This window comes from Amblyomma americanum, chromosome 1 (genome assembly GCF_052857255.1).
Source record: "Amblyomma americanum isolate KBUSLIRL-KWMA chromosome 1, ASM5285725v1, whole genome shotgun sequence".
Taxonomy (NCBI): Eukaryota; Metazoa; Arthropoda; class Arachnida; order Ixodida; family Ixodidae; genus Amblyomma; species Amblyomma americanum.
Window position 1 is genome coordinate 123,343,754 of NC_135497.1, and position 121,896 is coordinate 123,465,649.

At 42.9% G+C, this 121,896-nt stretch overlaps 3 protein-coding genes across 6 annotated transcripts in view; 1 reads left to right on the top strand and 2 right to left on the bottom strand.

Moving 5' to 3' along the window:
- The window catches only part of LOC144113585 (uncharacterized), a 23,945-nt gene extending 18,808 nt beyond the window's left edge, over positions 1-5,137 (bottom strand). The window contains exon 1 of the mRNA XM_077646745.1: positions 4,959-5,137. The gene's annotated coding sequence lies outside the window, so the exon portion shown is untranslated. The remainder of the gene's footprint in view (positions 1-4,958) is intronic.
- Positions 5,138-33,749: 28,612 nt separating this feature from the next.
- LOC144113586 (uncharacterized) lies at positions 33,750-46,506 on the bottom strand. Its single transcript, XM_077646748.1, has 2 exons — positions 46,248-46,506; positions 33,750-37,023 (listed from the first exon to the last, which is right to left on the bottom strand). The coding sequence occupies exon 2, from the start codon at positions 37,013-37,015 to the stop codon at positions 36,683-36,685; it is 333 nt and encodes a 110-aa protein (XP_077502874.1). The 5' UTR covers positions 37,016-37,023; positions 46,248-46,506; the 3' UTR covers positions 33,750-36,682.
- An 11,954-nt stretch (positions 46,507-58,460) lies between these two features.
- On the top strand, positions 58,461-119,965 carry Als2 (Amyotrophic lateral sclerosis 2). Of its 4 annotated transcripts, none has more exons than XM_077646749.1 (29): positions 58,461-58,706; positions 59,336-60,943; positions 66,210-66,390; positions 74,304-74,413; positions 74,716-74,782; positions 77,508-77,679; positions 80,338-80,593; positions 80,930-80,959; positions 84,932-85,094; positions 86,868-86,996; positions 88,403-88,531; positions 90,513-90,574; positions 93,701-93,767; positions 94,801-95,012; positions 96,073-96,231; positions 97,677-97,840; positions 97,924-98,033; positions 99,853-99,930; positions 100,022-100,170; positions 100,523-100,699; positions 102,506-102,685; positions 103,093-103,188; positions 103,306-103,401; positions 103,626-103,802; positions 105,176-105,227; positions 106,444-106,505; positions 108,667-108,734; positions 112,846-113,021; positions 116,532-119,965. In XM_077646749.1, exons 1-29 carry the CDS (start codon positions 58,690-58,692, stop codon positions 116,574-116,576), a joined length of 4,992 nt encoding a protein of 1,663 aa, XP_077502875.1. In that variant the 5' UTR covers positions 58,461-58,689; the 3' UTR covers positions 116,577-119,965. The 4 variants fall into 4 exon arrangements, with proteins under 4 accessions (XP_077502875.1, XP_077502876.1, XP_077502878.1 ...); XM_077646750.1 differs by having other exon boundaries at positions 108,667-108,730; positions 112,842-113,021; XM_077646752.1 differs by lacking the exon at positions 80,930-80,959 and having other exon boundaries at positions 108,667-108,730; positions 112,842-113,021.
- Positions 119,966-121,896: the final 1,931 nt, after the last annotated feature.

Genomic DNA, 121,896 nt, shown 5'->3' on the forward strand with positions numbered 1-121,896 from the left:
ACGGCCCGCTGCAGTGGCCGGCCATTGTCACGCCGAGCCTGCCGGTTCGTTCCTGCGCCGCGCAGACGCACTGCGGCACCTTTCATCAGCTTGGGGCGACACACCGGTAGCAGTCTTGAGTGCCTGACAGTTTTCTCCTCCCCGCATGGCTAACGAGCTCTTCGCAAACTCGCTGTCTGCTGCATCGCAGCTCTGGAAGCCGCGTGTGAAAATTTCGATGTCGAATATTTCGAATATTCGATTTCGATGTTTCGAGCTTCCTTCGGCGAAATGCGAGGAAAGACCACACATTGGTGCGTATCTTGTAGAAAACTACGCTTTCTTATAAGTATTAAAGTCGAGCCTGTCTGTCGCGAGTGGTCTCTGCCATGCATCAAAATCGACAAATACCCCCGAGCCGTCTTATAAACTGAGAGGGAGAGCCGAGCTCCCAGTCTTTGGTTACCGTCACCACTTTAATAGCGACTGTGGAGCCACTGTAGCGAAGGGACGTCAGCTAATATATGTGAAAGGCACAGGCCAGCGCAAGCGGCCGAAATGTGAATTTCTGTGTGGCGTGCATTTCTTTCGCACAACACGATACGGTGGTCAAACAGAAGCTGTTCCTCTTTTTCGCCACTTCGGTATTCATTCGAAGGATGTAGACACAAAGAGTCCTCACATTTAAGGCTCGTAAATAATCCTATACGGAGTCGGTGAAGCATCCAGCAGAACTCTTACCACTCTTGCATCAGAGTTCGGATTCCTTTTTTGGTTCCACCCTCATGCGAATACTCTAGCATGCGAGCATTCGCGCACGCAAGCACGAAATGGTTTCTTGATTTTTTTTTTGTTCTTTACATTTTGAGTAACAAAATATCCCTAAAGTTCACTTTCAGTGCAGTCGGTTTGGCCCCGCCGCGGTGGCTCAGTGGTTAGGGCGCTCGACTACTGATCCGGAGTTCCCGGGTTCGAACCCGACCGCGGCGGCTGCGTTTTTATGGAGGAAAAACGCTAAGGCGCCCGTGTGTTGTGCGATGTCAGTGCACGTTAAAGATCCCCAGGTGGTCGAAATTATTCCGGAGCCCTCCACTACGGACCTATTTGTTCCTCTCTTCTTTCACTCCCTCCTTTATCCCTACCCTTACGGCGCGGTTCAGGTGTCCAAAGATATATGAGACAGATACTGCGCCCTTTTCATTTCCCCAAAAACCAATTATTATTATTAGTGCAGTCGGTGATGCATATTTATTTCTTGTTTCGAAGTTTCCGCAGAAAAGGCACAGCTGCAGCCCGCTTCCGTCACGCAGTCTTTTTCCTCGCGAAAGGGCTGAAATTACCGAGCGAACGGTAATTCGCGCCTTTCGCCGCCAGCACGAATGCCGCACTCCCGCGTAATTGTATTCTCCTGGATGCCACGCAGTGCAAAAAAAAAACTTCCGCTTAGACGACCTTGGGGAGAACCTACGGCTTCCCTGAATGGGCCAACGAACGGCACAGTAGTGCACATATTTGTACACGGGCTCACTCGGGTACGAGGCCCTGTGATGAAAACACACCGCCATAGGTGACCCACAGAGACAGAGAGATTACCAACAACAGCGTGCCTTTCATAGAAGGCGGCGCACGGAAGAGAGCAGAGCCGCCGCCGTGCCGGCATGCGTGCGCCGGGCGCCCGCCCACGCCGAAGCACGCGCCTCACCGCCACAGCTCCGCAAACAGGGGCGTGAGGGACGCACTCGCGGAAAGTGGCCCTCACATTTGCCCGATGGACTTGGCGTGAGCGGCGCGAAACGCGTGTAGACGGGCGCTTGCGCACACGCGCTTCTATGCGGGACACTGCGCCCGAGGGCAACCGGCTCAGTGAAAACGCGCTGTGCCTCGTTTGCAGAGGTCAAAGGGGTGAGTGGCGAAGATATCGCGATGAATCAATCCGCTTTCCGCGCTCTTCGAGTTTCGCAAGAACGACGCAAAGAAGAGCCTTCGGAGATGGGCTCGTACGCGCGTAGTCCGCCATCACGAAGTTGGCGCTTAAACGTGTTCGTTATTTGTTTTTTACGTGAAAAGTAATCTAGCGCTACACTTCAAGACGAGAACACGAAAAGAACTTGACAGGACGGTCGCTGTGCTGTTTTTGTTAAGTGTTCAAGCTTTCAGAGTGCGTGTATGGCGTGCTGTCGTATTTAATGGGCGACGATCAGGAGGCGGCTATATGGGGCCACAGGGAAGGTGACGAGAGCGTACATACGCAGTTGATGCATTTAATCGTCCTGAAGACAGTGGTATTGTTAGTTTTCTTTTTTTTTTTGTCTTTGGAAAGCAACTTTCTCCGAGGCTGAGTTAGACGTAGGTCGCAAGTCGGGAGCGTTGCATGCTATAGGTGAATTGATAAGCATCCGTGGGAACGCAGATCCTTCTCTTAACGGCGTGCCTTTGCCGCTGGATTGCCGTGCACCATTGTCACCTTCTCAACCGTGAATCTTAAAGCGTCAGCATTGCTTTGATACGAACGTTAAGCATGTAATTCACGTACAGGGTTGTCCACTCTTAAGACGAGCGTGTGTGGCCGCGCTGTTCGGAGTGCCCGTGCGTTCGACACGGCCGCGCATCGAAGCAAAGTAGTACAGGCACAGAAGGACCTGCAGGTGAGGCTTCGCGTAGCTGGCCACTTCGCTTTAATTAATGCGCGTCCGGTACGGACGCACTGGCGCTCCGAACAGCGTGGCCACGCACTCGCGTGTTCACCTTAAACGTGGATGATCCTGTGCATAGAGCAATGCCCAAAACACCAAGAACAGCAAAAGTATGCAATGTGCAGCTTCTCGCCTCTTTGACACTTCCTTTTCCTCAATGCTAACACACAAAAAGAAATGATGGCGTCGAGAACAAATGGCATAAACCAACGTACGTGCGGGTGTGCGTACGCATGTAAGTACCACAATCACGCTGACTTCAGAGCCGGGTTGATGCGTCTTAAAGCGGGCGTTAGGACCCATCGTTTCTCACAATACGCCACAGGTGGCTGGCAAAGCGAGAATAAACCGGCAAACTCCCGAATGCTGCCAGGTGGCAACGTAGCTGCTTAACTGTCGGGGAAAGCTCACAGCATGTTTGTTGCGGAAGACGCTTCCATGTCCCTTGCGACGTTTCGATTTTGTGGGACGGCAGGAACGGCCTCGGGCTTAACCTTTTTTTATTATTATTATTGCTTTGATTCTTGTTTACAAAGTTTTATTAAGCGCCGCAGGTACGTATTCCTTAATGATTTCATCCGCAGGTACACGCAGCAGCGTGTTTCCTCCTCCCCTCTCGTAAAGGGTCAAACAGCCGTAGGTAACAGACGCCAACAGTGCGGCGTCCTCCCCCCCCCCCCCCCCCCTCATTTTTTTTTTCGCCACTAAGCGAGCAGCGTTCAGACACGTCATCTGCGCAGTTAACTGAAGCCGACTGACTGTCCTTGAGGTAACTGCGCATATGCTCAAGGTATGGTCATTTTTTTCCCTTCCGCTGAACTTTTTTGCATTGTAACCAGAGTTTCGACATACAAAAGTCGATGAACGCTGCATCATCACAGGAAAGCAGTTTCTCGCATGCAAGGCGGTCATAATAACGCCCGCAAGTGGCGCAGTTCAGGTAAAGAAGCGCGTGCACAAAAAGAGGGGAAATAGTGGACGGGCCGAGCTCAAAGGACCCACACCCGTCTATTTCCCGCGCGCTTACAAGTGCGTGCGGCAACTTTATTCTCTCTATCTTACGGCGGGCAAAGCCCGAACGGAAACGGGCTCGTAAACAAGAGAAGGTCATTTGTTGCGCAGTAGCAGAATAATAATAGAAAAGAAAGCGCTATGGCTCGTCAGCGCCCGCGAAGTCAACAGAGCGCTCGATTTCACGAATACACGCATCAAGGGGAGAGCAAACAACCTGTACGGAACTCGGCCACGCGTGACGCGTGACTGCTTGTATAACGCACCCCCCTTTCCACATGTATACGCCCGCCGAGCTCCCGTTTCTGTATAACATTTTTCTCCTTCGGTCTCAGTTGACGCAGTCGGATTCCAAACGACCATGTACATGTTTGTGCATACCCTTGACATGTGTCGCTCTGGAACAGATTATATTTTGACGCATCTTTTAGGTCAGAGGGAGGGTAAACGTCTCATGGCACCACAATAGCACTCGTGTACACTAGAGTGACTCTAGTGCACACTATATATTTATTGCAAGCTCCAAAGCGTTCGTCAGGCTTTACGAGTAAGTGGGTGGTAGTATTTGCAGGTACTTTCGGTAATTCGCTCTCTGCTCACTAGCCTATACGATATGCAAATTTATGATTTTATGTTGCTTACATACGGAGTATTGCGTGTATACAGCTGGTGTGGCCAAAATATAACGGAGCATGCCTCGGCGTTTGAAAATTTTCTCACGCGTTCCGTAGAGGAGATATGAGTGCGTCTTCTGTTCATACGTGAACGCACCAGTGACGTGTGTTACGAAGTGTAAGAAGTATACCTCCTAATTTGCGTTAGGTAAGGTGTGGCAAGAGTTCGATCACCGAAGCATGCTCCATAATATCATGGCCGGGACTGTACTGTCCTGTTTGCTCGGCCTATTATTACTCTCTGCCTCAAACAACAGTGCTTTGCAAGTGACACCTCCTGAAGATTGCCATCAACACTGTACAAAATTCTGTCACTGAATGATCCGGAATCTAACTTTTTTTTTCACTTCACGCGGTTCATCAGATTGCCCCTCAAAAAAAAAAGGAAAGGGGGGGGGGGGGGGGGTGCTATAGTGCTAGACTTCGCCCAGCTCTGTACAGAAAATTCAGGTGAATTCTAAATGGAAGCGGCGGGAGCACTGGTATGAGGGTCTTGTCAAAAGTGACAACGGGTAACGCGTGCCACTGCCGTCAGTCTATACGACGTTCCTCTGGCCTGACAGAGACTCTTTTCTCCCGAACGCGCCGTTGTAGAGCTCACCTTTCGACGTACTGCTGCAGAGCTTGTTGCGCACCTGGTTACAGCTGAGGGCGACGGTTCTCAACCATTTGATGTCAGCGCGTCAACACCGGTGCGCCGCGTAGTCTCCGGCATGTGCGCCGCTGCCGGTTGCGTAAGCTGTTGCCGCCGGTCCAGCGGCCACCATTGGAACAGCCCGGCCCTGACGTGACGTTCGCGTCACGAGTGCGAGAAGGAGGAGAGGGGGGGGGGGGGGGGGGGGGAGGGGGGGGACGTCGTCCGACGAGGGTGTCCCGTCGCTGCTACAAAGTGGCCGCCGGCACGCCGCTTCTTCCGCTGGGAGGGAAACGAGGGTGCGTTCGCGCGGACAAAATCTTTCAGGCATTTCAAAAACAGGGGTACCTGTAATACTCTGGTTCGGGCTATATTTGACTGGTACAATTTAAGAGAATGCGGCGCAACGGGAGACGAGGACAAAGAGAGGCACACAAAACCTCAGGATCGGCGCGTCACTCACAAGCAATCTTTTCCTCTTCGCACATTCCTGGGGGTGCCTGGGTACGCTCGGCACTGTCTTGGACTGCAGCCAAAGTTGTAGACGATCGCGAAAAAAGTCTCCGCCGGTTCTTCCGTGAGGCGCGCGTCGGTATTTGGCTGCTGACGCGGAGAGTATACAGACACGAAGAAAAGGGTATTCGAAAGCAGTGCAGGCAGCGGCGAACAGCATCACCGCTGTTTACGTAATATGACTTGAATGCGCTGCATGCTGGAAGGCTGACAAAAAAAAAAAATAGAGGAACAGAGAAAAAGCCATATTTTTGCTGCTTCGTGATATTGAGTCCAGGGCTAAGGGAATATTCATTAAAAATTCAGTATTTTCGCGCGCTGGAGCTATTCTTGTGCAGGGATTAAGCCAAACGGTAGCGAAGGGGCTCCGCATTATTATCGAGCACGCTATTAAACTTTACTGTCAGTTAATTTCATTTCGCCTCGCGTAACGGAGTGGATTCCAAGGGAAGGCTAGAGGCGTCAGAGAATCAGGAGGACGGATGAGATTGGGAACTCTGTGCGTATGTAGGGTGTGCGCAGCTTGCGCAGGGCAAGGTTAATGGAGGGATATATGGGAAGAAGCATTTGCCCTGCACTCTGCATCATCATTACTTGGGCTAATGATGATGACAACGCGGACGACAGCAATGGTGATGAATTTCATTTACGGCTGTACGTTGCATAATAAGGCGTACAGGGCGATATTTGAGCCTCTCGCTTGTTTGCAAAATTCAGAAATAAAAAAAACCCTGGCGAGTCCATCGAAATCGCAAAACGTAGCAATATGTTGCACATACCACTGTGTTCACGCTGATTTGACTACAGTCTGACTTAACCGGCGGCGCACGTCGTTTTAACCTCATAGCCATGCCGAGCCAAGCAGACCGCCTTCATCACAATCAATACCATTCGAATGCGCCCATCAGGGTTTCTATAGTGATCGAAAATTTGTCGGCTTCCTGTCGAGCGAGGAGCGAACATTGAGGAGATAATAAAAGCACATTCGCCAAGATATTTGCAAATAGAATACGTCTCCTGGGCCCGCACGTCCTGGATAGCTTTCAGCAGCAGAGTTGCAGCTGGAATGGCCATACTGCAACCGTTTCCTTGCGAATGGAATTCGTTTAGACACGCGTGAAACGCAGTGAATTGGGCGTATAGACTTTCAACTCTACTTTCTGCGACCAAATGGGAACTGCATATAATAGTCGTCAGTTTAATATTTATTAAGGACAAATCTCAGTACTTCGGCATTTCGATGGAGGCGAAATTAACCTACATCAGGCACTTGTGGCTTTATCTGCTGGCAAAATAATTGATGATTTTAAGTTGTATAAATTTTGTACTTGTGGCTTTGTGTACTTGTGGCTGTGTGTACGTATTCAATTGTATGCATCCACCCTGTAACGGCCTTACGGCTGACAGTATCAATAAATAAATAAAAATAAATGCCTGCGCCGATGCTGTGCGATGTCAGTGCACGTTAACAAACCTGATGTGGTCTTAATTATTCCGGAGTCCTCCACTACGGCGTCTCTCATAGCACATGCGCAGCTTGGGGTCGTTAAACCCCACCACTGATACCAATCAGTAGTACTTGCATTTTTCTTCCACCTCCGTCGAATTGCATATGGGCACGACCATGGCGCACCCATGGATCAAAGTCGTGCTCTGCAGCTGATCGCCACAGCGCAGGGAGGGGTAACTAATCGCTCGCCATCGCAGGCGGCATGTGTTTTCAAGCCGTGTACTCATCAGCGAGACGTCTTTCACACAGGCCAGCGTTGAAGCAGTATGTGCATATGGCGTTTTATATCTATCTGTAGAAGAGCCGAGTTTGTGACAATGCTATAGTACTGGTATGGCCAGTACTGGTATGGCCATGCCTCTTTAATGTGGACACTATGGTTCCTGACCAAAACTGTTCATAAAACAAGTCGTCCACTGTAAAGAATCACAGAGAAAATAAACAACCAGGAAAATACTTTCTGGTGAAAGAAGTCTGCTTCAACGTACAGCTGTGTGAAATGGAGTCGAAATTAGACAAATCCTTGGCAATTTAAAGCGCATTATTCTGGTGGTCACTGGGTTAAAACAAAACTGCAGTTTAACTTGAAGCACCCCCCGTTCCATGAGACATGTGAAGAAGGCGTGTCTGCAACAACGGACGTTCTCTTCTCACGGACCAGTAGTAAGTATCTCTACCCAGTAGTAAGTATCTCTACCCAGGCGGCCGACAGGAGCTGCAAGCGTTAAACTATCAGAAGCTGCTGAGAAATGTTCCGCCACCGGCACTGATGCAACGTGTTGCGACAAATGCAAATGCGCTTCGATTGTGCACTTTCGACTGTACAACATTAAATGACATGCAAAAAAAAGGGGTCCATCACTGAGACATTCGAGGTCTTGCAGTGCCTTTGGCACAAAATACAGAAAAGAAAACTTCCGGAAGCATGGTTAGGGAAGTTAAGGTCATTTTCACATCGCTGTCCATATTGAAACCAAAAAATTACATCGATCTCGATGTTTTCTGTGTATTTTCACCCTGTCCATTGTCCAACTTCGAGTTTCCGTATTAAATGGGCGCAAATGAAATGAAAACGTTTGGCGCTTAGAAAAAACTGTCTGTAATTGGAGCCGTTCATATTAACAGGCACGGCTGCATAATTATATGACTTAATTATAGTAAAACTGTGTACGCTGTCCCATTGCGCGTTTTTTTTTTTCGGGTAAAATCTTCAGACGCAACAAGCAAACGTTTTGTTCATACTCTTCGCGGGGCGAGGAGGATGAGTATCTTAGCTATTGTGGGGATATGTAAACCGTTACCTGAGAAGAAACTAACACGTTGCCCAACAGACTGCCCGCGGAGATCACCCGAGCAATATGCTTCATAACTCTCTCTCTCTCTTCCAGTCGCTTGCTATGCACTTCCGTTTCTTTGCAGCTACAGCTGCGTGATCTTATTATTCTTTTTCACCTTGCTCTTCAAACATATACACTCAACCTACACTGCGTACGTATGGGATAGTGAAACTAACCGTATAGACGCAAAAAAAAAAATGTGGGATAGGAAAACCTGCTCGCATTAGTGACATGAAAGCTACGAACTTATCTAGATATACTACTTCTCTATTATTTCGTTGTGGTGCTAAGCCGCTAACCTGAAAGGTTCGGATTCGCATTTCTATGGATGCGAAATGCTAGAATCCCATGCACTGCGCTATGTCAGTGCACGTTAAAGAACCCCAGGTGGTCGGAATTATCTACGGAGTCGCGCGCTACGGCGTCCCTCATAGACTAAGTCGCTTTGTGACGTTAAACACCGTGAAACTTAAACCTAAAACTAGAGAATATCCTGTTTTAACTTCGTGCTTATTATTCGAAAACTATTCATTTATTTGTCGTCGTATTTGACTTGTTCCGAATAATTTTCAGCGTACACTATTTTATTCGTTCAACGAATCGAATAAGAGGATATTCGATTCGCTACACGAACATTTCGAATATTCGCACACCCCTGTTAAAGGCAAAAAAAAAAAGAAACAGCTACATTTGAAGCACTGACCGCACTCCAACGTCGGAAAAACGCACTCTGACTACACCAGAAGGTTACTGACGATGCATTGGAAACAAACGCAGCGCCCACTAGCCGCGAAAGAGTCCGCGCATGTATCCGCAGTGGCAGCATCGCATTCAACGAAGACGGAAATGCGAGAACCCCCTGCATTCAAATTTCGGTCTGTTAGTAATAATAAAGAATGCGTGTGCTATAAATCGCACTAAACGCTTGTCTTCTCTCTGCATCTTTTCAGTGTGGTGCACCAGCACTTTTTGTTGTTTGGCGTCACGAATAAATTTGAGGCAACAGGCACCCGAGCCTCCTTTGAGGCGTTTCGCACCCAAGAGCCTCTGCCCTTGCTACTATGCCAGCTAACGCAACACGCTGGCACTCCGAGAACACGTCGAGGCTAGTACTTCAGGAAAGCTAGTGCCGTTATATATGCCTACATTGAGGAAAAGATGGCCAAATTGTGCCGTTAGCACGAAGAGTTCCTCCACGGCAGACTTACCCGTCCTAACTGGTGCGAACTAAGGCAGCTCGGCTCGACATAGCGGAGGCATTGTGGCGTCGCCGGCAAAACCGAGAAAGCATCTCGGCGGGTATGGAAGAATGGGCGCTCCACCCTCCTCCCCGCGCAAAGCTTCCCTCTTTTTCCGTTTACGTGCGCACGTGTGCCTGTCACATGGCACAGGATGACTGCAGCAGGCTTGAATTGAGACCTGCCCCCTCAACCAGGGAGGAAAGCCGTCTGCGCTGCAAGAGGATGACACGACAATGGCTGCCTCTGGCAGGTAGGTGGACAGGTATGCCACGCTGCTGTATGCTGCTGCGTTGAGGGGGAGGGGGGGGGGGGTGGCTGTGCTAACGCTACGGCGTTGGCGGAGAACGAACCACCCGCCGGCGACGGATTTCATGGCAGACACGTCAGCTGAGTACGGCTGGTGGCCCAAGAACTACGCTTCTCAGGGAGTTTCGATTTCACTAGCGGGTAACTGAGTCCGAATGGAAAATGCATTGTTGCAGCAAAGTGTTTGTCACTCATGGCCATCATTTGTGCCGAAACCTCAGTGGAACTCAACTCCCAGTCGCGCGTTGAGCGCAGCGCGCTACTGAACGCGAGTTGTCAATAATCCATGACAGGATTAAGGTGGCGAACTCCTGCTATGAACACTGAAAGGAGGAAAAAATTGATCGCATATGCGGAGGACAGATAATAAAGGCTGCGGCATCTACGCGAAATAGATGCCTGCGCCTATACGCTTAACCTGGAGGAAAATAAGCGATAATTAGAGCTAATGAGATACTTCGGAGTGGTGGAAAGCTAGAAAGGAAAGCTATACAACTTTCTCAAAGACTTCGCAGTAAAAGAAAAATTCGTCCTTGTCCGGGGAGAAATTGTAGCAGTATGGCTGTGCTTGGATGGATGCTACTCAGTACGACACCCTGAGGGATTCCTCTAAACATCTAAAACCATATAGTGCAGCGTAGACCAGTACATAGTTTTTCATCTCGACCAGGTATAAACCTCCTTTTCCCGTCCATTCATTTTTATTTATGGAATAAATCATAAAATGACTCCCCGATCAGGATGCTGCCGCGCGAATTTGAGGGTCCGTTCGCCCTCCACACTTTGAGCAAGCACGACACCGAAGGCTCCCGGGTGGCTTGCGGAGTCGAGGAGCGATGTTCGGAAGCTTATTACTTGCAACACTATTAAAACAGCTACACTAGTCGTATTGTGCACAATATCTAAGCACATCATGCACGATGAACACAAACGCTGAAGACATTGGGCATGCGTTATGTGCACAGGGCGTGATATGTTAGGCCAGCAGGTGAATTATTAGTATGTAAGAACGGTGCAAACCAGAACAAAGCAAGGTCCAGCAACGAGACACAAACACGCCTTAGTTTCAACTGCTCTTACGGCAGCAAAGGCCGGCGCTTCATCAGTGGGACGACTATGCAGTACTGAAGATTTCCAGAGCCATAGGACTTATGTCGTGCTTCAGAACGTGTCTTCCGCAGAGTGTTAGAAAACTGTTGTACCAAGCATTATATCGCTCACATCTGACTTATACTTCACACTAGTATGGGGCACCGCAACACGAATCAACCTTAAAAAAACTGGCTTTTCTTGGAAATCTGGGTTGTTTATAACCTCCAGTATGGACACACAACTAAAAACTTATTTTCAAAACACAAAATAAACAATGTATTTAATCTTTAATCTTATCAGACCAAAGGACACGTTCAGACACTATATCTGACTCAGCCTCGATCCAATTATATAAACTTGTTTATAAACTTCTTTATTTCGGTTCATCAAATACAAAAACCGAGGACGTACCGGTCAAAGGTGTCGCAAACACCTGACAAGGGCCTCATATCCACGTGGCTAAAAACCACACTGGGTACAAACGGCAGTCAGATCAAACTATGAATGCCATGCAAATAGTAACATATCAACTTCCATCACTCCTTAATGAAATAATTGATGAGATGTTGAAGCAGATAGCATTAGCCACGTGAACCTCCTCAACTACTTCCTCCATGAAACCTTCCTTTCCTAGTACTTCGTTATTATGCGCCAATAAACCGCGCATTACCTACCGCCTCTGCGATGCCCGAGACCGTCACCCAAACTGCATCACCGCGCTTCCGTCGGCTGTCTTCTGTTCGGGCGCCGCGCGGCAGCGTGACCCGGCCGTCTTCAGCTGCACAGATGACACGAATGTGGAGGATTGGTTGGCCTCTATGAACGCATAAGTGCATGCAATAAGTGAGACGAGAGCGGAGGAATGGACACCCGGACACCAATGGACACCAGTTTATGACTGCTTCGTTCCACAGTGCGAATGAACGCAATGTGTTTTTTTTTTTCGCTTAATATTCAACATTATCTTTCGCCGATCCCATTCCGTTCTTGCTGGATCATCCCGGTCATAGCGGAGGCGTGGCTCAGTGACCAGAGCCGCAAATAATCAGAATAAAACAGAATTCGATGAAAGTCGTTATGCAATCGACTCTGGACAGCTCTAACTCTAAGGGGGTGGAAAATTTCTTCGATTTATGTGGAGTTCTAATTAATGGGAGCGTCTTTAATGTAGCCGATGTTGACGGGACCAAAGCATCAGTTCGAATTAAGCGAGTTAGAAATAACGAAGTTTCTGCTGTATTATCCACGCAGGTCATGTGGAAATTTTTCCAGATCATCGTTTGCAGAGTGCTATGCTGACTGCGCATCAGTATTTGGGAGGTTAATAAAGTGCTCGATTTCAAGAAGACACGCATGAAAGAGAGGGACAATAGGATGCATATCATCGCTCGTTTGAAACCTCCATGACGTATAGACTTTCTGGAGTACTATGCTGGATGTATAATTATAAAGATTATGCAAGCTGCTCATAATCTGCGCCTGCGCCTGTTTCGCTTGTTCAATAGTAAAATTCGTGTGCTGCAATTACCATCAAAATACAGCTGTGTTATAATGCATTTCTTAACCCTTTCGTACTGACATAAGCGACGTGGTTACAAATTACCGGGCAGTTATAGCGGAACAGATGGTTTCACTTCTTGCCCTTAGCTTACCTTCCCTGTGGAGAAATATCCAAAAGGAAAGGATTTAACCGAACTTGATGACGGAAGAGATGGTAGATAAACACGGGTAAAAGTATATAAATACGAAAGTATAGAACCAATGTGTTCACCTGTGGGGTCGAAACGGAGAGGAAAACAAAAAAAGCTGGAATTAAAACAGACGGCTCTGCGAGCTACGAAAAGAAAACTGATAGGTGTAACGCCAATAAAGATCAGCGCAGATTAGAAAACCAACTCGTGTTGGTGATGTTCTGGTCGAAATTAAGACTAGATCTCTCAGAACGGCAGAGCGGATACCAAGAATATGGAGACGTAGTAAAAGGCGTCAGATCGTCACGTGGAGTGATGAGGTAGGGTTGCCGCGGCTGAAGGCCTGAGTGATGCTAATGACGATAATGGTGACGTAATTATTTAGCGCGATCACACATGGCGCAGCTTCTTCTTTATTCAGGTTATGACTTCCATAAAAGTTAATGCAAATACATGCTGCTAAAATTGAGCCGCTCGGAGATAGCGCCTTCTAGACCAGCCCGCTGACAGCGTACGTAGAAAGCATTCTTTTCTGCCCGACACGATAGGTGTGCGGAGAAGCTGCAGTAAGGAGTGATCGTGGTGAGAGAGGGGGGAGGGGGGATTCCAAAACGACCATCAAAGACGCTGCTATAATTTTCAGCACTGGTTGGGCCCTTAACACCGGCTCACTACGATGGTCACTGATGATTGTGGCTGTTAAGCTTACATCTACTTCTGAATGCGCAGCATTTTCGAGAGTCCAGCTGTCTGTATAGGCCTAACACGCAAAGTCGAGCGGGTTGACGTTGAATTGACGCTCAAACACTCGACTGCCATCATCGTAGCAGCAGTGTTGTTAATTAGTGATTAGTATTGAACTTAACCGCTAGGGACATGCAAAAAGTGCAAATTTTCACGTCGTAGAGCGCCAAAAAGAACTAGAAGCAGGCGGCGCGGTTTTTCCACGTTCTGAAGGAAGCGCGCGAAACTCCAGAAGGAAACAAGATTTTGGCGCGCACAGAGACTGTGGCTGCGCCAACTTTGGTGCGCCACGTAGGTGGCCAACACGGAAAATACATTGCGAAAATACGGACCTTGTGGTTTGTTTTGACACTTTAGAATTTCCACGTTCTAATCAAAATTTTCTTGATATCTCTAATGTTTTAATCCTTGAGCAAATAACTGCAACCAAATGTTTAAATTCGCTTAGGTTAATAATTGATACTTCAGATAGTACTGAGCACATAAAATCGTACGGTTTCCTTTGCATTACAGCAACATGTAGCGGTTTTTGTTTGTGGTTCGCGTTATGTGTTATTGTATTGTATGTCGTGTAGCGAGACGTAGCGCGCTGGTTAAATACGTAACAAGGTGATAGACGTGACTCGTCCGTTAGACGTTGATGCGAAAGGATGGAATGTTATCGCTCAAGCTATGTACACAAGATCCAGATAAAATACTGACACTTTAGGGGAATTGCACACTGCCTCGCACAAATCTGCTTCCTTGTGACAGACCTGCGCCGCCCACATCGGTACGAGGAACGTCATCTCCTTTAGTGGCTAGGGTGAAACCTGCAAGCATCAAATTTTAAGTCAGCGCACAAACTTTACCCTCAACTTGTGGCTCAGCTCGAGCCAGTGGGCGGGCCTCCTGTGCACCATGGAGGAAGGAAGAACTCAGGAGAGGCCGTTCCCATACAACAACATGGGAGAAAAATGTGGAGAAAGTCACGGGGTTTTTCTCGCTCGAGAGGCCATCTTGTCCGGGCAGCTTGTTTACAAACCGGGAGGCAGCAGGTGGCCGCGGCGTACCATTTGAGGTGAGGCGTAGACGTAACTGCTCGAGATTCTGTTTTTGGCGGTGCTCAAAGGCTGACTCAGCGCTGGATTAAAAGGGGGGTGGGGGGGGGGGGGCTAAGGGGGCTGCAGCCCAGGGCCTCACCTCGGACAGTAGGAGAAGGGGGCCCATTTATTATAACCTGCTTAGTATATGGAACTATGGGCAATGGAACTTCGAGCAACATGTATGAAGCGAGAAAACCAGAACGAGTAGATGGGGCCCCCCGCCTCATGTAACAGCATGCGTTTAGCCTGATCATTTGGGGAGAGCTTGTCGAGCTGCAAAAACAGGAACCCCCGCCACCCCGGCGGGGCCCTCTTTCTTACGAAGCGAGGTGCGTTTGCTTGGAAGAGTTTTCGTGGTTTCCTGTCAGTCCGTCTGTCCAGTGCTGTCTGGAGAGGAGGGGCAAGGGGGAAACACCTAAAACATGTACATATCTATTGCATATTTATAGAGTAACGTGTATTACGATTACTGCAGTCGGATGCTTGAATTGTAATAATAATAATAATAATAATAATAATAATAATTGGTTTTTTTGGGGGAAAGGAAATGGCGCAGCATCTGTCTCATATATCGTTGGACACCTGAACCGCGCCGTAAGGGAAGGGATAAAGGAGGGAGTGAAAGAAGAAAGGAAGAATGAGGTTCCGTAGTGGAGGGCTCCGGAATAATTCCGACCACCTGGTCGTGGTCGGAATTATTCTTTAACGTGCACTGACATCGCACAGCACACGGGCGCCTTAGCGTTTTTCCTCCATAAAAACGCAGCCGCCGCGGTCGGGTTCGAACCCGGGAACTCCGGATCAGTAGTCGAGCGCCCTAACCACTGAGCCACCGCGGCGGGGCCTTGAATTGTAATAAAGAATGTTTTGGATACAACTATATGCGTCTCCTCACAGGATTAAACTTAGTGATGCAAACAAAGCTTAGCCTCAGAAGGATCGACATCTGAGCTGTGTTGTCTTTTCTACGTTCTTGTTCGTCTTGAGTGCTCTAAACTTTTTTAAAGCCTAGCTTTTGCTGAAAACAGAATGCAGATTAATCACAAAGTGAACATATGTGTTGGTGTTTACAACAGCACGCGTTTCAAGCAAGTTTTGTCGTTTTCCTTGTAATAATAATAATAATAATAATAATAATAATAATAATAATAATAATAATAATAATAATAATAATAATAATAGCAATAATAATAATTCCGTTGATCGCGCTTCGTTCTTTTTAATTTGGTGGAATTAAAATGAAACGTGGCATATTTCCAGTAGCGTAGCAGGCGACGGGTGGGTGGGGAGTCAGCATAGGGGGAGGGGGCTGCATGTGCATTAGCCCAGGGCCCCCATTTTTCTTAATCCGGCCCTGAAGCTGACTTTGGCGGCGTTCGTCCATATCTCAAGGTGGAATTCTGAGCAAAAATCTTTTTGCGTGCCCGGATTTGAACGCGCTCGGCGACAACGATAGCACGGGCATTTCGTCTGCTGCGACACTGCTCGGAGCCGTCGGGAGACCGCCGCTGTTCACTGAGGAGCATTCGCGCTGTTCGTACACCATTGGTTAAATACGGCGTGCGCTGCCGAGTGTTCGTCGGCGTGCTGTGCGAGTGTTTCGTGTCTTGAGCGTGCAGTGTGCGTGTGCCATTCGTGCTCCCGTTTCCGTCGGCAGTGAAACCTCGTTGCTACTCATACGTGTTCTTGCAACGCTCCAGCGATTGCAACTGGTGTTGATTATAATTCAACTGCCAATTTTGTTTTCCAGAAATTGCGCTTGTGTTAGCGGCGGGGGCAGTAACATGGGCGGCGAGTGCTATTGTAAAGTGTATTCGTTCATATCGAGGTCAAGTCTGTATTTTTGATCGCGTACTATTTTTAGACCAGTTTCCTGTAGCAGGTATTGCAACTGCTTTCCTGGCCGAGGTCATGGTCAAGAAGTGCCAAAACGGCGCAGCTCTCACTGAATTTGGAGGCCTTTTGTCACACGTGTTTACTGTGCCCATGTTCCGTGATAGTGTTAATTATTTGTCGTAATAAGCAATTAGTGAAATGAAGGCCCACTTGTGCATTGAATTTCAATGATTCCTGTGGTTATATGTTGAAGAAAAATATTTCCATCAATTCATTACATACAATAAATTCACTTTCATTACCTGTATTGTTGATCACAAGTAAATTGTGCTACTATGCAGTAACATTACAAGCTAGTATTTCATCAAGTAGAGAAAATTGGTGTGTACAGCTGCAGCTCTGCAGGTTAAACATGAAACACAGCATTGAAATAATTCACAGCACTGTGAAACATACTGCAGCCACTGGGTACTTCTAAACTTTAAGAAGCAGTCTAGAAAGCTGCGGTCATGTATATATTATGCACCAAAACTAGATCTGCAGATGTGAAACAAGCTGCGTTGCAGTGCTACAAAGGGTGGATTTATGGATCATTTCTTAAAGAGGGTCAGTCCTATTTGAAACTTGTATTTCTTGGACTGTTTGCATTGAGATAAAAGGGTTCAGCATTGTTTTCCTAGGTAAAATTTCTGTCTTTGGGAGTGGGGCGACACGCCCACCACCATATATTCTCCCCTGTCGTGCTACTATAGGCACTTTGGCCCTCTCTGTTTCTCTCACCTCTTTGAGTTGCTCTTGGAGTTGTGAATCAAAAGTCATTGTTGGCACGGCCCCCTTTATGAACATATCCTGATACTACATTTTGCATTCAGGGTCAAGAACTCAAACTTTTTAGTATATTTTCCCATCCTCACTGCTGTATGACAAAGTATTCCTGGCATGGGCAACAGCACGAAAACATGTTATGAAGATAAATACAGTACTCAAGATCGAAAACAAAATACTGCAGGATTTTTCTTGTCCGCTCTGCTGTGCATGAATACGCTAGTTTGCAGACGCTGGTTTTCAAAGGACATGGTGTTGTAGAGGACGAGGAGAGGACGCGCCGGCGCCGCTGTGGGTCGGACATACGAGATGCCTCGCGCATCCGCGCCGCTTGTCTATACCTTGTGATATGCCTCACACCTGCGCGGCAGCATCAAAACTTCTCTCTCTCGTTGGCTCCGCGCTCTCCTTTCGAATTCGTTTTTGTTTTGTGAAGAACAAAGTACTCAGTCTGCTAGGAATGTCCATGCTGTCAGCACGTCTCTTTTTACCCTGCAGCGAGGACGAAGCCCTCGCTATATAGTATACAGTGTAACATCAGTGTGAAACAAGTTTTACCTAACGTAATCATTTTACTACAGTGAACATGAGTGAGCAGCGTACGTCTTCCTCCTCTGCCTGCATATGCCTGTCGGCAACTTCACTGAATCTCCACACGTCGATGAAAGCCTCAAACAAACGTTCTTTCCTGTACTGCTGTGAAACAGCTCCTTTAGTGGCGTCGTTTCCGCAGATCGTCGTCGCTTTCTGTCCATCTATAGCCGATCAATTCGAAGGCCAATGGGCTAATAAACCGTACGCGCGTCAGGGCTCCGACTCCACCCTTTGCGGCTTAGCCCCCACTGTTCGTTTTCATCACGAAAAGCGATATGATATCTCTTCAACGGCCGGCCTTTTGACAGGCAAAGTCAGCCCGCTAATTCTCTGCTGCCTCGTATTTTTTGTGCGTGCGTGCGTGTGTGTGTGTGTGTGGGGGGGGGGGGGGGGGGGACGAGGCGACCTTTGAAACAAACCGAACCTCGCCCCCCAAAGCTGCCGGCAGCGTTCATGAGGCCTGCGAGTATGCCGGCCTGCGAGGATGGTTATTTCTTAAGCAGTATATGGCAGTACGTGGCGTCGCCCCCCCTCCCGCCTCAGCCCCTCCCCACACCCACATTCTTTCGTTTTCAAGAAGTAGACGTTATCTGGTTCTGTTACTTGCATTTTCCTCCTTTCGTCCCCCCCCCCCCCACACACACACACATACATACGCCGCTCCTCGTCATCAGTGTTATCTCACTTCTACCGCCCTGATACGGCCGTCGATTAGACCTCGTCTACGTAAGTATGAACTGGCAATATCTGTTTGTAGACCTTGCATGTACGCGCAAACATACAGTGACAACAAACTTGCATGTGCAGGATATATCTTACAGTCGAGCCCACTGATAACGGTACATAACGAACGCTCTTTTAATACGAATAAAGACGTTGCGATTGATATTATATGGTTATTGCGCCGAGTCTCAGAGGGTACAATATCCGTGGACACAAAATTCAGTTCCAGCAAACATGCACAGCACCAGGCGCTCGCGTATCGATTCGGAGGAGCTGCGCGGTCTTGCGCGGGCATCGCTGTCGCTTTTTTTGCGCGAAGGCCAATAAAGGGCGTGGTTTACTGAAAGCAAATGCAAAAAAAAAGTTCGGGCGTTTTCGTCAGTCGCATTAATTATAGCCTGCCGCGCACGCACTCATCAGCGATTCCTTATTAAGACATACTGAGCAGCTGAAAAAAATTAAAGGTGCATTGAAGTCTTCTCCTTCCCTTGCTTCCTCTGTTACTTAGTAATATCATTGATGGTAAAAACCAATTAACTGCAATTTAACAGTAATTAATAGTTAAATAACATTTAATTGTTAATTTTATGAATCCATGGCTAATTATTATTTTATTAATTATAAATCAAATGATTTCATTATTATTTTTATTGTTCATTCAATTCTAAAGAAAATATTAGTACTTCACCAATCTCATCACATAATCAGAGTAATTGGTGAAATTAAATTGCCTTATGTATTCAATTATTTTATTTAGTCATTTCAGCTTTCCATTCAATCATTACAAGATACGCTGTGTCTACACTTCCTGCCCACAGCCCATGGTGACACATCCTGCCCACGCCACTTATGAGGCGAGAAATGCTTTCGCATTAAAAACCTCGAGCTCCCAGCCGGTGTCGCTCCCGGCCAAGAGCAGAGTTAACAGTAGCCATTCACAGGCAATAAGCGCTATGTAGAAGTTTCCCAAAACGACTTCGGTGCCTGCCAAAACGCGTTGGCTCTTAATTAAATTGATCGACTATAGGAGGGTACTAAACCTTAAATATTGAGGTGTTTTCCGTGCACGAAAACCGGCTGCCCTCGCCACTGCACTCGCATGCAACGATGGCGCGATCTTCCGCAAAAGGATGACACCGGTTACCGCTGAGAAAAGACTGCATTGTGAAAAAAATTGAAATGCCACAGACGCAGAATGGCCACATTTGTAGGTACAGATCTCGTGTCCGGCTGACAGCATACTTTCCCATTGTGGATACCTTAGGCCTGAACGCACAACACCGATCGCCCTGCGGTTGCGATACGCGTGATGCTCGCAATGTACTCTAACCAAAGCAGAAGCGGGAGCATTGCAAATGAATAAAATCCAGCCTGCTGGTGTTTCTATCAAGCATGTTCAGTTCACTTGCTGCGAATTTCCGGGTACAATTCACAAGCGACGCGTGGCGGTCATGTTCTATACAACTGGGCTCAAATGTACAGTTGAGGTCAGAAGTCTCTGGACCACGTGTTACTCGGCTGAGGTCACACTTGTGGAGATGAAGAACAAAATTTTCCCTTTCACCTCCACTAGTGTGGTCTTCAGCCACCGATTAATAGCGGGGCTATCGACTTAGTTTCATTAACACGTGGCCCAGAGACTTTTGACCCTGACTGTACATCGTACTTGTAATTTCTAGCATTTTTTGCCAATAAATGAGATTTGGAAACTAACCTAGACATGCCAGAATGCTTCCATGTCAACATTCGATTGCCCCGAAGTGCTCCAGATTAGAAACTTTAGCGCTCAAAACTCGGCGTTCCTCAGCTCTAAAATGCTCCAAATAGAAAATTTTCAGTTCTAAAAATTGCTCCAAATTCTGATTTAAGAACCTGCTGCACTGTGTAATATGTCACTTCTGAAGCATGCATCAAAGCATGTTTCATTATGCCATAACAGCAAACGTGTTGTCTTATTAAGTGCTTATTTTCTTCTGTGCAGACACACACAGGAGAAGCTTCGACAGCAGCTGCAGCAACGGCAAGTGAACAAGAAGTTCTGCATGAAGAGGATGTTATAGGCACCCTGCACCCGCCAGGCACCGCCACCGTCGACGCTGCGTTCAGCGCCCCTCGCGGCCAGTTCCTCGTCCCTGTCAGGAGGCTCGCCTCGCGACTTCGAAGGGATGGCGTCTGCCAGCGGCGTGCCGCTTATTGTAGAGGCGGGATTTCGCGCTATTCACGATGCGGAAAAATTCTTTAGAGAAGCAAACATCAAGAAAGGCACGAAGCTTTTTGAAGCAGGACACGTACACAACGTGAAAGAGGTGGTGTCGTGCGACGGGAGCGAAGTAGCAGCCCGGTGCATTGCGCAGACGAGCATCACTGCGCCACCGAAAACCATCAAATTAACGGTAAGAATATTTCTATCTAATGTCTGTTAGCGCTGCGATCTTACTTTATTTTTTTTATGTAGCTATCTTCCAGTAGACAGCTTGTTGCCGCGAGCTGCAGTTGCAAGGCAGGCGTCGCAGGCAAATGCAAACACGCTGCTGCCGTTGCCGTGTATTTGGAGCAGTGTGAAACGCTCTCTAAAACGAGCCAACCGCAAGCCTGGGGTGTTCCTACATTTAAGAAGGTTTACCCTAAACTTTCGAAGACGGCCAAGCGGCATAACATTGAAGGTAACTAGAAAACTCCAGTTTTTGAGCGAACGGCGCAAACCTGACTTGATAACATTCTCGTTGCAGCACCTTCGGTTTTCGATATGAAATTCCCTGTTGAAACTATCCCTTGAAATGATTTACCCGCTGTGTAATCTGCCGCTCATACTTTTTTTCATTTTTTCAGCAACTGCTAGGTCGTTATCGCTGCAACACGTGCGTCCATATTTTGGGGATATCAAATGTCCAATAAACGAGCTTTTACAAGCAGAAGAGGATGAAAGCTGTGGTGAAGCGCCTGTGCGCACTGAAACTCCTGCCGCAACGTAAAACTTTTTGACTGGGATTGTTCAGAAAAGGAGTACCCCAGCTACTTCATGCAGGATTCTGCGGAAAGCTTGTGCTAAAAAAGCGGAATTTCACTGCAAGGTTTGTTTAATTTATACACAGTTAGGACAAGTGCCCTGATTCTTCGACATTAGGATATGTGATTACTGTACTAAATTATCACCCAGTCTTTCAGATGTGGAGGCAAATATTTATGAGGAACATGTTGCTGTTGCCCCTGAAAACGTGCCTTCACTGTCCAAAAAGACGCTGGACGACAAGGCGCAGTGGAAGCTAGCTAGGATTCCGCGCATAACTGGAACAAAAGTAAGCGATTCTTTGCTGCGCAAAATTTGGGCTTCCTCAGGTGTGAGCTCGGACGAGTTGCGAAGTCAATGACCGGAAATCGCAGGTGCAAGAAGAGGGAAGGGTTCCCAGAGATCCATTAGCATTCCTCGGCGTCTGTTGAATGTGCCATGAGTTAAAAACCTGTCTAGGAGGTAATGCAAGAGTCAAGCAAACGCCTTCCGCATGGGTTTGACCATTGTTAGACCAGAAACCGCGCGCGCGTGTTGGCCGTCGCGAAGGATGGGCCCCGCAGTGGCACAGTCCTTGGAATGGCAGCTGCGGAGCCGAACGAGCTCCGCCGAGGGCCTTAAATTCCAAGTAAAACCCGCCGGCCACCAATGGTGGAAAAAAAAACCACCAAAAAAAGGGGGATTCGGAGGACTCACTACGAAATAAAAGAACTTTCGCATACCAGAGTAAAAGGTTGGAAATAGCAGTTCGCTGTGAGCAAACAAAATTGTGATAATGTGAGTAAACTTGCCCTTGGCGCAGAAGTATCGTTTTGGCTGCAAAATATTTATTCTAAGCTCTAATTTTCTTTTGCTGTTTCAAGCCAGACAGCTTGAAACAGCAAAAGAACAATTAGAGCTTAGAACTAAATATTCTTAGCCAGCCAAAACGTATTACTTCTGCGCCACAGGGCAATGTTTCCTCAGTTTATGACAATTTTGTTGCTCGGAAAGGAGGCGCACAACTGCTTCGCGACGGCGCGCGCAACACAGCGCGAGCTGTGAGACTGCCCCCGCCTTCCTGACAGGGACGCGCGCGCCGCCGCCAGTGGCGCGCGCGTCGCGCGGGAGTTAGATGCGCAGGGTGCCTATACAAGCAAGCCTGCAGCCTTCAAATGAACCAGTATGTAAACCTGTGCAAATTCATTTAGGGAGTGTGAGAACAAGATTGGTTTCTCTGAAGGCATTGCAAAGGTCTAATCAATGCAGCAAATTTCTTTGAGGACTATAACAATTAATGCAATTTCATTAGCGCAACACACATGCACAAGGAAGCATATTTCGGACCTTTCTAGAATTACACTTTCTGTAGCACTCACCATGCTCTTGCATTGCTTGTCACCGCACTTATTTTCCACTTCCAGTTACTTTAAAGCTAGTAAGTTGCACTGCATGCTATCTCGTGCTGAAACAAGTAGCTTAGAAACATTGCACAGTCAAAAAATAGGTAAAAATACCAGTGTAGAAATGCTTAAGACAGCACTTTTATGTGGCGAAGCCATCCAAACTTACAGTTGCTAGGCCAGTTTTTTGTGATTTTGCAAATGCGTTTTATACGGCATATATAGAGACCAACATGAATGTCTGCACTCGCAGTTCAATTCTAAATTCTTTGATATCAGCTGATTCTGTTGCTTTTATGGCTGCAGGTGCAATATCTGGGCGATGCCAGCAGTGCTGCTGAAATTGCTGGTCCCTCACAAAGCGACTCGGAAGGCACAACTACTGCTATTTGCAAAGATCCGCCGCTTGCAGAGCAACACAGTGTTTCCCCAGAGGAGATGGCAGCAGAACAACTGAAGGAACAAGAGGTCCTGATGGAGTGAGAAACTGGTTCTTCAGGAACCATATCTGCCGAAGAGGAAATACCAATTCCTGTGCCCCTACGATGCAAAAGAAGCCTTGCCACAGGCAGCTGTCCTTCGACCACAACCAAAGTGATCACGAAGCTGCAATGAGTTTAAAAAAAAGTTAGCTGCTTCATTTACACTTCTGCATTATGCAAAAATATGCTACTCTATTTGCCTATGCCAGTAGGCCAATGAGCACAACCCACTTTTGCAACCTTTCTATTTCCTAAGTAATGGATTAAATTTTGATTATTTTTCTTGTTCTCTTTTAAGGCTGTGGTCTGCAGCTTCATGCGCTTGTTATTTTTTGGTAGCATTCTGAGCAGAAAGGTCAAGTTGACTTGCTTTTGTGTGTCCTCACAATATCTGTGTGTTCGTGTCCAGGTGGCCGATCTACGAGAAGGCACTGGAAATGCACAAGCCATGGCGGGACCGTCTCTGCAAGCCAGGAGGGTTGCACTCACAGCACCAGCATCGAAAGCAGGCATGGTGAGACGGCTACTAGACATTACTTGCTTTCACTCAAAGCAACAGGTGGAAGAAAGTGGGACCTCTGTAATCCCTGTTTAGTACACAAAATGGATCATTAACTACTTCAGGAACATTATAGTTTGAAAATTTTCAGTTGGATGTTACATGTTGAATGTTGCAATCAAATGGATTCTGGATTTTGAAGTTTTCTGTATTAACGAAAAGTGAAGGAGGTTCTGTGAGGTTGCACTTGACAATTCATAGATAGCTCTGTCAGGAAAATTATATATCGTTTTCAGACCTAAGCAAAAGTGAGGCTTTACATTATAAATCAAGAGTTATTCTTGAAGCCTGGGTGTTCAAATAAATGCAGAGAAAAAATCTGGCAGTTCTTCTTCCCTATACTTTTTGTTCCATGCCTCTGGCTTTCGGAAACATGCCACAATCGCTTGTGATGCACATTTCGTTAAATACAAATATGATGGAATGTGCATTTGTTCCAAACCTGAAATTATCTCAAAATAAACCAATGGAGCTATGTGGCCACTGAACACAAAAATCAGATTTAGACTAATGAACTAACTTAAAAGGCTGTGAGTGCCCCTACTATTACAAGTTCTTGAAAGGTGACACTGAGGTGACAGGGAGTACTTTATAATTTCTGATGGCATGCCAGCTGCAAAAACTATATGAAGTATAAATAACTGAAAGCTCATTCCTCCAGACCTATTCTGCCTACCGTACAGCTTTGCCTGTGTGTTTAGCTTGATTATGAAAAGCATTTATTAGATGTAAAGTTATGAAAAAATGAAGTTCTGAGAAACGTTACTTTACAAGTCATTATTGCTCTAGTATTTTAATATGTCCATCACCTTTCCTAGCAGGCTTTCTGTGAGAAGCACTTTAGTCACAAATGTTTGCTTTCATAAGCCAAGTGGTGCTCATGGCACAACCACCATTGAATTCTCACCATATTTTTGCATGAGCTCAGGTTTCTGTGGTAAAAAAAATTGCTCACTGTTACTTTTTTGCCTGTGTATACTCAAACTTGGGGTGATACATGCAATCATGTCTTCAACATATCAATAAAGTGCAATGAGAAAATTCTTGATATTTGTATGTGCTATTGCCAGCCTCCAGCAATGAAGGATACCCCTGAAAAGGCGTTCCTGTGTCATCAGGTGAAGCGCTATGCTGCCATCCATGTCTCCACCGAAAAGAAAATAAAAAGACTGCAGCAAGCGCAGTGCCGTCTTCAACGCAAGGTTGCTCACCTTTCAAGTGTGATTGATGATCTATCAAAAAACAAAATTCTGATTGAGGAAAACATTGCTGCACTCCAAAGCCTTGCAGGCGCCAAAGAAAACCTACTGATGCATCACATTGTTCAAAAATCAGGCAAACCACATTCGATGACCTACTCTCCTGAGTCAAGAGCGTTTGCATTAACTTTGCATTTTTATTCCCCCAGGGCATATAACTATGCCAGGGCAGTTTTTGACACATGTTTGCCTCACCAAAATGGCTTGAGCATATTGATGGCTTTCCTGGTTTTTCTAAAGAAGCATTGGCTGCACTTGAAATGAAAGTGGAAGAAAATTCAAATCTAGGCCATTCTACACTCTGCAACTTGGTTGTAGACGAAATGGCGATTATGCAACATGTCGAATGGGACGGTAAAAGGTTTCATGGGCATGTGGACATGGGAACTGAAGTGAACGATGACAGCTTCCCCATTGCTAAATACTCCTTTTTTGCCTTGCTGGTGGCAATCAATGGGAGATGGAAACTACCATTAGGGTACTTCCTTGTTGATGGCCTAGGAGGTGAGCAACGGAGCAATATTGTCCTCCAGGCTACTTCTCTTGCACACGAAAAGGGTGCACATGTAGTAAGTTTAACTTGTGATGGTGCAGCTGCGAATTTTTCTATGTTGTGCAACCTTGGCTGCAAGCTTGGCTTGGAAGAGCTGAATGCTGCTTTTCCTCACTCTGTGACAAATCGACCAATATTTGTTTTATTGGATGCCTGCCACATGCTTAAACTCCTTAGAAACACACTATGCGACAAAAAAGTTTTGGAAAATGCCAATGGAGGCCTAATAATGTGGAGGCACATCGAACAGCTGCATGAGTTGCAATACTCAGAGGGACTGAATTTGGCAAACAAACTGAGACAATCCCACATCAACGGGGAATCTCAGCCAATGAAAGTATCCCTTGCAGCACAAGTATTCAGCACATCTGTAGCAGATGCTATTGCAGAATGCAGGGCACTTAACGCAACAAGCTTGCGAGATTCTGTAGCCACAGAGAAGTTTGTAAGATATGTGAACAATGTGTTCGACATTCTCACCTCGCGACACATGAAACAAAGAACTTTCTGGCGGGCTAGTTGGTACATTTCTATTAAATAGCGTGCGCTAACAGGACGAACACAGGAAACTTGGAGACAGAGGAAAGAAGCGCTTCTTTCCTCTGTCTCCAAGTTTCCTGTGTTCGTCCTGTTAGTGCACGCTATTTAATGAAACAAAGAGGCTGGAAAAAGCCCCTGTGCCCTGAAAATGTGGCTGCTGTTACCACGTACTTGCAAAAAGCAAAGGAATGCTTTTCCTCAATTCGAGACCCAGCACAAAAAAAAACTGATCACAGAAACTAACAGAAAGACAGTATTTATTGGCTTTTTAATTTGCATGCAGAGTGTAATTTCCTTGTACACCCATTTAGTTCAGGTTTATGCAGTATTAGCATATCTGCCTGCTTCAAAATTGAGCCAGGACCATCTTGAACTGTTTTTTGCAGCGATGCGTTCATTCGGGCACTGCAATGATAATCCAACTGCACGGCAGTTTGCTGCAGCATTCAAGTGCCTTATAGTGTAAAATGAGGTGAAAGATGTTGCCAGTGAAAACTGTCTTCCACTTGAGCACATCAGTATTCTCTATGTGAGCTCATCTATGAAGCCATCTTCAACAGAAGTAATAAACATGACCATCACTCGCAAACGCCTAACAGAAAATGCACCTTCTGTTGAAACAGTGCCGAGCATTGTTGAAGAGCATGCTTACTGCTCTGATCCAGGCAAAATTTCAGAAACTGCAGAGGTTGTTGTTTCATACATTGCTGGATATGTAGTAAGAAATCTACAAGCCAGTCTGAAGTGTCATGAGTGTGTATCTGCACTAACCGCATCACGTCATGATAACAAAACCTACTCCCTGATTCGAAGGAAATCGCATGGTGGCTTAATCTACCCTTCAAAGGATGTCCTCACAATCTGTCAGCAATGTGAGAAAGAACTGCGTCGAGCCATAGCTTGTTCTCCTTTGATGTCATGAGGGCTTGCAGATAAGGTTGCAGTAGCTGCAATGACAGCATTTATACGTAAAGCCATTTTTAGAGTTCTTAATGAACACATGATTGATAACCTTCCCCTTGAAAACCACTCATCCCACCTTGTGAGGGCAATTGTACAAAAATATCTAGACATCAGGGTGGATTATCTTGCCAAGACGGCCACAGAGCGACTTCACTTAGAAAAGGTGCGACACAAGCACACAAAGCTTACACAATTTAAAGGTCAATAGTTAAAAAAATTATTGCAAATTCAATACTGCGCTATGGGACACAGATATTGCTGCAGTAGCATCTTTAAATCAGTGGCTATCAGCCCTGTCAAGCTGCTAAGGCAGTTTTCTTGCGGCTGCTTCCTGTCCTGAGGTCAGTGAAAAATAAATATTGTTAATATTAATTACCAAGCACTGACCTAATGACTGTTAGGGAAATTGTGTTACATGATTATCACAATTTGTTTCAACAAAGTGTGTGTGTTGCCTTTGAACAAAGTGTCTTCTTTGTGTTTCATATGATGCTTGCAGTACACACTAACATGCAAAGCTTTGAATGCATGTCGAGGCTGTTGCATGTTCTTTAACTCTAAATGTTGTATATTGTTCAAGAGTTCATACAAAGTGCAGGCAAGCAATGTTATTGTTTTTACTACCCTCGTCAAACTACACATGCATCATAATGCATGTTATTATTGGTTTTTCTTTAAGCACACAGCACTTCTACAGCCCAAGTGCTACTGGAAGTCCAATTGTACGTACCTGGTGTTACATTGTGTGTAATAATGATAATCACTTCAGAACTGATATATATATATATATATATATATATATATATATATATATATATATATATATATATATATATATATATATATATATAGGGAAGCTCAACCTTAACCTATCCAACGATGAGCACCCATAATATACATTTTATTCTTACGCGTAACAATGTTTTATGTTTGTACAGCTTATATTTAGTTCTCGAAATTGTGTATAATAGTCCTGAAATAAAATGTCTTGCTTACTGCTTGACGCATTGCCGTTTCGGTTCGTATTGCATCACAACGTGCATCTGAGCATAAGGTTTAATTTGATCACACGCAACTTTTGCATATAATGTGTTTCGCAATTATACGCGCGCCGTATAATGCTTCTCTGAGCTAAACTGGTGAATCGTTCCAGCTCAAATTTCGCACACAAATAGAATTTGGTCGCCAGTATTAATGTTTTAAACCACATTTTTTTTTTTTTGGGGGGGGGGGGTACTCGCCTGATTCTATCAAAGTCACATATTTGCACCGCCTACGGCGACGGCGAAGCAAAACTAGCCACGGCGCGCGTATAATTCCGCAATGCCCTTCACTGAGAGCAGCACAGATAATCCCAGCAATCGCCTGATTCATTGGGTTTATTTAACGTCTCAAAACGATTTAGACTATGAGTGCCACCGTAGTGGAAGGATCAAGATAAACTGACCGCCTGAGGATCGTTAACGTGCACCGATGCACGGGCCTCTGCATTTATACCACTGAAATGCGGCAGCCGGCCGCGACTGGGATCGTAATTATCCACAGTAATGTGCGAGCGATTGCCTAGTTTCTTCATCTCTGCAGCAGGTGTGTCTTAAAAATCCGTGCAAACAATTTACGGCAGATCCTTTCCCGCGTATTATGCTGGAAGACGGGGAAATTTAAGGTATCTATGCTAAGGCAACACTGCCGCGCGTCATCACAGGCGGACGCATTCAGTTACGTGTTTCTCCATGTAGTACAGTGAAAATTTAAGCGAAAGTACGGAGAGAGAGCCATCCAAAAGAGTTGCTTCACCTTTCTATTGAATAAGTATTTAATCCGCGCAAGCCATCGTCGTGAGACGTACCAGATGTGCACGCTTCTGCCTGGCGCTGTTAGTTTGGTGAATGGCATGCGTGTTGCACCAAAAATACGTTATCTCTCATAAATTTCATACGGACCACCGAACGATCGCACATACCGAACCAGAAAAAAGCGGCTTGGAGCTCGCCAAAGCAGGCGGCCGCGCGGCCGAGCAGTCGCGCGCACTAAAACATACCGACACCAAAACATTTCTGCTACAAGCTCACCGCGGACACCTGCAGCCGAGGATGACCAAGAGGCAGAATAGCTTCCGATGCTGCCACCAGGTGCCGCTACTATCTTCTGCGAAGATTATGCTCCCTTCGGCCGGCGACATTGCGTCAATTTAAAAGCGATCCTCGTGCCTCGGGCCGTTGTGAATAGTGACTGGAGCACTAAAAAAAAATAACAGATACCTTGAGGACGGGCTGTTTTTTCCGACAAAATGTACGACATGACGTTGATGCAAGTTGGTGATTTCATGCTTTGGTTTTGACCTTGCCCCGCCGCGGTGGCTCAGTGGTTAGGGCGCTCGACTACTGATCCGGAGTTCCCGGGTTCGAACCCGACCGCGGCGGCTGCGTTTTTATGGAGGAAAAACGCTAAGGCGCCCGTGTGCTGTGCGATGTCAGTGCACGTTAAAGATCCCCAGGTGGTCGAAATTATTCCGGAGCCCTCCACTACGGCACCTATTATTCCTTTCTTCTTTCACTCCCTCCTTTATCCCTTCCCTTACGGCGCGGTTCAGGTGTCCAAAGATATATGAGACAGATACTGCGCCATTTCCTTTCCCCAAAAAACCAATTATTATTATTATTATTATTTTGACCTTGCGCGTACCTGGCTCTACCTTGCGGGTCAGCTGGGAAGTCGTCTGGTTCAAAGGCAACCTGGGGTGTCGCACATTGGTTTGTTCCATTATACTTTATGGATTATATGTGCGGTACTTTCGGTAAAGATTGCGCTGTATGTTCAGCCGCTCTTGGTGGGCCGTATCAGATATTAAGCTGATAAGGGCCGGTTCAACAGAAGGTTGACTGCTGCCCGCAGAAGTCGTTTTTCTATCCAAAATCAGATGTAGCTGAGTACCTTTGCCGATCTGACAGTCTGCAATTTCGAAAGCAATCCCATTGAACTACGAGGCCCGAAGACGTATTTATGCAGCGCGGCCGTAAGCTAGATCTGTGGTGATCGCGAAAGTTGGCGACACCCGGGAGAAGTACAGAAAACCTCTGATTATGTCATTAGGAACGGTAAAAAAAAGCTGCCGGTTTATGATTGTGCGAATGTACGTGTTTTGCAGGTCGACACCATCAATATATATATATATATATATTGATATATCAATCAAGGCGTGATTGAGGTTTCCACTGACCCAGCGAGCGAGCCTATGAGCCTTTCGTTTCCTCCAAAATTAACGGAGTCTACAACCACGGCCGCCCAAGATCGAGCAGCCTAGAGTCAGAGGCTTCACATCCGGAAACCTTTTGATTTGGTGGGGTAGGATGTTAATGGTGTTTTCGAGCTAAAAAAATTGCTCCCAAGGTGCGGGGAATTCAACAAAGGACCTCGTGATTGCGAGCCGAGCACGCAAACCCATAGGTCACAAAACCGCGCTGCTTCCTGGTGATAAAGGTGAACCCTATATTGTATGCGTTGTCTTATGACTATAAGCTAATAAATAGGTGTGTCAGTAGAAAGGAAGGAAAAATATAAATAAAAAATGTCTGCCTCTTGTCTCTGCCAAATGCAGCGCACAATATGAACCGAAATGTCGAAATATGTTAGCTGGGAACAGAAGAAGCGTGCCGAATATGGAACAAAGGGGAGTGGATAAGATTTTCTTCCTGGCAGGTTCTGCGGCTTTGTCTAATGAGAGTGTCAGTACGGTGGGCTAACAGTTGATTAGCCATGACAATTTTGCCTATATATCAGGCCAGCCTGCTGACTGCTGCAGTTATCGCCGAGGCCTGGAGATGGTGGATAGCAGCAAAACAGCCCATGCCCATCTTGTTTATAAGTTACTAGAAGGACATTCGGACAGTGGACACAGATGATAGGGTCCACGACTAGCATGAGGTGTAAAGCAGGTTTGACAAAAGAATTTACTTTGAAGCAAGGGGCAACGGGCGAAACATTGAAACAACTCTGAGCTTAAAGCAAATAGCGCAAGTTACAAAAGGCAAGTCATATAACTTGTAAGCAACTAGTGAATTAGCGTAGCAAGGGTACATACGAAAGCCATAGATAGGAGGGATATTAAACACAAGGACTATAGTACGCAACCGATCGACGAAAATTGTACGAGGGCACAATTATATATTACGTGTAGCTCTATACCACTAGCTAATAGATTAGTACAGAGGCGACGTTCTGACACTGCCGAATGCAGTACGTGTTTCGTAGTGTACTTATTATAAGCTCTAACATGTCTTCAACCAAAACTTTTTTTTTAATTTGAAACCCAATGTTGCGAAGACAGCTCGGCTGCAGGGGACCGGTGCCTGGGGACTGTGCTATCCACAGCACCCAGTCACTTTGGGTTTTGACGTTGGGTTTCAGAAAGCTTGTTTCGCCAAGATTGGCTTAAACTTGGTGGGGGTAAACTTGCTTGAGTGGTTGTAATGCGATAACTGAATCGTGGCTGTCGCATTCCTTCTCTTCATGACCACTGTCGTGTTGAATGAGTTGTGGTTTCCTGCAACTTGAGCTGAGAGGTTCACTATAGTTACAGTTCTACGTGTGTTTGTGGAAATACTGTGTCTCTTTCTGGTTGTCTTATACTGCATGGTTGGATCTTCCTGTTGACGTACGCGGAATAATTGTGGGTAAACAATGACTTGTTCTAGCTTCTTGCTTGTTACATGGTGGCCCGTGGCTATTATTGGAAATGTATTTGCTTTTTTTGTGGTGTTATATGTTATGATGTAATTGTTTTGAGCCCCTAGAAGTCTTCACGCCCCTCGCCACAGAGGTTACTTCGGGAGTCAAAACTTGGTATTTGTGAAGTATTTTGGTGTTGACGTTATGTGATTTTTAGATTTCTTTGTCCTTCTCTGTAGTAGGAAATTTTTGTCGTTTCGTAGCGTGCGCCACGATGCCAATGTGATTTTACATTAACCGTTGAAGTACTCAAGGACTCCGAAACAGAGGGGGGGGGGGGGGGGGGGGGGCAAGGGTGACGCCCCCCCCCCTCCAATCTCCAATTGCTTGCACTTGGACCAGATTTCTGCTAATTGAAACATTTCAGTTCTAGGACTCTTTTAATGCAAAGTACAGTGAGGATGAGCTACTTGGCTACGTAGCCAGTTCTAAAGCATTTCGTATATGAGTAACCTAAACCAGTCATATCCCATCAGAAGCAGACTGTCTGGCCCTTGTACATGATCATGATTAGCAGAATTTAAACAAACCATGCACAAAGTTTTTAAATGCAATTGATCACTCCTCGTGCATAAAGCTTCCCGTTTCAATTCGTTTTATATTGCCGCGAATCTTTGCGCCGTTTATTCGTTTGCACTCAAAACCGCCGGCACGTGGTTTATTATTTTGTTTTGTAATGCGAGATGCGACCAGACTTATCTCTGTTGATCGTGGCCACGTGCAAATGCTTCTACATTTTTCCATATTGTTGTAGTTGCTTCTGATTCTTTATCTCGAAAGTTCCTCGCCAGCTTTAAATTGAGCGCGGCCAAGAACTGCAGGAATTCACTTCGATGACCGCTAAACACACTTGTGGCTAACGCTGACACCGGGCCATTCAGTTCTTAGTGGGCGCAAGTCAGCCCTTTAAACAGTTTCTTTTGGAAGCCTTTTCGTTGTCTTCCTCACTGCTAGAGTGTCGCCACCCCAACGTGATAGTTTAGATCAACCTTTGAACACTGAATAATAAAAAAATAATAAAAATGAAATTTAGTGTGTAAATTAGCATTAAATAAATAAGCTCGGAGTCTTACCCCCACCCAAAAAAAAAAAGTTCCGGAGTCCCTGTCTCAGCCTTCATCCTTCGTCCTCAGCAAGGAGCAACAAACTGAAGCAGCACGCACGCTTGCTTTCTGAAGTAGTCAAAATTCATATTTTCATTGATAGCCACATTTCTCAGCGGGTGTTCGGTCTTAATGACGGGATGATGAAAAGGCCATGGGAAACTCGTTTGCTCAGAAGAGCGTCATGCAGCCGCAATGTTCTAGAAAGGTAAACTATTTTAAAATTAATTTTCTTATGATTGTGGGAAGCCCCAATATCCTTTTTTGACTGGGGCTCAAGTCTGTGTTCATTGTTGGTAAATTAAGATAGTACCAACAAAAAAGCAGTTGGAAACAAACTGAGAAGGCGCAGAGCTCAAGCCATCGCGAAATGGCTCATGGCTTACATGCCGTGCAGATTTTGATGCGTCTAGAAATGTTTCTTTCCCCAGGCGGCTAAAATCGTGAAAACATGATTGCACTAATAATAAATACGAGTGCAATCAGCGTTTTCTGGTTTTCGTTTTTTTTTTTTTTTGCGAACCCTTAGCAGGCACGAAAGAACGGTATGATGTGTTGTGGCAGGATTACCGAAATTAGATTTTAAACGTTTTATCCGCAGATGTTCACGTGGCATGCAGCTAGAGAAAAGCCGGAGCTCTGTACGAGGCTTCTACGCTTTGAGACAAAACCACAACTCAACAGGCACATTTAGCAAACAAACGTTTATTTTTACACCATGCGACAAAGGGTGTACTTAGCAAAGCGTGAACGCTCTCAATAGGATGTTAGCACAGCTGGCAGAGACTTTAGGACGCAGAAGCGTTGTAACATCGTTTTTTTTCACACTTACGGGCGAAGTCCGCTTTCACAACCTTCAATTAGCACACCGTAAATGAGCAACCAACACTCGAACAAAGCACTGAGCCAATAACGTCTCACGAACGGTCATGCCACTGAAAGTGTTCTCTCAGCAGCTGACAGCAATGACTAAAACAACACAAACGCGGCACGCACCGGCAGCTCCCGCTGCAGATAACGCGAAATCTTAAAAAAATAAAAAAAATAAAGATTGAACAATTTCTCCCCGTCAGATTCAAGCCATAAAACACCCGTTTTTCTACATCCATCCGACCGCACACACAAACACACAGGCCGATGAAAGACACGCATACAGGCTTATCAGTACTCAGGGGATCGTTATTGGAACTCGGATGACTATGGCACAGAGACCTTCCTGTTCGTTCATACGTGAGGCCTTTTGGGCACCGGAATGGGGAATGCACTTTCTCTATATGATACAGCATTCTACCGGTATTATACAAGGATGTGCGCTTGTAGCTGTTCATTGTGACAATAACGTAACGAAGATCACACTGGTGGAAGCTCGGAGAGCATATTTTAAATGCCTTCAAGTGTATGAGGACGCCGAACTACTACAGGACAAGTATAGTTTTTATTGCTACGTTCACATAATGTGTGTAAGAGCAAACACAAGACACAGGCAGTGTTCCATCTAATCTCTCGCAATAAATGCACAGCATATGAAATTAGAAGAGCAAGCTGTCATTTACTGCTTTTTTTTTTAGCTGGCTGTCTCTGTTCGGTTGGACTCTCGATGGGTTCATGCATTATAAGCATTTGTCGCGAGGACTTCCTCACGTACGCATAACCGATTCACAGGATCTCACAGATCTGACTTTCTGTGCGTGAAGCTGTGAAACTTTCTTTGTTTCAGACAGTGGCTCTAATTATGAATTGTTCAATTTATAAAACCTTCTACAACGTCTCGCACTATAAGCGCGATAAGTTTCACTGTTGCCCTTATTGTGCATCGAAATTCGCTTTTGTACCTGCCCTGTTATTATTTGGGTTACTGTATAGAGACAACGGTGCCTATCGCGCACTGGCAGTGAAGCTGAGCTCTGGGCCCGTATTTCCAAGCGATTCAGTTCCCGATTAATCCCTTCGTGCCTCTTTGCCCCGCCTCTGATACTGGAGCCGGCAAATGCCATTGGCTGCTATAGCTATCGAACTGGATGTCACAGATGACACGTATCAATGACAAAGAAGCACAAGTTGCAGTGTACAGTTGACAGCGTTGAACGAAACTGTGGCAGGCATGCCTCAAACGAGACACATCACCGAAGCAGTGCGTCTTGGGCACTTTAAGCTTATGTGACTGCTTCTGATACAACGTTCCACCACCCTCGGACTGCACACGCCGTACAATGTTTCCCCCGCGAGCGCGGTGCTGACCCCTGCTGGCGCGGCTTGGACTATCCGTTGCTGCGCCAGCGTTAGTGTACACCTTACAGCACTGTCAATGGATCACTCGCGTTGTGATTTTCAAATCGCTCGCGTATCGGTTTCTTCGCTCATTCCATCTACTTTCCAATGATATCACACATGGTTCGGGCACCCCGGCTACGAGTAAAAACTGTGGACACAATTTTGGCAGCAGGACGAACATATCACAAACGCAGCCGTTTAGTGCACGCCTGCCTCAAAATATTAAATCATGAAAAAAAAGAAATCTGTACGAAGAACGGCCCCCGGCTGCGCTTGCCTGTGTTTCCCGACGACTGTAAGCCAGCGTTGCGTGGCTTGACATTCAACTCTCGCTGCAGAATCCTACAGGCTGCACCTCGTGTGCAAGAAACGAAACCTTCTTCCCCGCTTCCCTGCCAGCGACAAAAACACGGAGCGAACGCGAGTGATGCTTGAGCCTTCCTCTTTTTCACTTGCACGGGGCACAGCCAAGGCGTGAAAGTTCTAAATAAGAGGACCTGCGTGCAGAGCTCATAGTGTTCATTCTCTAACACCTCGCATTCCTTTCTCGCAAGCGAATCGAAAACTATGCGGATTGCTCGTAGACACTGCCGTTAGGTTTAGATACGCACAAAAACGACTTTTATTTATTGCAGCCGGCCTTGTATTTTTTGACTGCAAATGAACAGAAATGCCAACTAGTGTTCAGCCATTTAATTTCAGGACTTGCAAGGGATTTCCCCTTTTTTATTCTCACAAGAAACTGCTAACAAGGAAGATGATGAGTGACTGAGCTTGTTTTTTTCGTGTAAGTTCTTACTACCTTCTTGTAGTAAACACTATATGGTACCTAGGCCTACTTTTGTCGCTAGTGCACGCAGGTGCTGGCGTACACACATAACTGGTCAGATAACCAGTGTTAGCCTTCCTGATGGCTACCAGAAAAGCATGCCCCGCAAAACCAGCATCAAAGGAGCTAGAGCAAGAGCACTACAAGGGGAACGTAGGAAAGAGTGGATCAACACCGGCGTAGTCCGCTTGTTCTTACGTGTCTTTGCCCTTCGCCGTAAATCCAGCGGCTCAACTCCAATCTTTAAATCTTTAAGGGGGTTTCGGAGCCCCACGCACCTACCTCGTCATCACTCCTTCCCGAGAGTTTTCTGACCGTAAAAGCCGACGCGTTTCACTTCGGATCTCTCCACTCTCCTGACGTTCAGGAGCTTGAGGCTGCAGCCTTCCGAGTGTGCCTCTTCAGCCTCAGCTTAGGACACGCATGGCTTCACAAAAGCCGCATCGCGTGGGCAACTACGAGCCGCATATAACAACCGCTCCGACCAGAGCAAGCTGCAAAGCGTACGCACAGCCCCGCTATTCGACGAGCACCATGTCGCTGGAGCGCAGACTTGAGGTGTAGTTTCGCGTTCGCGCGCGGGCGGCTTCCCGCTTGCGACGGTCCTCGCGCGCCAGGTAGAGGCCGACGGAGCCGATGCCCAGGAAGAAGAGCAGTCCCCCGGCGAGCAGCAGCACGATGCCGGCGATCCACAGTGCCTCGGGCTCCTGCGGCGACGAGCCGAGCACCACCAAGATGATGCCCGCGCTGAACAACAGGCCGCCCAGGCAGCACGAGAGCACGCCCAGGTTGAAGTAGCGCTTGGGAGTCCGCGGCTCCTCCTGGTAGTAGGCGTACGTCGAACTGGACATGGCGCCTCCTGCAACGAGCGTGCTCGTGAGACGCGCACTTGCTGCCGAGGAGACGCGAGCAGTGGCAGGAGTATACCACCGCGGTTCCAGGTCACCATAATGCGCCGTCTGTGCGTATAGTTTCGGTTTCGTTATTCGTTTACCGAAACAGCTCTTTTAAGTGTCAGTGCTGGTATTGGACATGCTCTCCACTGACGACATCAGGGCCCAGGGATATCCGAATCATAGCCAGATATCCTAATACCGTTAGTACTTGCGAGGGATGTCCGTGGCAAGTCCTCGTTTTACATGTCCTGACACGTTACCCGGTGGGTATCCCGTACGGGTGATATTACGGACACTAAATTGATATGCATTCTTTCTGTAGAGATGTCCTGACACGGTATCCGGTGGATATCCCGTTCGGGTGATATTACGGACATTTATTTGAATCACGTACGTCTCATTACGTATGCATAATCTCCGCGACAAAGATGACAGAGTGGACGCTTATGTTTTTTTTTTATAATAGGAGATATCTGCAACGTAGTCAACTAAATTTAGTTTCTTGTTCGTGTCATCACTGATTCATAATCGAATAAAATAATAATGCTTAAATTGCTAAACACGCTGGCTGCAAAAGGAGGGTTTTGGATTTGGACTGTATAAGCTCGTTGAAATTCCTCATTCTGTGGATATATGCTCAATATGTCAGTGCTGCATGACTTCTGGTTAAGAGTGCTTATGTGGCCTGATCTGTGCTTTGAATATGCTTGTTGTTAGACACGTTTGCCGTGACAGCGTGTGATGCTATGCAGATTTTACCCGTAAAAATGTCAGCACGGGGCCAAGCAGCTACACCATTGTAACCAGCTGTAGTTATTTCTTCCTTCACGACTAAATCGCAGAAAATATAAATTAGCATTTGAGAATACTTAATCCTCAGGAAAATTAACCGTTATTCGATCAATAACTAATATGCCCTTGCTAAGGCCTATGGAAATCCTCAGCGACTTCCTGCGTACTTCCCCTGGATGCAGAAAGTGCGGCCGAAAGGATGTGTGAGAGACCACCGCGCTGGTTTCTCCTCACCTCCTGGCGATGTCCGCGTGTCGTTTCAAGATGTCACCACTGTCACTGGGTCGCGATTGCTTCCGTGAAACGCACCAATAAAGCGCCAATTTAATATGTGCAGGGAGTGTATTGTCCACTCTGTCCTTTGTCCACTGTTCAGCTTCATCCAAATCAACTAGCTCGCCAGCCATCCTTTCAGATTACGCGTATTGTATCTCTCTCGTTTACTGTAACAGTGCGCCGTGTGTTGTTTCCTCCGTTGAGCCATTCTTTCCTATATTTTACACCCATCTGTATAAAGTGTAAAAATAATAAGTCAGTAGTAATAATGTTAGCGTAAAAACAATAACGTTGGAACAACCAAGGAGTGGCGGACATAATGCACTAAACCTCGGCTGAACCTGGAATTAATAATGCACGATGTCTGGACAAAGTGAGCCAAGAAGTTGCGAGCCGGTTGAAACTTGGTCACGGTGCCGCAGGGGGTGCATCTCGTAAAATCCAAGCAAGATTTGTATTCGATGCACGCATAGGTGAGACGCCGAGGCAGATGACATCAATAGAGCCGCGACCTGAATGGTTAAGCATATTAAGGGGGCTTGTGTTTTCCTTTATCACGTTTTCGAAACCTTCAATTCGCCGTTGTGAAGCAAGTCATCGCGTATTATGTATCCGTGCTAGTTTGTGCGCTAGTAAAGTAGGGATGTACCGAAAACAAGAAGAAAACAGCAGAACTATAAGATCTTTACACCAAAGATGAAAATTTTTGTCTGTTTTCGTTTCATCCGTGCGATTCAAAGCAAGCTTTTAAAAAACACAAAAGTGCGTGACACACGAGCGCAAAACAACCACGAAACAAAGGGGACGACACACGAGGGCAAGGCCCATTGCATAGGAAATGTTGCTCAGAAGAACGCGACGTCGAGTTATTGTCTTTTCCTTGAAAATACAAAAAAAAGGAAAAGAAATCATGCGTGAGAGTGCGTGATTGCGTACGGTACGCGCAGAGCGGGCCACTTGTGCGTTCGTGAGCGTACGGGTAAGATATATAATATATATATATATATATATATATATATATATATATATATATATATATATATATATATATATATTTATGAAGGGAGCCAACAGTCACCGAAACCAAGGTGCATAGGGGAACGTTAATTTTTTTTTTAAATGTGTTATGCTTATCAGTGGGATAATAATACTTAGATTAATAAATCGCTTAAAGAAAATTACTTATAAAGCAGCAGAAAAAACAACCATGCCGCCGGTGGGATCCGAACCCACGACCTCCGAATATCGCGTCCGGTGCTCTTACCAACTCTTACCAAGGTGTATATATATATATATATATATATATATATATATATATATATATATATATATATATATATATATATATATATATATATATATATATATATATATATATATATATATATACACACACACACCTTGGTTTCGGTGACTGTTGGCTTCCTTAATATGTTTGTCAAACGAGCCCCTCACTTCATTTGCCTTGTCTGCTAATAGCTTAACGGGGGTCTCGGTTCTGGCAGTCTTGATGTCATAGGTGGCATAAGAGGGCTCTCGCACAGTTTCCGCCCTCGCCGTTAGATGACGTTCTACGTCACACTTGCGGTATTACAGGACGTGCTACGTCCACCGCTGTGGACGAGAGTGGCGCTGGTGAACACTCTCAAGGTTCGCTTATACAGAAAACATAAATACCCACGAAAGCGGCAGATTGGACAGCCGTCGCCGTAGCTCAGTTGGTAAGAGCCCCGGACGCGATATTCGGAGGTCGTGGGTTCGGATCCCTCCGGCGGCATGGTTGTTTTTTCTGCTGCTTTATAAGTAATTTTCTTTAAAAAACTAATTGATTGGCACTAGATATTTAAAAAAAAATAGAAACATTCCCCTATGCACCTTGGTTTCGGTGACTGTTGGCTTCCTTAATATATATATATATATATATATATATATATATATATATATATATATATATATATATATATATATATATATATATATATATATATATATATATATATATATATATATATATATATATGCAAGCACTGCCCTGCTGAGACAACGCGGTCGTCAGCTCCACAGCATTCGTACACCTTGCAAAAGCTAGGAAATCAATGTGAGCGTCATATCAGCCGATTTCTAGGTGCAATTCGCGACCGCCGAGCAAGGATGTTTCAAAGTCAATCGGGCTGATCCAGTCCGGCGTAGTACGTCAAAAAACTGAAGACACCTGCGTCTGTGGCACTATTTCATAATGCAGTGCAACACCACTTGAACGACCGTCACTTCAGCGAAGCTCCAAAATGTTAACCCAACTTTTACGAAATCTCCCGCCGAAGCCACATTGTGTTCAGTGCAAAGGTAACCTGGGCCACTTGGTCGAGGATTTCATCAAAAACAGCGCAATGAGCAAGAAAGAAGGCTACGACGGGACGACGCCATCTTCTTCTTCTTCTTCTTCTTCTCCTCAAGTAATATGGCACATACCCTTCTTCTTCTTCTTCTTCTTCTTCTTCTTCTTCTTCTTCTTCTTCTTCTTCTTCTTCTTCTTCTTCTTCTTCTTCTTCTTCTTCTTCACCCCAGGTATATGGCACGCCATCATGTGTTTCGTCTTCGTCTTCTTTCTTGTGGGTTTCACTGTTTCCAGATGAATGTAACAATTCGGCAAACATATGCAACAATTTTCTATCAAGATACTTTGCATACTTTAGTTCTAAAGCTGGTGCATCTTGCGAAACTTCGAATCGCTTGCCAAAGTTCCGCATTTCATATCTGATTTGTTTACGCAACTTACTTCCAGCTTAAGCATCAGCCGGACGTATAATGGCTACCACGCTTGCGTCACTCCAAGTTTTCCTTTTTAGAAGAGAATTCACCTACGAATTCAACGAGAGGTGCTATAGAATGAGCAAATAGAAGTGAAAAGTCTTTGCCACCCATTGGGCATTTCTACCTAAAGAGGTACACAAAAGAATTGACGACCCCGCCGAGCTTATGAAGATGGCAGTGCAAGCTGAAAAAGTTCAGCCGAAAATTACTACAATTTTTCAAAAGTTTTTGATGCCTTTAGGAACCATTCGAACGTTATATACTTCGATTCATCAAAAAGAATGCTTGCATGCTCATTTCGTTTCAGCGAACATTTCTTGATTATGTCTCCTGAAGTTCGTTCAAGTGCATTTAAGTTATTCTGAAAAGCGGCCTTTTCTTCTCCTACGACGCAGTATTAAGAGTCTATATCTTCCTGTTCACTAGCCGCACCCTATATTCTGTCTCTGTGTGCTCAGTGTCCGAATAAATCCATCCGTTCAGCCAGGTGTCGTATTCCCGAAGGGTATACAAACACACCAGCCATTCGCGACGTAAGCTGCTCGGACTGTATACTGAACTGGACTCGTGCTTCATGCGCGTGCTCCTGCGCGCAGAGCCCATCCGTAGCTGAAGCTAACTGGAGACACGTGACTACGTCAGAGCCGGAGGAGCAAGTCCGCTCCCTACGTATGCGGGCAGCTAATGGTGAGAAACAAACGCCCACGGCTTCGCCTTGTTTGTGCTGGCGGGCGAACGCGGCACCAGGCCGTGGGCGGAGGCGCCGATTCCGCTCGTGGAGGAGGCGACCGTGTCATCGTCGTGTGGACGCGCCCGTCGATGAAAATGCAAAGGGCAAAGAGCGGCCCCCTCAAAGCGGTGGTGCAATCGAACCGAGAGCGCCTGGAAAAACGGGGCGAACCGTACGTGCCACGGCTTCGAACGCCGCACACGCAGGTCCTCCGGCGTCTTCCTGGGTGCACTGCGGGAGCCCACGTATGCACCCTTCGCGCCGATTTCGAAATTTGGCTTTTATGACGTTTTGGCCAACGGGAACTAGAAAGCAAGAGCACGACCTGGTTTGATAACAGGTAACGGGTATACCAACGAACTCTCCGCTTTCCTTTGCGCAATGGCTTTCAACACACCAACTTCGGGTACTTTTCCTGAAGTAGTAGGAAATCACGTGTCATGCTCTGTTGCGCTCTTTGAAAACCGAGCAGCTCGCGAAGAGTGGGAGTTGGAAGAAAATGAAAAAAAAACTCGGCACAACAAGGCGGCAGCACCTGTATCTACCGCAACGTACCCCACCGCCTAACAGGCCGTCCGAAGGCGGTGGCCACTCGAATGTTGCTTGACACTGTCTAGGCGTAGCTCAGCTTGCTTAACGCTGTCATTAAGACCGAACTGCTGATATACCTCTGGAATATGCAAAACGTCAAGCCGAGAGTTGTTTCGAACGATTCTTGACCAAAACACAGTGACGCTGTGCAAAGGCTACGCCGTACGTAAAGACATTAAGGCATTTTCTTTAACGTATGTCGTTCAGATTGTTTCAGTCTATATAGTGCTGCGTCATATGCGTCTTCCTTTAGTGGGGCTGAATGCGCAACCGACAGAGTCCGCAAGGCTAATCCCACCTGTAGCTTGCAACAACCTCAACTCAGCTCCCGAATAGAAAGACACCTCACGCACCTCATGGTTCGTACAACATGCCTGCTCTTTCGCGATATATTCGTCGAGAGAAAAATAAAAAATATATCTTTAAAAGCAACATTTGCGTTACTTGGGTAACAGTAGTGGTCCCAGCTGTACAGCGAGAACATTAGGGGCACCCACCAGCAGCAGCCAGCGAATGCGGTGGGTGTTGGTGCAGCGGGCGTACCGATTGACGAACAAGCTCTAAAGTGGAGCTCTCTATGCATATACTGTGCGAAATTGTAATTTTCTGATTTTAGAAATGCTTCTGATGTATCTCACATGCTAGTGGACAGATGCAGGTATGCAGACAGCGCTTGCCGTTTCTGTTCGAAGGACTATCTGACAGTACCTTGCAGACAGGCATAAGTAGAATTGGAAAGCAATCCAGGAAAGGTAACCACATCGACGTGATGGTATATCATTTACAAACTGTTTAATTTGAGCTGCAGTGATCCAAACTAATTTAAGAGGAGAATCGCTTGCTCTGCTTTCTTCATCAAAAGAAACAGACCTCGGTCTCATCAGCTGCATGTTTCACCTATCTCGTATATTTTGAGGTTCTTCGCAGCTCATCCGTAGCCCGTATGGGTGCGTACATAGCTAACAGCCAGCGTTGTCCTGTGACGTGAGTTTCATCCATTTCAAGCTGTCGTGGAACCCGAGCGAGACCTCAACCTTCGAAGCCGTGCCCTGCGAGAAGGAAGAGTAAACGCGCGCGTCGTCCACCAGCTGACTCACGGCGGGAAAGTGGCGAGTCGCGTGGGAGTAGACGGCGACGTCGCGCGGGTAGGGGCGTCTCGGCGAACTCTCGCGTGTCCGCACCTTTCAAGGCGTTCTCCGAACCGCGCGCGTCGACGCAGCAGAAACGCACAATCCGATTTCTTAGGTATACTCGCAAGCACGAGAGTCCTGGCATAACGAAGAAAGAAAGCTGGAACTCAAGGACCAATACATAGCATAAACAAGGGTAGAGATGACTGCGGTGGCCTGGACTAAGTCCTGCCCTGACAAAGACCAATCGCTGTACACGTTTAGCGCCTTTGTGGGCGGTTTTAAATATTCCACAAGGGGACCTTCCCCGACAAAGACTAGTCCTCGAAATGTATACGTTTCGGGGATTAGTCTTCCTTAGGGCAAGTCGCCATCTGTCCTTTAGCGCTTGTATGGTTTTGGGCTGAACAGGCTGGAACACGCAAGGAGGCACCTGAAACAATGCAGCCCTTCCATATTCCGCCTTCAAACCACTGCAACGCACGCGTCCACAGTTCAAGGGTCGCTTCACGGATGAACGTCCACACGTCACCCGACTAAGAGCGCGCAGTGTATACGGATAAAGTTACGGGAGTAGGAAGTAAAAACTGCAATTTCACCGTGTCCGAGTCAAAGATGAAAAGCAAACAGAGAAAACAGTTGAAGCCCGAGTAGGAAAGGCCAGACAGGGATGTCTATTGTTCCTGTGCAGCCGTGCACATCTCCAGTGAAGGAGACTCGAAGTACATGGCTGATAACTGCGACGACTCGCTTCGTTAAAAGCACGTTGCCTTGTTGTACGCACAGTGACACAAGGCAAGGAAGAGAGCCTGGACACTCTGAAATGTCTGCCGTTAAACTGTACCTCACCATTAACGGAAGGGCAACATAGGGGAGGAGTGCAGCACGGCTACTTTTTCAAAAGCACCCGCCTTGCTTTAACGTCCGCAGACGCAGCTCTTTTTCGATATTTTCTGCTAGTTTTTACATCGCCTATTGTATACGGTCATATCAAAGAAATCTGTATTAAGTGCGTTCCCGTCTTCGATATTAAATTTATTCTGCATGGGAACGTGAAAACGCAAACCGCACGAAAGTCGCTTTCTTGCACTCAGCCTGATGTTGCTTAATTATTTTGATATCACCGGTGAACTGGACATGAATAGCTCTGAAACCTGAAATTATTACGAGTATGCAGGCGACTTTACGAGAGTCGTTCGGAGATTGCGCGACAAGCTTAAACACAGTAGTCGGCAAAATGGAAAGCAAGCAAGCTATGGGACGAAAGAGGGTTCCCAAACTAAGCGCTGTGACAGTCTATATCGAGAAAGAAAGGCAACACCCTACTGACGGCTTCTTACCATGTTCCGCACACCCCACCTCCGAATATAGATTTTACACCCTGCTATGTACACACGTTTATTCGAGCTCATAACTTTCTTGTCGAAGCACGAGATGGTAATTATTTTCTCACATTCCTTGAATTATCAACATCGGAAAGTAGACTTGTAAATAGCGCCGTCAAGCCAGCTTCGGACCCATTTCCTCCGGGCTTGACCAGTGTGTACAGTAATGAGCATAACCAATCAAACAAATAAGTAAGGCAGCTTACTGCATGCTATAGCCAAGACAACGACGGTGAAATAACTTTTTTTTTTAAATATGAAAAAGCTAACATGAGTACTGAAGCCATCGGCATTGTTCGGCTGGAAAGGAAATGCTAATTCTCCGTACTGCCGCGAAGTGCGTTCGTGCTGTCATTCAGTCACTTGACAACAATTTTTCCTCTGCTAAGCTGAGTCCTTTAAGCGCTGGCTGGGGCAGGTGATTATGACAGTTTCAATTATATGCGTTGTAAACTGGAGATCGTGCTTGTGCACAACTGCTTTTTCAACCATTGCCTAGAATTGCAATATTCTGCTACCCACAACAGTGCGATGAAAACCCTGAAGGCGAAGCTGAATGTGTACTATGTTAATTATGAATAAAATAAATGATAGTTAATTAAAAAATTAGGCGTAACTATATTTTTCGGTCGCTATTTTAAATATGCTATTGAGGGAAATAAAAAGGGGGGGGGGGGGCGAAAACGGAGAAAGCTGGTCTTAATTCAACTGAAAGCACACAATTTTCTTTGATATCACCATTTTCATTAACAAAATATGTCACTAGGTGCTTCTCGCGCGGCAATTCAACGCGTCCAAAATTTGACATTTTTGTTTCAGCATGAAGATGAAAAGAAGAGCTTAGAAAGCGGCAATAGAAGTGAAGTTTTGCAAAATAATATCATGTCAGCAAACGCATGGAGCACTTTGTCGTGACCCCCCTGTTATGCAAAATTTAGGACGTATCAAAAGGCGTCCCTGTTACGTACGGCAGCGACGTTGTTTTATTTTAGTGAAAACGTTCTCCTTGGATTAATGTTTTTGATCATTCACACTGAGTCTTATTCTTACAATTACACACATAACGTTTGACACAGAACACCCCATTTCACGCGCTCAAACGAAAATATGCATGCGTGTAGTTCTGCTGGTGTGATCCTCAGATTAATCCAGTGAGGACAACACTCTGACATGTCTGAAGTTTAATCGTCACCATCATGCGAATTTTCTCCGCTTTATAGCCCCCCCCCCCCCCCCAACGGCGTTCTTCAATGATAATGAGCATTCTTAAATTTTCCACTTGATTTTAATGGGGATATTCAGTCATCAAGAATCAATAACAATTAATAATCAAATTCCACATGTATACTAATGTCTCATGAGCTGAGCACTCAAAGCCGCAGCGCCGTGGCAGCTAATCAGCGTTCCAGCGACAGTCGTCGTCGGGGCACATCCACGACAGTGGCAGTTGGAACAGCTCTGCTGATACTTACGCGGCGGTTGCGTGATTCGAGGCTACTCCCAAGCTGGCAGGGTCCGGGTGCAGCGTGTGGCCACTCTTTGACAAGTGGACTGCGGCTATGTCAAGTCATGCTGTGAACCGGCAGCGCCTGGCGCGTGCGCCTTTTTCGGTCGCGTCGCAACTCCGAGCTCACAGGGGTGCTGCCTCCGTGGGCCGCTGCGGACCGCTGCTGGCCGAGTCTGTAGAAAGCGCCGCGCGCGCTGCCACTCCTAAGAACTGGGACAGCCACTGCTGGCAACCGTGACGAAGAACCGGTTTTCAAGGAAGCCTCCGGCGCCGGGTGCAGCGGGTCCCGCGGTAGTGGTAGCACAGGGCTATGCGGCAGCTAGGGGCCACTGGATCGCCACCTTGCAACCAAGCGGTGCCGATTCCTGCACCGTTGCGAAAGCGCGATGGCACCCGGTCACTAAGCATCAGTGCGTCGATAATGTCTCCCACTCTTCCCGTGCCATGAGGAAAAGCGAAAGCCGGTCGGTTCGTAGAGATTTATAACGGTTAACATCATGGATGAGGGCTAGACAAGATGCTTGTGCACGAATGAGTTTGTACGCGCAGCTCTCTTCTGGTTACGGCCGGGCAGCCAGGGCCGGCGATTGTAGCGGAAGAATGTGACAGCGTGCCATTGGAAACTTCTGGTGCGTTATTATGCAGGCTTTTCTGTAAAGAACAAACTCCGGTTTATGTCAACATTCAGAACTCTACTTCTTGCTCGAGTTTAATTCGCTTTTTCAACGTCTCGAACTGTTTCCATCAGGCTTTTATTACGGCGTTTGCAGGATTTATCGGTTTCGAAGACAATAACTGTCGGACTGAATATCTCAGGGCGATCGAGTGGGGATCCTATTTTTACAGGTATGTGCAGTGCTGATGGGAGAAATAAGCTGCTGGGTTCGAAGCGTGGTTTTCGCGTCCGAGTGTTCATGTGGCTGCACTTGCGCCCAATAATTGTCTCTGGAGCACAGTTGCTAAGGTAACATGTGACCGTTTCAACTCAGAAAAGCGCAGCTCACACCCAGCTAGGTAACACAACACAATCTGTCGCTCAAGAAATGCGCAATGAAAGCAGAATCGAAAATGAAACACAAGAAAAATAAAAGGTAGAAACTAGTTTGCTTTCAAATAATGTTACAATAATTTTTAAAGCAGCACTTTTTTATTCACTTCTAACAGAAAGCGTTATCAAAAACTCCACCTTGCTCTCTACGTGTACCCATGTCCGCCTCTCCACTGTACGACTGTACTATACCGCCGCTTCGGCTGCGAGTGTAAACAGACTGACGTAATGGTGACGCATGTGACAGCGCTACAAAGGCGCGAAATCGCTCGCTGCACAAGCTGCCCGTTTACTTCTCATCCTTCTTATCATCCAAGGAAGGAGAGCGAAGCGGGAGGGAGGCTACGTCAGCCAATTTACAGGGGCCAACGCCGTCAGCGCCGGGGACCGCAGCTCCGCCGTCGCGGCTGCTCGCTTACTTTTGGCAGACGGTACAATACATTAAGTCCATGAGTACAGCGTACTCAACGTCAGCGTACTTTGTTATAACTATCATGAGTCAGTAAGTCAGCAGCACTTCCACCGTCGTCAGCATGCGTCAGTTAGGCATCAGGCTAGGCTAGGCTTGCGGCTGCTGTATTCAAACGATGACCCTGTGATGACCCGCACGCTACTCGCACTACCCGCGCACCGCACGCTGATTTGTTTACGTTTGTGCTCTAAAGTTAATGCAGCGCGGCGCTGGTTTATGCAAGGTCAATGGTTCATGTGCAGTGTTGAATGTGTGAACTGTGGTTTTCATGAAACATGCCCTCATCTTTCTTTTTTAATTCATTCGCGTGTTCAGATCTGCCTGTCTAGTTCCAAAATTTTTATTTTTCGTTTGCACCTTAACTTGATCAATCAACACTTAGCGTTGTTTGACGGAAATGAACTTCAGAAGAGTTAACTGATGGGCTAGTTGGTTTTCAGCCATTCATCTAGTATATAGCGCAAAACACACACCAGACAAGAAAGGAACACACAGGACGAGACACGGGCGCTACAGACAACTGATTTATGAAAGGAAAGATCAAAGCATATATATGTTCGCTTACCTGTGCATACGCCAACTTACAAGGGATCTTGAAAATGAGCACACAGAAAGTTAACAGATGAGGTGTGAAAGAAAATTTATCTCTATCGTAGAGAGCAAGGGAACTATCACTGACACAATCTTGTCCGACTTTTGTGATGAAATAAGCCTCCAATGTTTCTGGAGCAGTTTCTTGCCCTCTTCTGCCCAGGATTCTTGCCCAACGGAAACGCGGTGTACAATTGATGCAAGCAATGAAGTGGTCCACAATGTGTTGGTCAAATGTTTAGTGGGATCCCCCAAGGCAGAGTAAATTTGTAAAAAGGGAGCAAATTACTCATTGGAATCCATCAAAGCGCAGCCATATGGCTACAAAGGAAAGCTATACAGCTTCCACAGAAACTCCGTAGCTAAAGAAAAATTCGTCCTGGTCCAGGGTTTGAGGCCAGGACCACTCCTTCACCGGAGCAGTCGCTCTACCAGCTGAGCTAAACAAGACAGCTATCATGTAGTTGGGCGAGAGTGAATTGATCAGTAACTTGAAGTGAGAACAGTGTTGGTCAAAAGTTTAGGGCCTCTCCAATTGCTTGCATTTCATGGACATACAAACTCTGAAGCGCAGATTCCAAGCAGAGTGTTGCTATGCCTCTCTTTACTATTTTTTAATAGGGTGAGTCGTAAGGCAAGAGCACTTTGGAGATCATGTGTCCATGAAATGCAAGCAAGTTTTGATCATCAATTGGAGAGGCTGTTTTCAGCTGGCCTCCCTGGGTCGGTCATGGTGGCTGTGGCTGAAACACTTCTGAGGAAAATGAAGGCCAGCATTCGCATGAATGCTGCAAATGTCACGGATGAAAAAAAGAGGCTGGAAGTGGTTCCATACGTGCATATGGTGTCTCACAACTTGAAGAAGTTGGCTAATCAGTCTAACGTTCCGATTGGCTTTATAGCGCCCAAAAAGCTTGCTCAGCTGAGCGTTCACATCATTTGTGAAAATAGAAACCAATGCTGTAAGAAGCAGCATGAAAAGCGTTTTGTCAACTGTGCCACCGACGTTGTGTACGAGGTACCCTTGTCCTGCAGTAAATCGTAGATCGGCCAGATGGGACGGTTTGTGAATGACCGACTCAGGCAGCATGCAAAAGATCTTGCTAATAATGAACGCATGCACCTTGTAGAGCACTGCACTGCTTGCACCAATTGTACACCACGTTTCCGTTGCATAAGAATCCTGGGCAGAAGTGGGTAAAAAACCGCTCGTGAAACATTGAAGGCTTATTTCATCAGAAAAGCGGGACAAGATTATGTCAGTGATGCTCCTCTTGCTCTCTACGATAGAAAAATCAATTTTCTTTCGCACCTCATCTGTTAATTTCTTTTGTGCTCATTTCCAAGATCCCTTGTAAGGTGGCTTCTGCACAGGTCAGAGAACATATATATGCTTTGATCTTTCCTTGACTAAACCAGTTGTTAGTAGTGCCCGTGTTTCATTCTATGTGTTCCTTTCTCTGGTCTGGCGCATGTGTTGCGCCAAATTAGATACATATAATTGACGGAAATGATGGGAGTTTACTGTAGATTTCTTACGTTTGTGATTTTTAGGGAAAAAATGTGCAATATTTCTAGCTTTTTCTGGTAACATTGATGTAGCTTGTCATCTGCAATAGTGATGAGTGGGCAACATGGTCACATCGAAGGTCTTAGTCAGATTAAGCTTACCTGGCTGTAACACAGTGATGTTGCTTGTTGTAACCAAAAATTTCCTCCATTGGGCCAAACTTCAGCAGTTTCAAGGCTTATTAATGTTTGAGATGCTCCTGAAAAACATGCCTAATTAGCCATGTAATGCTAGCCAAGCATTATATACAAAAATTCACCTACTATTTTTTCTGTTGTAGGACCATCTGCTCATAAGACGGGCACTGCAGTTTTTGATACCTAATGCCTTTGATAAATGTAGCACTTATACAAAACAAGTGTTTGATTGATTCATGTATTCATTATATTTTTTCTTTCATTTTTTTCTTCTGTTTTGCATGCATGCTCCTGCCTTGTACTGTGCTTTGGTAGCCATGGAAATTGTGTTCTTTTGTCTCATATTTATGCACTAATTTAGAATATGTGCTTCTGTGCACTGCCATATGTGCCTTTTTTTTTTCTAGCGTCTTCATTTCTACCTGGTTACTAGCACCCTTCAAGCTATATGTGTTTGTAACTGTTCATCTCTGGTCCATCCCCTATTATGAGTTCATTCATTTGTAATGTGACATGGTTTTGCAGTTTTTTATTAGCTTATATTTGAAACCCATTTCATTAAATTTCAGAGAAAATTGGCCATAACTGACTAATTCAGGCTCAGAAAGTGGCTGAATTACAGGTTTTCTCTTTTTTTTGCAGCTTCGTCTCTTTCAGCAGAGAGAACTTACTGCTTTAGAACCACAATTTTTCACTTATTAGCATGTTCATCAAGACAACCACCCCCATATGGATCTATAAGAGCACTTACATGAGCCAGGCCAACCTTGATCACATCGCAGTGCAGGCTACATTATCATGAGCATGCTGCAGTAACCCAGTTCATTCTGCTTGGATAATGTTCTCATTGCCTAGCTAGGCCACACTATAATTGTTGGCGACCCCACCAATGGTCAAGTCGTATAATAATATTTTAATTAAGGGAGTAACTGCTCATTAGAATCCTCGAGTGTAGCCATTTGGCTAGAAAGGAATACTATGCATCTTTCTCAGAAAATTTGTAGCTGAAGAAAAATTCGCCCTGTTCTGAGGCTTGAGCCTGGGATCACCACCTGTTTGGGGCAGTCGCTTTTCGCAAAATTGCATAGCCTTTCTTTGTAGCCACATGGCTGCACTCAATCAGGTGTATACTGATGAGCAGTTACCGCTTTGACTGAAATCTATTCTACCGTGTGGGATTCCCCTAAACACAATGGAATGTATTAGTTTTTGGCAACTTTAACAATCACTTACAGGGCTGAGTGAAAGTGTCACTAGTGACTGTTGCATGCATAAAATTTTGGCTAACAGTAATAGCCCCTGAGCCTTTTGGAGGGGCCAATGCTTTCATTGATTTTTTAGAAGCTTGTTCCAAGTGCAAGGCTCAAGTTTTTAAAAAATTTTTGGTTATGCTTGCCAAAATATTTAATTTGCATGGAATAAAGAGAAACACTGATGTAAGTGACAATGAAAACTATTCAGTGGGGAGAACGCTGTTGTCATTTCTTGGAAAAATCATCAAAGTTCATTCATTCATTCATTGATGAATCATGAATATTTTTTTTTTCAGAAAAACTGCTATGTTTATGAAGAAGCCAAGGTTCATCCTTTTAGGTGGTCACATTTTTTTGTCTAATGTAAAAACTTTGTCAAAAACACAAAACTTATGGGACCACCATGACTGTTTTTGCCCAGATACAATCAACAAGTTGAGGTCACTAGCAAGTTTGAAGATCTTGGGAAAATTGAGCATTTAATGCTTTGCATCAGTAAAACAAGTTTTTGGGCGAGTTGGTTACATACTTGAGATATAACTGCAGCGCAAGAACCACATTCACATTAGGAAGACACACACACACGGACGAACTCTGCAAAATGCCTGTTCATTCTCACAGTGACGGGATTTGTAGGCGTGGCCTCCTTTCCCAAGTTATCCATTCTGGAAAGCAGAGTAGGAGGCCAGGTGACAAGCTTGTACCCATTTGAAGAAACTGATGGGTGCCCTGCCTGCAGCAGGAGTCAAACCCATCACCTCCCGAAACTGAGGCGGGTGCAGTGTTTGTCTGTGCATATATGTAGGTATGTGTCTTCCTAACGTGCATGTGGTTCTTGTGCTGCTGTTATGCTTCAAAAATGCTTTGCATTCAGAAGCATTTCTGTTATTTTTCAAACCTACATCTCTGTTGACACTACAAATTAAGATCTATTAGAAAAAACAGAGAGATAAATCTAAGCATTTTTTTTTATTTTGACCACCTCCTCCCCAGTAATTCAAGTGGCTGCAGTTTAGAAAAAAGAGAACTTTTAAAATTGTCAGTATTCTAATGGACACCAAAAATCTCTCATTGCTTGCACTGCATACTCAGGGGACACCAGGGAGGGAATCTGGTGATAACTTTGGACAGACATTTTTATTTTTATTCCACTATTTTGCCTATATGCACTACAGAATTCATGTAATGTTAAGAATAACAACTTTCTTTTATTGCAATTGTGTTTTAAAACTTATGGTGCACCTGTAATTGAGGTCTTGGTAATAAATGCCATTTTGTTTCTTCTGGTTTTTCATGCTGCTGGAACTGAAGATTTTTCTTCTTTCATTTTTACTAACCATGTATGAATTTGCACATAGAATGGAGGCTTTTTGGCGTTCACTTCAGGATTAACTCTGGAAACACGACGTGGTAATTTCAATGAAATATGTTATTCCAGTGCTTGCTTTTGTCTAAAATGCATCATTGTGTTTGCCTACGACTGTTCACAAAATGATATATTTGTGCTTATCAACCCCCATTCCTTGTAATTCTAATGTACTTATATGTCCTAGTGCTAATGCTTTTTTTTCTCTCCTTTCATACAAAGTTTTTTTGCATAATATCAGGTCACTTCTGTAATTGTGACCCCCTTACTCATACTTCGCCACAACCAGCTTGTATTATATTTTGGGTGAATAAATCAAGTGGAATAAATACCTGATTGTATCCCTTCAAAAGCTTAGAGCATACAACCTGCATTTTTCTAGTTGCACAAAGCATAATACAGCTGTTGGTTTTCCTTGACTCAATAAGTTTCTGGAACTGGACACACAGAAGGGAAGGTAGCAACATATGTGTCCTTATGTTCTCATTGGTACTCTTAGCATTGAAAGTTCTGTACCGCTAGCCAAACTCGGAATCTTGGTCAAACTTAGTTTTTGTTTTCTAATGTTAGTGGAACTTGAGGCCGCTCCTAAAGGGGAAAAATCCACTGTCTTCAGTTAGGAATTATTTTTGACATGTTTCACAGGTGACTGAATTTTATTGCACTGTTAGAGATGCAGGTATGGCGGCAACCCAGCCCCCTCCTCAGCCTAGCTGTAACCAACAATTAAATACATACACATAAATGGGAGAAGATGCAACCTCCAGAATGCTACCTGTACAGCTCACTGTTTCACTATTTCTTCTGCTAAATCCTGCAAGTACAGCCTATGTCAAAAGGAATTAAGAAGCCCACGGGGTTTTCTTCTGGCCTCATTGCGCATCACTAGTGTTCCAAATCTCTGCATGCAAGGTGAGAGGAACTCTTGTTCTTGCCCCTCCAGAGGTTAGGACTTCCATGGTTACTACAAAAGGCCACAAGTCTTAGGCAGAAAGAAGCAAGCTCTTTGGGCTCTTTACTTTTAAAAAAGGCTGCACCTTGGTGTCCTCATGCAACAATTTAGCCTGATCTTGTCGCATCATCTCTGTTACTAAATCTACTAAGTAACCTTGCTCTAGTTTCCCATTTCATGTAATTATACTTGTCTACTTATGTGTTCTAAGTATCATGCAATTATACTTGTCTACTTAACATTTATGTGTTCTAAGTATTAGTTTGCTTGTGTTAGCACCAAGTTAACCTCAACGACTTGCTCAAATTGGTCCAGAACTATGTCAGGTAGAAGTTTCACAAGTGGGACCATTTGAAGTGGTTTATAGGACAGGTACCACAAGGGAAGTGGGACCATTTGGAATTTCCCGGTTTTAAAAACCATTGGAAATTTACATTTGAATCAATTGGATATTTCAGTTGGTTCCAATTGGGTTTTGGAATTGGTTCCTATTGTACCTTCAATCAGCATATGTATTATTAAGGTGCAAAAGGAAAACTGGTTTGTGAGGACTGTGGGCCTGGTGACACTCAGCCTGGTGCCAACCTTTTTACAGGACATTTGAAACTGTGAGAATTGCATATGTTGTTATGGAAATCACTTGAGTCACGAACACATAGTCAGACACTTATAACATTAGCTCAGTTTATACATCCACAGAACACACTTTTGCTGTCTTTCTGTCTGTCTGTTGCTGCCAGGAAATAGAAAGGAAAGTGCTCAGGCCTGCTCACTGGCTCAAGCCGAGCCACAATCGCTACCACGTGCAGATAGAAGGAGAGTTGAAAGATGGGATAGAAAGACAGGATAGTAAAGATGCGCTAAAGACAAGGCCGATCCCAGAGGTAGTGCAATACCGGGCCAACCGGTGGCGGGACTCTCTGCCACATTTCCAAAAATAAGTCCAACGTGGACCCGTAACAGATACTCTACGGGTCCCCACACTTTTGCTCTCATAGATATATATATCCTTGTTACGAGACTCTCAGACTGGATCGATGGCGCTTGCCCATTGAGCACAGTTATTTCACATAATTTAGACCGCCGTGATTGAGCAAATGATGATTATAATTTAGTATGCTAAACTGCTGACTGCTGTTGTTACAAGAATCATATTAGTTCTGCCTTGTTTGTCGAATATGCAAATGTTCACATGGATTGTGGTCCCACTTGATGCCCAGCTGCAGTCACTTGTTGTATAGTGATCCCACTTTGCAAACCACCTGCTTTCAGATGGTGCCACTTGAAAGCAAATGGGACCATTTGTAAAACCATTTGCTTTGAAGTGGCACCCCTTGAAAACAAGTGGGACCATTTGAAATTGCGCTTCATATTTTCGCCTGGAGCTGTTACTCATTTGCTGTGAGCAAACCATGCAAGCATTGCGACACTCAATTGCAAGTCTCACCATCTTATTCCTACACTGACTTGCTGCTGCGGATCCAATTTTTTTTTAATAGCATATAGATCTGGACTAGTGGGACTTGAGAGATTCTTGCATGGTAGCACTATTGGAGAAACACAAATAGATAACTGTAAGAGATGATACAGGAAAATGATATGCGCTAACAACTCAAAATAATATTGAAATTTTGAACCATCGGTTTGCCTTAACAAGCCATGGAGAAAACCAAAGAACCAGGTACAGTCGTGCGTATGCAGACTCATTTTGTGGCCAGTCCAGATCAAGTATATTGGTTTTCGGGGAAAGGAAATGGCACAGTAATTGTCTTGCATCTCGGTAGACACCTGAACTGCTGAATTGTGCAGTAAGGGAAGGGAGGAAGATGGGAGTGAAAGAAGAAAAAGAGAGAAGAGGTGCCTTAGTGAAGGGTTTTCTTGTACTTTTTTAATTACACCAAGGAGTGAGTGAGGGTGTGTGCACGTGCAAAATGGTAATGTTTTACCTAATTTCCACTGTATGGCTGCGGGAGGTGGTTCGTTCAAAACCCACCGTCGGACACCCACCGATAAAAATGGGTAAAAGTGTTCCTGGCGCCTGGCTTTCTTTGGGGGTGTACACTTGAGGGAAGGTCCTTAAACCCCGCTGCGTCCCTCGCGGGCCAAGCCCAGTTTCGAACGACCTCGCAGCCTGCTAAAGGTGGTACCCTTCGGTGCCTTCGGCCAACGCGGTTCGAGCGCGAGCGAAACGTCGATGCGCTGTCACCACGGTGCAAGAATGGCTGTCACTGGGCGCGCGCACGCCCTAGCGCAACGGCCTCTCCTCCTCCGTGAGGACAAGCAGCCCTTCCGCACCTGCAGAGAAGGTGGCGAAGTGTCAGCGGCAACTCCCCTCAGCGCCGTGTCTCCGCGATGACGCCTCCCCTCACGCGATACGTACCACGCACCGTCGTCTGCAGTTCTTTCAACAGAACGCACGACTCTCGCCGAACCTTGATCCATTGGCACCCAGCAGCATCAGCAGCCATGAAAAAAAAAGGGGGGGGGGGGGGGGGGGCACGAATGGGCTTCACCGCACGAGGTGGACTTAAGTTGTTTTACGGCGGAATATATGGTTGACCCGCCAACACAATCGACCTAGAAAAGCGAAGCTATATTCTAGGCACTATAGCGAAGCACAGAAAACCGATGGGAACCGGCGGCACAGCTAGGGGATCGAACCCAGCATCGTCCCGAATGTGAGGCGGATACTATCCACATGGCCACCGCTCCGGCAGCTTCGGCATATATATAAAAGAAATCTGATTCCCGAACCATTGCAATGTTTGAATCTTTGGGGGTTTATGGGGGTTCCAAAACGTCCCAAAGCGACTCGGGTGCTTCTGTCCTGTCGTCTAGCTAGCTCTACAGCTTTTCAAAAAAGATCAGTGTCATATATACAGCCATACCAACTACCCCGTCAGAAAATCTTACTCCGGCTGTCTACCCACGAAACACAAGAAGGGCTACGCAACGTGTAACACACGTCTACAAAAGTATACGGTAATGTCTAGAAGAAATCTATTTTCAGATGTTCTGTAGACAATGAGGCAAAAAGAGGTGTTATATGCCTGCTAATGCTCCGCCAAAAAAGGTATTGAAAACAACTTCGTAAGCACTCGTTAAGAACATATATTTTAATAATAATAATAATTGGTTTTTGGGGAAAGGAAATGGCGCAGTATCTGTCTCATATATCTTTGGACACCTGAACCGCGCCGTAAGGGAAGGGATATAGGAAGGAGTGAAAGAAGAAAGGAAGAATAGGTGCCGTAGTGGAGGGCTCCGGAATAATTTCGACCACCTGGGGATCTTTAACGTGCACTGACATCGCACAGCACACGGGCGCCTTAGCGTTTTTCCTCCACAAAAACGCAGCCGCTGCGGTCGGGTTCGAATCCGGGAACTCCGGATCAGTAGTCGAGCGCCCTAACCACTGAGCCACCGCGGCGGGGATATATTTTAGACATTTTTATTTTTTGGAATATGAAGCCTATAGACTCGAGATTAGTATGCTATGTATTTAGAACCCCCTAAAATCAACCAATGGGATTTCATTAGGTTTGCTCATGATTTTTTTAGAGCATGCATATTTTGTTTGCTCAGACAACTACAAAGGGCAGGCAGCTTCCATTTGAAGCATATATATTTACACACGCAAATGACGCAAGAAAACTCGCTTCATTAGTCTCTGCCATAGTTTCATCAGTTCATCAATTTCTGCCAGCGGTGTGCGTGGAGATTGAAACCAGCATAGTCGTAGAAATTGTCTCGCGCTCTACGGAGTACGGTACGACCGACGCGCTCTCTATACAATTGCTTTTATTACTCTTATTGTATATTGACTTCAAAGAAGGATGCTATTTGCAACGTTCGTTGCGTGGACATTCCTGCCGCCCTAACGGCCGTGCGCAATTATCCTGTTAATTCCATGGCGCTGAGTCATGTACGTGACTAGCTCAGTCGTCACTGATCACCAAAATAAACGATGCATAAAATTGATATGATTGGACTTAGGATCCCTGCATGCGGCGTTAGTTCACATCTATACCGACTGTTTGTGTCAAGTACTACTAATTGTGTCAAGTACTTATTGGACATACATGCAAATTTACGGAACAAATATTGCTGTTAAAAAACCTCGCTAAAACCTTCCTGAGTAAACTTCTCGTCAGAAAAATTTTTAAAACGTTTGTGAATAAACCTCTTTTGTCAGTATGTGTTTAAAACGTTTGTGAATAAACCTCTTTTTTCAGTATGTTTTAAAACGTTTGTGGATAAACCTCCATTGCTGAGATGTTTTTTAAACGTTTCAATCCAGAGTTAGGCGTTGCTAGATGTTTGGAGTTGTTCGAAGACGTTTTATAGAAGTTATGTTTCGTGGGTATGAGGGATGCCGTAGTACATGAAAAAGGCTCCGTAAATTTCGACTTCCTTGGGTTTTCTAACGTGCCATCGCGCAGTACACGGGCATGTAGAATTTCGCCTCCAATGAAAGTGTGATCGTTGCGCCCGGGATCGAATCTGCGTCCTTCGGGCCGATTGAACTTCATTTACTTAATCATTCGTTTCCTCGCTTGCTGCATTTATCCAAAAAACTCCATTCAGCCATTCAGTCGATGGAATGCAACAAAAGGCTAAACAGCCAAGCAGTCCTGAAGGAAACTTTCCTTCCTCCGTGCAAGCAGCCGAGAATCTGTGATGTTCTAGCTCTAGTACTTCTACCGCTCTGCTGCTGCCCACCACTACCACCCCACTACGTCGCAGCAGTTATCTTGTTGCTTCTGTCCAACTGTTCACAAGCAACACTGGGTGCAAGTTTCGTTTTATCATATGTGCAGCAGCGTCAGTTCGGTTAAGGAAAGGTTGCTCTTGCGTGATGTTTGCCAGCGTTGAAGTGATCGAAGACTGCCGATTTTACGAATGCATTGACAGTTGTATGGGTTTTTTCTGTCTGTGATGCAGCCGTGTGGGGGAGTAGCTTGTGGTTTGCGCTGTCTTCAATGGATAACAAAAGAACAGATTAGACACGCCAAATCATGGGTGTGATCGAAGAGTGAGTATGTTCTCGAGCATTGAACGGTGTTTTTTTGAAGAAAATATGGATTCTGTTGTTGCTTGATCACTAATTGACGGTTTATTCGCCCTGTCATGTTTTCGTCGATAGTGGAGTGGTGGCGTGTTATATTTGCCAACTTCTAGTGCTCGGTGGGAAATGTTTGCTTATGTCTCGCTCAAAGTGCCGTTTATATTCGCGCAACAGTTTCTCCGTGAACCTGGTGTACATTTCCTAGATGAAGTCATTTTGATTCGCCAACCGTTGCAAAAAAATATAAAAAAGCCTACATCCTCAAAATTTCATACCGCCAGAAATGAGTTGTATCGTTTGTGTGCTAGGTTCGCGAACAAAGTATCAATGAAGTAGGTTATTGACCCAGAGATAGCGGCGTTCTTGTTCTTTTTTTCTTTTGTGAACTATGTCTGGTGGTGAGTAAAGTATTGTCGCCGGGGAGCTACTGAGTACTTTTTCGTGTGTTCTGGGTGATTGAAAATACTGAAAGCACGCTTCGGGCTGACATATGTATGCGTGGTTTTGTTCTCAATGTAATAATAGGTTCATTCAAATGTGCTTTGCTTTAAGGTTTTTCGCAGAAGTAGTAACATTCAGTGGTTTTTGGTTTACAGAACGTCAGATGAAGACAAATCACCCGAGGTACAAGGCATACTGTGGACATGCAACAGTCCGCTGTCATCCATTTCCATTGGCAAATATACTGTGACGTCCCTTAGTTTTGGTTCACACCACTGTCTTTTTTTGACAGATAATGGCGAAGTATTTGCTTTCGGGAAAAATAACTATGGGCAACTTGGCAGCGGAAACACTGTTGAATATTCAACAGTACCATTCCATGTTACTGGGGTGAATTGTGCTGCAAAGGATATTGCATGTGGACCAAATCACAGTGCAGCTCTGACTATAGATGGCCTGGTCTACATGTGGGGACAAAATAACCAAGGACAGTGCGGTTTTCCTGAAGAAAAACTTCTCAGCCCAAGAAAAGTTGAGATCTTGAAAGAACTTGGGAAATGCCAAGAATGCGGTTGCACAGTCACTGGTGGTGTTTTTGTAATTAGCATTTCATGTGGCCCTGTTCACACACTGGCCCTGACAGGTAACCACGAGGTGTTTGCCTGGGGCACTGGCCCTCAGCTTGGGCTTAATGCGGCTACAAAGAGTCTACCAAAGAGAATTGACTTCCTGAAGGAGAAGAAAGTGCTTTCAGTGGCATGTGGTGCAACTCACAGTTTAGCTGTGACAGAAAACATCCCACCAGCGATCACTGAAGATGATGCTGTCATATGCAGTAGTTGTGTTGTGAAGTCTTCCACCTGCCCTCTCGGTTTGCCTTGCATGGTCTCAAAGCTGACCTCTGCTCAGGATGATGCCATTGCTGGCAATTCGGAAGGCAGCATGGGAAACGAAGATGTGATAGAAAGCTCAGCTACTCTAAAGGCTTCACCAGATGGGTCTGAAGAGCAGTCACCAAGTGCAGACTTGCAAGCCCAAGATTTACATTCTGAAGCGGGAAGTCTGCATCCCAGTGACCAAATTCAAGCATCACTGGTTTCCGCCCTGCCTGTGAACACTGATGTTACCACAAGCGTTCAAGATGAAGCTTTTCCAGTATCGGGCGCCTCAGCTACCAAAGAAAATCGGCACGAAATGCCTGCTAGTGAAGTCCAAGAAGCAGATTGTGATGAATTTGAAGGTGTAGAACTACGAAGAGGGCCCATGCAACGCTTGAGGTCTACATCCATGCCTTCAAAACGGACATCATCGATTCTTAATCCTGAACATGCGATGGAGTTTCTTGACAGACAGCTTGGCCACAAGCCTCAATCCAAAACACGAAAGTCTGTACCAGAGGACTCTATCAGTGAGCCTAACAAGGAAATATCTTCTTCAACTTCGTCAGTTGCCATGAAGAACATGTTTTCTCGTGTCACTTCACTTTTTGTTGACCGCCTTAACTTTGTCTCTTTTGCACCTCAGGTAACTGCAACAGGATCTCGCAGTGGCTCCGCCGAGTCCTTTGAGTTGGTTGAGTCTGATCAGATTCCAAATATTTGCAATTCTGAAAAGACAGAAAATCACTTTGAGCGACGGCAGAACTCGTCACGATCTTCTGATATCAGAGAATTCCAGCTGCCAAAGCACAGCATGATCACTCAAGTTTGGAGCTGGGGCAAGGGATCTTATGGTCAGCTTGGACATGGTGATGACCTCGACAGGTAACAGCCTTTCTCTTTTATGTTGACCTCGCTCAGCCTAGAATATAACTGCATATCAACGAAATTATAGTTGTTAAGGAAATCATAATTGCTGCAATTATTGGTTTAAGCCAAATTTTTACATAGAACCTTCGCTGCGGTACAGTCCTGTTAGTAAAAGCAAAAATTATTATCTTGTGCGTTGTTGTCTTTCTTAATTAAAAATGTGTTCTGATGTGGCAACAGCTAAAAAAAAAGGCATCTTTTGGGAAGCTACTCCAGAGCACTATAGTAATGCTTACGAGTTGGATACCAAAGCGCGTTTGTTGAGTGTCCTTGAAATTGTTCATTAACTGTAGATTGTTAAAGCCAGCTTGCTGTGAAGTTTATCAAAGCGGATATATATGCATGTTAATGGCCACTTTCCTCGGAGGATTGTTCTGTTTGAAATTCCTGGTTAGTGAGTTCAGTACTACCACGATACGTATTTTCTATTCCAAGCTTGAGCACCCTATTTGTGTTTTCTAGTGATAAACTTTTTAACTGTATCAGCTGATGTATCAATCCTTCAGATTTAAAAAACTAAAGCAAAGCTTCATAGTAGTGTGGAATCCCAACCTATTTGCAGAATGTTGTGAAAGTGGAGGTTGACATCTTGGAGAATGCAGTTTATAAAGGGTGCCCTGTGACGTAAATCATGCATGACGTCTTTATTCTTTGTATGCAAAGCATGATACATTATGATGTCTGAACGCACGAAGGGATGCCAAAATCGTAATATTTAATATTTTAATCATCTCCAGAAATGCTCATTTAGAGCCGATGGTATCGAAATGCAGTGGCGATTTTCAGCAGCAAAAATGAGGTGACAACCATATTGGGCACTGCCTTTCTGATTGCTTGGGTGTCCAGTTTGAACCTAGTTGCATTATACTGGGGAAATGGATATGAAGTATGATGTCTCTGGGTGCTGTAAGCTTTCTGGGCGAGTGAAATGTGTTTTTGTCTGATCTTTTGATTTTGAATTTTCTAAGTGAAATAACTTTCGTATGCGTGCTCAGATTTCAATAATTCTTATTGCACTGATCTCTGGAACACGTGGTTAATCCATTGAACCAGATTAAGCGGCACTGAGGAAAATATTGCGTGCCCCTTTAAAGGCAAGCACATGAGTGCTTAAATACAACTAAAACTGAAGCTTGGCATGTTGTGTGAAGGCACATGGGCCACCGGCTTTGCGGCACTTGTAGTCTGGGGTATTCCATTGCAGTGACATTATTAGAACTTAATGCATTAACACTATTTCCTCAAGGAAGTCAAAGTAAGGTTTCCAGTTACATTAAGCTCACTGCTTCCACTTGTGATGTCCACCTAGACATAGCGACCGCTGTACAGGGTCGTCCTCTTCTAGCTTGAACACACAAGCGACATGGCTGTGATCTTCAGAGCGCCAGTGTGTCCATTGCATGTGTGCTTCAAAGCAAAGTGGCTGATGACAAGAAGCACCAGCTCTAAATTCTTCTATGCCTGTGCCACTTTTCTTCGATTCGCGGCCGTGTTGGACATAATGGCCATCTGATGAACGCAGCCACAACTCTTGCGTGTTCAAGCCAGGAGTGGACGACCAACCTGCCAAACGTGGTGTGGTGTGGTGAAGGGTCAGTTTGCAAAGAAATGTGTGTGTGTGCATGCATATGAGAGAGAGAAAGAGAACAGATTGTACAGGTATAATAAACGTAAAAGGGAAGAACTTATTTTCAAGAAATCGACAGTTACTTCCTCGGTTTGAGTGACAAGTATACTTCTTGCCTTCTTCTGTGAAGTTTCCCTGTCGGTGAATTCAACGCATTGCGATTTTGTGATGTTTGATGCAAAAGGTAAGATAGATTTCGTGCTTGAGTCTGAAACTGGTGTTCCCATTCACATTTCTCATACCTGACCTGCACCTCGCTGGAATTGGAAAGCAGGAACCTTCTTTCAGTGTTCCTGCTTTTTCATGAAACATATTGTAGTGCAGTTTATGGCTATGAAGGAAAACAAAACACGTGGTCTGTGTTTTATATTTTAGGTTGTGCTGAGGTCAAGCATACCTTATAGTGCACTGTGTCAGACTTGACCATATACACACCCCTTAGAGCTTAATTCTTAATATGCTGCATGCAGTAGAACATGCAGGAACACAGCGACTAGTAGTATATAAGCCAGCAATGATCTGTGACTAAAGCAAAATGCGGTAGCACTACTGTTGCTGGCTGGTTACGGTTAGAGGTGACAGTTAGGGTTACGCCCATAGGAATACATGCAGACAAGTTTTCAAAGCAGTTTTCTGATTTCACATTGCACCTATGATGTCGTCCCTTTGTGAAGAAAAGCTGAGTACATCCTAGAATAGAATGTGAAAGTATGAAACATAATTTCAAAGGAGAGATATTTTTATAGCACACGTGAACAAAACTTTGCGTTTTGTTGTTTCACAGAGTACCCATAGAGGCAGCCATTCGTTAACAGTTGGCGAGCACTTCGAAGAAGACTGTGTCAAAGTGTGCAGCAACATTTTGAACCTGATATATTTTTAAAATGTCATGATAAATGTGTGTTATAACGCAGGACACACCAAACAGATGCTGTGTTAGCTTGGTGTTTCTTCAAATCGCACAAAGGGCGCCATGGTGGCTCAGTGGTTGTGGCGCTCGGCTGCTGACCCGAAAGACGCGGGTTTGATCCCGGCCGCGGCGGTCGAATTTCGATGAAGGCGACATTCTAGAAGCCTGTGTACTGTGCGATGTCGGTGCACGTTAAAGAACCTCAGGTGGTCGAAATTTCCGGGGCCCTTCATTACGGTGCCCCTCATAGCCTGAGTCGCTTTGGGACGTTAAACCCAATAAACAAAACCAAATCATCAAATTGCACAAACTTCTTGATGAGTCAGACATGCTGCCCATGCAGCCGCCACTGTAGCTCGGTGGTTATGGTGCTTGGCTGCTGACCCGAAAGGCGTGGGTTCAATCCTAACCGTGGCAGTTTTATTTCGATGGAGGCGAAATGCTAGAGGCCCGTGTACTGTACGATGTCTGGTACATTAACGAACCTCAGGCAGTTGAAATTATCAGGAGCCCTCCATTACTACTCATAGCCCGAGTTGCTTTGGTACATTAAAACGCATAAAACCAAACATGCTGCTCCATGCACTACATTTGCTCATTTGTTCAGACCTGACAGCTTAAACAGCTATAAAAAAGCAGTTCTCAAACGCCATTGTAAGCGAACGAAAGCAAACTGCCTGTCTTAGCAGACGATGGTGCAGACGATACCCTCGGCCTCATCTGGCATCCCCGAGTGCTGCCTATCTTTGTAAACACAGTGTTGATCTATACAGAGATCATGTTTCAGGAATCTTCGGTCTAATCTTGCTTATTGCGGCATTTTTTTACTGTGTGAGCATTGCTTGCTTGTAATTATGAATGTTTCCACTGTACTTGCCAGAGTATAAGCCAGCCTTTTGCCCGATGAAGGGCATCCAAATTTTAAGCTGGTCAGCCTCTAATCGTGACCAAACCTGGTCGACTTATAACTGACCAAGGAAGGTTTGTCTGCAGCTAACAGATGTGACCTGGCAGGCCAATTTTACCATTTTTAGGCATTTTAGTCACATTACTTCACCTAATTCTCTCTCATCTGGTAATGGTAGACATGTTGTCTGTCAGAAGTGATGCATTACTGGCATTAAGTGCATGCCTTGAGAGTGAAAAACTAGGTATCTCATTCATTTTTGGCAGAAACCATGGATATGCATGAAAACTGTAGTGTAGGGTGCCAGGAGTCTTCGTTTTACTCTTTGCTATGGAGGAAGTCCAATTTAACGCAGTTAAAATGAGTTTGGAGTAGTGTGTTTCACTTACACTGAGTGGCTTGCAGGACAGTGTTATTAGGGCAGACGAAGCTGAAGGTGCCACGTGAAAAATGTTTTATTATTGCATGCCAAAAAATGATTGTCACTTTCTCTGAAAGAAGCCTCCTAAGTTATGGGGTCGGCCTACATTTATGGTAAAACCTGTATTTGAAAGGAACACTGTTCCTTTCTGTCACGACAAACAAACTAGCCCACAGCAGCACCCCTGTATTGTTTTATTTTTTGTTTTCTGTTAGTATAAGTGTCTTTGTGTATATCCCCAGCTGCACTGTGGATGGTAAATAATTAAGATATATGCTGTCAGAGAAGGTATATGCTGTCAGAGATCCGGTACACAAACCCTTTGATGTATCTGCATTGCCAACCAAGCAGCATGAGTTTTAGCATGAAGGGTCATGCAATAATGCAGCTGGTTGCTCATTTGTGTTGTTGAGTCATAATGCGTAATGTGTGGGTGTGTTTTATCATGTCTGTTTGTGTTTCATTTTAGCCTGAAACTTCCGGGAAATAAGTGTCTAGAACCATTGGCTTTTTTTTTTTTAAATAGAAAAATTAGGTGTTCAATTTAGCTGTCACTTAGCCATTAGTAGCAAATGTCTGGTGTGGACAAAAGTGCCTAATTTTGCAACTAAGTTATCTGACGACCACAGGAGAGCCCTTTATGGGCTTCTAAAAAAATATTTAGTTCCAGATTTTTTTGGATTTCATTGTAAGAGATGGAAGCATATGCTGATTGCCATTTTTTTATTGCAGTAATATTGCAATACTGAATTTTAAAGGTTAGACCAGCTTAAGCATTTTTATTTTACTGAATGTCGCCTCTGTAGGTTTTCTTGCAACATTTTGTATCTATGGATCGCTGCAAGGTGTTTGGTTCACTAATTGCACGAAGAGCAGTTTACTTCGTAACACCCATGAATTTATATGTAGTGGGTATCGTCAAACATTCTTCAACAATTACATGCTTTTTCAAATCAAATCAAATCAAAATTTTATTTCATTCTAGCACAAAAAAATTGTTTTATAAAATTGTTTGAGAAGAATTTAGGTTTTTTGAAAGCACGAATGCAAAAAGACAGCTGGGATGCGAGATTCAGGTTACATTTTCTTGTTCTTGTTAGAGCTTTAAGTAATTTTTGTTTGCTTCGCAGTCTGTTTCAGTCAAGTAGTTTGAAACAAACCATGCAGTATTGTGTGGCTCACCACGAGCAAATCTCCCAGCTCAAATTATTGTTAACAGCATTGGTGATATATAACTGGAGTGCCTATATTGTGCAATGAGCAGTTTTGCTTGCCTACTCTTCAGAAGTGCCATGATTTGCGAGGTCCTGTGAGCATTCAGAGGCAGCCTGCTTGTGCTCCTTCCATGTTCCACAGAATGCAGCCCTGCCTGATGAAGCACCTGAATGACTCTGGCGTGTTGAAAGTGAGCGCTGGCCATGGTCACTCACTGGCTCTCACCTGCAGTTTCAGCGTGTTCAGTTGGGGCTTGAATGATGTCTCGCAGCTTGGTCACAACCCTGCAGCCAAATGCATTTCCACTCCTAAACTGGTTGCTGTAAGTCTTGAAGGACTGCTATAGGCTATTATTCCCTGCATGTAGATGTTTGTATGTGTTTGTGAGGTATTAGTGTGGTATTTTCTTGCTAGTAACTTTCAATAAAACTGCTATTCATGCATGGCAGTATGTGTAGTTGCGGAAAACCTGAAAAAGTGCAAAATGGAAACAAATTCTTCTGCGACATTTTTTTTTTCTCTGGTAATGAATACCACTTAAGATACTTCTTCATTATATGAGGAACTAGAAATTTAAATTTTGTATTTGTGTGTTCATACTTTCATTGCCATTTATAGATTTTCACTTTAAGACCTAGCTCGGTAGAGGTTAAGAACTGTTTACTTGAAAAGAAAAATGTACGATGAGAAATGTAGACCAAATGGCTGGCATAGCTTGATTGGAACTTTTGTCTTATTTGAATCCATAATTTTTGCACCTTTGTTGCCTCTTTGGTGCATTTTTTAGTTTGAAGAAATGCGTGGTAGTAGACTCCGTGCTAGTATCTTTCTCACAGCTGTAGCGTATGGTTCTGATCATGAGTGTTGGAGTTGAACATCAGTGGTTAGAAAATGCACCCTCTCAGCTCTAGCCAAAACTTTAATCTGCTGTTTGCTGCTGAAATTCATCATTGAAAGGAAGCCATAATTTTTATGAATTTGATGGCTAGTTTGACCATGTATTAAATGCTGAAGCATTTCAAATATAATTGCCACAACATTGCATTCTTTTCAAAGTTTTTTTCACCTGCATAATGTTCCTGCAATGAAATGAAAAAAATTCATAGGGGCACCTAATTACCTTATGTGTTGTTGGTAGTGCAGTTGCATTAGAAGCTGTTGATGCCTTTACCGGAAGTGATGTTACTTCCAGTGTGGTAACGTCATTGCCATCTGATAATGTCATTTCTCTCCAGCCAGTAGGAATGCTCTCACCTTGTGACGCCATTTCTCTCCAGTCAGTGTGCAAATTTTAGGATTGATGACGCATTTTAAGCGAGAAAACTTGTTCAGCTTGTCTGGGGTTCGTCTTAGCTGAAATGCCAAAAATATGAGGTTTTGCTAAAGCATATAGGCACCATTAGGAAACCAGGAGCTAGATGAGCATAAATTTACTAGGAAACATTTGTGAAACACTTTGAGGGAAGAATACTTAGAAGAATCCCACACAGCTCCTATTGTTGCATGAAATACCGTATTTACCTGCATCATCTACGCCGTTTTTTTCTTTAAATTAAGGCCTCAAAAAGTGGGGGCACAAATTATGTGGATATTTCACGAACATGCCCTAAAAAAAAATTCTGCAAAGGCCATAATGTGCAGTATGTGCCGTATGTTGCTGTATGTAGTTGACTCCAAATATACAATGCATACTCCCTCCTGCCCTGCCCCACGTTATGTAGTTCCCTGCAAGATGACATGACAGTGCTTGTGTAGCTCAAAGCAATAGACTAACAAAGCAATAAATCGAACAGCAAACGGTTCAGTAGTTTCGGATTCCGGCAGGCGCCAGAGGTTACCGGAAGTTTGCTGTCACAACTGTTCGTCCGGAAAAGTGACCACTTACACTTTCCGCAGCTGCACACGGCGCCACGGCGGCGCCTATCTTCCCAACCCTGCTTTGAGTGCACCCGCATGTATGCTGGTGGTCTGGCTCTGCAGGGGTGTAGAATGTGCGAGTAAAAGTTGTTTTTTTTTAACTCTGATAATAATTTAAGGGTTCGTAAATCATGCGAGGGCACAAATTATGCGAGTAAATATGGTATATAATTTGTGCATAATAATTAATGTGAACTATTGTGATGCCTCTGCAACTAGCATCCTCTTTGCACAAGTGGCTGATTGCTAAGTGCCATTCCATTGCTTACGTGAGGAAAGACAATGTTACAAAGTTAGCAACAATTGAAAAGCATCCAAGGTCATAATGAACGGGTTTGTGCACGCATGCATTCTTCATCTTTGTCTGGTGTATTATGTCCTAAGTTGCAGCTTATCCATTAAAGGGGCACCGCTATGTTTTCTTCAATGCCTATTAATCTGATTAAATGGATTCATTGTGAGTTCTCAAGACCAGTGCAGAAAGGATTATTGAAATTGGAGCAAGCAAACAAAAGTTATTCCACATAGAATAATCAAATTGAGGTTGGGTGCTATAAATCAGAGCTTCGCCTAGCACACATGCAGCGGAAGTTTGCATGCAGTTGTTGCTTTGCAAGGGCAGCCCACAGCTGTGCATTTTGGCAGTGTTGTCCATATGTGTATGCGCTGTTGACAGGTAGGGGTGACAAACTCAGCAAAGAAAGCTCCCTGTTGATTCTTTGTCGGTAGGATTGGAAAGCTAACGCTGGTCCCCCCCAACCTCGCCTCCTTTCTCTTGTCCAACTTTTCTCTTCATAATTTTGGGCAAAGTGTGTTTACTGACTTTTTTCGCTGCCTTCTTGGTGTGGTTTGAACAGGGCTCGCCTCCACAAAAGTGTGAAGTGAATTTGAAAGTGTCACCCCTAGTGTCATTCTTATTAGTTTTTGTTCGCTTTCACTGCTTCTTTTCAGTTTTTGTGGCATACAAAAAGCTTACAGAGCTCAGAGGCATAATATTTCAGGTCCATTTCGCGAGTATAAAGGAACTAGGTTCAAACTGGATGCCCTACCGATCAGAAAGGCAGTTCCAAATCTAGATGCCACCTGATTTCCACTGCTGAAAATCACTGCTGCATTGAGACTCCATCAGCTCAAAACAAATTTCTGGAAAAGATTAAAGTATTAAATATTACGATTTGGCGAACTCTTTGGGCGTTCAGGCATCATAGTGTCCTTTACTTTGCATACAAAGAATAAAGACCTCACGTTTGATTGCCGTCGCAGGGCCCGTTTAAGTTCCAACTACTACTACTATTGTGCATTCTTCTTGCCAAGCAAGAGCAATGGTAAATTATGAGTGGCTTTGCATGGGATATGTAAAGTATAGTACATTGTGCTCTATAAACACAGGAACAGTTCTTCCGAGTCATGAGGGCTATTAATAGGGCACCTAGTTACCATATTTCCTTGAAAAATCACAGAATTCAACATTTTTCACGGAATTATGTGTTAGCAGACACATTTTTTTTTCGGTATTATTGTTGTAGCAACAGAATGATGGGAATGCAGTTAATTTTATCGTTTAAATTGTTTTGATAATTAAAATATGTTAGCCTATAGGGCTGATCTTCGTGCAAATGAAATGAAGAGGTTTGATCTTCAGTTTAGGCCTTATCATGCAAGCTGGTAAAGCTTACATTTGTTTATTTGACTGCACCTCTACAAGGCATTCACATTCAGCATGCATGTAAATAAGATTGCACATACACAAAAAAATCTACTTTGCCATATTTGCTTACACATTCAGAACATGAATGGAAAGCTTCAGTGCTCTTCCAGTGTGCTGGATGCCACATATTTGGGGATCAGAATATCGGCTCTTGTGGGAATCAAGTGGCTGCTTAAATACTGCTTAAGGCTGCTATTCAAATAGCATCTAGCATAGATGCAAATAACTTGGGTCTCTGTGAATGTCTCCTCATAGAAGGTATATCAAGGTCAGCATTTGAGAGGGATTGATAAATAATCGACACGAAATCCAAAATGTTCACAGAAATTACTACAAAGCTGTGGCTGCTGCATGAATGCTAGTGTGATGTGTTCAGAAATTGGGTATGCTTTGCATTTTAAAATATGTATGTGAAGGTGCAAAAAGATGTCCCGATTCTAGGTACATGCTCTTTGTGCTTGCACAGCTGTTTTACAGAACTGCTTATCATGCAAACCATGCTTTCAATTTTTAAGACTATGTCCACTCTGGCATGTTTGAATGCTGGGGTAGTATTAACCACATTATGAGATTTTATTGCTTTGTTTCAAGAAAGCATCGACAGTATGTATTGTTTCAAAGCACTTCTCCATATTTGAGCACAAACATGCTCCACTGCAGGTTTATCATATCTTATGCTGTGCAGCAAAAGAAAAAAACAGCGTTTGTGCACTGTAAATGCCCCATGCTATTAGTACATAGACAGCCCAGTCCAGTGAGCACGACAATTACCAGCACACTTGGAAAAACCTCAGTAACAGAGCGAGTTGAGCGAATTGGTACATACTTGAACAAGAACAGTGCAGGAACAGGGACAAGAAAGAAGAAGACGGGACAAGCGCATGTCTCATCTTCTTTTTTCTTGTCCCTGTTCCTGCGCTGTTTTTATTCAAGTTGGAAAAAACTTTAGCATGCAACCATCCGTGCAAATGCATGCTTCTAGGAAGGCAGTAGGTAGTGTTTATTGCACATTCCAGCAGCACAAAGCCTGTAGGAGATGCTGACACAGCACATGCCATCACCTCTTTATGTGCTGGATGGTTGGTTTAAACTACCATTAAATTTAACTTCACATAGTCCATAAGGACAAACAGCACAACAAAAAGTTCAGGGTTTTGCTAATTCTTTGATAATAATACTGTAAGGGAGGTACAAATTTCATTAGAAGTGGTGAATAAGAACAGTTGCCCTTATTGCACAACAGAAATTATGCATTTCTTTGTATGAATTAAAAGCATCTGCAAGTAAGTGTGTGCATGTCCCAAAAGGTTTAAGCTGCTTGTCATGGTGTGCAATGTTAGTGCAGATTTAAGAACCTCTTGTGGTAAAAAGTAATCTGGAGCCCTCCACTTCGGTGTTCTTCATAGCCCATATGCAACATTCGGGCATGTGACCAGACGTACCATAATTCTGGGCACCAGTTCAAAACTTCCGCCTCTCACATACCATTTGCTGAAGTGCTAAATGTGCCTTCCTTGTCGCATGTGCAGGACGTGCTAAGAAAACTGCTTTGGTGCGCATGAATTGGTGATAAATAATCTTGTAAAGTGCATTCTCTGATGAGAAGGCATTCAGTCATTTCAAGAATCGGTGAAAAAAGGCAGCCAGGTGTAGCTATTCTTACGGCTTTACTCCTAGCTAGCATAGCCTCCATGGCATGTAATGCTGGTCAAGTACATCTGTAGCTCTAACGAAGCAACAGTTGTATTTGCAATAATAAAATATAATATTTGGAGGAGATTTTTTAATGTCATAAGGTGGAGTGTATGCTGTGGCACTAATTCACTTGATTGGGTGTTTGGTCATGTGAATTAAAGTTGTGTCTATTTACACATTATCAGATTAGCCAGAGTTGAAAAATGAAAAAAATGAAAACTGGTTTTTGGGGAAAGGAAATGGCGCAGTATCTGTCTGGCATATCGGCGGACACCTCAACTGGACTCTAAAAGGGAAGAGATAAAGGAGGGAGTGAAAGAAGAAAAGAAGAAAGAGGTGTCGTAGTGGAGGGCCCCGGAATAATTTTGACCACCTGGGGATCTTTAACGTGCACGCACAGCACATGGGTGCCTTAGTGTTTCGCCTCCATCGAAACGCAGCCGCCGCGGTTGGGTTTGAACCCAGGAACTCCGGATCAGTAGCCGAGCGCCCTAACCACTGAGCCACCGTGGTGGGTAGCCAGAGTGGAACTTCCATTTTTTGTTAATTGTACTGTGTAGAAGAACTTCAGAAAAATAGAGTGCAAATGGGAAAGAGTGGGCATGAGGGTATAAAGGGATGAGATGAGTGCCTTTTCTGTATTTATCTCTTCCGCTGGTGTGTCATTCTGTGCTGCACTTTGTTGAACACTTTAAGCACCTTGGGTGAGACTGCCTTATGTGGGGATCTTTTTTAAAGAAACTGGCAGTGATAAGACTGCCTTGGCTACAACATTTTTTTCCAAAAACTATCAAAGATCAGACTGTATCATCTGCTCATTTCAATGTTTGAAATAGATGCCAATAATGAGGGAAGTATGCAAAACATCAGCTAAGAAGCACTAATTCATCAATAAAAGATATATAAACGTATTAAAAAGTTGGTATTTTTAGTACAGTTCATGAGCTGCATCTTGTATTGAAATGTATCTTAAGCTGGCCCTAAGACTACTGCCCTGGGGAAGCAGTTATCTTCAAAGGATTCCTCAAAAAAGTTTATCTTTGGATCTTGGCAAGCGTAGTGAGGAGAGTCGTAACTCTGAAAAATGACAGAAATTGTGTCTTACACATCAGATGCAGCTTAAAAACTTCACCAAAGGATTAAAAAATGTGTCGTGCATAAAAAATTACTTCTACCTCGTCATTTTAAGCTGTTTCATGGGGCTAAGCTATCAGATTTCATTAAAAGTTGTGTTAATAGATGAAGGGTGCTGACTACTAAGTCTTTGAACAGCGAGGGAAGTAAACACATACGTGACCCACCGCTGTATTTTAATGGTGGTAAAATGCAAGAACACCTGCATGCCAATGTATTAGTGCACATTAAAGACTCCGAAAGGATCAAAATTTTTCTGGAGTCCTCCACAATGGCATGCCATTTGAAAATTCATAGATCATTTAAAAATAGTTAAATGCAGTGAGCTCTTCATGTCAGCACAATTTCTTATATGCTTTCAGTAAAATCACAGATGAAGTTTAGTGTATAGTTGTAATGTAGGGAAATCACTGAGAAAGAATTGGAAGTTAATTCTTGGCAGGCTTTGACTGCGATTATAGCACTGATAACATATTGTGTTGCACACAATCATCAGTCCTTGTTTTGGGTGAGGTTTTGGAACATTATATGAGGGCTGTACCGTATTGGTTTGCACTTTTGTATCTTCTGCACTGCATGGTCCACCGTGTCGTTTTTTTTGCACTTGTCATTAGTAGTGGGAAGTGCTTTCCACCACCAGAGGCCAGCATGAGTCGGAGGCATCCATTTTGTGGTTGCCAGCGCACTTTTTTTCTCTGCGTGCCATTAACCGATTGGACACCATTGAGAGCAGCTGTCTAGGGAAGTGCTGGACGACACGGTTCTTATGAAAGGAGGGTGGCACTGGTAACTTGTGGCAGTGTGTGGCGAGCAGGCATTGTCCTGAAGAACTGTCTTCTATTGGGTGGAAGGCTGGAAAGCAAGCTGCGCATCAACAGCAAAGGGGCCCCGCCAAATGTGATAATGCCCGCTAACATCGTGCGGGTGGAAGCCAGGGCTGCCAGCCTTCCACCCTGTAGAATACGGTTCTTTGGGTGCTGCTTGCTCACCATGAACTGCCACAAGTTGCTAGTGAATCTTTAGACACTGACACCCTCCTTCCACTAGAACCATGTTGTCCAGTGCTGCCCTTGCCGGTCACTATCCATGCTGCCCGCTCAGCTACCAGAATTCACAGGGAGCAAGTGCGCTGGAAACTGCACGATGGATGCCTCTGACTTGTGCTGCCACTAATGATAGATGCAGCAAATGTTATGGCAGACCATGCGGTGTGCGAGATACAAAAGTGCAAATTAACGTAGTATGGCCCTTGTATATGAAGATTTTGCAAGTTTGCGGACAAAGAGCAGGTTGTAGGCTACAAGCAGACAGTGTGAAATTGAACATTGACCTCTTAATTTATGTTTCCAGCATGAATTAAGGTGTCAGCATTTTTGTTTTCATATATTTCAGTTTCATGCAAAGCAGTAAACTATTAGATATGCCAATGAACATATGTCTAATGTCTAAGGCTTGAAAAATTTGTAGGTTTTGTGAATGAAAGCTATACCAGGACTAAAAAGAATGCCCTAATGGGGGATTCACATTGACTTCAAATGCTTGTGGTTCTTTAGCATGCGTTCAGGTTGAAACACGCAAGCACTCTTGCTTGTTTCCTCAGTCAAAATGCAACCATAGATACTGTTAATAATACCTGAGAAACTGCCTTTGAGCAGAGAATTGCACCCACTGAGGCTACACAGTAGTTGCTATTTGAAGCTTGTGAGCACATCATGCTGTGGTATATTATAACGAAGACTAATTCACTGTTGCCATTATTATTTTGTCTTGTTTTCTTCTAGATGCCCAGGAATGACCTGGTTTTCGACATTGCAGCTGGTCAAAGCCATTCCCTGTTTTTGGCTGACTGTGGTGGATCTTACCCAGTTATGTACTGCTGTGGACAACATCAGTAAGTTGCTGATATTTAAATGCATTCTTTTCAGATGCGTTCTGTGTAGTTCATTTTTGGCTTTGGTGTACTAAGATTACCTTGATGTTGTCTTTTTCCTGTTTCTGTCTAGTTTATACACAACCGTAAGGATTTTAATTCATATTTTCATGCTCTTAGTATATTATGCTGAGCATCGTAGACTGTCAGATGCATCTTAGTGGTGGATAATAACAGAAAAAAGCTTGCTGTACAGTGATCATAGTCTGAATGCAAACAGTGCACAAATGATTTGTCATCTGCTGTGAATATCAAATTTTTAGGTGTGAAAGCTCCCCATATGGATGTCAAAAGTCGAAGAAAGTCTTCCCTGTGGCAGCGTTGAAAAAGGTATGGCTTGGCAAATAACCCATAATTTATTACGTGCACTATTTGGCACTTCACAGTTTTTTCTGAATGGCTCCTTAAAGCCTGGTCTTGAATGGCCTGGTCTTGAAAAAAAAAAAAAAATATTAATGAAGTCACAGTTAAAAAAATCTTCAGGGAACATGTATTTTTGCGTGCCGATTCTAAATATGTCATTTAATTTCATGTAAAACAATTCCTTTAGCACTTATGTAATTTTTATGTATGTATTTTGTGAAGAGCTTTGAAAAAAATTTGCTGTGGGAAACTTGCTGAAATGTATGCCATTAGGTTTTCTTGACACCAAGGTATGCAATAAGGGTAAAATTGTCTTCCTGCCTATCATAGAAATTAAGTTATACAGTTTTGAAGTTGTCGCATCAGAAATGTGAAGAAAAGTGTGTATTCCTGTTTCTGAAGTGGCAGCTTCAATACCTTATAACTCAAGTTCTATGATAGCCAGGATGATAATTTTACCCTTATTGCATTCCTTGGTATCAAGAGAGCCCAATGGCATATATTTCAGCGAATTTCCCGTGGCAAATTTTCTTCAAAGCTCTTCACAAAATACTTGCATGAAAATTACATAAGTGCTCAAGAAATTGTTTTACACGAAACTAAATGACATATTTAGAATCAGCACGCAAAAATACATGTTCTCTGAAGATTTCATAATTATGACTACATTAATAAAATTTTGTTTTCAAGACCAGGCTCCCCCCCATAATTGTTGTTTCTTGTTGAGCTGTAACTATATAAACTAATAATGCCAGAAAGCATGCATGTTTGCTGAAAAAAGGTTGAAATATACACAAGATGCGTGCACCACTGTCGTAGTGTTTTAATTTAACTGCACACACTTTAGGTACACACAAATGCTTCAAAGAAACAAGACAAAATGTTCGTATATGTATTTATACGATTCCTTGTGATAGTGAAAGTGTTCTATTTGATGCAGTCCAGATTATGTGTATCTTTTGTTGTTTGGTCTGGCACAGTGTCTTCTTCCTCTATGCCATCCAGCTTACTTCTCCATTGTACTTGCAAGTTCTGTTGATCTACATTTACTTTACACACGCTAAGCAGCCTTGTTTTCCTGACATTTGTGTCATCTTTACTCGGAGCCTTTTCTTACCACAAGTTTGGTCCAAGTAATTCACACTAAAGTTGTAGGAGCAAAACTAATGTCTCTTTGCCTGCTTGTACTAAAATTAGAGAGAAAAAAAAAAAGTTCACAATAGCTTTAAATTTAATTGAGCAAAGAATGGAATTCGGCACCTCATATGTTAACATCACAAGCAGAATTTGTAGTGCTAAAGGTGGTCAGTAAACTCATTCCATTCTGTTTTGTTCATTGCACAAGGTGTGGTGCATATCTGATTGGTATTAGTACTCTTAGCATGTCAGCCTCATTTATCGTGCAGGACTGTAGAACTAGGTCCTAAGTTGCTAGATGCTGCAAGCTCAGTATGAGCTGCAGCACACGATATGTAGTTTGAGCTTTCTTAAGGAAGCAGCGCAAGCTTGGCGGTGCTGCAGAGTTGCATGCTTAGCCGCAGGTCAGTGTGCAGTTGTTACCACAGTGTCCCTGCATATTTGGTGTTGTGTATTGCGGTGCAAAATAGAAATCGTAGTGCCATCAACTGAAGCATATCAAAGGCCACGTTGAATGTGACTGTGCATGTCAGCGTGGCGCCACATGTGTTAAATGCATATGTAATGTTTGCTGCGCCTGCAGTTACTTTTGTGACGCTTTTTACAGGCTCTTGCACAGTTGTAAAAACAGAAATGTTTTACCAGCAGTGGCAGCTGAAAATTCTGATGTCTTGTTTCGCATGTCATTCGGGTTGATGACTGTGCTACATTTGCTTGCGGGCGTAATAAAATCTGCCGTTCAAAAGGGCTGTGTAGATCGGAAAAAGCCAACTTTCAAACCAGCTTGACAATGCCTGAAGTTTGATGTGCTGTGATAACTGTATATTTTTGTTTGTTGTAAGTAGTTTTCACCATGCAAATGCAAAAAAAAATCTTCAAGGTTTTCTTCAGTATCCCGGAGATGAAATGATTTTGGGATAATCTGATGCAGACGCTCCCTCCTTTGACAACGTGTTCTGCATTTCTTCTCGTTCAGTTTCTTTTAAACGTCTCACCCAGTTGTTTGCCTTTGTAGCCATTTCATCAATTTTATGCTCATAGCTGCCTTAGTGAGGATGGCATATGGCATGCTATTCAGTTATAGCAAATGCCATTCAGCAAAGGTGATAAAGGGCTATTTGCATGCTATCACCTGGAAAATTTGCAAAGTGCACATCATCTACATTTTATATGTAGTGGTTTGGTCACTCACCAAATGTGATTCACTGTTTTGCCTTTGCGAGAGAATTTGCATTTGTGGGGAATAATCAGTGTAGCAAAGTGAATGGTGTTGTGCAACCGTAGGTGTGAGTACTGTAAATTTAGGCTGCACATTTAGTAAGGTACACATTTATGGGCCGAAATTGCATGTAGGCAGGTTTCTTAACACACCATGATTGTTAGGTTTGGTTCAACTGCCTCCCTACTTGTCTTGTGTGAAAAGAATATTTGATAATTCAGATTAATGCGTACGGTAAAGTGGGCTTCCTGAGTTTATAACAGTTTAAATGAATTGGCGCAGCTACACAATAGCTGGGCTTTTGTAATGACACTGTTCATACTCCCTACACTTTAGGGCGGCCTTATTACTGGTGTATTTGCTGGTGGGCCATCGTCTGGTTGCCTCATTAATTTGAAGGAGACTGATGAAGTTCAAGCACTTTATGAGTTTGGAGCATCAGAACGGCGTTGCCTGAATAGCCTCTGCATGGTTCAGAACAAGGTTTTTTCCCACCTCGTGAAAGATGGTAAGCCTAAATTTTATTCAAAAATAATTTACCTTTTTCTGCTGGCTTGTCGATGTAGCTGATTGCTTGCATTCGTGTAATGCTGTTATTAGCCAGTGGTAAAAAGGACTCGTGCTGTAACGAGTGGCAGTGAAATGATATTTCGTTGGTAGGCATGATACCTGTTTGCCTAGATTGTTTTTCGTTCATCGTGGAGACTTTTATCCCTGACAGTACATTTCATTGGCATTCTAATTGGTACTTTAATTGTACAGTTGCATTCAGAATTAAAGGAAGCATGGCAGCCGTTTTAGAACTGTATTAACTTTAAAGTTTCCTTGCAAAACTACTTATGGGGGCTGGAACTGACGGGTGCAGCCTGTGCTTTTGGTACCATGATCTCTCGCAACCAATCATTTTTTATATATCCTAATGCCATGGGCAGCTTCGAGTGGTGCCAGACTGCATATAAAAGTTGATAAATGCTCTCTTCTTTTTTTATTCGAAAGTGAAATTTAGTACAATACAATATCCCATATCTAGGTGCTAGTTTTGGGTCCATCACAATAAAATACAACATAATTGCAGCACGCGAAGATGGACACTTGTATTCATAAAATGAAAATCAGAACTTTACAACATTTTCAGGGAAAATACATAAATAAAAACAAAACATCTTCATCTTCACACAAAAATTCACACCATAACCTCACATATTCATTAAGAACATTTTGAGGGATTGTATGCAGTTTGTGTTTTGACATCTTAGAAATGCCATTCCAGGTTAAAGCTCCATTGAACTCTAATAATCTTTACCCGTAAGTGTTGTGACACACAGGTAAATTGAAATGTTTAGCACTAGCAGCCCTAGTCTCCATTTTAGGACTTATAAAGATACTATGGGGAAGTGGGTCATTGAATTGTAGTTTTTTATGAATTATCTGGGCTACCTTTAAAGTATACGTGGAATGAAAAGGTAGAATGTCAGTGGACTTTAAAAGTGGTTTGGTAGAGTCTTATTTTGAATAAGTAATAATTCTTGCCGCTCTCTTCTACATTTGGACTACAGGTTCGAGATATGGGGAATACGTGTTACCCCATTCTCTATGCAGTAGATTAGCTGGCTTTATATAAAAGCAAAGTATAAAGAAAGTATGAAGCATAAAAGTATAAAGAAAGTATAAAAAATATAAAGAAATTACTGGTACTGATAAAGAACTGGTAGCAATGTTTTAAAGGAATTATGTAGAAGTGGGCCACCATATTGAAGGGTGGTTAAGTGTGATCAGCCTTGTGGGATGTTGCAGCTAGGCTAGTCTACTCTCATTTAAAACAAATCCCCATTGTTAGGAAAGGTATACTATATACGAGTGCAGAAAGCATGAAGGCATGTGTACAACAGAAGGCTAAATTGTGTGTGTTCCACATTCAGGGTAATTTTTTCTTATTTCACCAAACATCTCTCTAAAAAAATAAAGGTAACCCTCGCTAGGCTACCTTTGACTGCGTGGTTGCATTATCTGCTTGGCAGCCACTCGGAAAGAGATGAATGTAGCTGTTTAGTTAGTCAGCTAATAAAAATTATTTGATAACTTTTCACTTGTTCATTTTAGGGAGCATATTTTACTGGCAAAAGAGGAACCTGATATTTATGTAATCGATCCTAGTGAACAAATTAGAGTAGCGACATTGCACCACGTGCTGCATGCCAATTAATTTGCCAATTTTAATGCTTCAAACTGAAACAAAATGAACAGAAATGAATAGACAATGCTGTTTTCTACACTCCCCCTCAGTTTCTGCTTGAAACATTTCAGAATTTCCAAACTACTTGGCACGCTATGTCCTGTTTAATTTTTCTTTTAATTTACCAACTTCCCAGGGCTATATCAATTGTTGCTTCAATTTACCATTACATCAATGCTTGGCTCCGCTTCTGAAAGTGAGTTATAGTGCCTAAATTGGACAGTAGAAAACTAAAAAATCGTTTTCCTCAGATAATTAATTATATAGCCATTTTCACCTGTTTGCAAGTGGCTGCCAAAGCCGAGTAATGCAAGCACACAACCAAACGTAGGCTGGTTCAAAATCCCTTTTGAATTCTGTTTCTTAAAATTTGGTCTGACTAGAAAAGAAATCACACTGTGTAGTTTATAACCTATGGTATGCATGTGCTGTGCTGTTAAGTGGATAATTCGTCATTGAGGGAAAAATAAAAGAAAGTGTGGTACATGCAGCAAATTTGGAAAATACCTAAACACTTTGCATGAGCCCAATAAATTTGATTACTTTTTTTAAAGCGCATGGTTAAAATTTTTTTGAGGGACATCTTATAGATGACTGCTCATTTTCTTTTTTTTTTTTTCAAAATATTGGTTACCTCTTCTAGTCTTAACACAGTTTATGGATTCACGTGACTAGCTTAATCCCACATGGTGTGATTGTGCTTTTAAACTGTGGGAAGATGACTATTGCTATGGTTGTTTTGTAATGAGTGGATGTTTGTTAACCACTGTATTTGGAAGGTCATCAATTACTCACATAGAACACATGTGCAATAATTATGGAATGAATAGCTGATGTTTGTGGTGGCTGCATGCTGTCTTACATCTTCACTGATAATGAGTGAAATAATATGCATTTGCCTCTTTTAACTTTCTGCTTCTTATGCTTTTGCAGGCAGCCTAATTGTAGACATTCCGGATTATGCTTGCAAGCCATTGAAGAGTGTGATTAGCACAACGGACATGCTTGTGTCACTGCTGTCTGCGAATGCTTACGACTTGACTTTACTTTTGCAAAGCCGCCATATTTCTGATGCCCTCTCAATCTTGGAGAAAAAAGATGCGTGGATAGATGTCTTCTGGTCTTACACCAGGGCAGTCACAAATTTTTTGGCAGTTGGAGGCTTTGCATCACTGTCTAGGATGCTTGTGTAAGTAAACAGATTCACTGGCATGAGTTTGTTACAAACCATTCTTTCTTTTATGCTTTTATATGTCAAGCTAGCTGTCTAAGGAATAATCCTTTCTTTTAGCTGAACACTTATCAGTCCATTGGTGGCAGCTGGTGGCAGTAACGCTAAAGGCTTTCTTTGGAACTTAACTTTTGTATGGTTGGTAATCCTTTTTTTGAAGAGATATCTGAATCGGGTACCAGAAATGTGCATGTCTTGGTAAAAATGTCTTGGAAAAATTGCGTTGCTGTATCTTATATTGTGCATGCAAGCCTACGGGGTCTGCTTCTAACTTGCATTAACTGTTTTCTGCAGTGCTAAAATTGGAGAGCAGGAATCTCCTTTGTAAGTTTGTTACATTTGAAATATATTGTTGTTATCCCACTTGTTTTCGTCGTGAATGGGAAAGTGGTGTCCTGATGTGGTGTTGCACTTCTCTCATGGCAGTTTAAAAAGAAGCATCATTAAGCATGAACTCCTTATATACAGGGTGATTCTTTTCAACTCTTTCTTTAGCCGCGGCGGTGGCTCAGTGGTTATGGTGCTCGTGCGATGTCAGTGCATGTTAAATAACTTCAGGTGGTCGAAATTTTCGGAGCCCTTCACTGCGGCGTCCCTCATAGCCAAAGTCGCTTTGGGACATTAAACCCTCGTAAACCAAACCATCTTCTTTTTAACTTTTTCCTTACCGTGGGGGAAATTATCGTTTTTGTAGGTTTCAGCAGTTATTTTTCTTTTCAGTAAAAACTATTACATTCAAATTTAATGCAGTGCACGAAAACAGAGCTAAATAAATGTGCTTTTTTAGGCATGTTAGATTGAATAACAAATTGTGCATTGAAACAAAATTTTATTTGCCAAAAATAAGATATTAGGAAAAAAATTAAACAAATCATGTAAAGACACTCTTGTATCTAGAAGGAAAAAAATGTTAAGAATTTCAGAAATATGCAAAATGCTTGGTACTCTAGTGGTCATTATCTTAGAAAAAAATCAAGCTTCTATCTTGAATAGTATTCTTGCTACAAAATAATAACTGGAAACCCTTTAGTTAGGCACCGGAGTGCAGCCGCCTGTGTTCCAGGCTGATTTCTGTCATCACTGATGTCAGAACTGAACCCCAACGAAAAGGGGTATCTTCAGACTTGCGGCTGCTCGGATCATCGATAAAATCAATCTCAGACAAAGCAGAGTCCTGAGGTTTGCGCGACGTTATAGAGCGCGCGTCGCACATGCGAAGGCTAGGCTACCAAGTGACTTTGACACTACTGTGTCTTCAAAGCGCAGTCAAAAAATGCCGCCTTGTGGGAAAAATAAACTACATCGAAAACGAAATTTTACTAATTGTAGAAATTTTACTAATTGAAGTTGAGCAGCGAAGTCTTTGTTGGAGGGCAATGAGCTAACGTTAGCTAACAGTGCTCTGTAGGCGTGGCAAGGAAAGGGTTAACCTGTGCACATTTTTATTTTAAAAACTGTGAGAGGTAAGTCGGTGTGGTCTATTGAGCTGGATTGTTGAGCTGGATTGCACAGCAATGCGGAAATTATGTACGCCCTATTGATCAATAATTAAGCAATTAATTAACTGAAATGAACACTCTTTACATTTTTTATTTTAGAGGCAAGGCTATATTGCAGAATTAATGGCTGTCAACATCTATGATGAGCCCTGCTTTTAAATGATCTTAATCATCAATCTGGTTAAAAATATTGAACGTCAAAAATATTAATTTGAAAGCTTGTTGAGTTTGCTTTGCTGCATTACTTATTTATAAAATGGCATGGCTGCGTGTGTTATCGTTGTTGAAACCTAGTCAACTTCTTCTACATCGTCTAATGCACCAGCTGTGCCTGTAGTTGATGCATAAGAAGTACAAGACGCTCCATTTTATAAATATGCAATGTGGGAAAGCCAACTCGGCGAGCTTTCAAATGTGTATTTTTGACGTTCGGTATTTCGAAACATATTGCCAATTAAAAAAATTTAAAAACACAGCTCGCCTTCATTGTTGATGGCCATCAATTTTGCAATATAACTTTGCCCCCTAAGATCAAAAAATAAGTTTTATTCATAATTTTATTTAATAAATTGTTTAATTATTGATTTATATGAGGTACCATTGCGCTCACAGTGAACTCACCACACTAGCCCACACCCCACTGCTCGTGCGGTGCAGCTCATAATCTGCGCATTAGTACATAATGTCCTCCTAGCTGTGCAATCCAGCAGACCGCACCAACGTATCTCTCACAGTTTATAACAAATATCTGTAAAGGTTAAAAAAAATCACCCTGTATAATGTGGAATGTTGTGTTTATTGTAACTGTGTGCCGTGCATGCATTTTTTTTTAAACATCTAACAAGCATGCTATCAGCCTTTGCTTTCTTATGACAGATCTTGGGGTCATCCTTTGTTTTGTTTCTTTTTCTGCGAAGGCCATACGTGCATGCAGAGTCTCCTACAGCTTAGTTAGTGAGTCTATGGTTGAAGAGAAATTATTATAGTTGTGGGTATAGAGACTGCAGCAGTATTGTTGGTGGTCACCTAGAAAAAGCAGGAATAAATATAATTCCTTCTGACCTAATTATTTTGCCAGTATTATTCACCCACTTTTGGACTACTGGATATGTGCAAAAAGTTTCGTTTTAGAATTTAAAAAGCACTAATGGCATAATTTTTGTATTGGTAGCTGTATTGTAAGACTTTTACTGTACTCTAAATGAAATGCATGAAATCCAGCATGTCTGCTTTGAAAGTGCATGTGTTGAAGTGCTCCCCTATTCTTATTGTCATGGTGTGCTGATGTTTCTACACCCATGATCACTATTAGCCCACGATCTTCTTCCGTTCATCTGTTGTTATGTGGGCTTTGTTTAGAGTATGGAAAAAAAAAAGCATCATGAATACAGTCATTGTTATTCAAAACGCATGTTTGCGAGTTTTTGTGACGCTCATATCGTTGAAGTTAAATATGAATGTTACTGAATTTTAAAATGTAGATGGGCAGGTTTCTCATTGGGCAGTTTTTCAACTTTCCCAGTGAAACTTGTTATATATTTCAAACTGTTTTCAAGCTGATAAGTTGTTGATTTAAGTTTTGCTAATTAATTGAGTTGCACAACCTTACATGGATTGTAGCACCTACAGGTATATTACAAAAGTGATGTCCTCACTCTTTCTTGCAGCTGGTTTTATTGCTGTCATTTTGACATAATACAGCTGGAAAACGGGAGGAGGGGGGTGCATGATTGCTTGTTTTATAACTCGCACTGCTGCTTAAGGTGTGGCAAGTGTTTGGTCATCGTGGGCAGTGGTCAGCAGGGCAGTGCTCCTGGGGGCTGGGGCAGAAGGAATTTGAAGGAGATAATTTGAGTCGAGGGATATTGCACTTTTAATTCCTCTGCTCCAGCTGGGCATTTGAGAAAAGTTATTTTGGGGTGACATCGTGATTAAGGTGCTTTCCAGTCCTCAAGGTGTGAGGTGTGTTTCGAGGCCTTTCCATAGACATGTACAGAAACTGCAGAGCGACGAAATTAGCTACCTCTTTATGCTGCCCACAGAAGCTCGTGGTACAGAATTGTACCTTTGTACAATTGTACAGAATTGTACAGAATTGTAACCGACATTACTGACTAATATTGTGAGTTCTAACACTGTGTATCGAAGTTTTGTGTGCATCTGTGTTCAGTATGTTGGAGTATATCTGGACTGCATTATAAAGCCAAAATGTTTCGTTCTTACACATCCAACCCTGTAATTAATATGGCATATAACTTTCTAATGGAAAGGGCTCTTGGTAGACCTGAGAATTTCGGGTTTGAACTCTCACTTGGGGGGTAATTGCTTGAATGCTAACTGGATACGTTCTGTCATATTGAACTTTTCATACTTTGTGACACAATGCTGCAGTGTGCAAGGTGCCACAGATCTGATTGTAGCTGAAATATGGCTTTTCATTCCAAACAAACAAGAAAATAAGTACATGGAGCTCATCGTTTAACTGTTAAAGAGTAAAATATTCCAGAGTTGAGTTTATAGTGCCTTCAACTTCTTGAATGAATTTTAATGGTGCAAGGGAATGAACACTGGAAGAGAGAAAGATATAAAAGAGTGCCTGTGTTCGTTCCCTTATGCCATTCAAATTTATTATGAACCAACTAGCCCAACAGCAAGTACTTCTGCTTCCTGAATGATATTTGGGCGCTAAATTCATTGTTACATTTAGATACATTGTAATAAGATACCTTGTGTATTACATGACAAGCTTGGAGCCTGTGTTTTATACCCTTATAAACCTGAAGATTTTATTTTTTAGGTTTTCTCCAAATGCTCTCAGTCATTTTGCGAAGGACATCATTGGCGACACAAGTCAGCTCAGTTCGCACACAATTTTGCAGCAGCTGTTTAGTCTTCCGTTGAAGAGGATTGGTGAATACACAAGGCTGTTCAGTAGATTGCTTGCCAGTCTAGACCAGCATGTAAGTTGCCATTTTTAGTTTGTTGAAATGAGGATTGCTTTTGCTCAGGTTAAGTAGAGGTGAGGTAAAACTGAAAAGTAAAGTGAACAGAAGTGCTTTTGACATGACTTGTCGCCTGCTTATAGCATATGAAACCAGCAGGTACTGTATTTCAGATGACTAATACTTGGTGGGACTAAAAAAAATGATTTAAAAAAATGCCTTGGCCCATGCCACTAAGTGTAATAGGTAATATTTCAGTGGACAGCAGAAGCTTGTCCTATCAATTTGGAATGGGTGTGCAAAGGGTTTTTTTTTTTTGTCAAGGTAACTTAACAGATTCATGCCGTTATTTTAAATCCATGTAGTAGTATTTCATTGGAGTGAGCCTCATGTTTCTACATTACCTAAAAATCAGGCGTAGTGAATAACAGTGTAAAGCTATGTAGCAACCAGAGCACCAGCATGTGTACAAAACTGCTCTTTTTGTAATTTTATGAAATTATTTTATGAATATAAATTTAGTAGAAAAAATTTTTGGTCACTGACCATGTCGAAATGTTAGTTGATGTTTTTGAACCGCTTCGGGTTCCTTGTTCACGATAAAAACTTTTGACGAATGTTTTTACATGGTCGGTGACCTAAGAAGATTTTTTCTGCAATGCTATTCCCTGACCAGATGGCATTTTGTCAAATCCCAGACTCTGAATGACCTCAATTCATTTTCATTTTGGTTGGAAGAATGAACGTTTGTAAACCTCTTATTACAGTCGATCCCTGATATATCGAACTCAAAGGGGATCACGAAATATTCGATACATCGATAATTCGATGCATAAAAAATGGCAATAGATAAGCTTATCTGTAACCTAGAAGCAAGAATACTGTGTACCCACGCTAATGATGCACTTGCTGCGATGTGCCGCCTGCCGGCGTGCTGGCAGCGCACTGCTCGCTACGAGTCGCTAGGCCTAGCCTGCTTCGCATTGAAGCCTCTATGGACGGGGCTTTGGAACTAACCACTACCTATCATATGAGGTCCAATCCTGTTACCAGTACGCTATAAATATATATGTAGAATAGTCTCTCAGTTGGTTTCTGGATTTTCACAGCCCCTTCGGCAGTGAAGCATGCCGGACTAGAGCCGCCGCTAGGCTTTGGTCAGTTAGGTTTGCTTCACCTCACGATGAGCTGTGTGCCGAATGCTGTTTTGCCGGCATGACAGTGGTGTCGTGCAGATTATAAGTATGCGAGACCAAAGGCTACCCTTGTGCACATCCCAAGTACACCTCATCATGCGGTTTTATAGCGCTAGTGCCGCCGGTAGGTCTATAAGGCAGCGCGGCTGATCTGTCTTCTCGAGCAAAAAGTTTTGTGACTGCCTTTAGGAGAAGCGCCACTTGCAGGGTCGTGGCGCTCAGTTTGATATATCAAAAGTTCCAGTGAATGGGAATTCAATAAACGTTAACAATAATGCTACAGTACTTTTGCATGGCATTTTCAAGGGGTGTTCCGACTGTCCGATATAAACAATTCGATACATCCTGGTTCAATATATCCGGGATCAGCTGTATTGACTTTTGAATTTGTATTACACTTTGCAGTCTGAAATAGTATGCAAAGTGGTAAAGACTGCAAGTGTAATATATATATATTTTTTTGCATGTGTGTTGTGTGCTCGTCGCTATTCAGATTTCGACAATACTGGTTATAATTTTGAAGCACTACCTTTGCTTTTCATGACAAGTAGACTATTGTGCTTGTGTTGTACCAGAAATATTCTTCTACTCACAGACAAAGCTTTGGTGTAGTCTGCAGTCCTGCCTAAATGACTGGCTAGCCCTGTATGATATCTCAACCAAAGAACTGAAGCTGGCTGAGTCAACAAAATTGTTCTGGGACTCTGTGAGCCAGAAGCTGGCGGTAAGCAGTCATACAGTCCTATGATTTAGCATTCATTGTTTTGGTTTACGTGTTCTTGGTGCATGAACGTAGAATTATCGTGAAAATAGAAAATAAAAAATGTAAAGTACTGCTCTTCTCACTATCTGTGACATCTACAGCACCAGGTGTGCAGCAGGAGCCTTACCACACAGTTCAGCTCAGCTATAAGGCTGTCCTACGGACGAGTGCACATTTGCTTGCACAGACATGTGTAAACCTAACAAATCTAAAGCCTCTTTACTCTTTCATACACATGGGCTTAATATATGTTGATGTGCCTTCCATGTAACACGTATTCTTATTGCCAAGCTTCTGTTCTTAGCAGAACTCTCTGTTACAAGTTTGTGTACTGATAATTTAAAATACCGTATTTACTCGTGTAATGGACCCACTCGCATAAAGAACCCACTCCCACTTTGTTGTTGAGAATTTACTTTTTTAAAAACGTTAGCTTTTCTGAGCGCATCTCTCAGTTTCACTCCATCCGCAGTGCAAACCTTGGCAGTGCACTGATAACATCATGGGGTGTTTATCTTTTGAAAAGAGCTGCTATGGGGGTGGCATGCTTGGCAAACTTAGCGGAGTGCCAAGACACTGTGCACCCTTGACAGGAGTGCTGCTAGCAGTGGCTTGCTCGGCATGCTGCTGTGCCGTGTGCCTGGCTGCACCAGTGTATGCTTATAAAGCCAACGAGCGCTCGAACATCAAAAAAACGTAGCAGTTTAAACCAGAATGCTATAAAACATCCTCTACACTGAAATGCTATGGAGGAAGCAGGACCTTCAGACCCCTAAGTGATCTGGTGAGCTCAAGATTGGGAGTTAAAATGCCTGACCCCTCCTCTCACACCACAGCTAACGCTTAAACAGCATTACACTCATAACCATCCTGCAAGCTTTTTTAATCTCGCTTAAAAAACACGCACCCAACCTTCAGGTCCTATGTTTAGCATGTTCACTTTATCTCACCGCATTTGGTTGGCGCCGTCGACTATCACAAAATTGTCGGATCATTCCGTGCTACAAAAAACACCTTTCAAAGTGAACAATGCTTAACAGCGGCGATATGAACATGGCTGACTGTGTGCCTTTGTTGACGGACGGACACAAACATAACACAAACACAATAGACGTGAGATTTCATCTCTCGCAAAAACATCAGTCGAAGCTTTTTTCCCTCGCGTAATGAACCCTCTCCCCAAAATAATGTCAACTTTTCTGGCATAACCATTTGTAGAAGTGTAATTGCTGGTGTTTTAACTGAGGCGGACTGATAGAGGTTGTGTATTGTATGTTGCTGAATAAAACGTGTAACACACTTATTAGTAGTGCAGTTTCACTGAGTAAGTTGTCAAGACGTCTTGCAATGTAACAAATTTTTTTCAGGACATATATAGGGTGCCGGAATGTCGGATGCTGCGAGATAGCAAGTCATGCCCTCTGCAGCTCGTCTCTGCTGGCCGCTTCGCTACACATCATTTTGTGTTGTTTCACGACAAGTTCGTTCACACACATGTGAGTAGTCTCATGCTACCTTGCTTCAAGAAATGCAAGTTTAATTGAAACACTGTTTAGCTATTTGATCCGTTATCATAGAATGTATTTTTTTTCTTACATCATTCTTTCTCAATCTGCTGTGACTTGTGTACACATTACGGTTTCATGTAAATTCAAAGGTAGCAAAGTGGGTTTTAGGTGAACGAGGTGGAAAGGGTATGCAGGTAGTATTGTTTCGAATCATGTTGAATTGTAGCAAATAGTTGGGAAATGTTATACGACATATTGAATGTTCAGGTACCAAAATTTTTACTGAGCAGAATCAAGCAAGAAAACAACTTCAAAACAACTTAAAAATAGTAGGGAAATGTTATAGACATATTGAATGTTCAGGTACCAAAATTTTCACTGAGCAGAATCAAGCAAAAAAAAACAACTTAAAAACCACCCTGACTTGACTTGATTCAAGCAAGAGTTAGGCAGTGTTGCAATAAGTGATTCAAGGACAGCGCATGTGGCATGTCAAACAGTTGTTTATCTCGGGAACAGAATTTCAAGATGGCCACGTGTACAATGTGCTCATCCATTGCAGTAACACAGACATTTCGGTTTGTGCATATGTACGCGTGCTTGCCCTACATACTTATTTTGCGTGAACTGCATTGGCATGAAATCAAGAACTTCACCATGCCTAGTGGATGGTAAAATTCCGCACAAATAAAAGCGCTGCATAACTGAAGGAACACAATTAGCTGTTGCAGTGATACCTTCTGAAAGTTTAGCGTAATTGTGATTAGGCAGTACTACTTCCACTTACTTTCGAGGGCAGCAGCATGACTAGTACTGCGAATCATAGAAGCTGCTTTGGCACAAGTAATTTACTGGTACATTGAGTTTTGGTATTAGTAAATAAGCTCTAAATACATGAAAATCAGATTAAGTTGTTTGAACAGCTTATTAGATAACTGCTCAATTAACCCAATTAGCTTTTCAGTGTTTACAATATTTACCAGAGACTTCAATGTAAATCAAGGAGAATTCATGTCTCTTCTTATATTCTACATTATATGTTCTGGCTGTATGACTTGTTGGGGCTTCAGTTATTACCTGGCCTATTTATCTTATGGGGAAAAATATGCAATCTGTACTGATCAGAATACAGTTGAACCTTGTTAAAAAAATTGGCATTTTGCTGGTGTGGAAAAACCTGATTGCACTAAGTGCTTGTATGAAGAGCTGTCTATTTCTTTTATGTGGTGTTGATGGTGATGCAGTATTGATTTATACCTATGTGAAGCTATGCACCAATACCTAAAACACTCTGAAGATTATTTGCTAAGTGACTTCATTAATGCAGTGTTTTTATTTATTTACTTGCTGAAAACTTTGTTGTTTATTTCAGTGAAGTGTTGCAATTTGGACGTTGTTTATAGCTGCCACTAGTTCAGAGCCACCCTTTCAATATCCTTCACAATATTATATCGGTTTAAAAAATAAATTCTGTCTAACGTTGTTACGTGCACTCACTGTACTTTTATACAGAGCACCTACTGCGAATCTGGAGGTCTTTAACCATCATTTGGTACACTGATTCATTCTGTTCCTGGGAAGTTCTGCTGGAGGATTGAATTGGCTCAGTAACCTCGGGCCTCATGGCATCAGCAGATACTTGTCATAACTGTTGCTTGTGGGATGAAAAGTCAGCCAAATTGTTCATATCAAATATTTTACCATACTTAAGATGCGGCAGTGGTGTAGAGAGAGAACAGAGCTGGCCAGATGTTACCATGTGTAGTTATTGCTTGTTCTGTTTTTCTTTTCACATTTTGTATAGTGTCATACTTTTGTTTGAAGCTTATCTCTTGCTTTGGTTAAGATGGAATCTGTTTGTTATGTGAGAGCTGTTAAAATGTCATGAAAAGACAAATTTGCACTTTCAAAAAATATGTAAAGTTATTGATTTTTGTTTTCATTATTTTCTATTCTCATTCTGCTTCAGTTTGGTGGCTTTCAAAACTACAGCTTAGAGCTGGCCTGGGTGGAAGCAGACATGAAATCTGAGTAAGTGCTAGTGCTTTAAAATCTGGCAGATGAAGAGCAGTTACATGCTGTGAAGTGTTACTCTTGGCATTATCATTTCCCAGGCTGCCTGCCATGGCAGTCAGAAAGCTATCCTCTGTTATCTCCTTTGTTTTCTTTTTTATGGAAGTAATCTTCATATCACATTAAGGCAGCGGTGAGTTTGTGAGCCTTTAGCTAATTTTAGAACCTTCTCTATTTGGCCTGGGACAGTACTATGGGTAATTTTTTTTTCTTTTAACATTCTCTGTCATGTAGTGATGTCACACTTGTAGGAGCCATGGTTACCCATTAGTGTGTCTCCACATTCAAGTTATCTGCTCCCACACAGTTTGTGCATGACTAAAGGGGTAGTTCCCAGATGTGCTGAGTTTTAGTGAAATGAAAATACTTGGATTTGTGGTTACTTCTTGTTCCCTTTGATTTGCATAGGGGTGTTCAAACTCTCACTTTTTCATATCATATCACGTGTGTATCAAATTCTATATCCTAGCTCTCTTAACAATAATTTATTCTTTGTGAATGAGGCCTCTTCTATGCGGTTCTTGCTTTGTTGAATACTTTTAACAATTGCAGTGCTATAACTTTAAAAAACTTGTACAGAATGCTAGAGTAGCCAACTGGACATTGCTTGGTTTTGCTTGGTTAGCCTCCTTGCATTTCAGTTCCTCTCTCTCTAAGGAGGATGCTTTCAGTGAAATTTTGCAGAGTTGCCTGCATTTGCTGTAGCAAATCATTCTTCAGTGAAGCATGTGCAGTATTAATCCGGTAGTATTAGAGGCCCCGTTACCCAGAAAAACCGGCATTGGCGTTGTTGGCGTCGGCGTTGTGAGCGAAAAATCACGAGCATGACTCTGGCAGGTGGTGCCCAGAGAGCAACCTAGGAAGCAGGTTGGCCACCTAGGTCATGTGAACTTGCAGTGCCATCACAACCTGCCCACTGTGGCAGGTGGCAGCTAAATTAATGATTGGTCGCTCAGGAAGATCAGCCTGGGCCACACAAGGCCCACTGCTGGGAGCACCTGCCATCACATGGCAGTGGCGCATTGCTTAACCGCTACACCATTGTTCCAGGAGGAGTTATGAGGACTCTCAGGGGTCTATGAATGTAAAGTAGAGAAGGACAGTCTGCATATTTGGGAATTGACCCATAATGCTGTCGTGTCATGCCCTTAAAGCAGGGCTCAAGTGTCCCGCCCAATTTTGATGCTAACTTCAGCACACCATTACAATAGCAAGTCCCGATTTTTGCTGTCTGTATTTTGGAAAAAATTAAACGCATGAATCCAAGCATCGAGCTTAATGTACATCAGTACAATATTTGTAATAATGCAGTGAGCTTGTGAGCTAAAATTTTAGGCACAAAATAAAATCGGCGAACGTTAAAGGGCAGTGTTGTTTTACTTTCCATATGACAACACTTCGCATTTCTGTCGCTTGACCAGTCAGCTCAGCTGAGCACACTGATTTTTTGTCATAACTGCCGTACTCCCCGCCCACCCCTCATGTAATACACCTTAAATGGGGCCTTTGAGGACTTAATAAATGAAATGAAATGAAATAAACACAACCATGCATTTGTTTGAAAGTAAAGTGCAAGTGCGCTGATGATTAAGACGAACAGAATTCCACTGTCTTGTGTTTGTGCACCTGTCTTGATAACAGCTATGATGGTGCAAATATAGATGGCTTGCTTGTACTTTTTGATAGTTGCAGTGCAAATTGATAGAATTAACTGAAATAGAAAGATGCCCACAAATGTCAGAACCTTTCAGTTCTAACTTCACCGTATTGGTTAAGGGCGCCTGATTTGAATAGCATATAAAGGGGGAGGGTTCAGAGCAAGGAAGAAAAAACTTTCACAACAAAGCTGTAATGAAAATTGCACCTGTGCAAATTTCTTTTAATGGTTTGTAACATTCTGATTGAAATCTTTTACAAATCTTCAGTGGTTCTTGTTCATTAATGTTATTTGATTAATTATCTAATAATGAATAAAATGCCCATGCTTACGCTGTATCAGCTCTGTACTATAGACAGCAAGAGTTTATGGAACATGATTGCGGGCTAAAAATTTATATCGGCGCAATAACATAATCCAGTCGCCTGAAATATGTTAAGGTGTGAGGGGAGGGGCATGGTGGCTCTATCCACTCGTACCAAAAAAAAGAAAATTCTTACGGCGGGCACTTAAGAATGCTTACATGCTTTGAATGCGAAAGCATTGTCTCATCATGAGCTCTGTTGCGAGTTTCATTAAAGATTCCTTCCTTCCTTTCTAATTACACACCTACTCATTAGCATAAATTTGTAAGGAAACACATACACTAGGTTCACCTTTATCTGCCAAGAAGAAATGTAGTTTTGTAACCTAAGGGTTGCTTGCTTGCCTCACAATCTGAAGGTCCTTGGTTCAATTCCCCATACCTTCAGAAGATATTTAATTTTTTTTTCTTTGCATTAGATATCACTATCTTACGGTCTCCTGCTGATGTCATGTGAGAGCACAGTGACCTCACTGAGTGATTTTGTGCCACGGATGGCAACGGGCACTGGCTTTTGCGCTCTTGGGACATGTAATGCTTTCACATTAATACCATGCAACTGGGCCGCGAGATAGAGCTACAATAATTTTTTTTTCCGAGAACACGCATCCTATAAACTTTTGCTCCCGATAGTACATGTACTAGGTTTATGCAAATCCTTGGTTTAGGTTGCAGTGGGCTCATGCTTGTGAACTTTTCAAATAAAGGCTTTGTTCCTTTTGGAAGCAGTGCCATTAGACTCTCTCTCTTGCTTGGCACTGTAATTATGATTGAAAATACAAATCTTCGATGGAGCTCATGAAAGTGATGTTTCCTGCCTCCCACAACTAAAATACTGACTGCGTAATATGTTTTTGTTTAGTCGACAACAAAACACCTATTTGTATGACAGGCCCAGACATTGCAATGCTAGCTTAATCCTTGCTGAAAGGACTTTTTGCAAAGCTCAATTCTGCTTATGTACTAAAATTTCCTTATATGTAATTTGTTGTGTGCTTTGACTCTATAAAATTTGTTGCATAAATTATATTGAATATTTATTATTTTTTTACTTTTGCATCAGGACTGTTTTTGCCATTACTACCCCTGAAGAAATGCTTGCATTCAGCTGTCCCACACCCTCTGAAAAGGCAAGCTTTTGACTTTTCTTTCCTCTGTTTAGAGACTTCAAATTTTAGGTGAATTTATAATTGTCATACCGATGCATGAAAGTTGAGTTTTTGGGTCATGATATATTAGGGTACATTGAGGAATATGATAGGGGTAACATCAAAAGACAAAAAGATCAGAGGAGGTTAGTGATCAAAACTAACACAAATTGGTGATATACTAGCTGATATCAACAAGAGGAAATCGATGCGGACAGGACATGTAATGCGAAGGAAAGATAACCAATGGTCCCTTAGGGGTGCAACGCAGTTAATTCCAGGAGGAGGGAAATGTAGCAGGGCAGCAGAGGGCCAGGTGGGCGAATGAGGCAAGGAAGTTTGCAGGGATAAACTGACTGTGGCTGGCACCGGACAGGGTTAGATGGAGACCTGCAGGCAATATGTTTGTTTCCCTCACTATAATGGCTTCGGGCTCTGCAGGATTGCGTAATAAATGAATTAAAAAGCACTAAGATAGGCCTTTGTCTTGCCGAGGACGTAGCATGATTGATGGTAAGGAATAATGTAGAGAGAGAGGTTCCAAATTAAGAACTATGGTAGGACCTCTTGTCATTAGTACTTTAATAATGCAACTAAACAGAACCAATTTAGTTGTCATACACTTATAGCTGCTAGTTAATAGAAGAAAATATACAGTTAAAAATGCAATGCACAAGCGGTACCAAAAAAACAAAATAAATTTACTTAATCCACAAGCAAAGTTGGTATACTGGTGTGTTTATTGGCTGTGTGATTATTTTTTTGTTAGCATACAGAATTTTAGTGGGCCACGCTTTTTATACTCTAGTAATTTTTGTGTCGTAGTGATTCATGTCAAAAGTTTTAATTAATTTCATATTATGTTACATGAATTAAAGGCTTAAATGTGCCATGCTGTTGCTTCTCAAGCATTGCAGTTATTTTACTTTGAACATCATTACGATGGTTTTAAGCTTTAAGGAGCTGTGCTACTGGTGATTTGGATGTGTATTAGTAGGCATGCTTGTTTTTGCAGACGGAGTGGGTTTGCTGCTTGAACCAGGCAATTCGAAACTTGATAAATAGTGAAAAACGAGAAAACCCCGTCCAAAGTATGAAGAGCGGTCACCTGGACAAGAGGCTGACTCCTCCTATGATCCGTCATGCTAGCTATGTCTTCACCAAGTTGCCTGCCTACAAGGACGCCACTTACAAGGGTTCATGGCTCAAGGGACAGTTGCATGGCTTGTGAGTGCCCGTTCTGTTATCAGAGCATCTGATGGATATGCCTTTTGTGCTTGTGTGGGGTTCTTCATAGTCCAAAATTAGCAGCCTGTTCGGAGAGTATCATTTAATAGCTGTGTAAAACAGTATACAAGCTTTTTCATAGGCAAATTTTATTTTCCTGAGAAAAGTCTGGAAGATTTTGTCACTCAAAAATTCAGTGGCATTTCTGGCTGACTTTTTTCACTTGCGACTGGTGTAGCTTGTTTTTATCATGTCAAAAGTTGGTAGAACAGTAAGTATATGTGAACAAAAGTATAAAAGGACCTAGCGGTACTAGTATCAGTAGAATTCGTGTGTTTGTTTTCGGTTTCCAAGTCCTTGCAGTCGTGTAGTTCGGCATGGATGAAGATGACCAGGAGTACTTGTAGAAGATGGCAACAGAGGATATATTTACAGCATATATATAGATAGTAAAACTGTAAGCAGCAGAATATGGCTTATAAAAAGAACAAACTTTGTGTGTTCAGATCACACGGACCGGAATGTGACAGTGTTGGCACCCGTTCGCTGGCACTCAGTCAAAAAGAGATGGACCTTTTGTTGAAGGATAAGCAATGCCACTACTGGCATATGTGTGTGCATGCATGTCAAAAGGGATTCAGGCTGCACATGCTCAAGAAATATTCTCTTGAAGTCATGCCTTTCCTGAATTATGCTAACCTTCCTCTCTGGCTTGATCTGCTGTGTGGTTTCCTTTTCATTTTTTTTGTTTGTGAATCGCCTAGTTCTATCTCACACATGATTATGGATTTATTTTTTTTTTTTTGTTCCCGTTTTTGGTGCAACAGTCAAGTAAACTCTTCAGTTGGTAGAATGCTCTTTAGTTTTCCCTGATTTGCATTGTGCATTTGTCCTCTGGTACTTCTAAATAACAAAACACTAGCCAACCAAGATGTTCCAACTTCCAACTATCCCAAAGACAAGCATTCATTAATTGTGGTTGGCTGATTGCTTTTACACTAGACGCATGTGTGGGCTTCCATTCATATCCTGTTATGTGTTGTGTGGGCTTGATTTACAGTGGTGTACTGACCTGGCCTGATGGCCGCAAGTACACAGGCCGGTTCAAGAATAACCTGCAGCATGGTGAAGGTGAATACATTGCACCAGGAAATGGTGGAGACACTGTGTTTCGTGGCACCTGGAAGAATGGAAAGCTTCATGGACTCGGGAGTGCCAGGTTTGTTTCATGCTTTGTGCTGCATCTTCAACATCAAAGGGACAGTGAGGACAACCCCATCCAATTATGACTCTTGTCCCGCTTGTCCCGTTCATCTTCTGTCCCTTGTCTGTTTTTTGCCGCGCTAAAAGCATCCCCTCAAGTAAAATTATGACTCTTTGTAAAAACTGATTTTCCAGCTCTTTCTGACTATGCTGCCTTTTCTTCAGCAGCAAAAGACTCATTTATTGGTGAGAAAATTGGAGTTAAAAATCTGCCCGCCAGTCGATTCTAACTCGTGACGTCCATACTGAATGGACTGGTTCCCATCGTCTTAAGGTTAATGACGGCGTAGTGTAGCCTCTGTGATCCACGCCCAAAAATCGACGTCAACGCATGCATTTTACTTGCGAAATCAATCAGTGATGGCAATGCCTGTATTTCATTTCTAGGTCTTTTTCTAGCTTATAAAAGCTCTGTTTCGATGAGAGTGTTCTCTATGTGATCAGAATGCAGTATTCTATAGGTACAGGTCCACTTCTATTTGTCCTCAGTATCGTTTTAATACTTGCATTGTTGTTAAGTTATAATGAATCCTAAGTACACTGCGCAATATTACAGAAATTTTTAAGCTGTGTAGTAGTGGTGTGCAAATATGGAAGTTTTTGAATACAAATCGAATACATGTATGAATAAAAATGGCTTTGAATATAAAATCGAATGTTGAATATTGAATATCTGTTCAGTGTGAAAAAAAATCAGAAAAAGATGTTGTCGCCCTTACTTTTTCAAAATAGTGTATGCTCTTTGCAGCATTTTTCTAGTTATCTTTTTTGAAAATTTTTCGTACCGAACAGATACAGTATTCTATATTCGATTCAATGCTCGAAACTGTTTTTCTTGATATTCATGTTCAGTTTGTATTTGAAAATTTTTAATATTTGCACACCCCTAATCTTAAGTGAGATGATAGAGACTGCAAGGTAAGGGAAATTTATTTCTATGCTTTTAGTTTCATGTTTATGAAACAACTGTGAGTACAACTGGCATTCATTTTAGTCTGCAATGTTTCCCTATTTAGGCAGAATTACAAAATAATTTTGTTTCATTATTTTGTTTCACTGAAGGTTTCAACCATGGCACGTATAGGAAATGACAGAGTTGCGTGTATATAATTTCATAAATTTGAGAGTTTCAGTTAAATTAGTTTTTTTTTTTTGCATGAAAGCCGATGTGTTCTTTGTAGAAACAAGGAAGTTTTCTTAACTGAGCTATTATCTGCAGATCACTGTATTTTGGTGATAATTATAAATGGCAAAGCATACAGTGCCAAATTCATGCTTTTGCAAAACATTTTTTATTTTGAGTTGTTTTTAATTTTTGTAGTGCACAGAAAGAGCTTCTAATTCTTCTGGCTTCCTAGGTTTGTGGTAGGCGTAGATGTCTGTTGATGTGGTCATTTTCAGGTACCCCAATGGCAATCTCTATGAAGGGTTCTTCAAAGACGGCTTGAGAGATGGACACGGCATCCTAAAAGAAGGTCGATTCTTGTCCTCTTCAAGCATCTACATTGGCCAGTGGCTACAGAACAAGCGTCATGGCTATGGAGTCCTTGACAATGAAAAGGAAGGTTTGTGTGATTTTGATTTAAAAAATGGAGCCATTAGTCTGGTAAAGGCATTGTGTTTCAATTTTGTGTTGGGGTACCTGCAGGGGAAAAGTACATGGGCATGTGGCAGGATGACTGCCGGCATGGTAATGGAATTATGGTTACCCTCGACGATATCTACTATGAGGGCAACTTTGTCAACAACAATCTCAGTGTAAGTAACTTTTGTCATTTTTATGGATTATAGTTATTTTGTGGATTTGTGTTTTCACACAAATAAGTCAGCTTCTTGCTTCTAGACGAGAAGGGTTCATTATAAATGAGTGTCATGATTGTAAATAAAGGTGATGCTATACAGTAAAACCTCGTTGATACATTCTTGGTTCATATGGTATGCCGGTTGATATGTTTAAAAGTGTGGCAGTAAAAATCTCCCATAGTACAACAGTTTCTCTTCTACTTATCACATTCCTGTATAGAACAATTTCCTGGAAAGTATTTTTCTCACCCAACAGAAGATGCACCACATACATGCGGGCCATGCTTGATGGCACGCAACATGAACAGAAATGCAGTGGCAGGCAGCTGCTGTAGCGACTTTTCCGCAATGCCTAGATGCAAAGCGGCGAAGCATCCAAAAACGACTATGCACTAACATACGAGTTGGCCGAGCCCAGGGGCAGACTTAGGTGGACTTAGAGGCAGACTTGGTGGGGAGTGACCCTCCTTGAGAAGGAATTTTCTGTGTTTAAGTCATGAAAGCCACGATTTTCTTCAAAGAGTTAACTTACAGAAATGTATTGTGAAAATAGGACCACCCCCTCCAAGAGTTGCCTATAAATCTGCCCCTGGCCAAGCCTGAGGACATGCGACATAAAGAGCAAAAGTGCTCCGGCAGTCAGCCTCCACAGTGGCTTCTCCGGCTTGTGTACGTGCAAAGGGGCGAAGCATCCGAAAACGTCAGCGATGACAATGAGAATAACATCTTGGCTACTTCTGTTCTTGCTGTCGTTGGAGTGGACGCGTTGCTAAGCTTCTTTTAGTGCTACTGCTGAGAGACGTTTTTAGGAAGTGAATGTGTCAGTAAATGCCCATTTTTGAGCCGCATTGTTAAAAATCTAGTCAGAAATTATAACAGAGCTCACAGCTTTCTACTCTTCCATTAGTAGTTTGCACGTATGAGGCAGCATCAGTCTCCACATGTGAGCCCATTCCTTCAGCACAGTTTTCCAAGTTAGGCTGAAGAGCTGTCTGATTTCTACAGAAGAATTTTAATTCATTCTTATTTTCTGGTCCCTAGAAATAGTGTTAGTGTGAAAAAAACATGTCTATAGGCCTGGCTGATCAAGTTTGTGCACACAAATGCACATAAATTGAAGGTGTACCTTATGGAGCCAGTGCTGCATCTGTCTGCTCTTGAGTAAATATATGATGACTATGGATAACAGTGACAAATTATTGTGTCATGCGTACCTTGTAGCACCTCGTGATAGAGAGACTCTTAAACTAGGTAATGAGCAGTTTAAGTGCAAAGCTTTTCTATTGGTCAGGGATAGAAACGTGTTGTTCCTTTACTTTTGCAAGGCCAGTTTGTGTTAAATATTCTGGCTTTTGTTATGCCAATGCACTTCAAGACTCTTGATTGAGTGCATGCAAGAAAATCAGCCCGTTTTCAATTATGTGCCATTTTTTTCTTTGGGCACGTTTGCACTCATTCATAAAGTGGTTTCTGGCCATGGATAGTAGCATCTTGTGGGCATGCATCATTTAGAAAGTGTAATATCACATCGTATAACTTCCACCCCATTAAACTGCCTGGCCACAAATATTGCTTTGTGGCCACAGCCTTGGGTGGCCAAACACTACAAGAAGATGCCATGTATGCTGGCCACTGTAACACACTAACAAGAGTTGTGATTCTCATGTAGTTAAAATGATATTTATTTTATTTTTTGCATTTGTAAGAAATTAGCAAACCAATCTGTATTTGACATGCTGCATGAGTTACTTCAAGTACTTCTTGTTATTTGCAGGGTTATGGCACCATGATGTTCCAAGATAACACCATCTTCAAAGGGGAGCTTGGTGCTGGCGGCTCTCTAAATGGCAAAGTAGGAATCTGTACAAGCTCTTCTGCACAAACAAAAAATGAAGTCAATGCTGAAGTTGTTTTATGCATTATTTCCGTTTCACTTTCAACAGGGTGTCCTGAGTTTGTCAAATGGGGACACTATCCAAGGCACTTTTTGTGGAGTATGGAGTGAAGGCATCAAGATATCGGGCACATACCAAAAGGCAGTTGCCGATGAGCAGAGCATATCCGATGTTGACTCACTCATCCATCGTGATAAGTGAGAGCTTTGATCATGCTTTGACAACAAAGTTGTTTTATTTTATGCTATCTTGTTTCTTCTGATTAAATTTTTTTAAAGTACTATTACTGCACAATCCCTGAACCTAATTTATTTTGAACTGGCCACTTAGAAGCTTGAAGTGGCTTAGAGTGTGACAGTGACTTTCAACAACGTCTAAGGTCATGACACATACCATTATCCACTTCAAGACAGAAGGGCAGCCAGTGTTTCTGAATGGGGTTATTATTTATGTGATAATTGTACTGTGCTTATAAGAGCATTGCATGCCTCGAAGTTCAAAAGAATTTTTTGTTCTTGTTACATGCATTTCTTTCTCTCTTCTAATTAGCACTGGTTCTCCCTCACTGAGTGTGCCAGCATTCGAGAAGTGGAGGGATATCTTTGACCATTGCCGAGACATGCTGGGAATTCACGGCATCTCTGACACTCAAGACAATAAGCATGCATGGGACGCAATTGCTATTGCCATCAGCAACAGGAAAAGGCAGAGCCACGTGAAAAAGCCGTATGAAAGCATTTATTTTCGTATCCATGGTGTGATCATTTCTTTTTATTTTTGTGTTAACTTTTTTGTACTGAAGTACAATGCACACCATCTCTCACTTCAGTAAAACCTTGGTATGCATATACGCAATGGTTGAATTTTTTGAAAGAACATAATTGTCATATTTTTGGTGTAACAAGTTTTTGATGCAAATTTCTGAAAGATCCGACTGCTTGGGGCTGCGGCATAAGAAATACAGACTCTCCAGGCACTTTAAACTGAAAACATGTTGTTAGAGAGCACCCACAGCCCACGTGTAACTTAGTTCTTTGTGGCCTGCCTGGGCATGGGCTGAGGCTTTTTACTTTTTGAGTGCAGCTCCTAAAGCACTCATTCTTGTGTTAAGCAGTGTCGCCGTCGTTACTTGGCATAACTAGCAAACGAAGAGCACAGCGGAGAATTAGAGAGAGCGCATAGCGCAGCGAAGAATGAAAGCCTGTGATGATGATGATAGTGAATTTTTATGGCGCAAGGGCATGTGCGGCCAAAGAGCACCATGGCACAAGGTATTTTTCGTTGCTCAAGGTGGGGTCAAAGACCCATTTCCCAAGCATTTCAGCCTGATTAAGCCGAGCACCAGGCAAGGGGAAGCTTGTACCCATTGTATCACCGGTGGGTACCCGGTGGCACTGGGGGTCGAACTGTGCACCTCCCACATGCGAGGCAGATGCTCAACAACTAGGCCACCGCTGCGGTAAGACTGTGATAGCGAATAGAGTTTGAAAAGGAAAGTGGAGGAGGGTATAGTGGTAGCGTGAAAACCGGTTCCATGGCTGCGACCCGCAGCGCCAGAGTAGCATGCACCGCTGTCTGTGAAGCTCAGAAGCGGAAAATTGCTGTGCGTGCTGCCCAAGCTGAAACCCAGAGCTGCCTCTGTTTGTCACTGCATGTTCTGTATGCAGTCACCTGTGGTTCAAGTACTGCAACAGCTGCACTCTAAATTTGCATTACCGAGAAGTATAATTGTTGTCGAATTTTTTTTTCTCTTTTTTTCTGCCCCACCATAGCATTTTTCCTGCCTGGAAGGCCCGTTATACCTTGTGGCATGGGCTTAGACGTTTTATTTTTGTTTCTTCTTTGGGCGTCCTGCCATAGTTTTTGTCGTACCTAGATAGCAGTGGTGACCTGTGGCTCGGTGTCTGCTGCTGTGCAGCAAAAAAGGTGATAATGACTGCTTGAATTCGCAACATCCATTCTGTGCTGCATGTCATCTCGTTGGTTGTGCGATGTGACAAGCACAGACGGTTCGCTGCTGCAGTCTAAGTTGAACAGAAAAAAAGCACATGATGCATATTCTGCTGAGCAGCACCTGCTCTCGGCTGCTTGGTTTTGGCTTAAAGTGCTTGGAAAGGAGAGTTTCCCGCTCTGCAATGCCAAGTAAAATTGCATTTTTGAAAATATGAAAACGGATGTGACTATTATTGCTAGCTATCTACAAGTCTCTAATGATAGTATGGCATTGAGCTATAATAGTTAACACAATATCAGCTGATGAGTTTACGAATCAACACATCTTGTCTGTGCCCTGCTTTCTGCTATGGTTGACAGCACTGTCTAGAATAATCATCTTTCCATATCATAAACTGCAGTTTTAAAAACTGTGCATAGGTAGTCTTTGCACAACAGCTCAGTACATAATGTGGTTCTCTTGTATGACATCGACATAGTGTCGAGCGTGTATTAAACTTTCCTTTGTTATTTTTCTTTAAACCTTCTGGTTCTTTTATTTGTGTGCACAATTTCCAAGGACCATTATTCATTTTACAGAGCAAAACCTTGCTGTGAGGAGAACCTAGACTATCTTGAACGCATCCCACGGACTAGCAGAAAGCATGGCTCATTGACATTGGAGCATTATACGGAGATCAAGGAGTACCTTTCCAGTGCCTTTGACTGTGTTCATCATCCTTTAGGGTATCTTCTGGATGGATTAGTTGGCGTGTTCAGGTGATTTACACTTTTTTTTTTCTGTGCTTGTGTTTGCCTGTTTATTTGTATTGTGGTCCAGTAATTTTTTGTTTTGTCAATTGTGTTTAATAGACAGCTTTACTACAGACTGTTGCAACGCTAAATGCGTACTATGCGAAAGCTGCTTGTTAAGGGGAGGTTGCCAATGCAGCAGACGATGCAGATTTATAATCATATCAGGTAAGTGAATCATCCAAACATGGTATTGAAAAGCAAGACTGTCATATGCCATCTCTATGCCTAATTCCAGCGTGGTTAAGCGAGCGGTTTAATCGAGAGAAGCATTTTATGGTGTGCGTTTAGCGTTGCAACAGTCTATATGCATCTTTGCATGTCAACTTGATTGTTCGTTGTTAAGGCTTGTTTTTTTTTATGCTTATTGACAGACTGACCTATTGTGGCATCGGTGTTCATCCTCGACTTTTAGTACATGCTGTGGAGGAGGTCAGATCATTCTGCCACAGGCTGTATGAGCTGGTCAGGTAAGGAGATTGAAATTGAAGTTATTTCAGAAATGTCTTCATATTGCTCATATTTACGCACTAGGTCTCTCTTCTGTTATTCATGTTATTTTGTGATGGTGTTTATTTAAATTCCAGAATTCTTTTTCCTGACTTACCTCATTCAAGTAAGCCCATGGTTCTGACCACCTTAGGGGACATAGAAAGTCCAGATGATTTTTTTGATGTTACCGGGTGAGTTTCCTGCCTAGTAGAATTCTGTGCATATAATACTGTGGCCTATAAAGGTGAAGGCAAAACAGTGGGCTTCATTGCTCTTGTAGAGTACTGCAGCAAGCATAGCCTTTCAGCAAATTTTAGAAACATGGCCACTCTGAAATTAAATGAGTGTAATTGCTGCATTTTCTAACTAAAAAGTCACTAGAAATTGTACTTACAGAATTTTCTTGTTCTTCTAGAGAGTGCATCACACCCAACACACTTATTCAACCTGTGCTTCTCCCCCGGCTGTACCCATCACTCTCGACACTTTATGCACTCAACAATGAGCAAGAAGATCGGCACTACTGGGAACGCCTACTCAAATGGAACAAGCAGTCTGACCTGGCACTGATGACCTTCCTCGGGGTGGATGAGTAAGTTGTGCCCCTGTGGCCATAGCTGGCAAAAAATGAGAGTTTATGCTTAAGGATGTGGTTATGGATTCCTGAAAGTGGTGATATAGTTGATTGCTATTGCAGGCTAATATTGCTTTAACTCTTTCGCACTGCGGGAAAAATGAGCATTTTTTTGTAGGTTCTTTTTATTATTTTTGACTGTAAAAATTAGGTTAGTCACATTAGCATGCAGCACATCAGAATGAAGCTGGATGAATGCACTGTTTGATATTATGCATTGCAAGAAAAAATATTAGGCAGTAATGTGAAATTTTATTTGTCTAATACAAGGCTTAATATTATTATGGTAAATATTACAACAGCTGTATCTTACCAGTACTCACCTACAGGGTAGAAACGTGGAGGCTAACGAAAAGAGTTCAGCTCAAGTTAAGGACAACGCAGCGAGCTATGGAAAGAAAAATGATAGGTGTAACGTTAAGAGACCGAAAATGGGCAGAGTAGGTGAGGGAACAAACTCGGGTTAATGACATCCTAGTCGAAATCAAGAGGAAGAAATGGACTTGGGCAGGGCATGTAATGTGAAGGCAAAATAACCACTGGTTATTAAGGGTAATGAACGGAGTGGATTCCAAGAGAAGGTTAGCGTAGCAGGGGGCTGCAGAAAGTTAGGTGGGCAGATGAGATTAAGAAGTTTGTGGGCATACGGTGAGTGCAGCTGGCAATGGACAGGGTTAATTGGAGACATGAGAGAGGCTTTTGCCCTGCAGTGGGCGTCGTCAGGCTGATGATGATGATGATGATGACGGTAAATATTTATGACGTTAGGCTTATAATGCAAAAAGAAAAATATTCCTGAAATTAGGAAATATACAATTGCTTGTTTCATTGCATAAGGCACCTGAAAGTTTCAATGCTTTGAATGACAAATACCTCAATCTACAAGAAAATGTTTGCTATCTCATAGAAAGCAGTTATTTTTGGAGGAGGTGTTACAAAAGCTATTTTTCTCCAAATATTTCGATTCGAAAATGCTTGAAAGTACATGTGCATCTACTAAATCAATGTTCTTCTAAATGATAAACATTTAAAGAGCAATGTGGTATTGTAATCTTCAAAAAAATTTGTAAAATGGAAAAATATAGCGAAAATGAAAACAAAACATTACAAAATATGAATGTCATGATAGAAAAAGTTGGCTAATATTTTATGTTATATATAAAATAAAAGCATATTGTAAGGCGTGTTGTGCAAGCAGTGAAATATGTCACTGCATTATGATGGCTAAAAGACTGTAGCACGCAGCGCACAGTTTCTTTTAACTGGTTTTGCATTGCCGGTGATTGTGGTGAGCAAGTTGTAACATTTCTGTCTTTTCTATGTTCTTGCAGAAAGTTCATGTCCTTGAAGTTTCCTGACAAGATTTTCACAATGGAAAGAAATGTGAGTAATGGCCAATAGCCCCTAGTAAGGTGTTGCACTCATGAAGCACAGTACAAAGGCTGTTGAAAAAGAAATTGAACGTGTAAAAAATGAATGGTGCTCATTTTCTAAAATTTTGAATACAGTTACTTTTCTAGTACATAGTCCCTTCTTTGGGCAGTGCACTGCTCTGAGTACTTTTTCTATTAGAAAGTGTCCTGGATCTTACGATTTTTGGTACAGCATAGTTTTGTAATTGCACTTTTTCCAAAGTCTTCCCATGGGCTTGGATACCAACATTTTTGCAAAGTTCTTACCTTGGGAAGCTGGAAAAAGTCTATGGGGGCAATGTCTGGAGTATAGGGAGAATTGAAAACAACGAATAAGTGTTGTTTTGTGAGACAGATATTGACCAGAGTGTAGCTTAAGGCAGTGCATTGTCTCAGTGCAATATGGTAGTCTGCCTACTCTGTGTTCAGGCATTGTCTGCACATTGCATGTCTGAAATGCACTGTCCCTTCTAGGTGTGACTGATTTATTCTGTGACTATTTAGTGCATATTCAAGATGGGTGGTGCTTTCACACTTAATACTAGCAGCAGCATTGTGATCTGCGACAGACTCATTTTCATTTATGCCTTAATTTCTCTAGTATTTTTCTTGTCAGCGGACCTTTCTAAACTACGGGGATGATTGCATCTTGGTCCCAGATATATTAGGCATGTCACTTTCTGTTATGGCTTTCTTCAGAAATCTTTCATCACCATTTTCATGAGAAAGCAGTCCCTACAACCTGAACAGACAGTGCACCCAACAGACATCAAATTTGCACGGTGCAACACATTCCAACTTTTTCAGTCAGAATTGTATAACACAATTTCATTTTGATTTCTCTCTCATTTGTTGAAGTCGGCGCTTTGTGGTGTCTCCCCTCAAGTCCGTGTTTGTCTTTGTGCTGTGAATTTAAGCATGAAGTACCAACTCGCCCAGCAAATGATTTTAAGCATGCCCAAATACGCAATTGCCTTGATTGCCTCGACTCATAAGAGATGTAGGCATGGGAGAGGGTGTTGTTGACAATGCTCCATCTATTGTCTGGTGCACTTACAGGGGCACAGTGTGCATTGTTATGTAGCTGTCACTGTCTCTTCTTTGTTCTATGGGAGGGTGAAAGTATGACGGGTTTTTAAGAGCCCTCTTATAATGTAAGCCTTTAGCAGCCTTTCTTCTTTCAACAGCGTGTGTCAAGCATCAAAGACGAGTGCTTCACTAATGCGATTGATGCACTGCAGCACATCAGGTGAGCGCATACTGGTATGCTTTTTCTGTCACATGTTTAATGTGGTCACTTCTGTTTGCAGGCTGCCTGATGCATAGCTATGTAGCGTGTTTGCTTGACCTTATTCTTGTGCACATTCTGTCGCTATGTAATTGTTAGTGTGTACAATTTGGCAATGCAGCATGCTTCATTTAGATCTTATGGAATGCATGAAGAGTAACACAAGTTTTTTTTTTTTTAGCATGCTGAATTGATAATTGCAATACGTTTATTGGAGCTTCCTCAATTTGTGCAACAGCCACTTTTTCAAAATGCCTGGTATAAATGTTTTAAAGCAGCAAAAAAAAAAAAGGAAACCCGAACTGGATTGTGCATTCAAAAGCAGCTTCTGCTGGTTGTGACTCTTCCATCATAAACCCTTGTTCAGGGACAGAACTTGCCACTATGAGAGGCACTGCCATGGAGTGGTGGTCAGCAAGCTGCCGCTCTCCGGTGGTTAGCTGCACATTTGCAGCTGTTTGTCGCTCTTGCTGCTGCTCTCATGTTTGTACTTGCCACTTAGATGGGGTGTCACTTGCAGTATGTGAAGACGCAGCAATGACTGGCTTGTAAGTTCAATGGGATGCAGGCAATAGCAGTGGCTGTTGTTTCCACTGTTTTGCCAGCTGCTGCCCTTCTGTATGGTGATATGTTTGTCAAGAGTGCGCTAAGAAGCAACACTAGAAAGATCAAATAATTATACAGTCAAGTCGGGATGTTTTGAATTATTGCTGTGTTAAATACACAGATTATCCCCTTGAAAATCGTATGTGAAGGTATAGAAAAGTCATGCAGTAAATCAAATTTCAATTTCGCGGGTTGTACGATATAATGAACGGCACCCCACGGCCCTGCAAATGGCGCTTCTCCTAGCAGTAATCTATGACCACTTTTTGCGTGCGGAAATGGGTCACCTGCCTAGCTTGGGCACCTGCTGGCAACGCCAGCACTGTGAAATCACATGACGAGTTAAAAACTTAGTCTTCTTGAGGCCTTGTGGCGGCCCTCTCCTGGTGCGCTTCTTTTGCTTCTCTACTGAAGGCATTGCGGAAACCAACTGTATTTAATTTCAATGAGGGATTTTTTTATAGTGTACTGATAACTGGATTAGACACCTTATGATATGCAGTGGCTGGTTGCAAAGGAACTGTCCGGTACAAGTTTCATGCAAAGCAGGTTAGCTATAGCTACGCCAAGGGAACGGTGCACTAGCAGCACACCAGCTGGCGACACATTTGACTAAGAAGTGCATAACTAGTGCAGGTGTAATGTATTCTTTCTTCTAGCTTGCAGATAGGCTTATCTATCGCCTCTTTTTATTTATCGAATTATTGATGTATCAAACTATTTCATGATCCCCTTAGAGTTCGACTTATCTGGGATTGTCTTTAATATGAGGTTTACAAATGTACATTCTGCTAACAAAAATGAAAATAAATAAAAGTTATTCATAGTCCAGGATTTGGCGGAATGCCATCTGGTCAGAGATTAGCATAGTAGAAAAAATCTTTGGTCACTGACCATGTTGAAACATTTTCAAAAGTTGTCATTGTGAGCAAGGAACGTGAAGGGGTTCCATAACATCATTTAACATTTTGGCACGTTCAGTGACCAAAGATTTTTTCTATTAAAGTTATATTCATAAAATAATTTCACAGATTTATAAAGAGAACAGTTTTGTGCATGTACTGGTGCTCTTGTTGCTACATGACTACACTCTTATTCACTACGCACAATAGAAAAAGTGAAATGTCTTGACAGGTACTCAGTCTGCTGCCCTTTTGTGCTTGTTTTCTTGTGCAGTGGTATACTGGTGTGGAATGTGCACTGTACCATTCAACGTTGATTTTTCTTTTTAAGTGTAGCTAGTGGACTGATAAATGAGGATGTCTCTGGTCAAAATTTTTTTGTTGGAGTACAGTCTTGCAGAGAAACCAAGTTCATAGGATTCTGAAAATTTTTAACTGAGTGAATATTTGCCTCAACTACTTTGTAAAAATCTTTCAAGCCTTGTTGCTTAGAGCTTGTCTATGCTGATTTTCCAAAAGTACACATCAAGAGACATGCATGTCATTTTCTTTTAAATAGCAAGTTGGCACATTAAGGATATTGCATGCTCAAAGCCATTCTCTTCTTATTTCAGCACTGCATTTACAGCATTTGACAAGCTTCAAGCCATTCGACAGACATTTGAAGAAATCAACAAGGCAAGTGACAAAATATGCACTCCCGTTTTGATCACATTTAGATTGGTGTAAGCATATGAAACAAGCACCATTTCTTCTTTAGAGGATGCCTGAAGGTAGTGGGTGCTACTTTGAAACAACTTCTTTTTCATTGTTTTGTGTGGTTGCAGTCATTCTGCCCTCCTTTCTGACATTTGCTGCTTTGTCTCTGAGTGCAGGCTCTGCGATGCGAAACTTCTCCTTTTCATACAAGCTGACGTCTCTTACCTCATCTATAACATTCACCTTGCCCATTCTTTTGTAATGTATAATTGTTAGTCATCTGACTGCTACTAATTCTGTCTTAATGTTCTATTGGCAACCTACAGAGCAAGGTTTCTGATAAAACCAGCCATGGGATAAGCGGCACTGCCTGAGTCGCAAAGGAAATTTCCATTAATCTGATCTGCCAGATGGTGCTTTCTCTGAGTCTTTTATTCGGGAAGACAAAGATAACTCAAAATTCTGGACACTTTGCCCAAGCCTATCAAACAGCTCACAGTGGCAATTTGTCATGATTCATGTGTCCGATAATCATCTAACACAACTATTGCACCACAAAATGTGGCTGTAAGAATTAAGATGTGTATCCACGAAATGCTGTCCTTGTGGTATTCGGAAAGACAGGTATATCAAAATTTTGGACACTTTGCCCAAATCTATCAAACAGCTCACAGTGGAAATAAATGTTTCATGATTCATGTTTCCCATAAGAAATCTGTCATCTAACACAACTTCTGCACCACAAAATGGGGGTGTAAGAATTAAGATGGATATCCATGAAATGCTGTCCTTGTGGTATAGTATTTATTTTGAAAGTCATCAACATTTACTCCCAAGCACAGTATTGAGGCTTCTGGTGAAGGATTACTGTATTTAGAAAACAAGAGCAGGTGGTATTGGGAACTTGGAGAAAGAAAACGCCAGCGACGCGCCAATCAGTGTCTGTAATGGCGCTCAATTGGACTCTGTTGGCTAGCTGATGCTGGCTAATTTTAGGCGCTGTCGCTGCGTGCTAGTGAAAAGTAGCGTGAATATCGGAAAAGCGAAACCGAAACTATAAGCAGTCAGACTGTTCTCCGAGATGTGGCCGTCCGTTCGTCATCACGCCTGCCTTTGCACGCACTTCAGAGGTGCAAGCATGCAGCATGGAACATGTTTTGAGTAGGACTATTTCGGCGATCACTTGTCGCTCCTGTCATACCTCAATGTGGCCTCCCTCGTGAGCTCTTTCGAACTAACCAGTGCAAGAACCATAGCGCCGAATTAGTGACTTTGCGACACCATAGACTTGCATCAGCATTGGCCAAGACTGAGCTGCCAGTTCGAATCAGTGACAGAGGGATCGTGGCCGGCACCCCAAAAATATCTGCCGGAAGCTTCTTTCAGTCCTTGATAAGATGATTTTATTCACCAGCAAGTGCTTTAAACTTATTAATTTGTGCGTTAAATTGTGGCTCATAAGTGAATGAGCAGAACTCTCGTCATCCTTCATGAGAAACCATGTTTCCATTTTATTGGCCCTTTAGTGTGAGGACTTTCCGCAATCTATGTATGTAATGTAGAGAATGACCGTGTCTGCGAAGTGGTATACAAAGAGGACCCCAGGCTGCTACAGGGACCCATTAATGCTATAGTGTCATACTTTTAAGGCAGAGCTTAAGTGTCCTCTGAAGTTTTTTTACCTGTGTAACGCTTCATCTCAATTCGAAGAAATTCATGATTGATGCATACAGCTCGGCTATATTTTACTGACAAATACTCAAAATGATAGCGCGTTGCTTCTCTCGGTTTGGTTGAAACGAGATGAGATCTATTACCTGCTATGAAGTAGAACACTTATCTTTCTCTGTTTCAAATACGGAGGGGATAGGGAAGGGCAGGAATTGCTGCCAACGCATTAGTGCCTCTGTCCACCCCACATCGGTCTCGCGAAATTCACACCTAACTCGGGCAGCCTAACAGTGAGCTAAACGTGTCTGGAGTTGTCCGAGTTTCAATAATTGCCTCTGAGTGAGGCAAGCCCAAGCCTGCAAGAAGACGTTGCAGAACTGCATGACAAAATGAAAAACTGGGTAGGTTTTAGTGTGGAGGAGGTTTAACAAAGCCTTTAAGCTTTATAAAGTAGAGTGTAGGGCCACACATCAACATCAGCGCATTTGAGCCACTGTGTTCACGAGTCTATGAAAAGAATGTGCTCTTCAAGTGAATATTGCGTTACATATTTTGCAAAGATGTCTCCTCTTCGATTATACAGCATAAAACTATGATTGAAGATCTGTCAGATGCAACTCTGTTTCAAAAATGACAAACCTAATGGTGTAACTTCCGTGTAATGGTGTAAATTCCGATTTGAGGGTGATGTCCTGCTAGGTAACTGAAGATATTAAAGGGGTCATGACATGGTCTGCCAACAAATTGTGCTTTTACGTTGCAGCTACTAGCCACTACGTTATTATGCGTACTTAAAAAAGAAGTAGGGCTCTACATGCACATTTGAGCTAGAAATTGTAATTTTAAGTTACTGGCTCTAAGCCTCTTTTCCTGGCGGCAACGGCCATATTTAAGCATGAGTGACATCATAAACTGACAGTGCCGTCGTCTGCTGCAAAACTGCCGCACGCAAAGTCGGTACGGAGCAGAGCGCGCACCTACCCAAGCGTGGCCGTGGCACATTGTGATGAAGTCGCTGAGACCGGGTACAAGCTAGGTGTAACAGAGAAGGACACAGGCCTTTGTTGCCTTTGTCCCCCTCCAACTTACCCCCTTCACGCCACCACAACCCAAGCCTGAGCAATGAACAACTCGCTTCCCTATGCTCACCACACGCAGTTCAGTCGTGAGCAAGCACGTGACTGTTAGCCAATGTCATCATGAACAGCGAGCACGCCAGTGTTGCCCGATTGCCACACGATTAAGGAGGACTTTTTAAAAATTCAATTACAAATTACTCACTGCACCAAATGAGCTCATATTTTGTCCAGTGGTTCCGAGATGTATAGCGAACAACATGCTATAAACAACTTGAGTGTAAAAAATGGTGTCATTACTTCTTTAATGACAGTGAGTGGTTGGGGTCCTAGAAAAGTAGATTACAACAGGAGGCTTAAAATTTAGTGTGAAGATAGCTTCAGTAATTTTCAGCAGTCTGATGAAGGAACAGCAGTTGACAATAGACAGTATAAGGTGTCGGAAGTAGTGATGCGGTATGTACACCCAAGATAAGTTGTTGTGGCACGTGTGGACTGTGAGAAAGGAGCTAGCAGGAAGCAAGACTTGATTTGAGTGCATTTTGCAGGCACTCCCAAGTTATGAATGCCAACTATTCCTTACTTCATAAGGAAACGCATTATACGTCATAAGTAAAGCATATAACTCGTGTGTGTCCTGCCTGTAGTCACCTGTGGTGCTGAAACTCCATGGCACAGGGGCCTGTAGTTACGTGTGGCGGTGAAACTCCATGGCTTTTCAAAAGGCCCAGAACACGAATAAGGACAGTGTAGCAAGCAATGGAAGGGGAATTAAAGCTGTAATGTTTGGAGACAAAAGAGAGCAATGAAGACTGAAGAATAAGTGCAAGTTGATGACATCCCAGCTGAAGTGAAGAGAAAGAAATTGACTCTAGTAGGATATGTGCTGCGCAGCACTAACGGCTGGTGGTTTCTTAGAGTGACAATGTGAAGGTCAAAGAAAAGAATATGCGGTGAAGGGCAGCAGAAACATGGGGGGAGCAGTGAGGTTGCTAAGTTAGTTGGAATAGGGTAGCCATGGCTGTACCCATGAGAACTTTTCTTGGTATTGGAGCAAGGCTACAGAGCCAGAGCAGCTAATATAGTGCACAGTGAGGTTATTAGTTTCCTCTTAAAGGATAGTATATGAGTAACACTTGTTAGTTGAGGTATATTTACAACATAAACGAAGATTTTCAACGTTACAGGGCCACAGAAAAATTTTCTTTGATTGTGAGTTGTTTAGTCACATCTGGTTCCAAGAAGCTTCCATAGGTGACGCCAGCTGCTCTAGTGACTGAGCAAAAAACTGCATAGTGAGTGAGACGCCGATGTGTTGATTTTTTAAAAATGTTTTTGTGCAGGAAGTTCAAAAAGGCCTGGGGGACTTTCTTTGGAACATGGATGACCTTTTTCCAGTCTTCCAGTATGTGGTAGTTCGAGCACGAATTCGCAACCTTGGCTCAGAAATTCATTTCGTGGATGATCTCATGGAGCGCCATTTTCAAAATGGCGAGCTTGGCATCATGTTCACCACTGTCAAGGTTAGTAACATGTTTAATAATTTGCTCCATATAATGCATTCTAGCCAAATTTGTGTTCAGTGTGGAAAACTGTGACTGGTTCCTGGCATGAACCGCGGCAGTGGCCTAGTGGTCTGAGCATCTGCCTGGCATGTGGGAGGTGCGCCGCGTTCAATCCCCAGTGCCGCCGGGTACCCACCAGTGATACAGTGGGTACAAGCCTTCCCCTGGTCTGGTGCTCAGCTTATATAGGGTGAAATGCTTGGGAAATAGGTCTTTGACCCCACCTCAAGTAGAAGAAAATACTTTGTGCCATGGCGCTCTTTGGCCGCAGATTCTCTTGCGCTATAAAAATCCATCTTCATCATCATCACGTGATATCAGATCAGGTGAAGGAAAATTATGTGAGCTCACACTAAGATAATATGCGTACAGAATTATTTAATTAATTTATTGATGCTGCAATTGCTGGTGTTGGGATTTTAGCAGATTGGGACAATAAAACAAGTATATACTGAACAGGTAGAAGGTTGAAGCAGTGGTGGTAATGTCACCAGCAAAATATATTAATTTGAAAATGATATGAAAGCATACAACAGTAATATAGAAACTTTGGTAGTGCAGTAACACGCATTAGGTAATATATTGTGTGACCGTTAGTGACAGCTGTAACACTTCAACTTAAGGAAAGGGCTTGGAAAAAATTAAGAAATAATAAACTACTTTTTTTTAAATCCCTAGTGCTTTTTGGTACTACACTGCACATCAGTCATACATTCTTGTGCTCTGCCATTGCACATGTGGGTGGTAATTGTGCAATCTTGAATGTGGTTGCTGGTTGGTCACTTATTATTGAGTACTTTGTCTCCCTGTTTGACACTAAGAGGTGGTTTCAAAGCTTCTGTGGGATACAACTTGTGCAAATCATGGAATACATTAATCAATTCTGCATGCTTAAAATTGTGGTGATAGCTTGGGAGTACTCATAGAGCTCAAAAATATTGTGTGGGACTTAATGTTTAATGTGGGACTTAAAGGGGCCCCGAAACACATTTTCAGTGCATTGTATTGCCTGTTGGTTGCATAGAATGAGTTATAGTGATGCTATTAGCATCGGTCATACCACGTATACTGTGGTTTTTAATATTTTAATTAGCTCGCAAAAACAAATTCGTGGCACTGACGGTGTCACCATACAGTGGCGGTTTTTAGCAGCGGATGTGATTCGTGGCACTGACGGTGTCACCATACAGTGGCGGTTTTTAGCAGCGGATGTGACATCACTTAGTGTGAGCTTGATGATTGGACAAAGAGTAAATATTAAATATACTGCAAATTGCGTTAATGACTAGAGATACGTTTTATCAAGTTTTCGTGTTTTATATTACATTAACAAAACCAACTTGTTTGCCCTAGATAAAAGCACTGTAAATCAAATAAAACAGAAATACACCACCAGAGGCTCTGGCTACTTTTTGCATCGAAGGACTTTGCGCCTCTCTGTAAACATCCTAGGACCTAGCGCGAAACACTTATGGCTACTCTGTATGTATCTGAGAGCGGCTTTGCGGAATCGATCCGATCTAGCCATTGCACTCTATAAGTGTTCGTTTCGGTCCCAAGGAAGGATGCGTTCGCTTCACATTTAGCAGGCAGTGCGCATCGTCAGCTTGTGGAGGATCACCGGGCGGTGGCGCCAGATGGCGCCGCGTTCCCGTCAGCTGCACGCACTCCTTGCTCGCTGTTACCAACCAGCGCGCTAGGAGCGACGGGCAATGGTTGGTGGTAAGCAGTAGCGGTACGCGCTATGCTAAATGTGTCTGATATCTTGCGCAGGCTGTCACACCGTCGCAGTATCTCGCGCTCGAGTTCGGATCTATAAGTAAGGGAACGCCACTGATCAGTGTTTCCTTCTGCGCCGTCAACGTGATGGTGAAGCATGGCTGGGTCAGCTGGGCGTTCACATGGTTGTCGTAACCATGCAAACGGCGCTGCCAGTCTTGGCATGAACGAGTTACAGAGAACAGGCAACCATGGAATGCAAACTTCCACCACGTGCTCAGATAGGCTGTTTTGATTGGTCGCATTAAGTGTCGTCATTGGGAGAGTGAAATGGGAATGGGAAGCTGCGCGACGCAAAAATCGAGTTGAGGGCAGCATTTTGTTTGCTTGTATTTTGAAATTTCTTCATTGAATAACTCCCGTTCCTAAGCATCGATTCTCGTAATTCTTTTTGAGTCAGCATCTGTGTGACATAAAGAATCCATCTGAAGCGTAACCGGCATCCGTTCAAGCGGTGTTTCGCAGCCCCTTTAATGTCTAAAAGCTGTACATGGGCTATGAGAGGCTCTGTATTGGAGAGCTCTGGATTAATTTAGTGTGCACTTACATTACACAGCACCAAGTGTTTGAGTATTTCTCCTCCATCAAAATAAAGCCACCGTGACTGGGATTTGATCCCACATTCTTAAACTCAGCCACTAAGCCGTTGCCGGTGGGTTCAAAAATGTTGTGAGCAGTGTACTGTTCCTGGGTCATTTTGTGTTCTAATGAACGTGTGGTGTTCTTGCATGCTCAGAGCTAGCTTGTAGGCACATGAAAAGCAGTCTGATTTTTAACTCTTTGTGGTCACAATACTTTGCACTCTTTATGGTAGTTTGGATCAGGCACCATTTTTTGAAGCTCTGACACCATGGCTGTGTACAAATGCTCAGTGCAACATTTATATATGCCATTTTTCAGAGTGTTTCAATGCCTCAGCAATAATTTTGCATTGTATGAACGTAATCAAAGCTTTCTTCTGTGTGGAGGTTAGAATGTTTGCTGTTTTGTGCAGGAAAACAGTCTCTCTCCTGTTATCTTTAGGTTTGGTTTTGTCATCAGGTGAATTGCCTATGCCATTTTAAGTGGAGCATAATTGATCTCTGTGCTAATGTTGTCTTCACTGTCACTAAACTTTCTTGAGCCTCTTGTGTGGTACACAAGCATTGTAATCATTACCATAATTTACAACTGTTCTGAAGTATGCCAGCTGGCTTCATGCTTTCTTCTGAGGGCGAAAGAACTGTAAAAACTTATCTTGGAAGAGACTGCAAAAGATGACACTATAGTTCCAGCAAGAAAAACTGGAAAATCTGGACGCTTCAAGTTTAACAGATGCAAAAAGCTTACCTAACAGGTGTTGCTCGACATGCGATTGTTTTTGGTGTAAGATGGCACACAGCTAAATGACTGCAAAGGGTTAATGTACCACCTTACTGTGGTTGATTAGGGCAGGTTTTTACCCTCATACCATTGCCATCTCTTTTGGGATCTTTCTGTTTTCTGTGCAGTCTTTCACTGCTCACTGAGGGCAGACTCATTGGCTGGTTTGTATGTGAGCTTTTTTCAGTGTGTCGCTTGTGGTTTTGTTTCTGATTCACTGAATTGAGATGGTCACTTTCATTTGTGCTGTGGTTTCGTGTGTGTGTGCACGTGCGTGTGCGCGTGCGCTCAAGTACAGATGTGCAATCCATCTCATTCTCTTTTCAGGCATGCTACTTCCAGATACGTACTGAGAAACTAATTCAGGCATAGGCGCACAGTATCTCTGCCTTTCCTACTGGACTGACGTTGCATCCCTTCCTCGGCTCTAATTTCGTACTGATGTGCAGATTTGGGTATATTTGGCAGCAGTTGCATTTTAGTTTAAAAAGCTGTTTTTGCACTTTTTTTCCCTCCATAAGTTCTCTGTTTATAAAATTGATAATACTTTACTTGTTTCGTGCTGACTTTCCTCATTTGTAAGCACATACTGTTGTGTTGGCGGCTATACTATAAGTGCAGACTATTTACTTGCCTGTGTATATGGCTGTTGTGTCAATGGCTATGTTTTATTAGTGTTTACTGGGTTTTGTTACACATCCTGGCCAGTGTTGTTGATGAGAGTTTTTAAGAATATTAGCAAGTATTCTTTTTATAACTTAGTTAGGTTGCTGGTGCAGGTCAGTTAGCATTTGAGATTATACCTAGCTCTTCTTAATGGTTGTTTGCTGCATTTACCGCCTATCAGTACCTGGAACCACACTGTCCTTTTTTCCTTGAATACATGCTCATAATAATTTGAACAAGAGCGAAGCGGTTAGTTTAGAAGGGTTGCATTAAAGGCACTTCGTTGTCTGTGAAAGCATGCAGGCTCTTCGGAATGCTGCTTAAGCTTGTTTAGTGCATGTATGTGTTAAGTACAAAGCTAGTCATAACTTACTGTTTATTCACTTCTTACTCATTGGGAATGACAGCTGGCAACTGTAGAAAGTACCTTGTGATTTAACTTGCATAATAGTAGACTCAGTTTCAGACAAATTGAGATGCCTTATTAGTGCCTTAAATGCAATGCTGTCTAGTACTGCGTTTGAGGAGCCTGCTTGCTCAGGTTGCTGTTTTGGTAATGGAAAGAAATGTTTCAGGTGCTGCTTTAGAATGTGTGAGTTACCATAGGAAATTGACTGCTCATTGCATGCAGATTAAAAGCACAGAGCTTGTCTTTGTTTGTTATCGCTGGTGTTGTTTTCATTTGCAGTCTGATGATTATTGAGTATAAATAATGTACCTTATAAACAACTTCCATACATCAGAGCTTCAAGTCATATTAGTGTGAGCTGCGCAAAAGAAAAATGGTGCCCTAGTATATTTTTATACATATAGAAAATGCTCAAGTCTTAAACAAGCTGCAATGTGACCGCCTGTTTCAGTGACATCCAGTTAGTGCGTGTACCATTGGCCATTAACAGGGTGTACGGCCGTTGTCAGTAGTTGTGTTCTTGTGCCCTTAAATACTTTGTGTACTTTCTTCTTAGCACAGGGAATGTTACCAAAATAGCAAAAATTAATGGAAAATTACAGGTCCTGATTTTTTTTTTCTGACAGTCTGCAAATTGATAACTCCAATGTTTTTTTTTGTTAGCAGTGGAATCATGTCAGCTAGTTATATTTCATTATTTACCACTGTTTGTTGCTTCAGTAGATAAGCAGCAAAGGTTTCTGTGACTGTTTCTTTTTCTTTTTTCAATAAAGTGGCCTATATTTAAACCTCGCTAGTTGCTTGGAATGTTGTGTAAATTCACCATCATAACATATTGATTGCTTGCACACAATAATCTGCTTCCCTTCTAATAAGGATTGAATTTGTTTATGAAAGTAACAAAAATCGTTAGCCACTGGAGTCCATGAAGCAGCATTCATTGTTTTTAGTACATTTACACCGTAGTGTTTCTAATGGTGCCTCTAGCATTTTGAAAATGTAGGTTAGTAGCTCAATATTTTTGTTGCCATTGAGATTGTTGTTGTCAAATTTAGCTGTCTAGTTGATGATAGTTGTTGCCTCTCATTTTGCATAATTTATGGTAACTACTGTACATCACCTTTTTAGAAATTGTTTATGGCAGTCAGGGTTTTTTTGTGCGCTTTCATGTGTCAGTACTGCACGTGCTCATTATTTTTTTTGGGTCTGCTAGTGGCTTGTAAAAGAATCAGCTTATTTTTCCGAAAGGTAAAAGCAGGCCTCTCAAGTTTTTGGAAATGGTGTGCTAAAGCACAGTGCTTGGAGAGTTTGCAATCATGTTTGTAGTTTGCAGTCCATCTATTGCAAGTTTTCTAGTAAAAATCATTACCTGACAAGAGTGTGAACACAGTGTCTCTTTCTGCCTGTTATGGTCAATTGCTAAAATAAGAAAGGAAGTGTGTGTTGTGTGGCAGTCTTGACTTCACATTAAGGGTGCAAATTTTGTACCACATTGTTTCCTGCTACCCAGAAGACTAAGCGCTACCATGAACTTTGGTCCCTCCCTTGTGGAGAGACTTGTACATGCCTATAATTGTATGTACTATATGTAAGCTGTGCACGCTTATGCAAATATGCAATGTGTGCGCAAAACAAGCATGTGGCTTTCTCAGTTTTGTTTTTTGATAGACTTTATGCTGCTGTTTGTTGTTTGCCTAGGTGTTCTGTTCTATATGCATTCTGGTCAGGAACCAGATTGTCACTGGGGAGTGCATACTATTAGGCTTAAAAAAAATAATAACTGTGCCATTCTGTGCATTTTGACAAGCAGGGTGCCTGTATAAATATGCCAAAGCTTACAATAGAGAGCAGGGCATCTCATGCAGACCAAAGTAAGAAACCTGTTGATACATCTGCCTGCATTCCAGTTGTTGACTGCTTACGCAAATGGTTGATGAACTAGTAGTCGTTTTAATCAAATGATGTTGTTGAAAATCTTAATTGGGAAGCTTTAGACCATCACAGCAGCTGCCCCAAGGACTTTATTATGCTTGTAATTTTTCTGCCCTTCAAGTAAAGGAGTAAAATGTTGGTGGAGTGTGAGACTCGATGTAATATTGTGCTTACTAAGGCTGCACTTGGCATGACACTTGTGAGCTTCGTGCAGCGTCCAGGATAGGTGCTTATAGCGGATTACTTAAGCCCTATGTGCTTTCTTTCTGGAGCCTGTTAGAAAAACTGATGCTAGGATTTTGTGGAAATGGTGCTATTTTCTGAAAACGCATTTTCACCAGTTTTGAGAAAGTTAATCAGTTTTGTTCAAGTCGTAGTCTGAAAACATTGTGCTGGTGCCTAAAATTTCAGTTCAAATGGAACATCATAGTTTTTATGTTTTTGCTATGCATGGAAGATATGTGAGCTCTATCACTGTGCAGGGGATTTTTAAGGAGTTGTACCTCACTATGCTACTGTTAATTTTTCTATGTTGTTGAAAACTAGCTGCAAGCAGTCTATTTGTCATTTGCTAGAGGTTGCTTAGCTTTTGTCAGGGAACAGTATTGCAGAAAATTTAAATGTTTTGTGTGGTTGGTATTGGAATTTTTAAATATTTTTGCTGCTATGAGGACACGGATATGTCTAAGAATTGGTATTTTTATTTTACAACTGTACATGCATAAATCATAATGAAATAAATATGTCTACTTCACTTTGCTTGAGATTTCTTTGTCACAAATGAGCTGCCATGCACGTAATAGCATAAGACCACCTTTCGGATCACAATTGAAATTCTTTATGGGTTACACAGCAAATGAAATGGTCTGTTCGGTCAAAATTTTCTAATTTCCTCTTTATTTTTTATCATGATTTTCGGGCCTTCATCTATCTCTTGACGGAATATTATGGTGGAATATACAGAATAAATTTAGTGAATTAAGTTTTTTCTCATGTGCAGTCGTAGAAAACTGTGAGCAGAACCAGGCTGCCGGCAAGTGTAGATGCCTCGTCTGAAACCTCGAGTGATCTGATATATCCTGTTGAAAAATCAAACTGGTGTGGTATAGAAGCAGTTTGCATGTTTAATGCAAACTGCAAAAGAGCTATAGCTTTTTAAATATGACATTTACATTGGGATAATGTTTGCGGCAACAAGCAGCCGAAAAGGACTCTCAGCACCTGAAAAAAAAAAGCCTACAAAATTAATGATGGCAAAACAAAAGAAAGCTGGGACAACATCCAAACTTTAAAAGAAACATGCCCTTGGATACCCAGGATCCCAGGATGGTTTTGAACATTTTAGTTTGTTTTTGCAGCAGATGTGGGATAAAAAACTTGAGAGTTCATTTCTGCTGTTTCTCATTCTTTTGCCTTTTATTAGTGAATGAAAATAGAATGATTGTTTGGTGCACATGAGTACTGATACATTGATGGGTGCAATACAGCTGCGTTTTTTTCATACATACTTCTAGTAGCACTTGAAATTCATTTTGTAAAAGCAGCTTTTCGAGTAAATATGCATGGTGAAGTTCAGCTGTTGTTTTTATTGGACACCACTCAAGAATTTCTCCGTGACAAAAAGTAGTGCATTGTTAAAGATTTCCTTATTACCTAAACACGAAGCTAATCACTAGTTGAAATTATAAGCTCAAGAATTTTGAGTTATATATACAATTTTGTTTACAAATACTGCCGTCTCAACTGTGAGACATTGCAGGTGGGCATGGCAAAAAACAAAAGCAGAAATGCAAGGATACACTCAATTAACAAAATATACAAGACAGGGCTAAATAACAAATGAAAAGCAGAAATATTGGCTTGTCACATGAGTATGCAGTTGGTCAGCAAACTGATTTGCTGGCAGGTTTCGCAAGGATCTATTCAGCTCATTCCACAGATCAACTGTGGAAGGAAAAAAAAAGGAATGTTTGAAACAGTTCACGTGTGTATTCAGTGGGGTTATGTTTAAGGGGTTAGTGCACCAGGTAATGCATGCAGTAGCGGAAATAAATAAAAAGGATGCAGCAATTGTGGTGCCCGAATGTACAATATTATGCAGAGTCGTGAGGCATTCACACGTGTGCCTGTGCATCAATGACCTGAGCGATAAGTCTCCAGCATGTGATGCAGGCAAGAAATGACGGTCATACTTCTGGTATATGAATCTGATTGCTTTTTGCTGAATGAATTCAAAGCTACAAATGTCACAGGATACTACGGTGACCAGACTATGGACGCACACTCGAGTACGGGCTGCACTGAAGATTTGTGCACTGTTAGTCTGTATTCTTTTGTCAAGTTTTTTTAGTGTGCTGGTTACGTAGACAAGCTCTTGACGAGCTTTGGAGCAGATTAGATCAACATGCCGGTGCCGTTTGAGGTTAGTTGTGAAAGTGATGCCTAGGTAATGAAACTAGTTTATGTGCTTAATGTGTCAACCATTATTATTGTAGGTGTATTACAAAGGAAACTTTTTGTTCGTGAAAGTTATAGTAACGGTTTTCTGAAAGTTAATTTTCATTTGCCAGATCTCTCTCCATTCACAAAACTTGAGTAGCAGTTGGTCCCGACTGTTGGAGACGTTACAGTAGCGAACACAATCATCTGCAGCATGTGAGCGGAGTTTGACTGAAGTTGTAGCTG

Bases quoted from the DNA above. Each gene is read 5' to 3' on its own strand.
- LOC144113586 (XM_077646748.1), bottom strand. From the start codon at position 37,015: ATGTCCAGTTCGACGTACGCCTACTACCAGGAGGAGCCGCGGACTCCC.
- Als2 (XM_077646749.1), top strand. The intron at 80,594-80,929 runs GTAAGTAAACAG...TGTTTTCTGCAG, and splicing joins TCACTGTCTAGGATGCTTGT to TGCTAAAATTGGAGAGCAGG. The intron at 103,402-103,625 runs GTGAGTTTCCTG...TTGTTCTTCTAG, and splicing joins GATTTTTTTGATGTTACCGG to AGAGTGCATCACACCCAACA.